The sequence below is a fragment of the Haliotis rubra genome, unplaced genomic scaffold (assembly GCF_003918875.1).
Source record: "Haliotis rubra isolate DU_JTF1 unplaced genomic scaffold, ASM391887v1 Scf194, whole genome shotgun sequence".
Lineage (NCBI taxonomy): Eukaryota > Metazoa > Mollusca > Gastropoda > Lepetellida > Haliotidae > Haliotis > Haliotis rubra.
In genome coordinates this window covers 715,308-836,457 of record NW_025765936.1, presented here as the reverse complement: position 1 = coordinate 836,457, position 121,150 = coordinate 715,308, and the positions used below count along the sequence as shown (strand labels likewise).

The 121,150-nt window shown below is 39.9% G+C and overlaps 1 protein-coding gene and 2 long non-coding RNA genes across 3 annotated transcripts; 1 reads left to right on the top strand and 2 right to left on the bottom strand.

Moving 5' to 3' along the window:
- Positions 1-6,314: 6,314 nt before the first annotated feature.
- Positions 6,315-8,227, bottom strand: LOC124274769. Its single transcript, XR_006898024.1, has 2 exons — positions 7,350-8,227; positions 6,315-7,298 (listed from the first exon to the last, which is right to left on the bottom strand). It is a non-coding gene; the product is annotated as an uncharacterized LOC124274769 (long non-coding RNA).
- A 1,161-nt stretch (positions 8,228-9,388) lies between these two features.
- On the top strand, positions 9,389-9,844 carry LOC124274768. The gene is made up of 3 exons (XR_006898023.1): positions 9,389-9,466; positions 9,525-9,582; positions 9,691-9,844. It is a non-coding gene; the product is annotated as an uncharacterized LOC124274768 (long non-coding RNA).
- A 3,451-nt stretch (positions 9,845-13,295) lies between these two features.
- LOC124274766 (mothers against decapentaplegic homolog 3-like) lies at positions 13,296-107,529 on the bottom strand. The gene is made up of 9 exons (XM_046710136.1): positions 107,162-107,529; positions 44,352-44,545; positions 35,537-35,668; positions 25,250-25,309; positions 24,215-24,250; positions 21,739-21,966; positions 20,842-20,979; positions 19,177-19,321; positions 13,296-14,515 (listed from the first exon to the last, which is right to left on the bottom strand). The coding sequence occupies exons 1-9, from the start codon at positions 107,362-107,364 to the stop codon at positions 14,392-14,394; spliced, it is 1,260 nt and encodes a 419-aa protein (XP_046566092.1). The 5' UTR covers positions 107,365-107,529; the 3' UTR covers positions 13,296-14,391.
- Positions 107,530-121,150: the final 13,621 nt, after the last annotated feature.

The window sequence follows — 121,150 nt, the reverse complement described above, 5'->3', positions numbered from 1 at the left end:
ATAGAAACTGTTATCGAAGAAAACTTTCTGCGCGGGAAATCCTGGTGACAAGTATTTGTTATTTATGCTTCAGAAGTGTGATGTTCATCGACTTAATCGGAGACCAATGAGAAGTCTTCACTGGTAAAAATCTTCCGTTTCCAATGCAAACCCTCTATCTTAGCATAGATTCCTATTAAATGCTGATTCTGTAGAGAAGTAAATCAGTTTCTTCACCAAATTCTACAGGTCTGTGAATAATTTATAAGAGGAGGGGGCTGTGGGGTAGCCCAGTGGTTAAAGCGTTTGCTCGTTACGCTGAAGACTCTGGTTCGATTCCCCACATGGATACAATATGTGAAGTATCTCTTCAATGCTCAGACATCATTGAAGTCTACAACTGGAGAAAGTTAAGGACACAAAGGACAGTAACAAGGAACGATCAGGCACTCCTGGCCCCGATTTCTCGAAACAAACTTAAGTTTTTACTCAAATTTCAAACTGAGTTTGACAATTTGAAACAGATGAATTTTTTAACTCACCTGCATTTTTAAAATAAAAAAGCCTAAATAACTTAAGTAATCTATCCACCAAACTCCCAATTGTCTACTGTGTTTGAGTTTAATATCTATTTCAGTTCAACATGGGAAATGCATTTTCTCAAATTTGCTCTAACTTAAGTCGAAACTCAGACTTAAGTTTGTTCCGAGAAGTCGAGGCCTTAGCTTTAGTAGTATGGATTGTGTAGTTTGGTAGGCAAAGCTGTATGGAGGTGGTGATTGGATTTGAAGTGCATTTGAAACTGAGTTTCGAAATTTAAAGTCAATTACGTGTTCCTGTATGGTTTGTGATTCAATTCAGGTGTCCGTCGAGGGGAAGGCAGGGACGTTCTTGTTTGAAAATAATTATGGATTCGTGGAGCTGTCTTGTCAGTCACCATGGAAACATGTTCATATTGTATTCATGACGCTGACCTGTCGGTCACCATGGCAACATTCATTTTGTATTCATGGTGCGTCAGTCACCATGGAAACATGTTCATATTGTATTCATGGTGCTTGCCTGTCAGTCACCATGGCAACATGTTCATATTGTATTCATGGAGCTGACCTATCTGTCACCATGGAAACATGATCATATTGTATTCATGGAGCTGACCTATCGGTTACCATGGAAACATGTTCATATTGTATTCATGGAGCCGACTTATGGTCACCATGGAAACATGTTCATATTGTATTATGTGTACATTATCAGTGCTACATTTCGGTCACCTTCCACTTGTACTGTACATACATCACAAGTTTCATCGGGTAGAGGTAGTGAGGGAGGGGAGGGGACGTCTCTACATACAGCGGACATTGCAATGTCATCTTGTCATTATTACGATCATTAATACTATATTATTATGTAAGAAGGAAAATGATTAAACTTATTTTGAAAACATATTGAATTTGTTGTTCATTTGCTGTGAACGATTTGAGTTTATATTGGTGGGGTGAACTGTAGAGATGGCATGCAATGAAATACTAACAGCCACACTCCGGGGCACTAACAGCCACTACCCAGGGGTTCAAAAATTCCATTGCCCGACGCCCGGGACAAGTCAGTTTTCATTTCGGGCAATCAAATAATGGTATCTTACTTGTCCGTGGGCTACTAGATAATTTCCACTTATGGTTTCAAACTGCAAATGAACTTGGATTTAATTTCATATCTGCTCAAAATGTAGCTATTAAATTTCGCAATGATAATAAAGTAGAGTTATCTTTCTTTGCTATTTATCACTTTTCAATAAATAGTCCAGTAAACATTAACATCAAATACCATGTTGATTTCTTCTTTCATAATTACATCATCATAATTATGTCATAAAATCAGGGCAAGTGGAAAATAAGTCAGGACAAGTTACTTACTTAAAGTCAAGTGGCTTTTTAAAAAATATTTGAACCCCTGCTACCCATATCACTGGATTTTCTGACCCATCTTAGGTGCGGTGGGGTAGCCTAGTGGTTAAAGCGTTCGCTCGTCACGCTGAAGACCCGTGTTCAATTCCCCATGTGGATATTATGTGTGAAGCTCATTTCTGTGTTCCCAGCCGTGATATTGCTAGAATATTGCTAAAAGCGGCATAAAACTGAACTCACTCGCTCTGGTTTCCCCAGCGGCGATATTGCTGGAATATTATCTCACTCTGGTTTCCCCAGCGGTGATATTGCTGGAATATTATCTCACTCTGGTTTCCCCAGCGGCGATATTGCTGGAATATTATCTCACTCTGGTTTCCCCAGCGGCGATATTGCTGGAATATTATCTCACTCTGGTTTCCCCAGCGGCGATATTGCTGGAATATTATCTCACTCTGGTTTCCCCAGCGGCGATATTGCTGGAATGTTATCTCACTCTGGTTTCCCAGCGGCGTTATCTACTCTGGTTTGTGATATTGCTGGAATATTATCTCACTCTGGTTTCCCCAGCGGCGATATTGCTGGAATGTTATCTCACTCTGGTTTCCCCAGCGGCGATATTGCTGGAATGTTATCTCACTCTGGTTTCCCCAGCGGCGATATTGCTGGAATGTTATCTAACTCTGGTTTCCCCAGCGGCGATATTGCTGGAATGTTATCTCACTCTGGTTTCCCCAGTGGCGATATTGCTGGAATGTTATCTCACTCTGGTTTCCCAGCAGCGATATTGCTGGAATGTTATCTCTCTGGTTTCCCCAGCGGCGATATTGCTGGAATGTTATCTCACTCTGGTTTCCCCAGTGGCGATATTGCTGGAATGTTATCTCACTCTGGTTTCCCCAGCGGCGATATTGCTGGAATGTTATCTCACTCTGGTTTCCCCAGTGGTGATATTGCTGGAATATTATCTCACTCTGGTTTCCCCAGCGGCGATATTGCTGGAATGTTATCTCACTCTGGTTTCCCCAGCGGCGATATTGCTGGAATATTATCTCACTCTGGTTTCCCCAGCGGTGATATTGCTGGAATATTATCTCTCTGGTTTCCCCAGCGGCGATATTGCTTGAATATTATCTCTCTGGTTTACCCAGCGGTGATATTGCTGGAATATTATCTCTCTGGTTTCCCCAGCGGCAATATTGCTGGAATGTTATCTCACTCTGGTTTACCCAGCGGTGATATTGCTGGAATATTATCACTCTGGTTTCCCCAGCGGCGATATTGCTGGAATGTTATCTCACTCTGGTTTCCCCAGCGGCGATATTGCTGGAATATTATTTATCTGGTTTCCCCAGCGGCGATATTGCTGGAATATTATCTCTCTGGTTTACCCAGCAGCGATATTGCTGGAATATTATCTCTCTGGTTTCCCCACCGGCGATATTGCTGGAATGTTATCTCTGGTTTGCTGAATATTATCTCACTCTGGTTTCCCCAGCGGCGATATTGCTGGAATGTTATCTCACTCTGGTTTCCCCAGCGGTGATATTGCTGGAATATTATCTCACTCTGGTTTCCCCAGCGGTGATATTGCTGGAATATTATCTCTCTGGTTTACCCAGCGGTGATATTGCTGGAATATTATCTCACTCTGGTTTTCCCAGCGGTGATATTGCTGGAATATTATCTCACTCTGGTTTCCCCAGCGGTGATATTGCTGGAATATTATCTCACTCTGGTTTACCCAGCGGCGATATTGCTGGAATATTATCTCTCTGGTTTACCCAGCGGCGATATTGCTGGAATATTATCTCACTCTGGTTTACCCAGCGGCGATATTGCTGGAATGTTATCTCACTCTGGTTTCCCCAGCGGCGATATTGCTGGAATGTTATCTCACTCTGGTTTCCCCAGCGGCAATATTGCTGGAATATTATCTCACTCTGGTTTCCCCAGCGGCGATATTGCTGGAATGTTATCTCACTCTGACCCATCTTCCTGTCAAGGGAGTTAACTGAATAGAAAAGTCAAATTTCAACCATTTCCAGGCGAGATATTTTGGAGTTATATTTTTGCAGGAACCATGTTCATAAACAACATGGTGACTGCAGTGCAAAGTTTGGTCAATTGAAGGATTTGCAATTCGAGTTCAACCTCATGGTTTCTACTTACGACAGCAGCATACCTGTGCCCTCATAGCCTGGAAGATTCGGGTTGGAAGTGGTCTTCAGCAACCCATGTTAATAAGAAATTGGATGGGCAGGTTTGATAACACATGGTTGATATATCATCGTATCCAACGTGGTAGTGTGTGGTCCTGTGCATAGAGTGCAGGGCCCTGTTCCTCAAAGCGATCGTAGCGCTACAACAGTCGTAAGTCTATGTTAAAGTATGGGAGTTACAATCAACTTTGCGCTACGATCACTTTGAGGAACGGGGCCCAGGTCAGAAAATCAGATGAAGTTCAGCATCATCAAGCGCGGAGAGTCCTTGGATGGGTAACTGTGTTTGGCAGCTTGACTCCTGAAACAGCTTTCTTATATTTGAAAATTTTCCCGACTCCACCAAAAAAGTTGTCTAAGAAACCATCATCATTGAAACCGCAAAAGTTGTTATCTGTTGTGGCGGGGTGAAACCGCAGAAACGGAACAGCCAGTCATGGCGGGGGACATCTCAAAATCTATTCCGGGAGACCTGTCGGTTCCTCGTCCGCCGTAGTGTCATAGTCACGAATTAAAGGGATGACAAGTGGTGCCACAGTTGCCTGTTGTAAGCCATCCCGAGTCCAGTAACCTTGTTCAATGACGTTAGCTACCTTGTTGACACAGTTTTGCCAAGTTTCAGTCGTGATTTTGTTAAGGGATTCCTATACAAAACCTCTACGTCACGTAATCTAAAAGTTGTGTTTGATCCGGCAACATCTCCTTTGACAATACCCCATATCATTTCAATGGGGTTAAGGTCACAGTGATAGGGTCGAAGTCGCAGAATATCGTGACCCTTACTTTTTATGTAACTGTCAACTTTGTAGAAAGGTTCACCTTTGTGGGTTTTTATGATCTCATATAGCTGAGGCTTCGTTGCCTTTGAAGGCCGTGCGATCTGAAATTTGTCGAGCCATGATATCATATCACCTTTTCGACTGTTCGATGTCGGGGCTTTACTGTCGGGGTCCTGCACGCTGTGGTATGGGGCATTGTCCATTACGATAAAAGACTTATCTGGTAGAGCTGGTACCAACTTGTTCTTAACCCAATCGAGGAAAACCGCACCATTCATCTCGGAATGGTAGTCTCTGTTATCTGTGGACTTTGCCCTGAATACCAAGTCGCAGCCTGGGAGAAAGCCTTTGCTGGAGCAACCAGCATGGAGAATGATTAGTCTCTCTCCTTTCCCTAGAGGCAGCTTTCTACGTGACCCTTATCACCCCCATCGGGAACCCACTGACTGCTGGCAGTGTGCGAGGCATTGACCCAGGTCTCGTCCAAGTACACTGGCTCGAACCCTTCCTCGTGCTTCTTTATAACCCTGAGAAAGTTATTTCTCAAGCGAACGATATCAGGGCGTTCACACAGTACTGACCTATTCTCCCCCGAAATTTTCTTATAACGATACCCGAAAGAGTGTACGAGTCGCCAGAGTGTGTACTTTGATACTCTGAGGTTGTGTTCTTGCTTCAAATGCTTTTTAAAATTTTCAGCGACATGTATTTGTTTTCAGAATAGAGCTTGTTGATAGACTGCCTTACAAGGTTCTTTTGAAAGTTGTCCAAATGTTTTAATTTGTATGATTTTGATACGACCCCTACCTGCTTCGCATCACCCTCACAATGTTTGTGTTCCAGAACATTTGTCAGTACCCTTGCTGATACTCCTAAAGCTTTTGCTGCCCGCTTACGGAATTTATTAATGGCATAAAATGGTTTGCCCCTTTCGGCTTCAGCACGGAAAAAAATCGTACTCTTTAATCATCAACTGTTTCACGTCAGCATTCAACTTCATTTTCAATCAGGCATGTGTATCCCGTGCACGACGAGATAGTGGCTGTTCCGTTTCTCCGGTTTCACCCCGCAGCGACAGATAACAACTTTTGCGGTTTCAATGATGATAGCTTCTTAAACAACTTTTTTGGTGGAGTCGGGAAAATTTTCAAATATAAGAAAGCTGTTGGGTATTAGTAAATGATAAACATGTGTACTATTTATATGTATGTGGCAATTTTGGCAATGATAAAATGTGCAATTCATCGGTCCTTTTCTGACTCAAACGGACTGTAGTTTGTTAAACAACTTTTAATCTTGAGCAATGTGGTAGTACTGAACTCCCAAAACAACTTGCTTCGTGACCAGCAGTCGGCTTGCAATTTCGTCTCTGCATGATTCTTGGTCTGCGCATCTTTTTGTGACCTTGACATGACAAACTACAGAAATATTGGTAAATTTGTTTATTTCACATTTGAAGCACAGGCTAAGACAAGTAAAGCACACATGCCAAAAAAGAAATCGGTCATAAGCTTTCACTGTCTTGTCATCAGTAACAAGTCGCCATTGAGATGAATCACCAGTCAAGTAACCATAGAAACGAATGACAAAATTGTCAGTTTGACTTGCATTTTGATCATCTGCTAATTATACATAACACATCCTCAAACCCTTGGAAGTTTGAGCAAAATGTCAAAGATTGAACTACCTTAATCTCAATGCATGCAGTTGGACACACAACTGAATGTTGGTCACACCCTCGTGATCATAAACAGATAATTAAGGGGCTAAAAATTTGGTGTCTGTTTCAAGGGTTAATAAAGCTGAACCCGGCTTGGAGATAAGATGTTTGAATTACAACAAGGCCTGACAAATCTTTTTTCTTGTTTTACAGATTTTTATCCTCAGAAAAAACAAAGGTAGGAGGGGAAAGAAATATTTTAAAAAATCACCAGTCAAAGAAATATTCTTGTAAATACTAAAAGTATTTTACTTCTGGCAACTTATGAAGTGTATATGGGGGAAAAAACAATCTAGAGTTTACAGTTTGGGCCAATAAAATATTAGTATTTTTTTTTAATTTTGAGTGGGAAAATTATTAATTATTTTTTTCTCAGGCCAGACCAATTTTATTTCTTGTTTTACAGATTTTTGTCATCAGAAAACCTAAAGGCAGGAGGGAAAAAAATAAAAATCACCGGTCAAACATATTTTCCTTTTGAATACTAAAGTATTTTATTTTGAGCAATTTATGCAGTGCATATGGGCCAAAAAACAATGAAAAATTTTTTGGGGGTAAGTTTACATTTTTTTACAACAAAAACATGAGGATTGTATTTTTTGAGCAGGTAAAATGGATTTATTTTATTTATTATTATTATTGAAAAAATATGACCGGCGGATCCGTAAAACAAGACATAAAATTGGTCTGGCTTTATTCTTGAAACAATACGACCGGCAGATCCGTAAAACAAGAAATAAACAACAATCAACAATTTTGCCAAAGTCGAACCAGGACCCAAAGTGACGCAGGGCTCGGACGTTTACCACTCTGGTAAATCCCACAAGAGTATGTCGTTAACAAACCTTGAAACATAATCAGTGTGGTGCCACCATTCAGGGTTAATCGGGAATCAAACTCGAGTGAGTATTGATTTACGCCGCTTTTAGCAATATTCCAGCAATATGAAATACATGAACATGGGCTTCCCACAATATACCCATGTGGGGAATCGAAGCGTGATGAGGGAACGCTTTAATCACTAGGCTACCCCAACGCCCCGATTCAAATTCAAATTTGAATTGCAGTACCTAAGATTACAGGATCTGTCATGACCCTTCAATAAAATGCAGAAAACATGAAAAGTATTTTAAATAAAATTATAGTGAGACCATAAAAAACAATAACTTGTAATTTTCCGATCATGACACTTTTTCCTCCCCCAGCCCTTAAAGGTCAAATTGACTTTTCACTCAAAATGATAGAACAGTTTTTTATGCATACGCCTTTGTCTTTCCTTTAGAACACATGGCCTGTCAGGGAAGTCTAAAAAAACACATTGTAAAAATAATATTTTAGTTTCTTTTCTGATTGTTGCCACGGATAAATAATGTATAAACCATCAAATAGAAAACTGTTGCCATAGGTAAATTTTTTAAAAAGAGAGAGATATTTTTAAGAGATAGAATATTTTCATTTCATTTCTGATTGTAGCCTTGGCTCAGAAATCTTTTAACCCTAAAATAGAAGTGAGGAGAGGTGAAATTGGGTTTAGCGTCGCACTTGAGAATATTTCGCTCATTTGGCGACATGCATGCGTCTGTATGTGTGGCTGCTTGTACTAGCCCAGACTGAAGCTGGTTTTATAGTGCTAGCCCACTGAGACACCATGCCGCAGTTAAGCATGAATACCCCACTCAGACACATTATACCGACTCTGAGCCAACCAGTCCTTGTTGTACCCATTAATGCCAAGAGCCAGGCAGGGACCAACAAGTACCATATTTTAATGTCTTTTGGTAAGACACGGCCGGGAATCGAACCCGCGACCTTCCGCTCTCGGTGGACGCTGTAACCACTACACCACCATGGCAGTCCCCTAAAATAGAAACCTGTCAAGGTAAGATCAATGGGGAATCCTCATAGAATCAATTAATTCCTTTAGTTCCTCTTACCACTGAGAAATCTTGAAACATGAGTATCATTTTGACACCAAATCTTTAAACCCCTGAATGACACAAACATGACATACATCACTGAGATTCGTTGATAAAAACTTGATTGCAAAATATCATCTCCCTAAAATATTTCTACACATATTAAAAATGTTCTATCTGTATTTGCTAAACCGATCAACAAGGATGAGAGGACATTTATATGGCACATTAAAACAGAGACGACATTCATTCCAAACAGTAACCATGGTAACTGTTGGCAGCACTCAATGATAAACATTCAAAAATTCAACTTCTCGTCCGTAATAGATAGGGCTGGGACAGGTAACTCGGGTGGGTCTCGAATAGATCAGGGTCACCTGGAGTGAGTGAGTGAGTTTAGTTTTAAGCAGGGGACACCAGAAATGGGCTTCACACATTGTACCCATGTGGGAATCGCACCCGGGTCTTCAGTGTGACGAGCAAACACTTTAACCACTAGACTATTCCACCACCCCTTGCATGCATTCATTCCTTCTGGAAAAAGATCAGCTTTTGTGAACAGTGTATGCATTACCAGATCGTTTCATGTGTTATCTCAACTGTTTTAGCCACGGTTCTGGTACAACAATTCTCAATCAACATTTTGTACCTTTAGGCTTGAGCCCTACAGTGGATACCCAGGTCGGATAAGGTAATAGGGGGGTTGGGTACCTGGGTGTGATTGGAGACAGGTTAGGTGATTAGGGTTGGGTTATTGGGGATTGGGTAATTAGGGGATGGGTTGGGTGATTAGAGAACAGGTACCCTGGTCAGATAGGGTAATATGGGTGCGGTACCAGTTGGATTCGGTCGGATGGATAGAGAACGTATTTGGGTCAGATTGGGGTGTTGGGTATTCAGGTTGGATCAGATAATTGGGATTCGGATACCTTGGTCATATCAGGTAATTGTGGGTCGGGTACTTGGGTCAGATTGCGATTCGGATACCTGGGTCAGATCAGGTAATTGTGGGTCGGGTACTTTGGTCAGATTGGGGGTCGGATACCTGGGTCAGATCAGGTAATTGGGGTCAGATTGGAGGTCGGGTACCTGGGTCAGATCAGGTAAGGGTCGGGTACTTGGGTCAGATCAGCAGTAATTGGGGGTCTGGTACATGGGTCAGATCAGGTAATTGGGGGTCTGGTACTTGGGTCAGATTGGGGGTCTGGTACCTGGGTCAGATCAGGTAATTGGGGGTCTGGTACCTGGGTCAGATTGGGTGATTGGGGGTCGGATACCTGGGTCAGATCGGGTAACTGGGGGTGCGGACCAAGGCAGTAAATGTGGACTTGTCCCAGCCCTAACAGTTGGTACACAATTTACAGCAATATACTCACATATTATTAATATACACACAGAGAACACTATAGCTCTTCATGTTGAGGGTTCAAGGACTTTTTGTCAAGGGACTTAATTTGGTTCAATCAACCTTCCGTGACCTCATCACTGAAATGTTCTTCATCTTTACAAAAACATTATGTACATAAAGCATGCATGTTCAATGTCACGTTCCCATTACGCTGTCACCTTCTTTAGGACTAATTTTTTATTCACAAAAAAAGCAGTCATTTAGGAAAAGGACTGTTTTAGAATAAGACTCGCCATTTTGATTTAGTCTTCATGCAATAATTTCTGCAGAAATCCTTTCCTCAATCACTTATACACATCTGCAAAAAATATTCTTCATGTGTCAGTTGGTCTTAATTTCTGCGGAATTCTGCAGAATTTCCTAACAAGTTCCATTTAGCAATAGTGAAACTAGGATATTTTCAACATGGGTTCTAATTCAAACTCACTTAGAATATATAAATCCAGAGATACCAACCCATACGATTTTATCGTATTCATTACGAAAAAACCCCACAAAATATGTGACTACGATAGCAGTAAAAATATACGATTTAAAAAAAAAATACGTTAAATTAAATTATTAAATAGCATACATACCATACACAATAAATTTCGATCACATTTTATTCAGTATCAAGCTATATGTGGATACTTACTACTGATTTAGGTGAGTACAATGTTAATAACATGGTCTTAGACTATATATTTAATTTTTTATTTTATATGAAAATTCCTTGGAAAAGTTAATACTAATTTTGGCCAACAAATACTAATTTTTGAATCGGTATTTGGCCAAAATACTACTTGGGCTAAATTGGGGTTGGCATCTCTGTAAGTCTGGACAGTTTCACTTCTGATTTTTGTTGCTCAGCAACTGTTTCCTAACTGACTAAACAAAGATCTCATTTGTCTCACAATTACATGCATCTGAATGTTAAAATAACAGAGATCGTGATTGGGTGTTGAAATTTAGTGTTTAGGAGCCAAGATACCAAATTAAAATTTTGAGCACACAACGTATCACCTCCATATACTAATTTAACAACAATGTTCAAATCATTAATAAATGAAGACATACGACATTTGAGGAACATTCTGAAAAGCATTGTATCATTCTTACAACAGGCCAGACCACTCTAATTTCCATTTTCAGAGACTCTGTCCATTTGGGGACAAAACAAAAAAACAAGATCCTTTCTTAAAGAAAAGGAATCAATGATTAACTTAACTACATCGTATCTTTAACCAGATTTTTTATGTCAGGGATGAGTGAGTGAGTTGGTCTTACACCGCTTTTAGCAATATTCCAGCAATATCATGACAGGTGGCACCAGATGGGCTTCACACATTGTACCCATGTGGGGAATCAAACCCAGGTCTTCGGCGTGACGAGCAAATGCTTTAACCACTAGGCTATCCCACCACCTTATCAGGGTCAATTGGCCAATGATTTCAGAAAGTGGGTCAACACCTATCTGAACAAGGGTCAGCATGTCTTATGATATTTAAAAGTTTACGACCTCACTATTGAGCACGCCTGAAAAGGTAGTCAGATGATCATCAGATGGTCATGCTCATTCACGAATTCCAAGAAGGAATCTACCTGAACAGCTGACTTTGATCACAGGTAACTCTGGATATAACGATGTTTAGTGCTGAATGTTGTTTTTGTTCCGTTTGTTTGTTGTATTTATTTAAAAGTAGGTGTTAAACAATTTTATTCGGGACCCAAAATATTTATGTTTCAAACATCAGACCATTCTCTTCCCACAGAGGTTACTTGTCATATCTTCCTACGAACCTCTGTTCTAATACAGCCCTTTCATGGTGCGAGTGTTCAGGATTCGTGATTGGTTTTCAATCAGATTTAGTTGTGCAATCAGCGACGTTGTTTCAAATGTGATCATTCGCAAGGCCTCAGTAATTTCCGTATGCTTCTGGAAAACTAGAACTTCTTCTCCTGCGCGATGCGTAAACGTTTCTTATAGACAGAACTCAGTCGTGTAATGGCGGATCAATGGCGTCTCCATCGCCCTCGTTGACAATGGACAAGCTAGCCATTAAATGTCTTGTGTGTCACATCAACACAAGTCCCCGGCAGAGGAGGGATATTTGTGGCCCCATATTTACTTGCATTAGTCCAGTTAGATCTAAGTCGATGTAACACGTGTTCTGATTGGATAGAAAGTAGGGAGATAATTTGTGTTGCGATTTTTTGCCGCTATGGGATTTTACGAGAACCGGGAAATATGGCCGTATTAGAACAGAGATTCGTAGGAAGATATGATAAGTAACCTCTGTGGGAAGAGAATGACATCAGACATGTTCAGTGAAGTACTTTTTGATTTGATCAATAAACACAACTGGCAAAACATTGGGACGTGGATCCATAAACCAAGAAAATAAAGTGCTCTGGCTTCATGAAACAGTTCTTATGACATTACGATAACAGAACACGGATTTGCCTTTAATTCCTAATTCCTCCTTTTCACACAACCCACTTGCTGCAAACACAACCAGACTGATACTGCCTTCCATATGACCAAGCTTGGCAAGACAATGTACTACAAACAGTGAAATAAGCAAACCACACAAAACTAAACATAACCACACGCAAATATTTCTTTATTTTTATTTTTAAAGTTGGTTTTAATAGTTCCCTGGAAATGGAATAAATGTTCCTGATTGGTGTTCAGGGCATTTTGAAATATGACACTGCCTTATTTTTCCTGGTTCGTAATTCCCCCATTCCTAATTTTAGAATTTTTGGATAAGAGTTATTTCCCTTTACTGTCTCACCACTCATGCTTGTAATATTTCAACACAGGGTTTTACATGATGCGTGATTCTTGCGTATTTGATGCAACAATTTTGTAAACGACCCTCAAGACATTATCATATGAGTCAAGCTTGACGCAAGTTTTATGGGTGGCCCTCACAATTCAGTTCAATAAAATCGATTTGATAAGCAAAACATGATATTGTTCGATGATAATTTGACCTTTACAGAGCTGTCAGATTGTTCCAGAGAACTCAGAGGAGACAGTAATCCTGGCTGTTTGAACTGAACAATGCTGTAGTTTCATTTGGTGGTGTGACACAGACAGTTATATCAGGGGTGGAAATAACCCATTGCCCGACGCCCAAGTCAAGTGTTTTTTTCTGTCGGGCAAGCAAATTTGTATATCACACTGTACCGGTGTCCAGTTGACTTTCCAATATTAATTATGTTGTTTATTTAAAAAATCAGCAAGAAAACAGACGGTATAGTGGAAAAATTATCAGGGCAAGTGATTTCACGTGTGCCACTGTACCGGAGTACACTTGCAATTTTAAAGTTATTTCCACCCCTGTATATACTGAGAATGATTAACAAAGAAATATTAAAATTTTCATGACTCCCAAACATTGAAAATGACTCCCAAAAATATATACTGTGAGTCACTGTGACTCCCATTTTTAAAAGTCTGTGTAAAACCCTGTCAACATATCAATCGTCAGTTAATTTATTGTGGCTTTTCATGGCATGACAGACTGTAAAGGGTGCTCAGATACTGAAAAAATGTTTCCTTAAAACGTTTGTGGGTGGTCTTAGTTGTGTGTGGTTCTGTGATTTGACATAACGACTATCATTGTGCTAACAAAAATATCTGTAAGGAGCCTGACGATCTACAGAAAGCTTCCTGGCAATCCATTGTTGATCATGAAAAAACACAAACTTTTGTAACCATGGTGACACTGAAGCCATGGCAACATAATATAAGGTGATAACCAAGGTAACTGGCTAAATTGTCCACGGACAACTTTTAATGAAACTCAGACAGATCTGAGGTTCAAAGAGCACAGGCTTGTCGTAAGAGAGAAAAAGAAATATAATCTCACTGAAGCATGTTACCTTGGAAACAGCAGCCTCGGATGTGGTATCCAAGGAAACGGATTCAGTATCAATAGATTTCGAGAAAGTTTTTGGCATACTGCATAATGTACTAGAAATCTATGATGGATATATTTGTAATTGTATATTGAGGCAGGGAGACACAATGCCGGGACGATGAAACAATGTTCAATGACTTTTACGCAGTCTATCCTCCAGCGATGGACTACATCATTCTGTACAAATGTCGCTCAGCCATGTCTCCATGTTTCTTTCCACTTCACATAAACCAATATGTCTCACTTCACCGGTATAAAAAAAATCACTGAATGTTTGCAGCATTCACAAGAAATAGTCTTCACTTGGGAGAGGTGGTGTTGTACTTCCGCCATTATATATGACCTCTCAATGTCACGACCTGTGTTTTGACCTCTGTAGGTCACAAAGCTGGGGAAAAAATGCACTTGACCTTGCTCTGACCTTGAAGGTCATGACAACAACCTGACCTCTACAGGTCACATGCTGGGTGAAAATCTGCACTTGACCTTGCTTTGACCTCTGAGGTCACAACAACGACCCTGACCTTGACCCCTGGAGGTGATTATCTAGGACATGCTGGAACATGGGAGTCCAGGCGATCCCATTTGTGTGAGGACTCGATCAAGCCACTGTAGAGGACCGTTCAGATGGATTTCAATCCAACAGGGCGTGCTGGTGACTGTCTGACGTCTGAAAGGAAAACAGGTTGAAATTTAGCTTTAACCTTTAGCCTGCTGAATTAATTTCAGCATAAGGGTGTTGTAAGAGGGTGGGTGATTTCAAACAGTCGGTGTGTCATTAATGAAGGGACAACTGAAAAAATATTTGGCACATTAATGCTAGATAGAACAACAAACATTATTATCTAAAAATATCCTGATAATTTCAAACATACAGAGGTTAATGACAAGGCAAACATAAATAATGTAAATTTTCCTGAATTTACCTGAATTACTTGATTGACAGTGTAATGCGTTTCATATAAGGAACCTGAATAAATCGTGAAATTAAAGCAAACCGATTTCAATATTCTTATTTCCGATATCTTATAATTATCTGACTTTAAATTCGTATATTTGTATCGCCAATTATCAGCGTGAAGACAAAGTAAAAAACATGAGATACAATTTCACAAAATATTTTTTAGCTCGCCAGTGCCCTGCCAGGACGATGTTACAGGTTACCGGTACATCTGCCAGGATGTTTGCCACGATTACAGCGTTTATGTGGTGAAAGATGAATAAAATACAAATTAACCTGTACGTTTTCATTATTTCAACATATTATTACATATTAGTCATTATGACATTTATCGTTCAATCAGCTGTGCACACGTTTCCCAGCGATTAAGTTCAAACATGTACAATAATATAGCGGGATGAATTCTGGCGCAGTCATCAGTAAAATATAATACAGAATACTATTATTTAACCCACAGAAATATATCCTACCATTGTGTAATTTTAATTACAGTTTTTGCACTGTAAATGTAAAATATATAATCAACACTAAGGTTATACGGACCCTCATGAACGTGGTAAATTGTACGCACATGGAATGGTGTAAAATAAGCAAGCCATTTAAATTCACACATTTTTACCGATGTTACTGTAAACTAGCAGTCCATGGAAAACAAGGTGGTAATAAGCAAGCCAGTTTGTTGACATGTTATCGTCTAACTACAGTATGTATGATATTTAGCGAAACAAAATATATTATCCATTTTCTGTCAACTACACTTCAATTCGATGCGTGAGTAGACACTGATTTTAAGGGTCAAGTTTGGGAGTAAGCTTATCTATGGGGTCGGCTTATAGACGGTAATATACAGTAACTTGTTTTCTGGTAAGTGCAAAGGTCACCGGATGTGATGTCACAGACAGGGGTTGTCTGGTAAAAATCTTTCGCTATTGAATACTAACAGTAAATTTGGAGATATTTCGTCTGGCAAACCCAAATTTACCACAAATCACTATTTAGAATGATTAATCATAGCTCACAGGAACAAAACATTGTGTTATGCCAATTATATAGTCAAAAACACAATGGATTTTACAGGAATTTGAATCAATTTAGAAAATGTGTCAATGGTCGTTTTCCAACTCGTGCATATTTTACCTCCATGAGTGTCATGCCGTACGTGCTTCCGGTTTCATCAAGGGTGGGTACAATCACAAATATTGGGATAATGTTTCATGATCTGCATTATTTAGGTATTGAGTCGTTTTCTTTGAATGTTTTTGAGTTCAGATTCTGCTTATGAACACGTATTTTCAAACATCCTTCGTGTCTTGTCACCTAAAAAAAACTGCGAGTTTGGCCACGCCCTTACGCGTCACCCACGGCTGTCAACGATGTCAGTGTCGGAAGGTTTATCCAACAAAATCATTATAAACTCGATAAATATGATAATTTTAATATACCAATTACCTAATGAGACCATGTAATTAATTCCAGCAAAAATAGTTGGATCTATTTAAAGGATGGCACATTTTATTCGGTATCACAATGCATGTGGTGGTGTTTGATTACTGCCGTTGCCATGATCGCTCCTATTCGTCCAATCGGTGATGTAACATTGAGATTGTTTTTGTTTATAAATAATTAAACCGAAAGTTACTACTTTTTAGGAAATGGGAAACTTCAATGTTTTCTCTTCACCAAAGAACAAAAATATTGATCTAATTATGAAAAAATAATTCATTATGAAGAAAATATTAGACAGGGTACCACTCGACGTGATGTGCCTGAAGTAAAAAATGGCCGTTATATGCGGGTGTGTTTTGGCGAACAAATTTTTCAAAAGTCATATGACTATAACCTTCTAGCGTCTAACAGGCAGCTTGGGTTATCTGGGGTAATAATGTGCTGTGCCTTGATTGTTAGCGCTGTGAGCATACCTAGTGTGGAGTTTGGCGCTGTATAAACGGACACATTATTATTAGGTCTTCAGACGAATGTCTGGAAGACCTACTGTTATTATCCGAATATTATTATTATTATTGTTTGTACAGATTTTGTACCCGCTCCGCTGACCTAACCGCTGGGTCGATTTTTATGAAACTTTCTGGGATGATAGCCTGTATGCTGAAATTGATACAATGTTGAAAAAATCCCGACTTCCTGCTTCCGGTAAGGGCAGACAACCCAAAATGTCGAAATCTTTACACCTGAATAACTCAAAAACTATGAGAGATAAATTGACCAAATTTTCACTCAATGTAGACAACACCATTCTCCAACGATTCAACACATAGCAAAAGTTGGCCGGTAGGTCAAATTTTCCGCAATTTTGAAAAAACTGAATTTTTTGCCGATTTCCGCGTTTTGACGGTGCCTGTCTTTAAAAATCTTCTTCTCCAGAACGGCATATAGTACAATCGCGTTCGATACGCCTACACGCTTGACACCTTAATTTGTTCAAGGCATGTTGATTTCTTGAATAGTTTTGGAGTTATCGCCCTTGGAAGTTTGTGAAATTTTCTAAGACGCATTTCCATAGGGTTAACAAATATGTCACAACTCTGCGAAAAATCCATGGATTCCATTTTTCTAAGTACCATCCTCTAGGTAATTGAATGGGAAACATTTTTGCTTCACATCATGATTATGTAAAAATCAATAATTACGTCACCATTACGACACAAAGACAACCTTAACGATTTCGCACATTTCCGCACCTTTTTGACGGTGCCTGTGTTTAACAATCTTCTTCTCCTGAACGGCATATAGTACAATCGCGTTCGATACGCCTACACGCTTGACACCTTAATTTGTTCAAGGCATGTTGATTTCTTGAATAGTTTTGGAGTTATCGCCCTTGGAAGTTTGTGAAATTTTCTAAGACGCATTTCCATAGGGTTAACAAATATGTCACAACTCTGCGAAAAATCCATGGATTCCATTTTTCTAAGTACCATCCTCTAGGTAATTGAATGGGAAACATTTTTGCTTCACATCATGATTATGTAAAAATCAATAATTACGTCACCATTACGACACAAAGACAACCTTAACGATTTCGCACATTTCCGCACCTTTTTGACGGTGCCTGTGTTTAACAATCTTCTTCTCCTGAACGGCAAATAATACAATAGTGTTCTATATATCGTTTTAAAGCCCACACTCCGGACTACTTAGTTTGCTCAAGGCATGTTGATATCTTGAATAGTGTCGGAGTTATTGCCCTTGGAAGTTGGTCAACTTTTAGCAAAACGCATTTTTATAGGGTTCACAGCTCTGGGAAAACACAATGGATTTCCTTTTCGAAGACACCAAACTGTAGATAATGAAATGTGGAACAATTTTGCTTCACAATATTATTATGTAAAAGTCAATAGTTACGCCACAATTACGCCACAAACAGGGAGGGACATTAGGATTTCGCATTTTGTCAGTTGTGAGATAACTAACTGAAGGAAGCGGCGAGTGTTGCTAGATTTTACTGTCGCTTCCTTCAGTTAGTTATCTCATATCACAGGAAGCGACAGTAAAATATAGCAACACTGCCCACGTTTGTTTTTCTGCAGTTTGTGTCAGCTGCATTGAATCAGCGCCAAATTAGGGCGTCAACATTTCACATTAACTAACATTTACTTTCTTGGTAATTCTATCTCAGAAACACTGTAATGGGCGATCCAGCTGTCGTCCAAAGAAACAGGATAAGTAAAGGTAGCCACGGGGAGTGTATGGGGAAGTCTGAAGACCGCCAGTATTGCCCTGGAGGCAATCCTAGTTATTATTATTATTATAACCTATGCAATTGGGATGTGATGACATGCATCAACCAATCAGCGAGGCTGACCACTTGACCCCATTTTCGCCTCTTATAATAAGTTGTTGAAGATCAATTCTACCCTGGATCTTCACATGTCCTTCAGCTTGCGGACATAAATGGCCCAGTAAATTGATAAATGATAAATTTTAATAAGGTTGTCATGCATTTGAATGAACTGTGTGTCCTGGTGAGAGATGTCTAAAAGGTCACTGACTTAAAACATTAGTTGATACACATGTGATGGTACACATTCGTGTGAGCTTGTACACAGACATTACCTATACTCTGCACCCCAGCCTTTGACAAAGCTCATCCTGATGGTGAGCTGGTACACAGACATTACCTATACTCTGCACCCCAGCCTTTGAAAAGCTCATCCTGATGGTACACATTCGTGTGAGCTGGTACATAGACATTACCTATACTCTGCACCCCAGCCTTTGACAAAGCTCATCCTGATGGTACACATTCGTGTGAGCTGGTACATAGACATTACCTATACTCTGCACCCCAGCCTTTGAAAAAGGCTCATCCTGATGGTACACATTCGTGTGAGCTGGTACATAGACATTACCTATACTCTGCACCCCAGCCTTTGACAAAGCTCATCCTGATGGTACACATTCGTGTGAGCTGGTACACGGATTCAAATCCTTGGTTGACAGACTGGGCCAGGAGGGCTGCGAACTCCTGGTTGTTGAATATCTTCAGATTACACCCTGGAACAAAGATATTAAACACAGGTTTGGTTTGTCTGCTTTACTAAACATAGACGTAGACAAGAAGTGGTTGAATGAGCCTTAATCCATGATGCTTGGCCATGATTCACATGCAAAAACAGTAAAATACCTTTATAACGAACTCCAAGGGACCAATGAAATTAGTTCGTTATATCCGTAGTTCGCTATTCACGAAATTCCATTGAAAGAACAATAAACTGACTGAGTTTAGTTTTACGCCGCTTGTAGCAATATTCCAGCAACATCACGGCGGGGGACACCAGAAATGGGCTTCACACATTGTACCCATGTGGGGATTCGAACCCGGGTCTTCGGCGTGACGAGCCAACGCTTTAGCCATTAGGCTACCCCACCGCCCGAAAGAACAATAAAGACATACTGTACAGTGTGATACATTCCTACTCAGTTTATTCATTCATTCATTCGACAGTTTCATTCGTTTCACTACAAAGTCTGTGATCTTACTTTGTCCACGCTTGTCTTCGTTATTCACACCATTAATTAATGTTCACCGAGACTTCCAGGGACTGCAAGTCAGTTCGCTATACACTGATTTCAAAGTGAGCACCGCTAATTGGCAGTGACACTGATTGAGTTCGCTCAGTTCGTTATTCACACTGTTCATTAGTGTTAACTGCAAATCAGTTCGCTATAGCCATTAAGTTTGTTATAGAGAATTTGTTATTCACAACTTTTTTATATGATAATATACAGAGGTTTATTCGGGACTTCTAAAACAGTTCGCTATAGCTGTCAGTTCATTATTTCCGTGTTCGTTATAAAAGTTCTACTGTAGTAAACACTTCACTCAGTCTATCAAATACATCACAGACTGTGTTGCGTAGACATCCTTAGCATACAGTAGGCATAACAAGAAAATATGTCAAGGGAAGTGGCATGTCTCATTGAATCCCAAGAAGTCATTATTATGGGATCATATCATATGAACTTGCTTTAGTCATCCAAAACATGAAATGCTTCATAAATGGCATGGTAGTTATACCTAACAGTTTGTCCCAAGGGATCCTAGTGTGTTGCAATGTGTCCCACATTGTCCCAAATTGGAGTTCTACCGTGTCTGAAAGTGGAGTTCTACATTGTCATAAAGTGGAGCTCTACCGTGTCTGAAAGTGGAGCTCTACCGTGTCTGAAAGTGGAGCTCTACCGTGTCTGAAAGTGGCGTTCTACCGTGTCTGAAAGTGGAGCTCTACCGTGTCTGAAAGTGGAGCTCTACCATGTCTCAAAGTGGAGCTCTACAGTGTCTAAAAGTGGAGCTCTACAGTGTCTGAAAGTGGAGTTCTACAGAGTCTGAAAGTGGAGTTGTACAGTGTCCCGAAGTGGAGTTGTACAGTGTCCCAAATTGGAGTTGTATAGTGTCCCGAAATGGAGTTGTACAGTGTCCCAAATTGGAGTCCTACAGAGTTGACCGAGTGTTTTTAAAGCACCCTGGGTTTTCCCTGCATGACCAAAGTGTTCCTACCCAGACTGGCATGACTCACCTGGTGGTATCTTGCAGACCGTCGCAGGATGCCAGCCGTAGCGCTGGTTGCAGTTGGGGCTCTGTACAAACACAGCATTTTCACTGAGACACTCTGCAAACACCTCACCTCCGATGTAGTACAGGCGTACGCCCTTGCCTGGAACACAACACAACAGATGATGCTTCTAGCAACATCACAGAGACTCACTGACTGACTGAGTTTGGTTTTACGCCACTTTTAGCAATATTCCAGCAACATCACGGCAGGGGACACCAGAAATGGGCTTCACACATTGTGCCCATGTGGGGATTCGAACCCGGGTCTTCGGCGTGACGAGCGAACGCTTTAACCATTAGGCTACCCCACCGCCCACATCAGAGAGACATACCAGCGGTTCGATATGGAAGTTCCAGGAAAATAGTATCCCATCTTGATGGAAACAAAATCTTCTATGAGACCAGTGTCTGATATGACTGTCCGCCTGCCATCCAAAAGTGAATCAGTATCGGAGGCTGCTGTGTAAAACTTAGGTCTTTTGGATTGTTGTTTAACACCACACTAAAAACAGGGAAGTATAAGAGACTGAAAAGAAACCTTGCTTATTGTTTAACATGGCACTCATCAATATTCCAGCTATACGGTCGCGGTCTGTAAATAATTGAGTCCGGACCAGACAATGAAGTGATCAGCATCATGAGCATCGATCTGGGAACCGATGACATGTCAAGTCAACCAAGTCAGCGAGCCTGACTACCCGATCCCGCTAGTCGCCTCTTACAACAAGGATGGGTTGCTAAAGACCAGTTCTAACATGGTTCTAACCAAATCTTCATGGGTCCTGTTCTTTTAGAACCAAAAACAGTAATACTGAATTAAGAACAAAATCTGAGATCGATATTATTTTTCTACACTAACCAATATGGCGTCTGGTCATCTCCACTTGCTGTGTTCGGTTGACATTCGACAGAAGCCCCAGACAAAAGCGCTCAGAGTTGGAGGGGTCCGTGAAGCCATCGACGGTCAGCGAGGGCTGCGATGCGTGGAACGTCTCCCCGACGCGGGTGTTCAGCTCGTAGTACGCAATGGAGCACCAGAACTCAGGCTCTTTGTAGGTGACAGGCTGAAGGTCGTTGTTCTCTGCTGCTGTTAAAAGCAACGCAAACTCAAATTCATTCCCTAAATCAGTTCCAGGGATTTACAAGATGCACAAGTACACACAAATGTACATAATGGAAGCAGAAAACCCGCAATATCGAATCCTGAGAGCTGCACACACATACCAAGAACGTACCCACAGCCCACCTAAAGTAGTTATCTGTGTCCGTTATTTCAGTCATGACCCTGTCCACATTACCACACGTTCATTCCAGTCTCTGAAGTCATTATCTGAATGTACTCTACACTACACCTAGAGCTCCAGATAAGATTTAGCTCATGTGGGTACTGTACGATAAGATTTAGCTCATGTGGGTACTGTACGATAAGATTTAGCTCATGTGGGTACTGTACGATAAGATTTAGCTCAGGTGGGTACTGTACGATAAGATTTAGCTCAGGTGGGTACTGTACGATAAGATTTAGCTCATGTGGGTACTGTACCCACTGTATTTTTTTAGGAGTGGGTATTATAAATGTTGAGTGGGCATTTCATTTTCCATTACCCACTGCTTTCAAATATGTGGGTATTTCAGTGAATTTACTCACCTAAGTATATGTCATTGAGTAAGTTTACTAAGCAGGTATGTACTGCCTTATGTCATACCTAATCAAAACCAACTTAAATATAATGGAAATGATTTCATAAAACATCACTCATCCTGTACTAACAGTACAACTTGATACCAATTGATGTCTTTTTCATTACGCAAGCGATTTTATAAATATATTCCGTATGCATATGTTTGAAACTTTTTGCGTATCTAACATTTTCAATGCGTAATTGGTACGCAACAATTATTTTTCAATGCGTAATTGGAATTTTTGTCTATGTGCATTATACCCAAATACGCAGCTTATCTGGGCCTCTGGAAAACTATCATTGTTTGCTTATCAGATCGATTTTAGTGACTCTGAACTGAATTGTGAGGGTCACTCATAAAACTTGCGTCAAGCTTGACTCGTATGATAATATTTTGAGAGTCTTTTACAAAATCGTTGCGTCAAATACGCAGGAATCACGCGTCATGTAGAACCCTGCTTGTCTCCTTGGGGGATTCCTTGACAAGAGGATATCAATACCCTATGCTTGTCTCCAATGATAATGACTGGAGGCAAGTTATTTCACCAGCAGCACTGTCAACAGTAGTCAGGAATGATGTTAAGAATAATAACATACAACATATAGTATCATAACCTGATACACAACTTGTGATACAATATATCAATGTAGCCCGTTACATGATTACATTGGTGTAAAAACATTTCAACAGAGAGTGAGTGAGTTCAATTTTATGCCGCTGTTAGCAATATTCCTGCAACATCACAGTGGGGACACCAGAAATGGGCTTCACACATTGTATCACATGTGGGCATCAAACCAGTGATCACTTCAACCACAAGGGAACCATCGCTGTAATAGAGCTGAAATACTTGATGATGGAACGGGTATCTAGGACGTACTCTTAATCAAGGTCCTCTATAGCTGGAATTGAGTACTATTTCTAAGAAAACTCACTTCACTTTCTGAAAAGTCATGACTGAATATTTCTTGAAGAATCTGGGAAGTTTATGTTACACTGGAACTGAATCATTTTACACTGGATGTGAAATTTGTAAATGTAATTTGTGCAGTTTCAAAAACAACAACAGAGAACCAAATGTTTTTTCCTTTATACTTATCTGCAACTACAACCTGAATAGGAAATTTAAAAAATGACGCTAACCAATTTCTTTTCGATGATTGGTCGTTGGTATTGAACCAATCATCAATTGTGAGATTTCAACCAATTCCCTACACTAGTGGGCATCAAACCAGTGATCGCTTCAACCACTAGGCTACCCCATCGCCCCAACACATGTTCACTATGCCCGGCTATTATTCTTATTTATTTCAAGACTTTACAGGACCGTCATATTACCAGGAAGGACTCGTAAAATTTACTGAAATGAATCCCCTGGACCACCAATTTCGAGAGTAAGAGAAAACCCTGTGTTCATTTTAAAAAGTACTGACAATGAAAAACAGCAAAGATTTCTTCACAATATGGCAAATGTGTAAAAATAATATCTACACCAGACAATCCAGTGATCACCATTGGGACACGATAACATGCATCCACCACGTCTGTCAGCCAGCCAGACACTATTAGTTGTAACAGGGATGAGCAGCTGAACACCAACGCTACTCGGACAGTCACGTGATAGATTAACGTGAGGGGAAGAGTCTACTTACGTAGTGCAGGGGGACTGGGTGACACATCAATTCCATCTGAAACAACAGGAATAACATCCAGATGTGAATGACGAGTGAGTGAGTGAGTGGGTGAGTGAGGTACACAAAGATCAGCAGATCCTTACTTAATGATTAAGGGATGCAACTCTGCATAGACAGTTGCAGCACCATAGATTACTGGGCAGTGGATAACCCAACATCTAGATACTTTTCATCAAAGAAAGAAATGCTTTCCCTAACACACAGTGTACAAATTGGAGACAGTATCCTGGCTCCGTTAAGAGATGCAACTCTGAAAAGATGGACAAATATTTTCCTTCTTTTACAAATGAACCTAATAAAAAACTATGATGATATTTTTTCAAGTATCAAAATACTTGGATCAAAGAAAGAGATTTTCAAGATCTATTTGAAACTTTGTAAGATTCTTAAACAAAAAACATCTTCACTTTTAACAGTTTTTCTACTGCAAAAATAAGCATGTGATCGCGAGAGTGTGTGCATGCTTGTGTGAGTGAGTCATAAAACCTGAAAGAAGACTCGTACCCCTCTCGTAGCCATGTGTGGGAGAAATATTCCCCCAGCTAATCAGAATGCGCGTATGTAGAGAAGAAATTGGGTCAAAATAGTTAGTTGAAATAATTTTCAATTCGGCTTGCTGCATAATTTTTTCCCCAGACACTTCAAGTATTGCATAGTTCTTCTGGGTTTCCAGAATTTGAATACCCAGGATATATTAACATTATGGCGTAGGAAAGTATTTAACCATGTTACTTGGCATGGATGCCATGTTTGTTTTCAAAGTAAACTAGAGTTATATGCCCTTGAAAATAGTTTGGCAACTGGACTATTTCTTTCTCTCTACGCTTTTGCGCTCAGACAGAGTCAAGTTCGGTAAAATGGCTACGAGAGGGGTACAAGTCTTCTTACCGAAAGTTACGAATGTTAGAATGGGTTGCTACTGCATGACAATTATGATAAGATATTTTGAAAAACATTTAATCTAATTGCTCCTCATCCAGATGAGGAACTTACCCATTCCAGAATTGTCCGTGGTATCACCCTCCTCGCTCATGTAGCCAGATGGCGGTGTGTCTGAAGATTAATACAAGTCATTTTCAAAAGTTATGATTACACAATACCATTTAGAAAGTGGTCAAATGTAACATGTTATATTTGGGATTACACTTTCTTAGTGAAGTACAAATTCTAGTACCTTTTGAGTTGAGCCCCATCCGGGATTCGAACTCACACCCTCAGAATCAGACATTTAATAGGCGGCCGACTTTGTGTGCTGGCGATTAGGCGCCTGACTCTGAGGGTGTGAGTTCGAATCCAGGATGGGGCTCAACTCAAAAGGTACTAGAATTTGTACTTCACTAAGAAAGTGTAATCCCAAATATAACATATGTTACATTTTCAAAATGTATTTGACATAATACATGCTTGACACACCTACAAAACTGACCAGGGTGCGATTTACCAGTGATTTTTCAGTTCCTGCATCGAGTGCAACGTGACTTACCAGTTTGGCTGCACCATCAATATTTTGGTTGGATCATAAAGTAATGTCACTGGTTCCAAAAGTAACGTAAATACTTGTTTAACAATTTTTAAACAAGTACTCAGTATCAGATATATTCAACAGAAACAAATCCCATGATGATAAATGGTTGCACCATAAAATAATGACTCTGGTTCTAAAAGGTAACGGAAAATGTAATTTTCTGAATAAAATTGATATTTTTATACTTATCCTGACTCATGCTCTTTTGCTTGTCTTCTTCTTCTTGCGAACATAGTGGAACACTTGTATCTCCCTAATTGAAGCTCCCTTCAATGTAAAATCACGAATTAGTACTCACCAAGAGTTGCTTCCCTTTCCGAAATGCGCGGGAAAGGAGGCGCCACCTCTTCCCACATGCTTCACTCTCTCCTGTTTAACGAGCCCAACACTCTAGTTTACAGGGAAATCCAAAGTGTTATGTGGGGAGGATGGGAGGGCTAACCTCATGAGTCAGGATAAGTATAAAATATCAATTTTATTCAGAAAATTACATATTTTTCCTTATCCTGACTCATGCTCTTTGCTTGTAGAATCCCTACGGAAACGGAGGTGGGAAACAGAATACTTTGGATTTAAATAATTAGTGATTTATATATGTAATAACCCCTACGGAACTTCATAATGGCACTGTAATTAAGATAATTCCTGCTGCTATAATACATAAGTTCTACCAGCTGCCATAGATGGGGTACTACAATATTTAGATAATATGATAATAATAATAATAGTATAAAAGCGACTCCAAAGTGGAGAAGACCCAACCCAATGTACATGTAACATCAGTACTGGGCTTAAGACTAATGTAGACTTAAGATATGTATATAATTAGCACAAAACTCCTCAGAGTTATAAGCTAGATAATACTGGTATGATATATACAGAATAATCTCGTGAGACTATGTCTCATCGCTCTACTTAGGGACTGTCAACTGCTGTGCGAGGACCATGGGACCTAAATGGTGAATACCTGAGACGCCCTCGGTGGTGATATCTCTCAGATAGTGGTTAGCAAACACCATGTCGGATTTCCAAAAGCAGCCCTCCATAATGGTATTCAACGAAAGCAATTTCCGTCGTAGAGCGAAAGTGTCGAAGCCAGTGCTCTGATTTCATGGGGATTAGATGCTCTTGAGGGTCGAGTCCTGCAGCCTTGTAGGCACGGCATGACAGTTCTGATCCATATCGATATCGCGGGTACGAGACTTCGGTCTGAGTCGCTGTCGATAGAGGGATGAATAACCGCTTTGAGTTGTCGTCAGCCTCGCTTTTTGGATCGTTGTAGATAGATTTTGAGTGCTCTCACTGGGCATAATGATAGGTCAAGTTTATCATGAGGTCCGAGAATTGAGGAAAGTGCAGGGACATGGAATAATCTGTCTGGTTGACCTGGCAATCGATTCTTGGCGATAAAGTCCCATCGCAGTCCCATATGCACTATGTTTTGATTGTCATCTAAACGTGTTCTCTCATAATCCAGAGCGTGAATTTCTGACATCCTGGCTGCCGTTGCTAGGGATAACAGGAACAATGTTTTCTGTGTCAGAAATTCCAGTGGTTCATAGGCCTCACTTGTGAGGTGTTGGAGCACTACATTTAGATCCAATGCTGGAGCGCGAAATCTCTGTTTCTGATCCTCCAATCGGAATGAACGTAGCAAGGCCAATAACTCTGGTGTCTTAGTTAACTTGACACCCGTTCTCATAGTTACCACTGAACTTAGAGCTGCGGGATATGTTGACAATGTCGAGCCTTTTAGACGCTTAGTTTGTCGAGGTAACAAAGGTAGTTAGCCACTTGTGGATGTGTAGCATTTCTAGCTGTAAATCCCTTTTAACAGCCGCATGTCTCAAAACTGTGCCACTTGTCGCCATACAAGTTGCGCCAGAATTGGCGTAAAGCAAGCGTGACTGCTTTCGCCGCCTGGCTGAATAACCTCTCTTGTTTAGACACACTTTAATACAGTCCATACGCGAAGTTGGAATGCTTCTGGCTTCCGTGCTTGTTTGGTGTGAGGATGTACTAGTAGATTCGAGCTTTGGTAGTTGTAGTATTGGTTGTCCGATTTCTGTAACACCTTTGAATTAGAATGGGAAACCACGCTCGCTGGCCAGTAGGGCTGACCAAAATCAGTTGGAGGCTCTGAGTTTGTCTGATTTTCTGTAACACCTTTGGAATTAGCGCTGGCGGGCGAAACGCCGTGACGCCGCTGAGGCCTTCCCAGGATATGCTTAGTGCGTCCGCTGCCCACGCTTGTGGATCGGGACTGGTGATAATGTAATGTTGTTAGCTGATTGTTGAAGCGAAAGTGGCTTAATAGGTCTACTAGCGGAGCTCCTATTTCCTTGATAATCTGTGCAAAGATTTCTGTATGGAGCATCCATTCTGTCGGTGACGGTAGATGTGGGCGAGAGAGCGCCTGCTAGTACATTCTTGGCTCCAGGAATGTGACATGCTCTGACATGTATGTTGAGATCGCCGATTAGATCGAACAGTTGAAAGCATAGAGTCAATAGGTTCAATGATCTCGCTGAGCCTTGTTTGTTTATATAAAACGCCACTGTTGAGTTGTCGGTGTGAATCATTAGATGCATTCTGTAGAATGGTGCTCCAATGTAGTAGGGCGCTGATTACTGCTTTCATTTCTAGCATGTTTATGTGCAGCTTGCTCTCTTGCTGGTTCCATAACCCTGATGCCGTCCCGGTTGGCGAGATGAGCTTCCCAACCTTGGAGCTGACGCCGCCTACATAGAGATGGGTTTTGAATTCGCTCTGTTAATAGATGCCTTCGCAGACATTCGAACCTCCTGGTCCACCATAGTAGATGAGGTCTGATGTGCTTCGTAGACTGAATGGTTGTAGGTCGCCGAGATGAGCGCGTTGATGAGGACCTGTAACGGACGTAACTGTAGTCTGCCTCTGACTGTCATGTCTTGGGCTGACGTGAGGAGACCCAACAGACTCTGCCATTGTCGTCGAGTGGTAGTGGAGAGAGTAAGGCTTGTGGGATGGTCTGTTGGATCTTGAGCCATCGGTCCTCTGGTACGCACGACGATACAGTTCTGTGTCGGAGAAATCGAATGCCTAGAAATTGCAGATCTTGGCGAGGGTTCTAGGTCCGACTTGAGTAGATTTACTAACCATCCTAGCTGTGTTAGTAGCTTGATGATGAAGTTTAACTGTAGTTTGAGACGCTGTGGATCTTGATCTACTTGAATCCCGCCGTCGAGGTAGAACGCATCGCGTAGTCCCTAGACGATGTAGGTAAGTGACGATAGGTTTCGTTACTCTTTTGTGAATAACCAGGGGCCGATGATATTCCAAATGGCAGTACTCTCCATTGGTAATGCAGCCCGCCTAGTGTAAACCGTAGGTATTTCCTGGATTCGGGATGTATCGGATATGTAGATAAGCATCCTGCAGATCTATACTGGCCATGTAGTCCATGGGACTAACTAGGTGCAGTAGTTGAGGTAGATGTATCATGCTAAACGCTGGCGGGTTTGCGTGAGATAATCTCTGTTGAACGTGCTCATGTTGTAGATGAGTTGGAACTTTTCCTTGGAGTTTTTCTTGGGCACTAGGAAAACTGGGGAGTAGAAGCCTGGTTCGATGTTTACTTGATCCAGTACTTCTATGGCCTGCTTGGTTAGGAGAGATGAAACAGCTTCTCGTAACTTTGGTAGTTGTTGAGCCTGGAAGTCTAACTTGTGAGGGTTGACTGTAAGCCGAGGCGTGGCCTGTAGTTGGATTCGAGCATCCGCGGTTGTAGGATGTTGGAGACATATGGATCCTGTAGAATTCCCCAGTTCTCCCAGTGCAGTTGAAGGCGCCCACCCACTTGTGATGGTTGTACTGGAACGGCTGGGGGTGGAAGACTCCAGTCGTTCCGAACCTGTCTTTCATCGTTTATAGTTGCGGGAGCCTCTGGGTGCCCTGCCTCTTCCAGATCCTCCCCTGTAGTTGCCGTGATGGGCTTACTTAAAAGAATCTTTTCCTCCTCTTGAACCGGCCATCTTCCTGTCCCGTGCTTTCTGTAAGCCAGTAAACTTTGATCTTCCTGAATATCTCTGTGATGTCTGCCTGATGATGCTAGCTAGCGTGTCCATCGACTTCCCTTGAATCCTTGGTGACTTCTTTAGAGACTTTATCTATTCCTCCAGCGAAGATTGACGGCGTAGACCACGGGGCTGTGTAGAGTGAAGATGTGAACTGTTCACCCCAACTGCAGGAAGCGAGGAGACCTTGACGACCAGCCAGAGTTAGCGCTACGGAGACTGATGTAAGATGATCCGTTAAAAACTGCTGGTCCTTCTTCTGCATAAGGAGGGCCGAGTATATCATTCTGTCGTCTTCTGACGTAAAATCTCGAAATCTGGTGATGAGAGTTTCATTAATCGTTCTTGATCTGTTAAGGCCGAAGAACATTCTTCTTGTCATGGTTTCGATCTGAACCAGCTTTGCGGTCGCCTATCTTGTACATCTTAGTCTTGGCATCGCTGATGACTTTGAAGTTATCGCCGATTTCTTGTGCCTTGAAAAATGGGTCCATATTATGGGCTGACAACTTTTTGGCGTTGAACTGTGGTAAGTGCGGCGCCTGGGCTTTAGTGGCTTTATGGAAGGCTGTGTCCAGATTCTGTGGGACCGCTGCTATCGGGTCAATCGGAGGTAGGGTGATTGTGCCTGCGTCGTCCTCCCTCATGAGATAGGTGTGGGCCGGGTTACCGTTCTTGGAAGGTGAAGATAGGTCCAGGTTGTTCACCATCCAGTAGCGTATTTCTGTGTCGGAGAATATGATGCCTCCATCATCTTCTATAACGGGATCGCTGATAAGAGGTTGATGCTCTTCCGATGGTGACTGAGGTGGAGTCCTGTATACTTGTACAGCTCTGCAGGGTGACGTCAACGGAGACCTGTCTGGGGACTTCCGTGAAGACTTGTGAGTCGAACGATGTGGTGACCTGTGAGGAGATCGACGTGGAGACCGATGCGAGGAGATCGACGCAGGAGATTGACGGCGGAGAACGGCCTGACGAGAAGCCTGCGCTCTGTATGGTGACCTTCGCGGAGATCTATGTGGTGAACGATGATAGCTTCGCGGAAGGTCTTGGGGAATCCTCGATGACCTTCTAGACGAAGATGACTTGGAGCCTGTAACTGGTGCCCTTCGCGAAGCTTCATCTGAGTTCGGCCCTGGGGAGTGACGACTTGACCTTCGCAAAGGCCTTCGCAAAGGCTGGGGGTCCGAGTCAGAGTCCGGGGATGAGAGGATCTCCCTTCGCAAACCTCTTCGTGAGCGTTGATCATCGGAGTCCGAGGTAGGTGACGATCTAGGTGTCCTTCGCGAAGGCCTTCGCGAACGCTGAACATCTGGGTCCTTCGCAGAGGTGGGCTGTGACGTCCTTCGCGCAGGTGGGTTCCTCAGCGATGACTTGGTAGCAGCCGCTAGGGGTCCCTCTGGGGTGACGTCTACGTAGGAGCCTTCGCTGAAGGCTCAGGCTCTGGGCTGGTTGTCTCTCCAGTCCGTAGCGGTCTTCCATCATCTTCATAATCTGAAGAACCAGGTCGCCTGGGACGGTCCCGCGAAGATGTAGTTGCTGCCCTATCTGGCGTTGGTAGCTTAATGGACCCTCAGGAAGATCGCCAGACATCAGCGCTGGTACATCAGGCTGCGTGTAGATCTGCGCTGACGCCACTGTTGCCGACACCGGTCGCTTTCTTGTGATGCACATCAGGTATGATGATCGGCTGATCATCATACAGGCCCAGTTCTGGCGGGCGGAACAATCTTGGCTGAGAAAGTCCTTGTAGACTTCGCCGATTTCCCTTGGAGGTAGACGCTGCCCTGGGGGTGCGGAGTCTGCGCTGAGTTGAAGTGGAAGCCCTCTTAGTCTTCGGCTGCGACGCACGGGATGTCTGGGGATGCAGGACGCTTCTTGAGACGGCGGATCAAGCGCCCCACGCCTCTCCGAGGGTAACTCTAGCGGAACACCAGACGGGAGGGGTCGTCCGACAGCAGTTGACTTGCGAGGGGTTCAGATGTATCAGCCATGGCTAGACTCTGCTTATGTGACCTATCTGCTGCGCGTCTCAAAACGCAAAGTGAATATTTGTTAAAAGCAGAATTAGACAAATTATTACAGTAACTGCAATGTGAAGAAAATGAACATGGTGCAGTACAGCTAGGGCATATTAAATGCGGATCAGCAGCAGAAAAATGTAACCTGCAAACAGTACAGATTTTCATCAACGTAAACTACTGAACAATCACGGCGTCCCGTGAATAAACAGCAGAAATACGAATAAATATCAATACATAATTGTTGAAGGATACTAGCTACACCTCTATAGAAGACTATAAGAGGTAACTAACTAAGAATAATCAAAGGATATAGTGTGTAGGGAGACACAGGCGCTCTCACATCCTGCTCACTGGGCAAAGAAGGAGAGAGTGAAGCATGTGGGAAGAGGTGGCGCCTCCTTTCCCGCGCATTTCGGAAAGGGAAGCAACTCTTGGTGAGTACTAATTAGTGATTTTACATTGAAGGGAGCTTCAATTAGGGAGATACAAGTGTTCCACTATGTTCGCAAGAAGAAGAAGACAAGCAAAAGAGCATGAGTCAGGATAAGGAAAAATAACTTGTCTAGCAATTTTCATAACAAGTACTCATTATCAGATACATTCAACAGAACCTGACCCTATGATGATAAATGATTAATGATTCTATTTCAATTTTGCATTACCTTTATTAAATTTCAATTATATGATTATTTTTCCATCAGTCTGGTACACAGCTGTTATGCCATACAGTCAGGAGATCATTATTTAAATGTCAGATTAATACATTTTTTATAAGGTATTTGCTATAATAAAAACTCTACCTATATATTTATATAGAGCAGAGTTCCAGCTAGGCTGCTCACAAGCACTTTGTTTTTCCCTCGAACACTGGATGCCAATCTCAACGGCACTTCGTATTATCAATCTCAACTCCCTGGGGATCATACAACTCTTGCAGCCACTAGGCGCATCCAGTTAATATGGCTTTCCCATCGAGTTTGGTATGGTGCTAATTGTCCAAAACGTCCATAGATCAGTAAAATAATAATTTCTTATGCTGTGTAGTGAGCGAGTGAGTTAAGTTTTACACCGTTTTTAGCAATATTCCAGCAATATAACGGCAGGGGACGCCAGAAATGGACTTCACACATTGTGCCCATGTGGGGAATCAAACCCGAGTCTTTGGCGTGACAAGCGAATGCCTTAACCACCAGGCTACCCCACCGCCCCTTATGCTGTGTAAAATGTGTAACAATTTTCACCGTATGTTGCATATGATCTCACTTTAAACATAAATCAATAAGATGAGTGAGTGAGTGAGTGAGTGAGTGAGTGAGTGAGTGAGTGAGTGTTCATTCTAGGTCGTACCCTTGCGCCATTCGCGCATTGAAAGTTCACTTTAAAAATACTGGCGGGCCGTATTGGCGCACTCGAGACATCAAACATAAATCTGAAATGCATTACGAGTTTGTTTTCTTGCCTCAACTCAAGCAAATCTCAAAACGCATGCTTCCCTCACTGAAGCGAGCTGTTGTTTTGAGTACCGAGAAGTCTGCACATCAATTTCAATTTCAAGCTGTTTCAAATGAGAGTTCAGTGTTGTGAGAAAATCTGATGCGCTTTGTAAAACAGATTCCGACTGGTAGGTTTCATTGAGTGATCCAATCATGTTGCATGTAGCAGTTTTATACTTTTGTTGCCATTGGGTACACACCGGCTGTCAAACGCCGATGTCAATAAAAAATTCTTTCTGTTTTTGCGAAAAAGCAAAAACCTTGTTACGGTGACGATACAGAGAGCACAACCAACCAAACTATTAAGCGTAACAAGTATTCAGTTTATACTTTGAAGTTGATTTTGAGAATTAAAAACTGACATTACCTGGTTGTAACAAAATGATTGTCATTTTTCATTGCTAAGCATCGACTTGTGATGTTTAAATACCATTTTGAAAACTGCGTGAGTGAGTGAGTGAGGTTAGTTTTACGCCGCACTCAGCAATATTCCAGCTATATGGCGGCGGTCTGTAAATAATCGAGTCTGGACCAGACAATCCAGTGATCAACAGCATGAGCATCGATCTGCGCAATTGGGAGCCGATGATATGTGTCAACCAAGTCATCGAGCCTGACCACCCGATCCCGTTAGTCGCCTCTTATGACAAGCATAGTCACCTTTTACAACAAGCATGGGTTACTGAAGACCAATTCTAACCCGGGACCTTCACGGGTCTTTTGAAAACTGAACTCAAATTAGTAACTACTAGGTACTGTATGTCTAACAAGCCACAGCAATTTGACATGACCCATACTATTTTCCAAATGGCCCACATAACTGAGGACAGGCCTTTATTAAGGCTGGAATGAACCCCGGTGAGTGAGTGTGGTTTTATGCCGCTTTAAGCAATATTCCAGCAATATGATGGCGGGAGACATCAGAAATGGGCTTCACACATAGTACCCATGCGGCGAATCAAACCCGGGTCTTCTGTGTGACGAGCGGACGCTTTAACCATTAGACTACCCCACCGCCCCAAAGGATTGCTTACTTAAATTAGTAAAATATATTATTGTTGGGATTACACTTTCTCAGTTTTTCCCGGTTTCTCTTTCTAAAAGGCATAATGTATTCATAGTAATATATGGATTCGAGATGAAAATATTTGAATGATTTTCTTGATTTTTTCTAGAATTATTGAGTGTATTGGGAGAAGAAGGATGGCCATTGTAATAAATTTTAGAAGTTCAGTCAAGCACCGTTGTCTCGATATTCATGGGACCAAGAAAAATATTGAGTTATCCGATCTTTGAGGCATCCGACCAGGGCATTTCATCACATATCACTATGAAAAAAAAAGAAATGCTTCTCAGTATGTTTTGATTCGAAACTATAATCCGTTATCAGTAGTGTTTAGTCGTAACAGTGAGTACTTCCTAATTAATTCCTTCTTAGTTAATCCTAATTAAATAACAAACAATTGACACCTTCAACTCAATTAGCCCTAATTCCCCTACCGCATCTCTTTGATTCATGCCGCACCGTGTGTAAACATGTGGAAACAACCTCAGTTCAGAGGGATACTTGTCCATAAAAGGTAGGTGAATATCGAGTTTCTTTGCAAATATCCAGTTAAAAGGGTAATTTTGCTTGTTGGGACCATGAAATAGTTACTAATCCCGGTGGAGACACCAAAATTTGTGACCTGGGTCTCATACTGTGTTGTGTCCCTGGGCAAGGCACTTCGTCCACATTGCACTCAGTCCACCCAGCTGTTCAAATGGGTACCTGAGAAGTGGATGTACGGACCTATACGGTCACGCAAAGCGCTTAGTGCAATTCAGTCAGGGTATTAATGTAACGCCCGAGAGCAGCACCGTGCTGGATTCTAGGCGCAAAAATTAGCATTAATTAATTAATTAATTAAATTATATCGAGATATCCGAAATATCGCGACATCCTTATCAAGTTAAACGAGCTTGAATAATGATAAATTATGAAGGATTTTGCCGGGACCAAGATGTTATATCGTGACAACCAAGACTTCGAGTTATCAGAGTTTGAAACAAAGGTGCTCCACTGTATGTGCATTCAGATATTATAAGAGTAATCCTATCATTAAAAAACAGAAGGCCAAGTTGATTATGGAGGTCTGCCAAAACTGATGACCCTGACCTTGGACCTGACCTTGACCTACCAGGGATATTAAAGTTCTCATTGATGCCGGCTGGGAAATCCGTGTTTTCGGGCACAGTTGTGGCGTAGTCGTCAAGCTTCGGGATGGTCTCTGGGATCTCAGTGTGTCGCGGCACCAGTACAGGGGGCAGCACTGCAATGGCATAAGTCAAATATTAGTTCACATTGCCCCAAATTTCTTCTAGAAAAGTTCCATAGCAATATATGTTACAAAGGGAAATCATCAAATGCAAGCTCCCTCATACTTTAACCATAACAGACATAAGTGTAAATTATTACACTATACATGGGGGTAGCGCAAACAGTATTTCATAAGTAGCATGCACCTAGTTTGCAACGTGAGAACACCCAAATCGTAATCGATTTGAAATTGCATACAAGTCGAGACATAGGATTTGTCCTAATTCCTACTACAAAACGCATGCTCTTGTCCAATCAAATCGCTTAGATCTGTGTCCACCTCAGAGTGATGTCCCTTTTGTTTCTGTTTTGTTTACGGAGACACGACTGAACAAATATCAACCTTACACGAGAAGAATGTGAGCGATTTAAAGGTTTTTACTTGTCACAGGAATGTTCCCCCTAAGAATTCAGTTGCAGACCCACTATGAATCTTCTTTTTCTGCAATATGCAGACTGACATTAACGTTGGTGTTTTTTCTTCACTAGACGAATTTATGTTGCTGAGTTATACGTGAGAAAATCATGAGATACGAGTTGTATGCAACTTCAAACGTACACAGATAACAAAGTCGTAATGATCTCAAGTTGCACCGTGAGTGAGTTTGATTTTACGCCACTTTTAGCAATATTCCAGCAATATCACAGCGGGGGACACCAGAAATAGTTGCACCGTGGTGACACCAGAAATAGTTGCACCGCAGAGGGTGATGATACCACAATGTATATCCAATTAGGGGATGAACATCATGTGTTTGCCAATTGTTATTGAGAGTTGAAGACGGGAATTCATTTGTAACCGACGGCATAAGCTGTAGGTTTCAAATGAATTATTCCCGTGCTTCAAATACTCAATAACTACTGGAATTGGCAAACACATGATGTTTATCGACATTGTAAACACAAAAGTAAACCAAAAGGTCCACACATGTTTTTGTGTCTGCACTCATTGACATCGAGTATGGGTACAGCAGTGAAATGTCATCAGCCGGCCGTTTCGGCTGTCTCCCATGGTAGCATCTGGAACTGCTCACTTGTGACGTCATTCAGACTTTACGTCACAATATGATTTCAATGACGTCATCACAGCTGACGACGTAACAATACAATGGTGTGGGCGATGTTTGTACGTATTAATATGCAGCGATTTTCCGGGAATCGAATACCGATCATGTTTTTCAACCAATCAGCTTAAAGAACACAGTGACTTTTAGGTTTACAATGTTTTTCTCATCGCCAAACAAAGCCAGCAACAGAGTGGGTTGTGTTATAAACAGACAAAAGAAAAGAGGACAAAATGTTTTTCACAGTGTGACTGTTTTATTCCATATTTAAATAAATCACTTGGTAACAGTCTTTCAATTAATGGATGACATAGATCTAGTGTCTTTGCTTCAGAAACAATTTATTAACCAATTGCGATAAAGAAAGTAAGAAAGATCATGCTGACCTTGCGATATTTTTGTTTTAGGGTAAGAGAATTATTTTTTATGACATAAGGCCGTAAACTAAAACAGCAACAGAAAAATTAAGATGAGAAACCTTTTTATGACTTCCATGTCAGAATGAAAATTCAGGGCACGAGGGAGAAGGGAAACAGAAAAACATAAGGACCACTTAATTAAATGTCAGCATGAGTTTTCTGAGGGCAAAAATCTGTACAACAAGAAATAAAATTAGTCAGGCCTAACATTTGTATAGCGCCAATATACAGCTCAGCTGCTCAAAGGTGCTTTGATGTTCCCTCAATCATTGGATGTCAAACTCAAACCTCAAACGGCACATCGTATTATCAATCTCAACTCCCTGGGGAGCATAGAACACTTGCAGCCACTAGGCACAGCTGGAAGGACAGGGACACATAGTCACAGTACTTTGTCCAGCTTGTAACGCATGTTGCTGTACCCGCAACTAGGTGTTTGGACATATTCATCTGGCCACCATCTGGTCATTTACCAACGGATCTGTTGGTTCTTTTAAGTGCACAGTACTTGAAAGTGTACTGTACACTAGGGTGAGTGAGTTAACATTTTAAGTCACATCGGCAATATTTCAGCCATATCGTGACTAAAGCAAGTTATAAATATATCATCAATTTATGTTAAATTAAAAAATTCTGCCAACGAAGGACAGTAAGACAACTAGAGTATCAAAGATATAGATATAAAACTAGTAACTAAATCTAAAACATTTGAACTATACAAGACGATACAATATAAAAAAAGGCTATTGATCGCCAACAACTGAAGGTAGATCACCATACTAGGGTCCATTGGGACTTACATTACTTTTGCTACCTGCATGGACCCTAGCTGGATTTACAACATCCCCCTCAGCCGCTGGCGATGTAGGAACATTAAGCCGAAAGTTAAAATAACAGAAATGATACGATTAAAAGTATGGTTGTGCGATATGGACTTTGAAAGTGTATGGGACTTACTTACCCTCTCAGGAGGACAATAATTTTACGATACTTTAACCCCCTTTGAGGATACAGCCGCTGTACACTAGGGGTTGTGACAACACTGAAAGAGTCTGCACACAAAGTTGACTCCAAGGTTTTTACATCCGATCACAGGTGACTTGATCCTGGCACCTCAAGCTCGCTGGATCACTAGCCTGGCACCTAAGACAGCTCGCCCACCACACCCCTCCTGATAATGCATGCTCCACTAAATCAGCGGACGCATCGCCATGATCCTTTACAGTCTCACTTCCGGTGATTAATTGTACATCGAGGTGGTCAATCCAACTCTTTCAAACATCTTCTCGACATCGTCTTTCCGATTTGGACAAACAATGATTCCAGAGAACATGTGCTTTGAAAATAGAGATGTCTCCTTGACACAAATGTACATTGTCCAAAAGAACATTAATTCCATCTTCAACGGCCTTCTTAATGGAGTAAATCAGCAAGTAGATTCCTGGTACTCGGATTAAATGAGGAATCATGTATTTGAGACCACAGCCAAGACTAGAATGGACATTGTGTTTTTCAACATCCAGAGGTGCAGAGACCATGGTCTCCCTGCTTATAATGCCTGGAGACAATTCCTACAATCTGCCTAATGTTACTTTTCCAACCAACGTTTTTGATGGTTGAGCTGCTAAGGATCAAATCATTGATTCAACAGAAAACTATGATGTGGGGTCAAATTTGGTTTAAATATCTAAGCTTATTGTAAGCATGGATCCCAGATTTCAGTATGTCACTGCATCTTGTGGATCCCATACCTGCTATTGACAGGTGTTGTGTACTTGTCAATGACCCATGCCATGATTTGCAAAATGGTTGATTGGTGCCATGAAAACAATTTTTATTGACACTCATGTATCCAGTGCATAAGGTTAGAATAAAGTGGCTGTTTGCCTAAAGAGGTGTTACCATATTATTATTTATCCAGTTCTAAATGGATACAATTTCAAATTATAAATTTATGTTTAAGTAAAGTTGGGAATTTTTGTGATCCATAGCAAAGTGTGAGTAGTATAGAAAGGACATGGTGAGGTGAGGTGAAATTGGGTTTTACGTCGTGCTTGAGAATATTTCGCTCATATGACGTGCATGCGTGTGCATGTGTATGTGCGGCTGCTTGTACTAGCCCAGACTGAAGCTGTTTTGTTGAGTGCTAGCCCATTGAGATACCATGCCGCAGTGAAGCATGAATACCCCACTCAGACACATTATACTGACTTCGAGCCGACCAGTCCTTGTTGTACCCATTAATGCTGGAACCAACAAGTACCATATTTTAACGTCTTTTGGTATGACGCGGTCGGTGATCGAACCCGCGACCTTCCGCTCTCCCGGGCGGATGCTCTAACCTAGAAAGGACATGTGCTTCTCAAGATGACATTTACCTGTACACTGGATGTGTCTCCAAAGCTCCAGTTAAAGGTTCCGCTGTAGGGAGTTTGTATGTCTGCTTGCTAGGAGAACAGTGTGCTGATCTGAAATGTGGCAACAGTTCCTGGAACGAGACCCAAGATCCAGTCAAGGGCTTCACTACAGAACAAATTGCCACCTTTGAGGAGGTATCTCTATCCTGCATCATGTGTGACAACATCGACATCACCAGCATCCAGACATGCCCTTTCCTTTTGCCTGGAGTCAATAACAACCATGTTGTTGACAACAGTTCAACGGCTATCCCACCCTTAGACCTGTCCCTGTGGGGTCCTGAAGAACAGGAAGGAGACAACCCCGAAGGAACAACGCCATGTCCACGGCCTGTGCAACCTCTACAGCCTACGCAAACACCAGATGGACAACGTCCAACGCGGCCTCTACGACCAGATGGACGACCAATGCGGCCTCCACGACAAGATGGACGACCAATGCGGCCTCCACGACCAGATGGACAACGACCAACGCGGCATCCAAGACCAACGCAGCCTCCATGGCCTGTGCAACCTCCATGGCCTACGCAACCACCACGACCAGATGGACAATGACCAACACGGCCTCCACGACCAACGCAGCCTCCATGGCCTGTGCAACCTCCACGGCCTACGCAAGCACCACGACCAGATGGACAATGATCAACGCGGCCTCCACGATCAACGCAGCCTCCATGCCCTATGCAACCACCACGACCAGATGGACAACGACCAATGCGGTCTTCAAAACCAACACAGCCTCCATGGCCTGTGCAACCTCCATGGCCTTCGCAACCACCACGACCAGATGGACAACGACCAACGCGGCCTCCACGACCAACACAGCCTCCATGGCCTGTGCAACCTCCAAAAATGTTTTTAGATTGTTTTTGCCCCATATACACTTCATAAATTGCCCAAATTAAAATACTTTGAGTATTTGAAAGGAATATTACTTTGACTGGTGATTTTTTATTTTTATTTTTTTTCCCTCCTGCCTTTAGGTTTTCTGAGGAAAAAAATCTGTAAAAGAAGAAATAAAATTGGTCTGTCCTTAAGTCGAAATAAAATAAAGAAATACTACAGGGCAAAGGGAAACAGGAAAAATATGAAGATACTAATTTTGTGTATCAATAATAAATAAACATTTTTCTAATCACAAAAAATTAAAAAAATAAAAAAATCCACTTCCATTAGTAGCACATTTCTACCCATCCAGCAACAAGCACTGATCGACAAGCAACAAGCACTGATCGACAAGCAACAAGCACTGATGGACCAGCAACAAGCACTGATGGCCAGCTGGGAGGTTCCAGAATGGAATCCTGTTAGATACATTTGTGTTTTATTTTCTTAAAAAATCAAGATAAAGACTTGAAATTTCAAGATACAGAGTTCAAATTCCATGGTACTATATTGAACCATCAACACATTGTGTCGAAATTTCAACTTACATACCTTGAATTTTTAACTTATTACCCATACTATCTTGAAATTTAACTTACACACCTTGAAAATTCAACATAGTATCTGGCAATTTCAAGAAAAGTAAAATTCCAATGTTTTCTGTAATACAGTCACTGGGTAAGGACAGGAGCCATTTAGAGGAAGCTGCTGATCCCCTCCCCGACCAGCCGTGGGCTGGGGACTGAAAGACAACACTGCCTGGAATAAGCGGACTCGCTGGCCCAATCAAACGAGTATTGATCACTTTCAGACCTCTTAGGAAATCTATACCCGACTGCCTAGCACACCTGTGAACTGAAAACAGTAATTTTGGGGTTCTTTTTGTTCTCGTACTATTTAAACAGACTTATAATGGAACAACATTTTTTTTAAATGGCCTCATTTTATGCATTTGTAAAACCAAATACAGCCCACTCCCAAAACTGTGTAGTTTCATAAAGCCTTTTGGATTTGTTTGTTTGTTGTTTAATCCCGCACTCAGCAATAATCCAGCTATATAGTGGCGGTCTGTACGTAATCGATCCTGGACCAGACAATCCAGTGATCAATATCGGAATTCTATTACAAAACAATATTTTTTATCAAAACAATTATATTTATTTTACATTTGAAAAATACCTTTTTGGAGGGGACATGTGAATTCAAACATATATTATCATTGAATGAACATGAATATTTTAAGTATTTTTACAGTCTGAAGTAATCCTAATAATTTAAGATGCAGAGTGCAACAGTTTCCGATGCTCCTTGTTCGCTTACCAGGAATTAAGTAGGGTCCAGCTCAAAAACAAAGTCAACAGTTTTGAGTGAGTGAAGAAGTAAGGGCCATTAAAAAAAATAAATTTCACAGTTTTGGAATGAGTGAGTGAGTGACCTGCTTTTTTTTTTACGTTTTAGTTTTATGTCACTTTGAATAGAAATGGGCTTCATACCATGTGCTGAATCAAAGCCAGGTCTTTGGTATGATGAGTGAGTGACTGAGTATGGTTTTAGATCACTTTTAGCAATATTCCAGCAACATCACTGCGGGGGACACATTGTACCAATGTGGGGAATCGAATGCGTGACGAGCGAACACTTTCACCACTAGACTACCCCACTGCTCCTTTGATAAAGGATCTATGACTGTCATCTCAATCTGTGAAATTTTTAATTTTATGACGTATAATTTCTGTCTATGGTTGGACACTAACAATTTAGTGGGGACCAAATATCAAGACATTAACAGAAGAGTCAAACTTATATATCTTTCCATATCAAATCAATTTTTTTCAAACAACAAAGTGTGAAAAATTCAACACACAACACACACACACACACACACACACACACACACAGAGTGTTTTTGAGTGCATGCTCAAGGCGCTGGTATTTTTTTCCCTTGATCATTGGATGTCAAATTTCAACGGCACATCTTATTATCAATCTCAGCTCCCTGGGGATCATACAGCACTTGCAGCTACCAGGCGTGAGTTATTGTGGCTTTTCCATCCTTACAAGGTAACCATTCATAGCTGGGTGGACTGGGACACATATTGCACAGGGTTGTGTACTGTACACTAGGATTATACCTTATCAAAACCAATGATCCAATGATAAGGTTTTAAAACAGTGAATCACGGCCTAGATTTTCGAAGCTCTCTTAGCGCTAAGTTTATCGTAAGTTAATGTTAATGAATGGCACTTACGACTATCTTAGTGCTAAGAGAGCTTCGAAAATCTAGACCCAGCACTGTAGTTCATCTGGGTGAGTGGATGGGTGACGAGATGAGGTGAGGTGAGGTGAAATGGGGTTTAACGTCGTACTTGAGAATATTTCGCTCATATGACGACGTGCATGCGTGTGTATGTGTATGTGTATATGCGGCTGCTTGTAATAGCCCAGACTGAAGCTGGTTTTATAGTGCTAGCCCACTGAGATACCATGCCGCAGTGAAGCATGAATACCCCACTCAGACACATTATACTGACTCCGAGCCGACCAGTCCTTGTACCATTAATGCCGAGAGCCAGGCAGGGACCAACAAGTACCATATTTTAACGTCTTTTGGTATTACGCGGCCGGGGATTGAACCCGCGACCTTCCGCTATCCAGGCGGACGCTCTAACTACCACACCATGGAGGCGGTCGGGATGGGTGACGAAACATACCAATGATAAGGATTGAAAACAGTGAATCAGCACTGTACTTAATCTGGGTGGGTGGGGTAGTGGTGGGGTAGGCTCAGGTAACATAAACATCAAACCATGTCCCGCTCGTGACTAGTTTTGGGAATCAGAAACCAAATCCACTATCGGTTATCGGGGACTTGTTGTGAACGATTATCGATTATAATCGAAATATATACATTTTTAATGCAATCACCAATGTTAAGGGATTCCCCCAGTTTGTTTTTTTTTCTAATTAATGTTAATGTAATTATTCTGTTTATTTATACAACAAATATTTATCAGTATACCTCATTACATTCACAATAGATGCAAAAAAAATTCATAGACAGGTTACAGTAATATTTACTGTAGTGATGAATACGTAACTATGAATACAATGCGCAGAGCTTTACCCCGTTTAGCCCATGTTTGTTTGTGAATATTCATCAAATTTAAAGGTTAGTTTACTTCATTCAAGTGGGTTATACTAAAACAACAAAATTCCGATTAAAAGGAAATATGTTTTTTTACAATTGATAATTATTTTGAATCCTTCTTTCGATCAATTTTCTATTAGTTTCGATCATCGGAACACCACAACAAGTGACCAGTAAACAACTTGTAATGAAATTATCACTACATTTTGGGTAGGATGAAAAAAAGATTCTTGAACAGGTCTCTTGCACATTGTGGTGGCGCGTGGTCCTGTGCTCAAAGCTCAGGTCACAAATCGGTGAAGTTAAGCAGCGTTGAGCTCAGAGAGTCCTTGGATGGGTGACCGTGTTTGGAAGCTTGACTCCTGAGAGTTTCTAGGACTTCAGTCCTGCCCCACAATGAAGCACATGTGACACATGTGGTCTCACCTTAGGCAAGTGAGTTTGTTCAAAATTGTCTCTGTTCACCCAGCAGGAAAATGGGTACCCGGTGGAAAAAGTCATATGACTATAACCTTCTAGCGCCTAACAGGCAGCTTGGGTTATCTGGGGAAATAATGTGCTGTGCCTTGATTGTTAGCGCTATGAGCATACCTAGTGTGGAGTTTGGAGCTATATAAATGGACACATTATTATTATATTATTGTTACAAATGGAGAGCAAGGAATGAGCACGCTCCAAACTGCAGCATGGGAGGTAACTCACCTGGTGGTTCAACCCTTGTGTAGTGGTAGGGGTTGACACATACTTCGTCCTTCTTCAGCAAGAATGCGTACTCGCATTTGTCGATGGCTCGCAGCTCTTGGTGGGAGTTGAGGTCTGACCACCGCCACAGGCGGCAGTAGATGACGTGCGGCAGACCCTTGCGGTGAGAGACTTGGAGGCGGCCATCGAGAGACCTGTAACAGGGGAGGTCACTCTGGTTACCAAGGCAGATAACTAAGTAAATACCTCAAAATGGAAAATATGACTGCCCTTATTTTGAACTGATCATCCCATCAACAAATGATTATAATTAGTCTATACTCTGCTGAAACAGGGGAGGTCACTCCAGTTACCAAGGTAGATAACTAAGTAGACACCTCAAAATGGAGGAAATGTTTTCCCTTATCCCACACTGATCATCCTATCAAGAAAAAATGTTGTGGTTCCGATTACCCAACGGACCAATTCTGGTGCCGACCCTATTATTATAATCAGTTTCAGTTTTCTGCTGAAACAGATTTAGTTGAGTGCTACAGGTGAGTGAGTGAGTGAGTGAGTGAGTGAGTGAGTGAGGAGTGGAGTGAGTTGGGTTTTATGAGGAGTCACTCTTAGCAAAACTGCTGCTGAGTGACCTTAGAGCAGGAGTTGAGTGAATATGGGAATCATCTTGAGCAAAACTGCCTACCCACAAGGTAGTCTTGTCATCTTTATTTAAACATTATTAGGACACCAGAAATGGGCACATTGTACCCCTATGGGGAGTAGACACGGGTCTACTTTATACACTGTTAGCAGACATCATTTGATAAATCTGTAGTTGAAAAGGTATTCTTAAATGTTTATATTTATCTATCACATCAATGAGACCACGTCAAGCTCATAGGTGAGGTGAAATTGGGTTTAACGTCGTGCTTGAGAATATTTCGCTCATATGACGACGTCCATGCATGTGTATGTGTATGTGCGGCTGCTTGTACTAGCCCAGACTGAAGCTGGTTTTATAGTGCTAGCTCACGGAGATACCATGCCGCAGTGAAGCATGAATACCCCACTCAGACACATTATACTGACTCCGAGCCGACCAGTCCTTGCTGTATCCATTAATGCCGAGAGCCAGGCAGGGACCAACAAGTACCATATTTTAACGTCTTTTGGTATGATGCGGTCGGGGATCGAACCCGCGACCTTCCGCTCTCCAGGCGGACGCTCTAACCACTACACCACGGAGGCGGCCGTCAAGCTCATAACAATCTTGTAAACAATATATATTTATACTATGAGACAAGAATTTGGAATTTTAGGGAAAAGTTAAATATTTTATGGCTTATAAGAAGCACAACACAGAATATGCTCTACAGGGGTGGAAATAACCCATTGCCCGAGTCCAGTGTTTTTTTCTGTTGGGCAAGCAAATTTGTATATCACACTGTACCGGTGTCCAGTTGACTTTCCAATGTTAATTATGTTGTTTATCTTAAAAAATCAACAAGAAAATCGGCCAGTATAGTGGAAAAATTATCAGGGCAAGTGATTTTACTTGTGCCACTGTACCGGAGTACACTAGCAATTTTAAAGTTACTTCCAGCCCTGCTCTATGAAAATTATAATAAATTATACATACATACTATATATATATTACCTATATTTATACAAATAAACCTTATCACTTGCAATTTGAGGATATTGTTTCATATATTTAAATATTGAAGACAAAACACATGGCTGAATATGCTGTCAAAAATACCAAAAGTATGTATGTATGTATGTATGTATGTATGTATGTATGTATGTATGTATGTATGTATGTATGTATGTATGTATGTATGTATGTATGTATGTATGTATGTATGTATGTATGTATGTATGTATGCATGTATGCAAACACAAAAGAACTTGAAATTTGAGTGTACCTTTCAGAATATCAAAATTAAGACAAAACATCACACTGAATAAAACAAAAACTACATCTATCCTATATAAAAAAGTAAAAAGTACTTGCAATATGAGTGTACTCTCCAATACACATAAAGTTTATATCAAAACACTATGTTTAACATGCAGAACAAAAATAAATTCACAAAACTATATTTCCTGTAAACAAAACTACTTTTGTCTGCACACAAGACACTGGACAGGTTTGTTACCTGCTAATATCAGAGAGTGAGAGCGTTTAATTTTACGCCGCTTTTTAGGAATATTCCAGCAATATCATGGCAGGGTCACCAGAAAGGAGCTTCACACATTGTACCCATGTGGGGAATCGAACCCGTGTCTCCGGCGTGACGAGCGGACGCTTTAACCACTAGACTACCCCACCGCACCTAATATCAGAGATTTAAGATTTGATCATATGGCCTGACCAATTTTATTTCTTGTTTTACGGATCCGCCGATTGTTTTTTTTTCAAGATAAATAATAATAATAATAAAAAATAATTTCCCCTGCTCAAAAAATAAAATTTTAATATTTTTATTGGCAAAAATGTAAATGTTCAAGAAAATGTTTTTAGATTGTTTTTTGCCCCATATACACTTCATAAACTGACAAAAGTAAAATACTTTTAGTATATACAAGGAATATTACTTTGACTAGTGATTTTTATTTTTATTTTTTTACCCTCCTGCCTTTAGGTTTTCTGAGGACAAAAATCCGTAAAACAAGAAATAAAATTGGTCTGGCCTATTAATTAAATAAAATTAAGACCATATTCAGCATTGTGTTTAAATATATCATTTTCAGAGAAATCTCAAGCTCTGGCCAGTCGATCAGTAGACTAAAGACTGCCGCCAGACCAACACGATCATCTGTAACCATGACAACCATCTGCATTATTGGTCATCTCACTTACTTGGAAGATGGCCATTCATTGCACGAACACGGTCAATTTGACTAAAGATAACACGTAACAGTCTCCAGCTAACTTATCATTAAAACAAAGATGGACATTAATCTCATAATGAATTCAGATCTCATATATTTTTCAGTGAAGCATTTCAAATATTTTAAGGAACCGACACAATAGGTTTTCCTGAATTAATAGACCATTTTTTTAATTATCAGAACAATTCCAATCACAGGTTAAATTGGAGGAACTGGAAACAGTCTGATTTAAATATCAATTTGACTCTAAGCTGAAATGACTTTTGTCTGAATCATGACTGAGGGATTTGAGTACTGCATTAAATTATATAAACATCAGACAGGGTGTTATCACGACTCACAAACATGGGAGTCCCAGGGACCTCCAGTTATTAGTTTTCTTCCTGTGAAGTAACAGTTTAGAGAACTGCATACAGAGCTACAGATAACTTTTTGGGTCATTGAGTTATGTACCCGCTTGTCTTCATCTCAATTGGGTATCCTAATTTTCCTTTGAGTAACCAAACAGATTGTACTCCCCTCACTCAAAATCAATTGGGTATTTTGCCTTTTTCCATTAATTGTTAAAATATAATAAAGTTTAAATGTTAGTGTTTGTTATTTATATTTGATCTGTAATATGAGAAACGATATGAAAAGCTGCTAGTTGAGTGTTCATGTGCCGAAATAGAACATCTAAATATACCTCAGTTGATTTATCTATCCACTGGTACGCAAGCTAAGATTTGACAGTTTTCTGTGTACGCATATACGATAAAATTTATTGAGTATTTACAAATATACAAGCGTACTTGTACGCAACTGACGTAATAGGAATTGAGTTTTCACATAAATATTTGCGTGATTTACGCAGATACGCAGCTTATCTGTACCTCTGGCATATTTTGATAACTTTTCAGAGCCTGGAATGAACATTAAACATGTGGACTGATGGATGAAAATGATGCATGTAACTTCTCTGAAAGAAACAACCAAACACTTAGCAAAGTCATAGATGTGTTGTGGGTACAGTGAATTATGTTGTGGGTACAGTGAATAATGTTGTGGGTACAGTGAATAATGTTGTGGGTCCTTTGAATGCAGTGACCTTTTTTCCCCGAGTCCATTCTATTAATGTGTGCATTGGACGCATCCGACAACTTTAATCAACGAAATAATTACAGACGTACAGATAAGCTGCGTATTTGCGTAAATTACGCAAATATTTATGTGAAAACTCAATTCCAATTAAGTCTGTTGCGTACAAGTACGCTTGATTTTTTTGTAAATACTCAATAAATGTGATCTCACATGCGTACACGCAAAAATGTCAAATCTTAGCTTGCGTACCGGTGCATAGATCTTTCTTATCGTTTCTCATATTACAGATCAAATATAAATAACAAACATCGTTAACTAACATTTAAACCTTATTATATTTTACAATTAATGGAAAATGGCAAAGTACCCAATTGAGTTTGAGTGAGGTGGGTACAATTTATTTGGTTACTCAAAGGAAAATTAGGATACCCAATTGAGATGAACACAAGCGAGAACATAACTCAATGACCCAAAAGTTATCTGTAGCTCTGTAATTAATATTCATATGGGAATAAAACTTAATTAGAAGGCATTTCATTAATCTGTGAAGATTCAGACCCAAAATTTACATATTTGACCAATATGCACATAACATCGAAAATATCAAACACATCACTGAAAAAAAGAAGCTCAATTTCCTCAAAATAGCCCCAAATCTTTAAGTATATTCTAAGAGAAATACCACATGTAAAATTAGATTCCGATCCAGACTACTAAGGTACATGGTACACAATGCCGAAAATATATTTCAGGAGCTTATCTCAGAGGTCTATGAACATGCAACTTCCTTGTTCTTTTTCTCAGTGCTAATATATTTCAAATTTGATTTTTTTTTCCACGAAGAGCAATAAGTGAAATCATTACCACTAGCCGATTCCGTGGAAGTTTACTGTTCTGTTTTTGTACTGACGAGAGAAGGCGCGCTGTACATGTCGTAATCATTAGGCTGAGAAATCAATATTCTGCCAGGCCAGACAGTCGTGTCAAAACTCCGACGTTGCAGTGTCTGGGAAACTCTTGGAGAATCTTGTCTCGGAATACAGACGTATGGTTTCATTTCTCCACACTATCGAACTCTTCCGGTAGTGAAATCAGGTTTAAGTGTCAACGAGATTGACGTGAATTATTTTGCAATATTGAGATGATTTTTTTTTTACGTTGAAAATTTGGGCAATTTCAAAACATAGATTTCTCATTACCTCCTAATACAATGATTGATGTGTCTAATTTCATCTTGAAATTATTTTATAAATGCGCCATTCTCTTCTTCCTCTTTACCCAATGGTGAGTTTGAGTAAACACCCATCAATGGACATCTATCAATATCTTAATATCAAACAAAACCAATTTTGCTTTCACGATTTATTAAACTGAATTCTTACCTTAAAATATGATGAATAACTTCGGGAGGAGCTAATATCGCCAAAACAACATTTCCATGGAGCTATTAATGTGGGGAGTCTGCTTGATAAAACTCTACGACTGATCAACTACAATTTATTACAAACTAAATACAGACTCTCATCATATTTACCCATGTCTCGTTCATCTCAGCATTATTTACCATTTTTCTATTTGATTAATAGACAATAGTTGGTGGAACTGAAATCTGAAGAGCCTATTTAACAACTAAAAACAACAGTTGGATTATAAAAATTGAAGCAAATTTAGAATTGCTTGACGGATGAATTGCTACTTGGGAAACTAAAATTAGAAAATTCTGCATGTATACATGGGAAAAAATAGCATAATATTAAAGAAAAATTTGATACACTATTTGAAATCAAAACAAACAAATATTTTCCTCCCTGTATTATTAAATGAAAATATACTGAGAGAAACAATTAAAGGATCACAGGAAAATTCAAGCGTTCCTTTAATATTTTCCAGTTTTCATCACCACAGCGCTATTCAAAGCTGGTGATGAAAACTGGAAAATATTAAAGGCACGCTTGAATTTTCCTGTGATCCTTTAATTGTTTCTCACAGTATATATAACCTTCCAAAAAGAAATTCAGTTTTATAGATGTTTATCTTTGACACTGATAGCTTGTGGGGGTGTTGAAGACCAATTCTAACCCAGATCCGCACAAGGAATATATAAGCAATTGTTATAATCATCACAAGTCCTATAATATAACGACAATTTGTACTTCCTTGCATGGATTGGACAAATCCCTTTAAAGTGGTATACATTTTGACAGTAACTATTATTGAAATTGTTCTAATTTTACGATTATAAATTTAACTCCTTGTGTTTTGATAATGGGCAGTGGGGTAGCCTAGTGGTTAAAGTGTTCACTCGGCATGCTGAAAACCTGGGTTTGATTCCCTACATGTGTACAGTGTGAGAAGCCATGATCCCTGGTGTCCCCTGCCATGATATTGCTGGAATATTGCTAAAAGCAGGATAAAACCATACTCACTCACTGTTTTTATTAACATCCCTCATTTATTTTTTGATAGCTGGGGCTCTTATTATGGTAGTAGTGGGTTGGGGTTGGAAAGCACTGGTAACCTGTACCAAATACAAAGTGAAAGAATACTCTTTATCCAAGTCAAGGTGGAGGTGGGTGGCGAAATATCAACACAAAATTTATTTGTGATCGTTAGTGACTTTCCTGGCAGCGATATCTGTATTGTATCTTTTGCGATATGACACTTGTAGTGATGCTTGTTATTATGTCCAATGAAAACTCTTGTCATATTAAAAATCTTAGTCACTTGAATTGATGTGGGTGGCCAATATCCTTGATCCACAAAAATTTAAATGAATTTTCATTGCCCCTGGTCTTATGACTAATCCTTGTTTCAGCTGATGATAATGTCTCCCAGCTCCAGTTTCCTCCGTGAGTGGGTGAGTGAGTGAGTGAGTGAGTGAGTGAGTGAGTGAGTGAGTGAGTGAGTGAGTGAGTGAGTGAGTGAGTGAGTGAGTGAGTGAGTGAGTGAGTGAGTGAGTGAGTGAATTGTCATTGCCCCTGGTCTTATGACTAATCCTTGTTTCAGCTGATGATAATGTCTCCCAGCACCAGTTTCCTCCATGAGTGAGTGAGTGAGTGAGTGAGTGAGTGAGTGTCATAGATATTCCAGCAATATCATGGCGGGGGACACCAGAAATGGGCTTCACACATTGTACCAATGTGGGGAATCAAACACATGACGAGCGAACACTTTAACCACTAGGCTACCCCACTGCTCCTTTGATAAAGGATCTATGACTGTCATCTCAGTCTGTGAAGTTTTTCATTCTATGACTTATAATTTCTGTCCATGGTTGGACATTAACAATTTAATGGGGACCTCATATCAGGACATTTACAGAAGAGACAAATTTATATAGTTTCCTAGCTAGATGAGTGAGTGAGTGAGTGAGTTTAGTTTTACGCCACTTATAGCAATCTTCCAGCAATATCACGGCAAGGGACACCAGAAATGGGCTTCACACATTGTACCCATGTGGGGAATTGAACCCGGATCTTCGGCATGACGAGTGAACGTTTTAACCACAAGGCTACGACACTAGGCTACCCTACGGCCCCTCGCTGGATGAGGGGTGGTGGGCTGGTCTGGGGTTTTCAGTTACCATATTATAAAGGTCTGGGTTCAGGTCTTAATCTTAAGGTATCTGTGGTGAAGTGTCCCCGATAAGAATGATGTTAAACCATACTCACTCACTTTACTTGATGAAATAATTACGTCGACATTTAATGAACATGGTTTTATGCAGCTTTTATCCAATATTCCAGCATTATCACAGCAGGGGACACCAGAAATGGGCTTCACACATTGTACCCATGTGGGGAATCAAACCCGGGTCTTCAGCGTAACGAGCGGACGCTTTAACCATTAGGCTACCCCACCGCCCCATCGACATTTAAACATGACAAAATGAAATGTTAATTTGGAAAGTAAAAGTAGCAGTGGTTAGTAAAATTTTGCTTTATATTACAAGACTACCACTGAAGTTGGACTGCTTCGTCTAAATATGAAATGTTAATATGAAAACTAAAAGTAGCCGAGGCTGGTAGAATTTTGCTTTAACATTACAGGACTTCCACTGAAGTTGGCCTGCTTCATCTAAATATGAAATGTTAATATGAAAAGTAAATGTAGCCATGGCTAGTGTTGGAAATACCTGCCTGCCTGACCGCCCGGGATGGGTTATTTTCAACATGGACTGCCAGATCTCAAACTCACCTGCCCGACGGTCGGGTTAAAATTTAGACATGCATATGAAGATATTCATCACATTTCAGGATAATAAATCATTATTAATTCACTCGAAAAAATAAATGATAAATTCCAACTGGATGATAAACTACATCGTTTGACAAAACTAAATGATTTGCGAGCAGGTAAGTTTTGGTCAGGGCTGGTTTTACATCTAACCAGCCCTCTGGTCTGGCTGAAATTTTTGGGAGTTTCATTCCCTGCCGTGGCTGGTAACATTTTGCTTTCACATTTTGCTTCCACTGGAGTAAGACTGCTTGGTCTGTGTCGAGACAGGTACAAGTGTTATAGGGACTAATTCAGGACAGCCATCGTCCAAATATTTAAAAAGTCAAAAACTATGTACTCAAGACATGTGAGACTTTATTGTAATATATATATGACGCTAAGCTGTATGTTTAATCACTACTGTACATCCTTATCACTACCGCATTGTAAATTGACTTGTCAGCCCATTAATTATTGTATAAGACATTTATAACATTCATTGGTAATCCCTCTTGGCCGTGTCTGCCATCACATCAACTGCCCAAGGAAGTGCTATTGTTTTTCTGTCTGTCCATTGATGAGTCGTCGTCATGTAACTAAAGAAGTTTGAACTCAACGTATTCCTTCGTCTTGTCAACGTATTGTACATACAGCTCATCTTAAGACATGAGCTAATTCCCCAGTCGACGCATAACCACGCGTTGACAAGTCACCGTCCTTTTAACTTCTGTAACTTAACTCTATTTCCAAATGGTTTATATTCTCTTCATGATTCATATGATGACATTATCTAATACCTTACGTTATGTTTCCTTACCCTACGTTGAGGTGTTTCCTCACGTTACGTTACTTTAACTTACGTTACCTTACTTTATGTTATGTTACCTTATGTTTCCTTACGCTATCTATGTTACCATACCTTACTTACGTTACATTACATTACATTACGTTACATTACCTTGTTATATTACCTTACCTTACATTATGGTACCTTGTTATATTACCTTACCTTACATTATGGTACCTTGTTATATTACCTTACCTTACATTATGGTACCTTGTTATATTACCTTACCTTACATTATGGTACCTTGTTATATTACCTTACCTTACATTATGGTACCTTGCTATATTACCTTACCTTACGTTATGGTACCTTGTTATATTACCTTACCTTATGTTTCCTTACTTTACTTAAACTTACCTAATGATACTTTACCTTACCTTACGTTTCCTTACTATACTTAAACTTACCTAATGATACCTTACCTTACCTTATGTTTCCTTACTTTACTTAAACTTACCTAATGATACTTTACCTTACCTTATGTTTCCTTACTTTACTTAAACTTACCTAATGATAATTACCTTACCTTATGTTTCCCTACTTTACTTAAACTTACCTAATGATACTTTACCTTACCTTATGTTTCCTTACTTTACTCAAACTTACCTAATGATACTTTACCTTACCTTATGTTTCCTTACTTTACTTAAACTTACCTAATGATACTTTACCTTACCATATGTTTCCTTAATTTTCTTAAACTTACCTAATGATACTTTACCATACCTTATGTTGCCTTACTATACTTAAACATACCTAATGATAATTACCTTACCTTATGTTTCCTTACTTTACTTAAACTTACCTAATGATACTTTACCTTGCCTTATGTTTCCTTACTTTTCTTAAACTTACCTAATGATACTTTACCTTACCTTACGTTTCCTTACTTTACTTAAACTTACCTAATGATACTTTACCTTACCTTATGTTTCCCTACTTTTCTTAAACTTACCTAATGATACTTTACCTTACCTTATGTTTCCTTACTTTACTTAAAGTTTCCTTACTTTACTTAAACTTACCTAATGATACGTTACCTTACCTTATGTTTCCTTACTTTACTTAAAGTTTCCTTACTTTACTTAAACTTACCTAATGATACTTTACCTTACCTTATGTTTCCTTACTTTACTTAAACTTACCTAATGATACTTTACCTTATGTTACCTTACATTACGCTATATTACCTTACATTACGTTATATTACCTTACATTATGTTATATTACCTTACGTTATTGCGTTATGGTACCTTCTTATATTACCTTACTTTATGTTTCCTTACTTTACTTAAACTTACCTAATGAAACTTTACCTTACCTTATGTTTCCTAACTTTACTTAAACTTACCTAATGATACTTTACCTTACCTTATTTTTCCTTACAATTACGTTACATTACCTTACCTTACATTATGGCACCTTGTTATATTACCTTACCTTATGTTTCCTAAGACCAAAAAATGATTTTTAAATCTTCCATTACACTATCTCAAGACTAGTCAACACTATCTCAAGACTAGTCAACACTATCTCAAGACTAGTCAACACTATCTCAAGACTAGTCAACACTATCTCAAGACTAGTCAACACTATCTCAAGACTAGTCAACACTATCTCAAGACTAGTCAACACTCTCAAGACTAGTCAACACTATCTCAAGACTAGTAAACGCTCTCAATAGTCAACACTATCTCAAGACTAGTCAACACTATCTCAAGACTAGTCAACACAATCTCAAGACTAGTCAACACCAAATTTTACAAATATGTAACAAAAGGATTTAATTTTTTTGCCTGCAAAGTAAAAGTCAAAACACCCAAAAATCTGAGTGAGTGAGTGAGTGAGTGAGTTTAGTTTTATGTCGCTTTTAGCAATATTCCCGCAATATCACAGCAGGGACACAAGAAGTGGGCTTCACACATTGTACCCATGTGGGGAATCGAACCCGGGTCTTCAGTGTGACAAGCGAACACCTTAACCCCTGGGCTACCCTATTGGCCCCAGAAGTTGGTGACATCTGCACATATACATTAGGGACCAATGTTTATATGAAAAAATAGTTGATCATGGAATATGTCCATTAAGCCTCGAAATACCTCAAACAATACTACATTAATCACTTTAGCTGTTACCATTTTGCATTTTGTCACACCTGATTCCGAGTTACAGGTATCAAATCTTAGCATGAAACCTCTAAATCTTCCAAATTTTTCTAACCCAAAAGTGGAGTTCAAAATGAATTAAAATACATCCTCGTAACACAGTGAAATTAATAGTGGCGTTCCGATGATTGTAAATAATCGAAAATCGATAGATAGAAGGTCCAAAATGATTATCGATTGTAAAAGACATATTTAGATTAATCAGAATTTTGTTGTTTTAGTATAACACACTTGACTGAAGTAAACTAACCATTAAATTTGATGAATATTCACAAAACATGCGCTCAACAGCGTAAAGCTATGCGCATTGTAAAATTTTAACCACTTTTATTCTTTAATTACAATTCCAGTGTCTTTCTTGCATGCATGCATTTCATTGCATGACAGTATTAGTTATAAAATCCATTAATTAGAAATAAACGGGGAAAACCCTTAAAATTGGTGATTACATTAAAAATGTATATATTTCGATAATATAATCGATAATCGTTCACAACAATCCTCCGATAATCGGTATTGCATTTGGTTTCCGATTCCTAACACTAGAAAATGAATTAAAATACATCCTCGTAATGCAGTGAGATTAACAAAGCATGGTAGAATAAAATTTACTGGTATCAAATTTAAACTGGCAACCACTGAATCTCCTAATTGAAAAAATGATCCGAGAAAAGATGGCACTAAAACTATTATGACAATCATTTCAGTAAAATACATTATATTTATTTTGCTACATCTGAAAAGAATATTTTCACACATATCATATCATATCGAGAACACAGAGGGTCTTCTCCACAAACACAATGATGCAGAGTTCGACACTAATTCAGGTCCGAACGACTTTGTCCAATAAATGGCTGGCTAGCAATTCTCGAACTACAAACTTCTTAAGCCCATTCTTAACACATCTGCTACGATCAAAGTTAAGAATTCTTATGGCTACGAACGTTTTGAAATTAAAAGCGCCACGACTGGTCCAGTCTATGTTAAAGTATGGGAGTTACAATCATCTTAGCTAGCGCTTTGAGGAACGGGCCCAGGTCCAGTCTAGGTAAAATCGCTGTTTAGCCCGACGGGTCGTGTAGATATTTAATGAACGCTGTTTCAAATTAATTTTCCTTTTTAAAAATCTTGCACAGCATCATTTATTATAATGAGTATTATAAAGGCTGTTACTGAGTATATTTAAATGTAAAAAAAACTATAAAAGATACTCTTTAATGATAAAAATCAGAAAAATCAAAGTTCATTTATACAATATTCATAAGTGGAAAAAAGAAAACAATTAATTATCACATAGTTTTGTATTTAATAGAGTTTGTTCTTCTTGCATGCACCATAAACCTGCTGATAACTATAATAACCCCCGAACAGTATAGTTACAGAGCTTCTTCTCCGCTGGACAAACACGATGATGCCGTGTACAAAATCTTGCATGAAATGCTGAGTGTGCAACTTTTATCCCTAAATCAATAGAAATTTATTTGAAACCGCAGCAGAACTGTTTCCCCAACACGAGCTAGACAGCTGAAAACATGCACTTGTTCAACCCTCGCTTAAAAATTTTAAATCCTAATTTCAGATAATTTTAAACACATTTCGATCTGCCCCAGCTGTCAATTATCATAGGCTGTTCAGTTAATCGTGTCTTCATCGGACATCTTCAGCGGATTCAAGGCTTTAAGAGCCTTGGCTGGGGCCATTTGGCAGCTGAAGCAGGTCTCACTTAAGTCAGGTCCAAATACAACATTTAGAGGGTTTTATGCGATGCAAAAATGGGAATAAATGAGATGCTTAACACAGGAATTAAACGTTCTACACATGATGATAAATTGGTTTTGTCAGAGTTTAAAAATAAGGTTTCCTAGGGTCCTTGTGGGTTCCTCCTGCGTAATCAGAATGTAGGACCCCTTAATTTTGATCTTTTAACACAACGGTAAAAGTCAAGGATTCTTTGAGTTTATGTTCAATTTTTAGCACTGAGTTCTAAAAATTCCCAGTCTTAAAAAAATAAAATAAAAGTAAGATTAGTATTACTGTTTTATTTAACCATGTAATATCTAAGGAATTTAAGTCTGACGTAATTATCTACAGCTGGACCTTATCTCATCAGTCTTTAAATTCTGTTTCAGTGTTCTTCAAAACTGACAAGCAAAAAACCTGAAATTAGCTCCAAAGTAAAATTGCCATTTGACGCAATTAATAAATTTTGGAAGACTCTTCTACAATCAATTGGGCGGTGGGGTAGCCTAGTGGTTAAAGCGTTCGCTAGCGTTTGCTCGTCACCCCGAAGACTTGGGTTCGATTCCTCACATGGGTAAAATGTGTGAAGCCCATTTCTGGTGTCCTCCGCTGTGATATTGCTGGAATATTGCTGAAAGCATCAAATTTAATGGTTAGTTTACTCCATTCAAGTGTGTTATACTAAAACAACAAAATTTCGATAAATCGAAAATATGTTTTTTACAATCGATAATTTTTAATCCTTCTTTCCATCGATTTTCGACCATCGGAACACCACTAGATCTATAAAATGCAGTTTTCAATAATCAAACACAAACAGTTTCTTTCTCAAACACTGCCTGCATCTTCAAATAATAATAATAATAATACAATATATGTAAGCATTTTTATGACAATGGCAATCAACATCATTGTCGGCAGCTATGAACATACAGTTGTCTAGGCAACAGTCAATGCTATGTGTAACTGCATTTCTATAAGTTACCATGCTTGTTTGCTGTTTAAAGCCGCACTCAGCAATATTCCAGCTATGTGGCAGCTGTCTGTAAATAATCAAGTCTGGGCCAAATAATCCAGTGATCAACATCATGAGCATCGATCTACGCCAGTTGGGATATGATGACGTGTGTCAACGAATCTGACCACCCCATCCAAACATGTTACACAGGAAAGAAATCTTTCAGAATTTCCCACTAAACCACAGGACCAGTGAGTGGACAATAATTAGTGGTCCTGTCTGTACTTCACTGGTCTAAAATAACATTCGTAGATTTACTTAACTATCAATACAAAATTCACTGGCCAGCAGGACCACTGCAAACTTCTCATTTAGTGGTCCTGATGAATTTTTACTAGCCAGGGGCCACAGGACCAGCGTAATAACAGGGCATCAATGATGAAGAAGGCCATAATTTGATCGGCATGAAGCAGGTGAATACACAGGTAAGCCTACAACTTCAGCAACCTCATCATCATCATCAACTTGATAACAGTATAAGATCGAAATCAAAATGCTGTTCTTCACTAGGGGTGGGTATTGCAGAGAATTTTCATATTGTGATATATTGCGATGCGAAAGCATATATTGCGATATGTATTGCAATATATTGCAAGAAGTTTTTATAACAAAAAACTACTTATAATCGGGTTAATGTTTGATTTATAAAGCAAAAACACCACAAAACCACTATGCTTGATTAAGCTTTAATTAAAACTTTTAATTATGACAAAATAAAAATGTAAATAATATTTGGCACAAATGAAACAAGGAAAAGAACAATTGAACATCAACACAGTGGTTCAACCCAAACTGCTGCCATACTGAAGCCTTTGCCCTAGTATTTGGAATCACAATAAATTGTTCGTTGTTGGGGGTCGCCATTTTACAACAAACGCAAGACTTCCGGTGTGAAAAAACGGAACTATCCGAACGTTTTCCGATTGTTACGAAGTTTTCCGAATGCATGTCAAAATACCGGTTTTGAATCAGCGTATAGCGATATGTATCGTTTTCATGTCTGAACCGGTAAATACGATAAACCGGTTATATTGCGCAGCCTTCCTCTTTACACAAATGACCCCTAATGACCAGATATAACTGATTCCCTGACCACACAGTGTACTTCATGCAGATTGATTTGTCACTGACTGAGTTTGGTTTTACACCGCTTTTAGCGATATTCCAGCAACATCACGGCGGAGATTGATTTGTGAGATCCTAGCTGCACATCTTTGCGAGATGTTTTAGCGCAGACTTTGTCTCCCCTTTCTTGGAGTTTGGGACACATTATTAACATCTGGATGTTTCTTCTTTATCAGCCTGTGTACTATGTATAATTATGACCTCTGGTTTTGTTGCGTACATATCTTTCTGCTGTGACGACACTGAAGTATTATTTACATGCATATGGTGCAGGGGTGGAAATAACTTTAAAATTGCTTGTGTACTCCGGTACAGTGGCACATGTCAAATCACTTGCCCTGATAATTTGTCCACTATACCGACCGTTTTCTTGTTGATTTTTTAAATAAACAACATTTTTAACATTGGAAAGTCAACTGGACGCCGGTACAGTGTGGTATACGAATTTGCTTGCCCGCCAGAAAAAAACACTGGACTCGGACGTCGGGCAATGGGTTATTTCCACCCCTGTGGTGTCTCGAATAAGTGAGTATGGTTTATGCCTGTTTTAGCAATATTCCAACAATATCACAGCGGGGGACACCAGAAATGGACTTCACATGTTGTCCCATGTGGGGAATCGAACCCAGGTCTTCGGCGTGACAAGCGAACGCTTTAACCGCTAGGCTCAGTAACCCTACTGTCGCTATGGTGTCTTGAGAATGTCTCCTAGGCCATTTGACATTATGTATTTTACAGAATATTTTTACTGTTTTATTTTTAACTATTTTTATCATGTTTTACTATTATTTTATTAATGTTTTTATTCACTGATCTGAAATGTGGGACGCAATATTAAAAAAATATAATCATGTTATTCTTTTATGCAATAAACAAGAAATTGTTGTCCAGAAAGACGTATGCTTCGTCATTGATGAAGATAGTGTTGCTATTTACTGGGGAGAGAGAGAGAGAGAGAGAGAGAGAGAGAGAGAATCAGTTTCACTGAATTTAACATTGAAACATAGCTGAGTTATGCTACGAATGGTAGATAGACACACCCTATCCCCTCAGGGAAATAGGGTGACACTAATTATTTTGGATGGCTGATCCCATAGGATAATCCAATCACCATTTGTGCATTTACATCCAATTCTAGTCTCAATGTTTCAGGTACTATCTGTCAAAGAGCTCCAGAAACTTGATTCCTATTCTGAAAAAGTATTTCCTTTATTAAACAGAAACCTATCCTGAACTAGTATCTTGTTTGTTGTTTAATGACACACTCAGATCACATAATATTTGACAGTTAAGTACTGAATAGAAAACCATGTCCAGGGCTCCAGATAATTTTTCAACATCAGGAGTACGTACTCCTTATTTTTTCAATATAGGAGTACTGGAAAACCTGAAGAGTACATTTAGAGTACTGAATGGAAATTAGTAATCAGTATTCTTGTGTTTCGTTTGGTATATGCACCACAACATTGCTACTTTTGTGTAAACAGGTCAATAAACAATAAAACAATACTTTTTCATATAAATACATCTGTAAATGATTCGTACACCATTGCTGTGGTGCGTATCTGCTACGTTTTCAAAATTATTTCCTATCATATCGTGCATATTTTTTATCCGTACATACATCGATACGGCCCTTATCTGGAGCCCTGCATGTCTGATTATTTCAAAATGAAAGAGCAATTATATATACCGCTAAACAGTTGACAGTTATATAGAATATTACAGGATTACTAGTATACAGTTATGTACTGAATGTAAAAACATTCTCTGATTATTTCAAAATGAAATAGCAAGTATATATATACCGCTAAATAGTTGACAGTCATATGAAACACAGTAACATGATTATACAGTTACATACTGAATTGTAAAACCTATTTGAATATTTCAAAATTACTATGTCGATTTACTACGACTTTTTAAAATGTTTGTTTGCATTTCCATGTAGTGAATTCAAATGTTATCATTAAACATTATACTTCTTAAAACATCATATTCTAAACAGTTGCAGAAGTGAGTGAGTGAGTTAAGATTTATAGTCACATCGGCAATATTTCAGCCATATTGTGACTTAAAAAGTTATAAATTAACAATAAGCGCAATGCAATTAAATTATAAAAAACCTGTTGACAAAGGACAGTAAAATAACTATATTATCACAGATAGGGAAATAAAACTAGCATTTAACTTTTGAAAATAGACAAATATTACGCACAATACAATATAAAAACGGGCTGGAGATCGCCAGCAACTGAAGGTAGATCACCATGCTAGGGACCATGGGGACTTACAGTACTTTTGCTACCTGCATGGAGCCTAGCCAGATTTACATCATCCATTCAGCCATTGATGATTGTAGGTACCTTTAGCCATAACTTGAAGTCACAAGAATGCTACATTTTAAAATATTCGGTAAGCTTAATTTACCTTGATTATTTTGGGACTTAGTTGCAGAAGTGGTGCAGCGTGACTTCCTAACGATACCCATTTAAACAAGAAACACCTGACACTTGTCATGCCATTTTGGGAGCATCCGACTCAAATTTTTCAGAAGACATTAAAACTAAAATAATTGGAATGAAAGTTTCTCTGACATTAATGAATTATGAATATTAACAGCAAAATGATCCTTTGATATCAATTAATTTAATCACATTACAACGAAAAGAGTCAAATTTAAATTCTTTCAAATTTAACTGCTCGTTTAACGCTGACATTTCTTCCAAATATTCAGCTGTCCTGGGCCTATGTTAAAACATTGATACACTTTCACATCATCCCTGATAAAGGAAACAAAAACAGACTTGATTCCTTTTCATGATTTTAAAGGGCATGTTTAAAAAATTATGAGGAAACAGCTGCAATGCTTTAACAAACAGCAAAATATCCTTCAATTGTCCTGTACCTGAATTTGCCAGTTGTGCCAGAAGCTCTGAAAAGGAAAATATTTCTGCTCCAATTTAAAAGACGATTTCTGTCCTTAGATAAGATTGATCAGTGCCTAGACTACATCTAATTAAGTATGAAATCATGGTGGTCGAGGTAATTAATTAATCACATGGCTTGCATGAAAGGCTCTGAGGGGAGATGGTTGGACATGGTTTACGAGCACTGGCTAGAGCAGTTAAGGGTCAGTTGTACAATTTACAACCCAGCGAAAGGATAATTACATAATCTGTCTAGACGTCTAAGAATGTGAGGGTGGCAGAGACTGGCCGAGTGACCTCTCTCTCTCTCTTCACCCCTAACTGCCCTCCCTCCAGCCCCCCCTACCTCAAACATCTCCCCAACCATGAACCCTACATGTCAAAGAGAGATGCCTTTTCAAAATATCACTACACATTGACAATGAAATTAATACCTTAAGGGACAATTCATAATTTATGGCTGGGGGTTGGTGAGAGGGGGTGATAATTTTTGTGGAGAAGCATGTGCAATGTGAATGACCCCTAAAATATATGTACAAAATAAGTGACCCCCCTGCATGTCATGTACAAAATCAATGACCCCCCTCCCCTTCCCATGATTTCTTAGCACAATTATGTACAAATTAAGAATGAACAGTGATTTTCTAATTCTCTTCAAAACTGCTCTCTATATAGGCTAACTGACCACACCTAAAATCACCATAAATAGATGTTTTCAAACACATTATCTGTAATTATTATGCCAGCTTTCAAGATGAAAGAATATAATTTAAAATCTCATCTGTTGGTTGCAATAAATTCACAAATTTAAAAGGAAATTTCGATCTGCTTTTAATTTAACTAAACCATTTGATAAACAATAAGAGAGGACATTCAACAGAGTAGGTGTAAAATTCATTGTGCATTTCTGTATTGTGTTCTCTACTGTTTCAAAATGGCATGCATTATCAAATTCAATCTGGAAGCAAAATTAAAAAGAAACAAATAACTGTTATAACATGTTGCATTTTCTGGAGAGGCCATACAAACCATGGAGATTGGCAAACAACTGAAATATATCAACAACTACACTGAGAATATCATTTCAAATGATCCTTGGTCATTCAGTAACAATTTCATATAGAAATGACATTCAAATTAATATCCACACAATCTTTCTATACACTTATATTATGGGTACAAACCAAACCAAAAATATTTCAGTATCTCGCGTTAAAATCCTGGACCTTAGCTCCTAATGAGCCATAAATGTTTCAACAAACCCTCGGCTCTTGAAAACTGACAATAAAAAATGACACAGAGACGAAATAAAATGTCTGGATTTCGGGTCTTTTACCTTAATCAATGTTAATTGAAATAAATATTTTAAAGTACAAAAACCCATCACATATTTGTGATATTGTTATAGGTAGAATCTTAACGTTTCTATAAAAGATCAACAATTTCGTTCCTTACCAGAAATCAGCAGAAATGGAGGGTATCTCAACGATGCGTAAAAGGAACAAGTTTGCATAAATTATTTACCCCTTCTTATAAACTAAATCACAGAAATAATTTTTAATCAACCATTCCATATCAAATCAAACATATTCATAAAACCTAGCTTTACAATCTGAAAATAAGTACAAAATATTAATTCTACTATGCAAATTAGAAAAACGAGACACCTCATTTTCTTAAACGAACGACAAAATTATCTCGAAACAAAGCACCAGTAAGTCGTCTAGACGCTATAATGTGCCGGTCAGTGAAATTTTCACCTGAAAAATATACATTTTTAAATTTCACCAAAGTCCTAATTAGTATCATAGGAAAAAATATGAGATTTGTAAAAATATTTCTAAATAGGAACAGCTCCGTAGATGCAAGTACCTATATACTGGCACATACATTATCAGGGCAGGAATATATTAGTCCAAGCAGTTTGAATTATTCCGCTTCCGTCTGAGACTATCGTCACCGATAAGCACGGTGAGTATTTGCTACTATTTTATAAACCTACTGAATTATTTCACCATGGTGTTGACATCCACTAAACCTTTCATATCGAACTACCTTAAATATCATTATGATAAACACTCCCAAGCAAATCAGAATGTTCTGTCACTGAGTTGGCTGAGGATGGTCAAATTTTCTAACTGCAGACGGAGTGGTAACATTTTAGTGTTGCTCAAACCTTAGTCACTAGAAATGATAATTAATTAATTAACACTAGCATTTATAGTAGTAGGCTAGGAAAGGATTTAAATCAAGAAAATGCTTTATCAAAAGAAATGAACACCATCATTTGGCATACTAATTAAAAAATGATAAAACACACATCCTGAAATTGATAAAATATTATTTACATTTACAAATGATTACTAATTAAAACAGTTTAACAGACAATTTAAAACAAACATACAGTATAAGATAATTAATTATGTGAATATTTTTCTTAATCGTTCACCAGATAGTCATAAATGGTGCCGTAAATTAAAACCATGTTTCAGAAATAAACAAGCCTAATGCAGCTGGAAACAGACTATAGATGTTTTGTTGTTGAAAAAAAAAGTGAATGAATGAATGAATGAATGAGTGAATGAAGAAGCAGCACGTGAGACCGTCCGGGAAGGACAGGTCTGAAAATCTCCACCGTGGCTTCCTTTAACACTGAACGAGACACAACACCCAAACAAACTCACCTAACTGTGCTTCCTACAGGCCGAAATCTGTGTAATATAAGGTCTCCCAGTCATGCATCACACTAGCCCATGACGTGTGCACTATACCACCACAAACAGGACAGGACCTTTCTGTCGAAACAGTGGTCAACCCAAATTTCGACTTTTTCCACTGTTGATGTGGTTTGAGCGGTACCGGCCACTGGTCAGAGTGTTGTGGTAAGGATAGAAGATTTAGACTAGGCTGTCGACCCAGACAACGTTTGACCTAGTTTCTGCATAAGGAGGGTCTACAGTGTAAAGCGTGGATAGACTGGCTCTCAGTACTATGATCACAGACGCCCTTATATCATGATGTCATCAGGGTTCTGGATGGTCAAGACTCCCCACGGTCAGCAAGCACCACCATCACATCAGACCAGTCTACTACCTCAGCCAGCGGTCTGCTTAGCGACCAAAATAGCCACTTTCTATCTCAAGGCCACAGGTTGTCTGGCTTTCACGGACAACTGGTCGTCTGGTTTTCGTGGGCAGTCTGTCCAATCATTAGGCTATGGCTGGAGGCTGTCTGTTTGTAGTTCACACCTATTGAATATTCCGTACGGCCCCCCTCCCCCCCACCTGAAGCTACTTTGTTGGTAAATTTGTTATTGATGTAATATTGAGAAGGCATTACACAAGCAGCATAGGACATATATAGCCCGGTTCAATCTCACAGTCTGAAGGCTGATTGAGCAACTGCCGAATACTTAATTTGGGACGTAATCCAGTTTCACATTTTGTGAATTCATATGGGAACATATTTTTTGTTTAACTTGAAACATACTACAATCACGAGAATGTTTTATCAAACTATCTTTTATCAATAATTGATATTCATGAATATTACTACCTAAGTGATTCCCTGATTGGCTAATAGTTAATTTACTTGGGACTTCATTCTTTTAATTTTCACACTTTGCAAATACATGAGGGAGGATATATGCGTGGATGGACACTTGGATGTGTGGGTTTAGATGGGTTACGGTAGTGGGTGGGTTCATGTGGGTACATATATGGGTGTATCACGTGATAATATGTAGGTGGGTGGCTGTATATGTAAGTAGGTGGATTTCTATGTGTGTAGGCATGTAGGTATGCAGCTATTTGGGTGGTTGTGTAGGTGGGTGGTTGTATGGGCAGATGTGATTTCTAGTACAGACTGGCAAGTGTTAGGCTCTGACATCCATAAGATACTGGTTTCTACTACAGACTGGCAAGTGTTAGGCTCTGACATCCATAAGATACTGGTTTCTACTACAGACTGGCAAGTGTTAGGCTCTGGCATCCATAACATACTGGTTTCTACTACAGACTGGCAAGTGTTAGGCTCTGGCATCCATAACATACTGGTTTCTAGTACAGACTGGCAAGTGTTAGGCTCTGACATCCATAAGATACTGGTTTCTACTACAGACTGGCAAGTGTTAGGCTCTGGCATCCATAACATACTGGTTTCATACTGGTTTCTAGAACAGACTGGCAAGTGTTAGGCTCTGTACAGACTGGCAAGTGTTAGGCTCTGGCATCCATAACATACTGGTTTCTACTACAGACTGGCAAGTGTTAGGCTCTGACATCCATAAGATACTGGTTTCTACTACAGACTGGCTTCATCCATAAGATACAGACTGGCAAGTGTTAGGCTCTGACATCCATAAGATACTGGTTTCTACTACAGACTGGCAAGTGTTAGGCTCTGACATCCATAACATACTGGACAGACATCAGACATAACCATAAGATACTGCAGACTGGCAAGTGTTAGGCTCTGTATCTCAAAGCTCTCGTAAGACTAAGATCTCGTAACTTTTCTCGTAGCATTCGTACCTCCTATACTGTAACATGTTAATGTTAGATTTACATTTGCTTTATTTCTCAAAAATTGACTTGCACCTGGTGCAAGTTAGACTATAACTAGGTTGCACTTTGTAATATTGGGTTGCACCAGTGCAAGTAACAAAGCACTAATCCGAGCCCTGAACCACACTAATCATTAATTGGAAAGATTTTCTAACATAATTTTTCTCAGCTGCTCATGTTCTAGTTCCAAAGGAATATATACCAACACATATAGATTGGTTTTAAAGTTCAAAAAGAGTAAAAATATATCTGTTTAGTGTCAATGAATTTCTTCAAATATCCCTGACAGAATCGCAATCAAGATTTTTTCCCTTGAATAGGCAATTATAATACATGCAATAATTTCAGGTGTCATTAGTCACAAGGCAGATACACATCTGTTAAATTTATTAATTTAAACTTTTTGATTTATTGCAACTACTTTGCATAAACCACTTTTGTCAGCATTTGTCGCTTCATGCCAATAAAAAACATCCACCTTTATCAGTAAAATATTTAGAATTAGAATGTTTGGTGTTTCGAATAATGGGATTGTTTCATGTATGACAAATGAATACAATCAAATAATTATTCGAAAGTCTGAAAATTCATTTTCCCCTCCTAAACATTCATAAACAATTTTATATATGTAATTAGTCTTTAAGTTTGAAGGTTTATTTGGGTAAAATTGATTAACCGTGAAACATGTTTACCGTCAATATGCTATTAATATGATAAATGTATCTACCAGCGATTAGAAACACACACCTATATGTTAGGATATATCCAGGGCAAGTTAAAGATTTATATTTCTCTTAAAGAATCTTCTAATCTTTAATTGTTATCTATTATAATAATATACAGTGTCATTTAAACATCAATTTTATTGCATGATTTCAGAAAACTCTTGAATTGTCGTAAGATATTAACACTATAATAACTTTCAGCTATCATGAAGTTTGTCTTTTATACACTGTGCATGTACTTTTGATGTATAACAATTAATAATATAAATTTGTCTATGGCGACACTATCCACAATGAAGTGAAATGTATGCACAATATTTAAGATAAAAGTTTAATAGTTATATATGAATATATAGTTTTGAATCTCATTATATTCATCTTACCCGTGAAGGTCTGCGTTAGAATATTGATCTTCAGTAACCCATGCTTGTCGTAAGAGGCGACTAATGGGATCGGGTGGTCAGGCTTGCTGACTTGGTTGACACATGTGCTTGGTTCCCAATTGCGCAGATCGATGCTCACGCTGTTGAGCACTGTATTGTCTGGTCCAGACTTGATTATTTACTGGCGTCATTTAGCTGGAATATTCCTAAGTGCAGCATTTAACATCAAACTGTAACATTAATTTTGTGGACTCAGGCTCGCTGACTTGGTTGACACATGTCATCGGTTCCCAAATGCGCAGATCGATGCTCATACTGTTGATCACTGGATTGTCTGGTCCAGACTCGATTATTAACAGACAGCCGTCATATAGCTGGAATATTGCTGGGTGCGGCGTAAAACTAGACGAGCGAGCCTGACCACCCGATCCTGTTAGTCACCTCTTACGATAAGCATGGGTTACTGAAGATCAATTCTAATCCGGACCTTCACGGGTATTGTAAGAACTGACTGATCCAATATTGCAATACTGTTTCCTGAAAATTATCATGTAGGAGGCATGGTGGGCGAGCTGCCTAAGGCACCAGGCTAGTGATCCATTGAGCATGAGGTGCCGGGATCAAGCCCACCTGTGACCGGGTGTAAAAACCTTGGCGTCAACTTTGTGTACTTAAAAGAACCCACGAATCCATTGGTATATGACCAGATGGTGGTCACATGAATACATGCAAACACCTAGTTGCGGGTACAGCAACGTGCAGTAAACTTGGACAAAGTACTGTGACTACGTGTCCCAGTCCACCCAGCTGTGAATGGGCACCTCCTTAGGATGTGAACGCCGCAATAACTGGGTGCGCCTAGTGGCTGAAAGAGTTGTATGATCCCCAGGGAGTTGAGATTTATAATAAGATGAGCCGTTGAGATTGACATCTGATGATCAAGGGAAATAATACCAGCGCCTTGAGCATGCACTAGTGCGTGGATATGTGCGCTATATTAATATCCAATAATAAATTATCAATAATATTTTTCCCTCCCTTACTACTTTCCAAACACAGACCTAAGTCTGCTTGTATTAATCGAATGTTGCAATACTGTTTCTTGACAATTACCAACATTTCATTTCCCTTACCACTTTCCAAACATCACAGAGTTAAATCTGCCTGCATTGACCTAAGGGATAGACCCATTTTGGTTTTCAAGTGTGCCACAAGGCACTCATTTTGTGCCTTTAAATTAGATATGCCATATGGAACTGTTCCAAGAAGAGTGAGTGAGTTTAATTTTACCCCGCTTTTAGCAATATTCCAGCAATATCCCAGATGGGGACACCAGAAGTAGGCTTCACACAATGTACCCATGTGGAGAATCAAACCTGGGTCTTTAGTGTAATGAGCGAAAGCTTAATCCACTTGACTACCCCACCACCTGCCTGGATAAGACTGACTGACTGAGTTTGGTTTTACGCCGCTTTTAGCAATATTCCAGCAACATCACGGCGGGGGACACCAGAAATGGGCTTCACACATTGTACCCATGTAGGGATTCGAACCCCGGTCTTTCGGCGTGACGAGCCAACGCTTTAACCACTAGGCTACCCCACCGCCCCGCCTGGATAAGAAGACTGGTTGTGTTTCTTCAAGGCATTTTTAGCAAGGCGCAGTGCCCTGCCTATTTTATTTGGTGCCCTGCCCTTTTCCTAAGGTACCCTGCCCTTCTTAATGTCCTGGCACAATATATATAGAAGAATATGAATGAACTCTTTCAGCGAGTTTTTCAAAAGATTTCTGTACAAAGAATTCAATTATTGATATCAACACTTCAGTTTTTATTCTATGTTGATTTTAAGTGAATTAACTGTGCTCTTTGGGCCTTTAAAATCATATGCATTAATAACTTAATATAATACTTAGAAAACTGTTATTGCATGGACTTTTTGAAATTGCATTATCCTATTTAAATTTTGTCGCCCTGCTAATTTTGGATCGTGGGGAAAACATTAACTTTCTTTGAGCCATCTAAAACTTTCTTTGAGCCATCTTCGAAACAATCAATCCCATTCTATAGATATTTAACTCTTGAGTGAGTGAGTGAGTTTAGTTTTACACCGCACTCAGCAATATTCCAGCTGTATGGCAGCGGACTGTAAATAATTGAGTCTGGAATTAACTCTTGTAATCATGGTAATTTTCTCAGAGATTGATAGTTCTGTCTTCCAAATCCCTAGGTTGATTTTGTTATTTATCAATTGCAATTAATAACCTCTCATGCTCATTAACCAAATATATGCCCAATTTGTGTGATAATGCATTAATCACTGGCTTCATATCACTGCATGTCATCAAAAGGCATATCAGCTAGAAACAAGAACACATTATCACAATCTATTACCATTTGAATTTTGCCACCACACTTTGTAATATTCCACCAAATCGATGCAGGTCTTAGGCATCGATTTAGTGCTTTGTTACTTGCACTGGTACAACCCAATATTACAAAGTGCAACCTAGTTATTTAAGAAATACAGTTCGCTCTACCACCATGTAAAGTGTAATAAAGCACTTTCGCCCTGAACTTTCGCTTATGTCCGAGTGCTTTAACGTTATAATAGTTCAGGGCGAAAGTGTGCTTTATTACACTATACTTGGTGGTAGAGCGAACTGTATTTCTTTTCTAAGATGCCAAATTTGATACTGTCTAAGGATTAATTTAAGGCAGAAAACAGAAACGACGGAGTCGGTGACCTAAATTAAGATCCTCACACAGGGCTAACTGGCGCGCTGTTCTATTGATGTGTCTTCCCCCCTATGTTCAGACGAACGTTACCAGAAAAAAACAAACGATAACAGATTGATGATGGTTTACGTTCGGATTAAATATCTTCTCTAAATTATTTCAGTTACATCTGTGATTTACGTAAACCATATGGGGCAATATGAACGTCGCATTTCTACTACCAACGTAAGTTTAGATCAGTACATCCAGATGAAGCTGTGAAGCTAAGTAGTCAAAGCGACATTCCACGATTGCATTGTGGGAATGTAAAGATTGCCATGTACCGTGTCGCTGAAAACTTGAGTCGAATTGAGACATTTTAACCGTCTGAAAACATAAACGTTATGTATCCACCAGTGATGTTAGCTGAGTGAAGCAACTGCAAACCAAGAAATGGGATGCAACGGAGTAGTTTACTGTAGGAGGCTGTAAGAGGCGATGACAACTGACATGCATCGTGACGTCGCTTACATTGTGACGTAATGCAAAATTGTTCGATTACGAGGGGGCAGACAAGAATGGTGCAGTTACGCCAATACATTGTGACATAATGCAAAAAGTGCACTTTATCGTCTGATAAAGTACTGTCGGCGCTTTGATCTTTCACCGAAGCATCTTAGAATAGTCTAACTTGCACCAGGTGCAGGTCAGTTTTTTAGTGGGTAAACTTCTGAATAAAACATTTAAATAATTCAATAGCATTTTTCTTTCATTACATATCACAATAAAAAACAGTAAAACTGGAATTTGGCTGGTGCAACTAGGTTTTTATCTTAGGTTGCACCTGGTACAAGTAGGCTAACATCTCTTAAATCGAGACCTGGGTCTGTGAAATTATTGAGCATAGACCAGACATTCCAGTGATAGCCATCAAGAGCATTTATCTATGCACAGGGAAGGAATTTTGCTAAATTTGGATGCCATGCACAGTAAATATTGACATGGCAAGGATGAAACATTTTCACAGTGCCCTGGTGACACACCTAAAGTTATACAAATAATACCCGGGAAAACAGGTTTTGAATAATAACAGTTTGTGGGTTAGTTTCTGGGTCCAGGACAAATGAAGCCAAACTATTGATGCTGTCATAATAGTGTTCAGGAAATCCAGCTCTCCAGTTTACACGGTGATGTTTACAGATTTATTAAACAATAAATGTATTGTTGCAATGTTTAATTGAATCTTGAAAAAGTATGGTGCACTCATTTTCACAAGGGCATTCCTTAGTGGTGGTCCGATTAATTGAAATAATCGAGGATCGGTCGCAGTGACCAAACGGCCAAGCAATCGATCACATTTTCTCATAATCGAACATAAACGATTGTTGAACTACTTTTTTAGTCTTTGAAATACTTGACAATGGAACATATCTTAGAAGTTGTCAGGGCCTGAAAACGTGTTTAATTCTTAGAAAACTCACTTAACTAACTGAAAAGCCATGACTGAATATTTCTTGAAGACTCCAGAAAGTTTATGTTCATGATATATAAGTCATCACTTTATAGTAGCAAGTTGCATCATGTTATACATATCTGCAATAACAACCTGGATAGGAAAATCTGAAAAATGACGCTAACCAATTTTTTTCGATGATTGTTCGTTGGTAATGAAGCAATCATCAATTGTGACATTTCAACCAATTCCCAACACTAGCATACCTACATTATCTGCCTGGTGCTCTATGGCAGCCTTAAGAAAAATTGCATTTCTATCCCTGATGCAGGTGGATTGATTGATTGATTGATTGATTGGGCTAACATCAGTTTTAGACTCAAAATGTTGTCATGATTGTAAGTTCGTAATTGTTTCCATATCTCTGTAAAGAGAAAGTTCACCATTTCAATAAATATTATACAACACTGATTCAATACAACAGTAATTGGATAGATACTTTTTCTCTTTGAAAACACTTTCCTCACGACAATCAGAATGTACTACATTTAATCGCGTCATTGCAACTTTGCATAAAATACAATTAATATGATTGATTTCATCGCCATACTGGAGACAAAATCAATAAGGAGACACATTTGCACCTCCTGACCTTTCAAACTAGTTTCATCATCAATAAGTCAGGACATAACGCCATGCATTTTGGTTCAGCATGATTTACACTTCCATAGCCATGGTCTGTGGGGTAGCCTAGTGGTTAAAGCGTTCACTCGTCACGCCAGCAAGAGCCAGGTCCGATTCCCCAAATGGGTACAGTATGTGAAGCCCATTTCTGGTGTCCCCGCCGTGATATTGCTGGAATATTGCTAAACGCGGCGTAAAACCATACTCACTCACTCCATGGCTGGGGACTGTAGGGTAGCCTAGTGGTTAAAGCGTTTGCTCGTCACGCCGAAGACCCAGGTCCGATTCCTCAGACGGTACAATGTGTGAAGCCCCTGTTGTGACATTGTTGGAATATTGCTAAAAGCGGCATAAAACTAAACTCACTCACTCACTTCCAGTTCACGTGCTTCAAAAAAATTGTGGCATAATTCAAGTTTATATCCAGGTGTGTGAAACAAATTTCATTTTAATTGACGCTCATGACTCCAATCACTGGATTGTGTGGTCCAGACATGGCTATTTACTGACCACTGTCCATGGTCGGTATATTGGTGACTGACTGACTGGGTTTGGTTTTATGCCGCTTTTAGCAATATTTCAGAAACATCACGGCGGGGGACACCAGAAATGGGCTTCACACATTGTACCCATGTGGGGATTCGAACCCGGGTCTATTGGCGTGACGAGCCAACGCTTTAACCATTAGGCTACCCCACCGCCCCGTATATTGGTGAGTGTGATGTAAAACATCAGTGCTGTTGTGGGTTACAGTCACAACTATCAGTAGAACTAACAAGCTCCTCACTGTGACAATTTGTACTATCACTGCTACCAGTCACACTTCTCTACTGTGCCAGGTGCATCACAACCATGTATGGAGTTGAACTCACAAGCTCCTCACTGTGACAGCCAATTCATGGACACTTTGTGCTATCACTGCTACCAGTCACACCTCTCTACTGTGCCAGGTGCATCACAACCATGTATGGAGTTGAACTCACAAGCTCCTCACTGTGACAGCCAATTCATGGACACTTTGTGCTATCACTGCTACCAGTCACACATCTCTACTGTGCCAGGTGCATCACAACCATGTATGGAGTTGAACTCACAAGCTCCTCACAGTGACAAGCCCCTTCATGGACACTTTGTGCTATCACTGCTACCAGTCACACCTCTCTACTGTGCCAGGTGCATCACAACCATGTATGGAGTTGAACTCACAAGCTCCTCACTGTGACAAGCCCATTCATGGACACTTTGTGCTATCACTGCTACCAGTCACACCTCTCTACTGTGCCAGGTGCATCACAACCATGTATGGAGTTGAACTCACAAGCTCCTCACTGTGACAGCCCATTCATGGACACTTTGTGCTATCACTGCTACCAGTCACACCTCTCTACTGTGCCAGGTGCATCACAACCATGTATGGAGTTGAACTCACAAGCTCCTCACAGTGACAAGCCCATTCATGGACACTTTTTGTGCTATCACTGCTACCAGAACCTCTCTACTGTGCCAGGTGCATCACAACCATGTATGGAGTTGAACTCACAAGCTCCCTCACTGTGACAGACAGCCCATTCATGGACACTTTGTGCTATCACTGCTACCAGTCACACCTCTCTACTGTGCCAGGTGCATCACAACCATGTATGGAGTTGAACTCACAAGCTCCTCACTGTGACAGCCCATTCATGGACACTTTGTGCTATCACTGCTACCAGTCACACCTCTCTACTGTGCCAGGTGCATCACAACCATGTATGGAGTTGAACTCACAAGCTCCTCACAGTGACAAGCCCATTCATGGAGCTCAAAGTGCTATCATTGCTACCTGCTACCAGAACACAACCTCTCTCACTGTGCCCCAGCTCAAAGTGCATCTTTCAACCATGTATGGAGTTGAACTCAACACTTTCAGCTCCTCACAGTGACAAGCCCATTCATGGAGCTCAAAGTGCTATCACTGCTACCATTTACAACTCTCTACTGTGTATGGAGTAGAACTAACAAGCTCCTCACAGTGACAGACCATTCTTGGACACTTTGTGCTATCACTGCTACCAGTCACACCTCTCTACTGTGCCAGGTGCATCACAACCATGTATGGAGTTGAACTCACAAGCTCCTCACAGTGACAAGCCCATTCATGGAGCTCAAAGTGCTATCACTGCTACCATTTACAACTCTCTACTGTGTATGGAGTAGAACTAACAAGCTCCTCACTGTGACAGCCCATTCATGAAGCTCAGAGTGCTTTCAATCTCTACTGCGTTTAACTGTTTCAACAGTTTCAATAACTACTAGCACATGACTAGTGAAAATGTAGGACAAATTGTTGTCCCCACAGTTGCAGTCACCCTCGTCAGAGTCCCCATGGTTACAGTCACCTTCGTCAGAGTCCCCATGGTGACAACCACATTGGTCAGAGTCCCCATGGTTACAGTCACCTTCGTCAGAGTCCCCATGGTTACAGTCACCTTCGTCAGAGTCCCCATGGTGACAACCACATTGGTCAGAGTCCCCATGGTTACAGTCACCTTCGTCAGTGTCCCCATGGTGACAGTCATTGGTGACAGTCAGAGTCCCCATGGTGACAGTCACCTTCGTTCAGTCCCCATGGTGACAACCACATTGGTAACAGTCCCCATGGTTACAGTCACCTTCGTCAGTGTCCCCATGGTGACAACCACATTGGTAACAGTCCCCATGGGTACAGTCACCTTTGTCAGTGTCCCAATGGGTACAGTCACCTTCGTCAGTGTCCCCATGGTTACAGTCACCTTCGTCAATGTCCCCATGGGTACATGCTTACCACCACTTTGGTAGTCATCCCCACTTTTACAGGCACCTTTGTCACAGTCACCATGATGACAGACGTACACTCCCTACAGTTTTTATCACCTATACTAAGGAACTCAATAAACAACTTTTATAAAACAGACAACCGTAATCATTAATGAATGACATGCATTAATAACCCAGTCCAGCCTATCTAAACCTTTGCAACTTTCTCTGGCAAGAACAGCAAGGAAAATCGACTTTATTGATGAAGCTACGTGATAAGCGGCCATTTTGATTTTTTCAAAGCAAAGCACTTCTTTGAGTGGCTGATTTTCACTGCTCACTGCTACCCATCACAGACACAGTGCAATGTTGTTCAGAGAAACGCTAGACAGCGCTACAGAATCCCGAGCCCTTTTAACAAGCCCACATAATACGTCATTGTGCAATACAGACATTATTAGGAATAGAATGTACCATAGCTGTTCACAGCTCACAATCATAACCTGACAACAACCTAAATACAGATCTCAAATCTCCATCGTATGCTCAAGTCAGATATTATTAACTTGATTTTTTAACCTAACACGCACAGCCATCATATCCAATCATCATTTGATAATATGAAATAATTGTTCAATGGACGCATTCCAAAGATAGTCTCTTTAGAATCTAATCCATCAGCTCTAATCTAAAAGTTCATCATTTGAAGATGTGTAAACATGGTAAATATATCATAGCAACCCAATATTAGACACACATCTGATAGACATAATTACTTTTTATCAAATAGCATAAGTTTTTCAATCATCACCAAGGGACAGATTTTTTGTAATAAATTACTTATCAAAGAGAATTATATATAGTACAATTATTACCAAACAGATTTTTTCGGACAACTTGGTTTTACAAAAGGGCATTGTTATTGTACAATTAGTATCAAACAGCATGATTTTTGTACACACACAAACTAACTTTTTTAACCTCAGAATATCGGCCATCTGTCAAGAATTACAATGTGTCTGTCCTGAGTGACATGATTTTCAAATAACCAACCCAGTCTCATAAAACCATCATGATCATTCTTCATTCCTTCAGCAACATGTGGTTCCGAGTGCAAGGAAATCTGACAGCGGGGTGAAGCTGTTATTGGATCAATAGAGATGGACTCCGCTCACACAGTGCTAACAAATGTCCTAATTTTTTGGACATGAAAAAACAAACTGTTCCATAAAAATTGAGGAGGGATGATCATTGTCTGCCTGCGGAGAGACTGATATGCATCAACCGTCCATGTTTAATCTGGCTTAGTGGTGGCTTCTCTGGGGGATTTCGGTGCAGAATAAGTCCCCAGTACCCCATGCTTGTCTCACTGTACAATAGGTCCCCAGTACCCCATGCTTGTCTCACTGTAGAATAGGTCCCCAGTACCCTATGCTTGTCTCACTGTACAATAGGTCCCCAGTACCCCATGCTTGTCTCACTGTACAATAGGTCCCCAGTACCCCATGCTTGTCTCACTGTAGAATAGGTCCCCAGTACCCCATGCTTGTCTCACTGTACAATAGGTCCCCAGTACCCCATGCTTGTCTCACTGTAGAATAGGTCCCCAGTCTACCCATGCTTGTCTCAGAATAGGTCCCCAGTACCCCATGCTTGTCTCACTGTAGAATAGGTCCCCAGTACCCCATGCTTGTCTCACTGTAGAATAGGTCCCCAGTACCCCATGCTTGTCTCACTGTAGAATAGGTCCCCAGTACCCCATGCTTGTCTCACTGTAGAATAGGTCCCCAGTACCCCATGCTTGTCTCACTGTAGAATAGGTCCCCAGTACCCTATGCTTGTCTCACTGTACAATAGGCACCCAGTACCCCATGCTTGTCTCACTGTAGAATAGGTCCCCAGTACCCCATGCTTGTCTAACTGTACAATAGGCCCCCAGTACCCCATGCTTGTCTCACTGTAGAATAGGTCTCCAGTACCCCATGCTTGTCTCACTGTAGTGTAGAATAGGTCCCCAGTACCCCATGCTTGTCTCACTGTACAATAGGTCTCCAGTACCCCATGCTTGTCTCACTGTAGTGTAGAATAGGTCCCCAGTACCCCATGCTTGTCTTAATGTAGAATAGGTCCCCAGTACCCCATGCTTGTCTCACTGTACAATAGGTCCCCAGTACCCCATGCTTGTCTCACTGTAGAATAGGTCCCCAGTACCCCATGCTTGTCTCACTGTACAATAGGTCCCCAGTACCCCATGCTTGTCTCACTGTACAATATGTCCCCAGTACCCCATACTTGTCTCACTGTACAATAGGCCCCCAGTACCCCATGCTTGTCTCACTGTAGAATAGGTCCCCAGTACCCCATGCTTGTCTCACTGTACAATAGGTCCCCAGTACCCCATGCTTGTCTCACTGTAGAATAGGTCCCCAGTATCCCATGCTTGTCTCACTGTAGAATAGGTCGCCAGTACCCCATGCTTGTCTCACTGTAGAATAGGTCCCCAGTATCCCATGCTTGTCTCACTGTACGATAGGTCCCCAGTACCCCATGCTTGTCTCACTGTAGAATAGGTCCCCAGTACCCCATGCTTGTCTCACTGTACAATAGGTCCCCAGTATCCCATGCTTGTCTCACTGTAGAATAGGTCGCCAGTACCCCATGCTTGTCTCACTTTAGAATAGGTCCCCAGTATCCCATGCTTGTCTCACTGTAGAATAGGTCTCCAGTACCCCATGCTTGTCTAACTGTACAATAGTCCCCCAGTACCCCATGCTTGTCTCACTGTAGAATAGGTCTCCAGTACCCCATGCTTGTCTCACTGTAGTGTAGAATAGGTCCCCAGTACCCCATGCTTGTCTCACTGTACACAGGGTCTCCAGTACCCCATGCTTGTCTCACTGTAGTGTAGAATAGGTCCCCAGTACCCCATGCTTGTCTTAATGTAGAATAGGTCCCTCAGTACCCCATGCTTGTCTCACTGTACAACAGGGTCCCCAGTACCCCATGCTTGTCTCACTGTAGAATAGGTCCCCAGTACCCCATGCTTGTCTCACTGTACAATAGGTCCCCAGTACCCCATGCTTGTCTCACTGTAGAATAGGTCCCCAGTACCCCATGCTTGTCTCACTGTACAATAGGGTCCCCAGTATCCCATGCTTGTCTCACTGTAGAATAGGGTCAGCCAGTACCCCATGCTTGTCTCACTTTAGAATAGGTCCCCAGTATCCCATGCTTGTCTCACTGTAGAATAGGTCCCCAGTACCCCATGCTTGTCTAACTGTACAATAGCCCCCAGTACCCCATGCTTGTCTCTCACTGTAGAATAGGTCTCCAGTACCCCATGCTTGTCTCACTGTAGTGTAGAATAGGTCCCAGTACCCCATGCTTGTCTCACTGTACAATAGGTCTCCAGTACCCCATGCTTGTCTCACTGTAGTGTAGAATAGGTCCCCAGTACCCCATGCTTGTCTTAATGTAGAATAGGTCCCAGTACCCCATGCTTGTCTCACTGTACAATAGGTCCCCAGTACCCCATGCTTGTCTCACTGTAGAATAGGTCCCCAGTACCCCATGCTTGTCTCACTGTACAATAGGTCCCCAGTACCCCATGCTTGTCTCACTGTACAATATGTCCCCAGTACCCCATACTTGTCTCACTGTACAATAGGCCCCCAGTACCCCATGCTTGTCTCACTGTAGAATAGGTCCCCAGTATTCCATGCTTGTCTCACTGTACAATAGGTCCCCAGTACCCCATGCTTGTCTCACTGTAGAATAGGTCCCCAGTATCCCATGCTTGTCTCACTGTAGAATAGGTCGCCAGTACCCCATGCTTGTCTCACTGTAGAATAGGTCCCCAGTATCCCATGCTTGTCTCACTGTACGTATAGGTCCCCAGTACCCCATGCTTGTCTCACTGTAGAATAGGTCCCCAGTACCCCATGCTTGTCTCACTGTACAATAGGTCCCCAGTATCCCATGCTTGTCTCACTGTAGAATAGGTCGCCAGTACCCCATGCTTGTCTCACTGTAGAATTGGTCCCCAGTATCCCATGCTTGTCTCACTGTAGAATAGGTCCCCAGTACCCCATGCTTGTCTAACTGTACAATAGTCCCCCAGTACCCCATGCTTGTCTCACTGTAGAATAGGTCTCCAGTACCCCATGCTTGTCTCACTGTAGTGTAGAATAGGTCCCCAGTACCCCATGCTTGTCTCACTGTACAATAGGTCTCCAGTACCCCATGCTTGTCTCACTGTAGTGTAGAATAGGTCCCCAGTACCCCATGCTTGTCTTAATGTAGAATAGGTCCCCAGTACCCCATGCTTGTCTCACTGTACAATAGGTCCCCAGTACCCCATGCTTGTCTCACTGTAGAATAGGTCCCGAAAGTACCCCATGCTTGTCTCACTGTACAATAGGTCCCCAGTACCCCATGCTTGTCTCACTGTAGAATAGGTCCCCAGTACCCCATGCTTGTCTCACTGTACAATAGGTCCCCAGTATCCCATGCTTGTCTCACTGTAGAATAGGTCCCCAGTACCCCATGCTTGTCTCACTTTAGAATAGGTCCCCAGTACCCCATGCTTGTCTCACTGTAGAATAGGTCCCCAGTACCCCATGCTTGTCTCACTGTAGTGTAGAATAGGTCCCCAGTACCCCATGCTTGTCTCACTGTACAATAGGTCTCCAGTACCCCATGCTTGTCTCACTGTAGTGTAGAATAGGTCCCCAGTACCCCATGCTTGTCTCACTGTAGAATAGGTCCCCAGTACCCCATGCTTGTCTCACTGTAGAATAGGTCCCCAGTACCCCATGCTTGTCTCACTGTAGAATAGGTCCCCAGTACCCCATGCTTGTCTCACTGTACAATAGGTCCCCAGTACCCCATGCTTGTCTCACTGTACAATAGGTCCCCAGTACCCCATGCTTGTCTCACTGTACAATAGGTCCCCAGTACCCCATGCTTGTCTCACTGTACAATAGGCCCCCAGTACCCCATGCTTGTCTCACTGTAGAATAGGTCCCCAGTACCCCATGCTTGTCTAACTGTACAATAGGCCCCCAGTACCCCATGCTTGTCTCACTGTAGAATAGGTCTCCAGTACCCCATGCTTGTCTCACTGTAGTGTAGAATAGGTCCCCAGTACCCCATGCTTGTCTCACTGTACAATAGGTCCCCGGTACCCCATACTTGTCTCACTGTACAATAGGCCCCCAGTACCCCATGCTTGTCTCACTGTACAGTAGGTCCCCGGTACCCCATGCTTGTCTCACTGTACAATAGGTCCCGGGTACCCATTTAAATTGAAAAGGAGCCCCAGGGAGACCAGGAGACCAGAGAAACCAGAAGAAGAAATCTAGAATTGCTTCATTTAGGGCTTTAGTATTGCAGGGAGGGCTAGGCTGTAGGGGAAATAATATGGTTCAGGGACTGTGAGACAGACTACAGTACCCCATGCTTGTCTCACTGTAGAATAGGTCCCCAGTATCCCATGCTTGTCTCTTTGTGGTGCAGAATAGGTAGTAAAGATTTTCCCCAAAGAAACATTTTTGAAATTATTGTGTTCTCAAATTATTAACTAAATATCCAAGAAGCAGAGCTGTCTTATTCCAAAAATAGGCACTGGAGCTCACATGCACCAGCCGAAGACTATAAACTAGTTCAAACTGAACTGGGGATGTCTGATGTGTGGGTCAGTTTTTTAAAGTTTATGATATATTATGGCATGCTAATTACATGCCAAATATTAAGGTACATAGTGCAATATATAAATTTCCCTGAAGAAGTATTTCTGATATTGCCATGATCTCAAATTATTACTTATACATCAGAAACAGAGTTGTCATATCACGAAAAAGTGCTAGGCACTGGGGCTCACCTCATGTTAAATATTATGGTATGTATTGCAATATATTAATCATGATTGGAAAAGTGAATGTTTTTTTAAAAATCAGACCAATATTTATCATAATCATAACAAGGCACTGAGTAGCAGAGCTACAGATAACTTTTTTGGTCATTGAGTTATGTACTCACTTGTGTTCATGTCAACTGGGTACCTTAGTTTTCCTTTGAGTAACCAAATAAATTGTACTCACCTCATTCAAACTGAATTGGGTATTTTGCCATTTTTCATTAATTTTAAAACTATAATAAAGTTTAAATGTTAATGTTTGTTATTTATGTTTGATCTGTAATATGAGAAATGATAAGGAAGACTGCAAATTGCCATGTTCATGTCCTGAAATAGAACCTCTCAGTATACCTCAGTTATTTTATCTATCCATCGGTACGCAAGCTCAGATTTGACGTTTTTGTGTGTACGCATGTAAGATCAAAGTTAGTGGGTATTTACAAAAATTCAAGCGTACTTGTACACAATAGACTTAATAGGAATTGAGTTTTCACATAAACATTTGCGTACTTTATGCAGCTACACAGCTTATCTGTACCTCTGGAGTAGACTAACACTTTGTCTCTGGATACACATAATTTTGATAAGATCAAACTAACTCATTTAAATTGAAAAGAAGCCCCACTGAGATGAGATATTCAGAGCCTGAACCCGAGGGAGGCTAGGCTTCATGTCAGGCTTTAGCATTGCAGAAAGGGCAGGGCAGTAGGCGAAATACTGTGCTTCAAGGACTGTGAGACAGACTAGGTACTGAGCCACAAAGAAAGCTTACTAAAAGTAGTTCTTGCTGGATGACGAGTCGACTTGCATAAGTCTCTAACGCAATAATTAATACTTTAAATGATAATTTTTAACAAAATACATAACAGACTGGCATCCTTATACATCCATGGCCTAGCATTCAGTACGGCCTTGGTTGGTTGGTTGTTTAACGCTGAGCTCAGCAATAATACAGCTATATGGCAGTGGTTTGTAAAACGTCAAGTCTGGACCAGACAATCCAGTGATCAACAGCATGAGCATCCATCTACACAACTGGGATACAATGACATATGTCAACCAAGTCGGAGAGCCTGACCTCCATGTACTGTTAGTCGCCTCATACGACAAGCATGGGTTACTGAAGTTTAATTCTAACTCGGATCTTCACGGGTATAGTACAGTCTTAGATGACTAGGTATGTATCAGGTTATTATTGAGTGGGTTGGGTTATTATGAATTATACAAAAGTGAGTGATTGAGTTTCGTTTTATGCTACAATATTCCAGCAATATGGCAGCAGTCTGTAAATAATTAAGTCTGGACCAGACAATGCAGTGATCAAGATGATGAGCATCCAGCTACACAACTGGGATACGATGACATGTGTCTACCAAGTCAGCGAGCCTGACCTCCCTGTACTGTTAGTTGCCTCTTTGACAAGCATGGGTTTCTGAAGTTTAATTATACAATAAATAACGTAACAAACCGATTCTGAACTGAAACCCACACATCTCTCACTTCACTCCTATTGTAATCACTTCCATTTATTTTTAATAAAACTATGTCTTCTGATTGTGAGAGGTTGATCAATGTTTTCACATCTGGTATAAGTTAAGAGCAACTGCTATGTTATTGCCAAGAGACGAGTATAATATTTTAAATATTTTTTCTGAACTGACAGAAAGTTAATCATAAATATGTTCTAATGTATTTTAGTTCAAACAGTGGGAATAACATTTTGAACGTACATGGATATTGCAGTTATAAAGAGGAACATGTTTTTGCACTAATGGGAGTTAAGCACATGTTGGGTTTGTGTGGCATCATATTGTGGATTGTGTGGCACTACATGGGGATAGTGTGGCATTGTATTGTGGATTGTGTGGCACTACATAGGGATAGTGTGGCATCATATTGTGGATTGTGTGGCACTACACATAGGATAGTGTGGCATCATATTGTGGATTGTGTGGCACTACATAGGGATAGTGTGGCATTACATTGTGCATTGTGTGGCACTACATATGGATTGTGTGGCATCATATTGTGGATTGTGTGGCACTACATAGGGATAGTGTGGCATCATATTGTGGATTGTGTGGCACTACATAGGGATAGTGTGGCATCATATTGTGGATTGTGTGGCACTACATAGGGAGAGTGTGGCATATTGTGGATTGTGTGGCACTACATAGGGATAGTGTGGCATAATATTGTGGATTGTGTGGCACTACATAGGGATAGTGTGGCACTACAGTGTGGCATTATATTGTGGATTGTGTGGCACTACACAGGGATAGTGTGGCTGTGTGGCATAGGGATAGTGTGGATGGATTGTGTGGCACTACACAGGGATAGTGTGGCATAATATTGTGGATTGTGTGGCACTACACATAGGGATAGTGTGGCATTATATTGTGGATTGTGTGGCACTACACAGGGATAGTGTGGCATTGTATTGTGGATTGTGTGGCACTACATAGGGATAGAGTGGAATTATATTGTGGATTGTGTGGCACTATACAGGGACATTGCGGCATTATATTGTGGATTGTGTGGCAATAAATTGTTATTGCTATGTTGCAATAAGTTTTAAAAATTGTGTTGCAATACATTACTTAGTGTTGTAAAACGTGTTTTAATGAACTATATAGTGTTAAATACATTATTTAGTGTTATATTAAGTAGGAGATGTAATATTTGGGGTTGTATTATCTCTCTCTTGTCTTTACAGTTATGGGGGCGGTGGGGTAGCCTAGTAGTTAAAGCGTTCGCTCGTCACGCTGAAGACCTGGGTTTGAATCCCCACATGGGTACAATGTGTGAAACCCATTTCTGGTGTCCCCCGCCGTGATATTGCTGGAATATTGCTAAAAGCGGCGAAAACCTAAACTCACTCACTCTTCTCTTGTCTTTACAACCACTAAAACAAACTGTTACACAATATCACTTCTATAAACCATCCACACCCTCAATGCCTACTGATTATCATTAATAATATAATCAAACCAGAAACAGACCACCCACAGCACCCACATTTACCAAATCAGAGAGAAACATACACATGCACAGACTGATAGACTGTTGCAAGCCTTTAAGCTTCAAATCAACAGCTCCCATACCAAACACTACTGCAACACCAACCACACTGGCAAGTCGTGAATCTATATGTCTGATCTTTGTCTTCTCAGACAACTGATAAGCCACGTTCAACTCATCAAAGGTCATGCATGGAATCAGGGGTCACAACGGCAGACATAAAACTCCATCTTTCCCAATTTACGACATCATTCAGCTCCCAAATATGGGTTCGCTTCTAATCTCTCGACAAGGGAATAGTTTTCTAGTCAATGTAATGAGACACGATATGGTCAATATGATAACTCCGTACTTACCTAAGGCCATCAGAGACACATCTGCGAGGAAAACATATCCCCCAGCCGACTGATTCGATGTTAACAGCATCCACACAAACACCATATTACTACCAAGCATGCGCTTTGCTTCATAAGTGCCAAAATATCCATGCAATGTTTTGAAACTAATTGCAGTGCTTTGTCACAAACATGGTTTTACATATTGTATTAATACAACGGATACAAAACCATATTAATGCCTGGTTCCATAAATTTCAGAGTCCTTCATAATAGTGAGTGAGTGAGTTTAGTTTTACGCCGCACTCAGCAATATTCCAGCTATATGGCAGCGGTCTGTAAATAATCGAGTCTGGACCAGACAATCCAGTGATCAACAGCATGAGCATCGATCTGCACAATTGGGAACCGATGACATGTGTCAACCAAGTCAGCGAAACTGACCACCCGATCCCGCCTTCATAATAATAACAATAATAACAATAACATAATACTCCATCTAGCAATTTTTGTAAACAAAATCATGTCCATGCACTCTGTAAAAAATTAATCTAAGTTGTCATTTTGTACTATTGGCCTCATGGCCACATTTATGAAATAAACCTGTCTGTCTGTCTGACAATAATAATAATGAGACTGACTGACTGACTGAGTTTGGTTTTACGCCGCTTTTAGCAATATTCTAGCAACATCACGGCGGGGGACACCAGAAATGGGCTTCACACATTGTACCCATGTGGGGATTTGAACCCGGGTCTTCGGCGTGACAAGCCAACGCTTTAACCACTAGGCTACCCCACCGCCCCAATAATAATGAGAAGATTTATAATGCACCTTTTCCAGGCTAGATATGTATTTCACCTGTTGTTCATATATTTATTAAGTAAAAAGCAACCTTAACGAGCACTCACTCACTCACTCACTCACTGTTTGTGTCTTCTTGTGACTAGCTCCACAAACTAAGGCTGGGTAAAATAATCGATAATCAGAAACATCGTTGATAGGAAATGATATTAATGATAATCGATATGAAACTTGTAATCAATAATATCGTACATTCACTTTTGTGATAGAAAAAGTTTATATTTCCTCACACAATACACAAAACTAGGTCTTTTTCATTTGCTACTTCTAAATTATATTCCGGACGTTGTTTTGTTATTTAACCATGCGTTATCATGTCCCCCTTCACCAGTGATGTGACAGACATTCACTTCTGTCAAATTTATTTTGGCATTTTTGCTCAAAGTAACTTCTCTGATATTTATCGATAATCTATCAATATTTAGTTATCGATTATTCATTTCTATGATTAATATCGATAGCCACAAAGCCTTAATTTTCTGTGAAATCAGGACTGATTTGGTTTTAATTCCATAAAATGACTCCATATTTGGTGCAACACAAACATATTGTCTGAAAATGAAATTTGTGTTTTGTGATAATTACTTCTGTGTGTCAAAACTGTCCTTGATCAGGGCTCAACCTAGTTATTAGTCTAACTTGCACAAGGTGCAAGTCAAGTTTTGAGTTGGTAAACTTCTGAACAAAACATTTAAATAATTCAATAGCATATTTTTTCATTACATATTACAATTTTTGAGAAATAGAGCAAATGTGTGAGTGAGTGAGTGAGTTTAGTTTTTCGGCCGCTTTTAGCAATATTCCAGCAATATCACGGCGGGGGACACCAGAAATGGGCTTCACACATTGTACCCATGTGGGGAATCGAACCCATTGTCGCAGGATATTTCTTCCCCCGGTCTAAACTTTCCCCGGGGAAGTTTTGTCCTAGGCTATTCTTACCCCGGGGAAAGTTTGGGCTAGGCTAAAGTTTCCCTCCTGTTTAAACTGGGATGTTTTGTTCTATTTTCTATGAAAAGGGGGGAGATTCTGGCCTAGCTAGGCCACTTCTTCCCCACCCTTGTTCTTACATCAAAGGGGGAGATTCTGGCCTAGCTAGGCTACTTCTTCCCCACCCTTGTTTATGTATCAAAAGGGGAAATTCTGGCCTTATATGCTAGGCTACTTCTTCCCCACCGTTGCTCTTATATCAAAAGGGGGAGAACAAGTTATTACAAACATCAAACTGACAGTAGTTTTGACTTAAATTTTGGCACACATTTTTCCAAATAGTCCATTCTTGCTCCTGCCGCCATTCCTATGAAGACACATTGCATTAGTTCTTCATCTGTCCAAATCATGTCACCATAAGATGTAAACATTCAATCGCACTTTTGATGGGTAAATAAACTGTAATATACACAGGTTGCTTGCTCTCTTATCACGCTGTTTATTATCTGATATTTGTTGTATTTATGTATAAATGTAATGGAACATTATTCGCATAAGCTTGTTTACATAATCCATCACTTTGGGTGAATGAAATGTGTTTCAGATATCCATGGGCCAAGTATACCCCTTATCAAACTTTGTCTTTTGAATATAGAATAAGGCACTATAGTGGAATGATAGATGATACAGCATTTGATATAGATATTGTGTTGGGTTGTTGTTGTTGTGTTGATGTCTCCGTCTGCTTCCAACTGTTAAGGCAAAAAAACAATCTAAAAAAATTTTTTCCCGTATAAGTGTACATTTTTGGCCAATAAAAATATTAGACATTTTTTCTTTTGAGGGGGGAAAATAAATTTATAATTTTTTTCTTATTCTTGAAAAAATATGACCGGTGGATCCGTAAAACAAGAAATACAAGAAGACAAAGTCATCAATATCCCCCGCAATGCCCAAATACTCTTCATGAATATGTCTACGAGTTATGATTATGTCAAATGTTTTGGTGTGTATATAGAAAAGTGGAAGGAGAGTACTGAAAGGCTTTAAAGTTCTGCTCCAGAAAGGAGCACTACCACCAGTTTCAGTCTAAGTCAAACTTGTTGGCATGGAAATGCAAAGATATTTTATTCAGAAATCCAAAACTACCAAAAGACACTAGTACACCACCAGACCAATCTATGTGCCAAGTTTGGTAAAGAAATAGTGAATGGTTTTAGTGTTCTGCTCCGGAAAAGAGCACTACCACCAATTTCAGTCTAAGTCAAACTTGTTGCCATGGAAACGCCAAAAAATATTTTATTCAGAATAACAAAACTACCAAAAGGCATAAAAAATGTTTTTGATCCGCTTATTATGTCCATTTCTGTAATGCCTGACTGACTGAATTTGGTTTTATGCCGCTTTTAACAATATTCCTGCAACATCAAGGCGGGGGACACTAGAAATGGGCTTCACACATTGTAACCATGTGGGGAATCGAACCTGGGTCTTCGGCGTGACGAGCCAACGCTTTAACCACTAGGCTACCCACCACCCGCCATTTGTGTAATGATTGATTACAGTGCCTATCTAATTTTGAATTCGTACTGACGTCTTTTTTTGCTGCTGAGTATACTTTTAGTATTTAAAAGGAATATTACTTTAGGTTTTCTGAGGACAAAAATCCGTAAAACAAGAAATTATATTGGTCTGGCCTTATAAAGAAACATATTTATGCAGCTATGTTTAAGGTCTGTTTGCTGGTGCATTCGGTTAATTGAACCATATCACTTCATTAATAATATCTAAATGGAGTGTTTTCACTTGAAGGATCTCTGTGCTATTTATCAACGCAAGATGTGAAAAATGGAAAATTCCAGCAACTCAGGATCACAGTCAACATTCGTATACATTCAGTTTGACAGTAAAGTTGTCACTGGTCATTGTTGTCATAAATTAACACTGGTCAAAACATGTTAAAGAATTTATCTTGCTATGTTTTCAACAAATGTAATAAAAATACATAAAAGTGCTGACTTTGTTTATATTCATTAGGCCAGACCTATTTTATTTACCAATTATTGTTTTACGGATCTGCCAGTCGCATTTTTTTGAGAATAAGTAAAAAAAATTAATAATTTTCCCGGCTCAAAATTACAATTCTAATGTTTTGTTGGCCAAAACTGTAAAACGTAAATTTTTTAGATTGTTTTTTTCCCCATATACACTTCATATATTGCCAAAAGTAAAATACTTTTAGTATTTGAACAGAATATTTCTTTGACTGGTAATTTTTTTAATTTAATTTTTTTCCGTCCTTCCCTCCTGCCTTTAGTTTTTCTTTGTTTTTTTTAAGCTAAAAAATCCGTAACCCAATTTTTGTTATTTGTATTGTATTTGCCTCACAGCAGTGTTTCCCCTAGGTATAAAAATTTAAGAATCATCATGACTCCCTGGTGTCATGAGAGGGAGTCATGGACATGTTTTTGGGAGTCAACTTCAGTTTGAACTTTCAAGATATCAACGGTGATTGTTTAATAATGACCTCTAAAAAAAGGCAAGGCAGGTCAGGTATTTAATCAGCACTGAGCAGTTAACTGGCAAACGTTTAACTCAGTAGTTTTAAACAACTGCAAATTACAATATGGACTCAAACTGAAACTAAAGTACATTATAATTATTTGTTGATTACTGTCAAGATTACATTATCTGAACTAATGGCCTAGGATGGTCAACAATGACGCAAGCGTCTAAATTCAAAGTGTATTCGAGATAATTTGTGGCTAAAATACACAGGTTTTCTGTGTCATGGCAAACACTGCCTCACAGGGAATTGGGATACCATGGAAGCAATCACAGGGCTCCAGTTAATTTTTCAACATCAGGAGTAAGTACTCCTTATGTTTTCAATATAAGAATACTGGAAAACCTTAAGAGTACATTTAGAGTACTGAATGGAAATTAATGGAGTATCAGTAATTTTGTGTTTGGCATCATATATACACCACATAATTGCTACTCTTGTGTAAACAGGTCAATGAACAATGAAACACTACTATTTCTGATACATACGACTGTAAATGATTCTAAGACCGTACACCATTGCCGTGGTGCATATCTGCTACGTTTTCCAAAATATGTCCTACCATATCGTGCATATTTTTTATCCGTACATACGCCGATACGGCCATTATCTGGAGCCCTGCAATCATGTATACAACAATTCAGCTGCTTGGAAATTTATATACTGAGGGAAACAAATAAGGGAACACCACTTCATGGCAGTGTTCCTTTATTTGTTTCTCAGATTTCTTCACCAGCGCTATTACTTTGTTTCTCAGATTTCCTCCAACAGCGCTATTAAAAGCTGGTGATGAAAACTGGAAAATATTAAAGGAACGCTTGAATTTTCCTGTGATCCTCTATTTGTTTCTCTCAGTATATTTTCTGAGGTAGTGTCCGAAGATAACACAGGACAAATGGTAGCATGAGAATGTCAAACATAGTAGCAGCATCAAATACCAAACAATGCCCAATATTGGTGGTATTTGGTAGACCACATATCTGCTGCAGATCAAATTTCATAATAACATATGCAGATAGGGCTGAAACATTGGTGAAAATGACATTTTCAATATGGCTGCCATCACTGCCATTTTATTTAAGTCCAAGCAGAATTTGGAGACATGATAGCCTGATCACTCATTGTTTCAGCTCAACAAGCCTTGCAGTGACAGGAAATATCGAAAAGAAAACGTTAACGACAACTGGACAACAGAAAAAACGCCATGAAGTAACTTCCATTCAGGTGAGTCAATAAACTGGTTTATTCACAATTTGAAAACTATCAATTTCAATAAAACATTTTCTAAATTACAACTGTTTATGAGCTAACACATGGTCATATGAGATTTGTTGATTTTCAAAATGGATAAAACACTTCCTGCAGGCACATTAAATTTCCAATGAGTTTACGTTAACACCTTAATCTCAGCCCCGTAGTAAATTGAAGATGAAAGCATTTCTATGGCTGATCTGGGAAACACTAAACTCGTGCCAATCATCATCAGATGAGAATAAAAAAGTAATTGTCCCAACATTTCACATACAGATTAGCTAAACTCAATAAAGATAAGCAACAAATCAATACTTACCCAATCTGCAACCGACAACACAGTATTTTTATCACTTAACGCTTTGAGAGAAATTTTGCTGAAAAGCATTCCCATCAAAAGTACTTGCACTGATAATACTGTCTTTTCCTCTTACAAATTAATGATAAACAATTTAGAGGCGATGACGGGGTCAATGTTCACTAATGAGATAATAGTACTGCAATAGTACTTCACACTATTGAAATAGGATAAAACAACCGATATATTGTGGCAACTTTAACTTGATAATTTATCAATGTAATCAATGTATAAGAAGTTAATGAAGTATTGCCGACCCAAAATGTCGAAGTCGGCCATTTTTCCATGTTGCCAGCAGACAAAAGGGGAGTAACTCTAATCGGATCTTGCTGATCAACAGTGAGAGAGTGAGTTTAGTTTTACGCCACACTCAATATTCCAGCTATATGGCTAATATTCCAGCTAAATAATTGAGTCTGAACCAGACAATCCAGTGATTAACATCATGAGCATTGATCTACACAATTGGGATACAACTGGTTAGTCGCCTCTTCCGACAAGGATGGGTTACTGAAGATCAGTTCTAACCCGGATTTGCTGATCAACAAACCACTAGCATTGACAACTCAAATTTGGCTTTAGTTTGGAGTAATTGCGACATATAACTGCTACAAATTGGCAAAAACAGGTGACAGGTCACATGAAAATATGTTGAGTGAGTGAGTGAGTATAGATTTATGCCGCTCTTAGCAATATTCCAGCAACATCACGGCAGGGGACACCAAAATTAGGCTTCACACATTGTACCCATGTGGGGAATGTGTGGGGAAAATGTGTTGAGAGGCATCATGAGTGAGTGAGTGAGTTTGGTTTTACGGCTTTTAGCAATATTCCAGCAATATCACGCATGGGGACACCAGAAATAGGCTTCACACATTGTACCCATGTGGGATTGAACCCGGTCTTCATGTGTGACGAATTAACGCTTTAACCACTAGACTACCCCACCGCCCGAAAATGTGTTGAGAGGCATCATGAGACTATACTGTGTAGTTGAATTAAAGAGCGATATGAAAGGGTTTTTAACAATGTGTTAAAAATTATAGCACTTAGTTGTATAGAGACATGAGAGAGTGATTGGGTGAGTCTGAGTGAGTGAGTGAGTGAGTGAGTGAGTGAGTGAGTGAGTGAGTGTGTGTGTGGCTGAGCGAGTTGGGTTTAATGCAAGGTTTTGCAATACACACCATTCCTGATATATTAACAGAAGCCACATGCCAAAAACAGATTGTACTTTGAATTTTTATGAATTCTATAAAACATATCCAGGAATTCATTTGGATCTGTACAAGTCCACGGCCAGAAAAACAAAAAAAACATTGGATCAGGTAATGCCAGGACCATGGAAATTCTTTCAGTTCGGGAAAGACAAATAAGCTTAGGTCATCTTAACCTCAATGAAATAAAATAAAATAAACGTTTGAAAGTGCTCCCTTGACAACATATTAGTTTTCATGATGTCAGCAGACAGTTTCACTCAGACAAAATATGAGTACACGGGCTCAGTCGCCATGATTTGTGCAGGCAATTAAACTGTCTTATGGTTTGGAATAGGATTCTGAAATCCCAAGTTTTTTTTCCGTTTTTCAAAATGAAAAGTCTCCAATGACATTTGGTCTGAGTTTAGATGATGCTTGTGTGTTGTGGTATCAACCCTCTCTCGAGTATGGTGGGTTCCTGATTTCAGTGGAATGGTATTCTGTTATTAAAGGTATTCATTGCAACGTGTTTTGGTGTAAGTCTTTGTTATTTTAAAAAGTCTGAAGAAGTGTGTGTGCATACATTTGTGTGTGCATATGTTTGTGTGTAAGTGCATATGTAAGTACGCAAGAGAAAGAAAGGGACCGTTCATAATTCATGGCTAGGAGGGGTGATGATGATTTTTATGGAGAAGCATGTACAATTTGAATGCCCCCACACACAAAAACAACAACCCCAAAACCAACAACAATTTTAAAAAGTAAGTAAGTAAACCCCCCTGCATGTCATGTACAAAATCAATGACCCCCTCCCCATTCCCATAATTTGTAAGCATGTTTTTGTAATATTTTATGTACAAAATTGATGACCCATCCCCCAGAACAAAATGGGGAAATACCCCCATCCCCTTCTTAAAATCATCCCCAGCCATAAATTATAAATGGGCCCTAAGAGTAAACTTTTTAGTTCTAGGGGGAGGGGAGGTTGCGGAGAGAAGAGTGAGTGTTTTTGTCTTGTCTGTAGTGTATGTAACTTCATATGTGTGCACAATTTGTATGTGAATCTTACAACAATTAAATGGCATGTTGTCATTCTTGCGTTTTACTTTTATGCCAGACCAATTTTATTTCTTGTTTTACGGATTTTTGTCCTCAGTAAACCTAAAGGCAGGAGGGAATAAAAAATAAAAATACATCACCAAAGCAATATTCCTTTTAAATACTAAAAGTATTTTAATTTTGGCAATTTATGAAGAGAATATGGGGCAAAAAACAATCTAGACACATTTTCTTTCTAGCCTAGTGGGCATTGCCTGGGTTTATTCCCCCTCCCCCCCTCCATGGGTACAATGTGTGAAGCCCATTTCTGGTGTCCCCGACGTGATATTGCTGGAATACTGCAGTGAATCCAGTCATCAGCAGCGTGAACATCGATCTACGCCCTACGATCATAAGGATCCACCATACCAAAGGGAAGCAACTCTGCACAAACACCACTGTTATAGCATGACAGTATTGTAGTGGTGTAACGATTCATCGATAGTATCGATGTTTGCATCGTCAACTACGCGATACGAGTGCATCGATACAAAACACGTTTAGGCAATATATCAGGATATTTATATCGCGAGGGTCCATGATACATCGATCTATCGCCACAAGAGACGATATATCCCGATACTACTTAAATATTACTTAAAGTTGTAGGGAGTATTGCATAAGTCATAGGAAGGGAGTCTCTTTTCTGAATTTTAAAAACAAACTGAACCTAAAAGGAATTTGTTTGTGTCTGCCATCTTTGTTACATGAACAAAGGAGTTAGTGTATCAGTGAAAGCATGTGAACAATCTCTGTCAACTGTAAAGACTTGTCTTTAAGTAATTTAAACATGTTTTAGTTGTTTGACAAATAACACCATTTATTAACAACTATGAACGATGTCTTAGCTTTGTTAAGAAAGAGAAGCTAAAATTTAGAAAGCATACTTATGAGTTTTTTGCAGTGATTCTGGTATAAATTACTGTATAAATTGTCATTGAAAGCATTGGTGCAGAAACACAACTTTCCAAGGGAAACCTAGATCAAGGTATACTGAATATGTTTGATTGTACTTTCTTAAGCATTAAATGCTGAAACTTTATTACATGAACAGCCTTTTAAGTGTGTGTGAATGTAACACCTGTTCTGCTGTATAACAAATAAAGATTCAGTCATTTTATCTATCATATACGTCCTGTTTTAAGGACTGTAAAGTATCGGGATAAGTATTGTATTGCCATCACTGTATCGTGATGATAATCGTCTCGCAGGTTCCTTGCCAATACTTTCATGATATATCGTCTCGCCTCATTAAACTAGTATCGGGATATATCGTCGCCACTTAGGCCACGATACACAGCTCTACAGTATTGTGAGCGGCTCATGATATTAATCACTAGATTGTGGAGTCTGGACTGGATTATTTACAACGAGTGAGTGAGTGAGTTTAGTTTTACGCCGCTTTTAGCAACGTTCCAGCAATATCACGGTGGGACACCAGAAATGGGCTTCACACATTGTCAGTGTGCAAAATAGCCACTGGCCCACTAGCCCATGGCTAGTAAAAATCCAGTCGGGTCAGTAAATTTCCACAGTCACTGGCTTGACTGCAAGGATAGTGAATTGTCATGGGGTCATTTTGTAAATATATCACTCTCTTCGACTTGTTAAGTTATAATACACTTTTAAAGCATGCAAGATTATGGCCTGATAAAAATGTTCATCACATTGGCAGCTTCATGATGAATTCTGTATCTACATTCTGATTTCGGGCTAGTAACCTTCAGGCACAGCCAGTCCGACTGGCTAGCAAAATTTGGAAACTATTTCGCACTCTGCACATTGTACCCATGTGGGGAATCGAACCCGGGTCTTCGGCGAGACAAGCCAATGCTGTAACCCTTGGGTGATCCCAATGTGTCAATTATTTAAACGGTTTGTATATTGCTGATTGTAGTGTTACAGAACGAACAATCAAATCCTATATTTGCAACATGTATGTGTTGATATATATGTATGTATCCTTTATATCTGCACAAGATATTTCGCCGTTCAACGGCTCTTCAGGTGTACAATGAAAGCTGAGTGTCGTCATAGGCGACACATAACGGTAATAGTTATGTCGTCATCATGCGCGTATGACGTTAAGCAGTTAGGGACAATTGTAAGCCTATGGCGACACTCAGCTTTCATTGTACACCTGAAGAGCCGTTGAACGGCTAAAGATCTTGTGCAGATATAAAGGAGATTTGACAAGAAGAAATATCTGGACTCATATTATATATATATATATATATATATATATATATATATACGACAAAATGTCCAAAGTAGTACAGGTGTTCAGTCATAAATATTGCATAGATAAATAAAAACAGAATGCCTTTTTCTCCAACATGTTCTTTACTCTTCAGGGAGATTTCTTTACTATGTATATATATTATATTACATAGATAAATAAAACTAGAATGCCTTTTTCTCCAACATGTCTCGCTCTTTACTCTTCAGGGAGATTATTTATATTATGACGTCATTACAATATATTGACAACATTCTAGAGCGACAAGGTCACAGCTTGCAATGGTTTAACATTGGTTTGAACTTGTCTATGAAGTACCGTATATGACCGTCTATAAGCCGAATTTTGAGGACCAAAAAAAGCAGTCTGTAGAAGGGGGTCGTCTTATCCATGGGTTACGCTTTCGACAAACTTTTTCCAGGGGTAAGAAAACAACATCGTATCACTTCGCTGCGTGAACAAACAACAGAAGACGACTTTGTCAGTAGAGACGCCAAATTTGCAATTAAACATCACTAGACAAGATTAATTACCTTTTAAGTTATAAGTTGTGTTTGCTGGGCATTGTTTTATTTGCAGGGATTAAGATTACCGCGCGATTTGTCTCGCATTACACAAAGCCAGAAATAGCAATCAGCTGTGCACATCGCGTTTCCGCTAACAAGTTCAAACATGCACAATAATATAACGGGACGAATTCTGATGCAGTCATCAGTAAAATATAATACAGAATACCGTTATTTAACCCAAAGAAATATATCCTAGCATTGTGTAATTTTAGTTACAGTTTTGCTCTATAAATTAATTAAGATTACCGTATGCGTATTTGTCTCGCATTACACAAAGCCGAAATAGCAATCAGCTGTGCACACGTTTCCCCGCGAACAAGTTCAAACATGCACAATAATATAACGGGATGAATTCTATTGATTGAATACTATTATTTAACCCAAAGAAATATATCCTAGCATTGTGTAATAGTTTTTATGTAAAAAATATATAATCAACACTAAGGTTATACGGACCCTCATGAACGTGGTAAGCACGTGACATGGAATGGGGTAAAATACGGAAGCAATTTAAATTCACACATTTTTACCGATGTTATTGTAAACTAGCAGTCAATGGAAAACGAGGCGGTAATCAGTTGGTGATTGTTGAAAGGGGTAAAATAAGCAAGCCAGTTTGTTGCTACAATAAATATGATATTTAGAGAATCTATATTATGCATTTTATGTCAACTACACTTCGTTTCGATCCGTGAGTAGACACAATATATATGACAGAGAATTCTTTGAATAATGTGGACCAAAGTTATAATTATTGGTAACTGCCAGTTGTCTGTGGTCTGTGTTTGCCGCGATTAGGACCCCATCGCGTGGGGTCGTCTTATGCACGAAACATACCATTTTGACACTGATTTTAAGGGTCAAGTTGGGGGGTCGTCTTATCCATGGGGTCGTCTTATACACGGTCATATACGGTAGTGTTCTTTTAAAATTCGTTTTACTTTGTCCAGATTTTGAACTTGATAAAAAGGAAATATTGTAAATTTAACATCATTTCCTTTCGCACAGACATCTAGACGTTCACTCAGTATAAATATATATATATAAGATATTTTCATGAAAATGGGCTACTTGTAACATGTAAAAAATTTAACTATCACCTTTTCAGGAAACCAAACTTCTGTATTTTCTTCTTAAAGAGGCAATTACCTGACACAATAGAACATTGTCTATATTTTCATTACCTAGAAAGGATTAAATATCATATCCCATTACACGCTGTGTGAATGCAAGTCTGGTAACCATGGTAACATGTTGTTTTTCTGATGACTATGGTCTCATTTGCTAAATAAATTATACACGAGTGTTTTTATAAAGACACTGGGTCCTGGTAAATCATAAGGGATGGCCATCAGGCTGATTGTCAGTTTCCCTTTGTGTACTCAAGATTTTTTCTAGGGGTGGTGGGGTAGCAGGGCTCAATTTAGTGCTTTGTTACTTGCACTGGTGCAACCCAATATTACAAAGTGCAACCTAGATATTAGTCTAACTTGCACCAGGTGCAAGTCAATTTTTGAGTGGGTAAATTTCTGAATAAAACATCTAATAATTCAACAGCATATTTCTGATATTACATATTGCAATAAAAACAGTGCGACTGGAATTTGACTGGTGCAACTAGGATTTTATCTTAGGTTGCACCTGGTGCAAGTAGGTTAACATCTCTTAAATCGAGCGCTGGGTAGCCCGGGGTTAGAAACTCACAAACATTCCACCCAGACCACAGGGCTGGTTAGATGTAAAATTTGCCAGCCCTGGCCAAAACTTACCTGCCCACAAAATATCTTTATATACATGTCTAAATTTTAACCCGACCATCGGGCAGGTGAATTTGAGAATCTGGCAGTCCGTGTTGAAAATAACCCGTCCCGGGCGGCCGGGCAGGCAGGTATTTCGAACGCTGGGTAGCCTAGTGATTAAAGCATTTGCTTGAAATGCCGAAGTCCCCGGTTTGATTCCCCATATGGGTACAATGCGTGAAGCCCATTTCTGATGTCCTGTGCCATGATATTGCTTGAACATTGCTGCGTACAACCATACTCACTCACTCACTCTTTCTGAAAACATGCAGCGGCATTTGAAGCAAATGTGTGTGAGTGAGTATGGCTTTACGCGCCACTTTTAGCAATATTCTAGCAATATCATGGTTGGGGACACCAGAAATTGGCCGCACACATTATATCCATGTGGGGATTCGAACCTGGGTCTTCGGTGTGACAAGCCAACACTTTAACCAGTAGGCTACCACACCGCCCCTTTAAATCCAAGGCTACTCCTTCATCAATGAAAGAATTTCTGTAAACTAACTATAAGTATCACAGCAGGGGACACCAGAAATCAGCTTCATACATTGTACCCATGTGGAAAATCAAACCTGGGTCATTGGGGTGCTGAGCGAACGCCGTAACCATTTATTGGTATAATCTTAATTTTATCACATGAAATTGTTTTCACTTATTTGAACTCACTCAAAAACTCAAAACTTTGGAACAAATTCTATTATTTGACATATAACTGACTGACTGAGTTTAGTTTTCATAAGCAATATTCCAGCAATATCACTGATATACTTGGGGTGACCAGAAATGGGCTTCCACATTGTGCCCATTGGGGAATCGAACCCGGTCTTCGCCGTGACGAGCCAACGTGTTAACCACTAGGCTACCCCACCGCCCCTGACATATAAGGTAGACATATCAATCAAAGCATTTCAAAGTCAAAATATAAAGAATCTTTTGTAATCACTATACACTGATATACTTTCGCGCCAACATTCTCTCTTGAGTCTTCCAACTTTTAATTTCAACTTCAGGAACATCTAAATCCAACTAAAATGTTGACAGGGATTTGAATCCAGAAATGTTTTCATGAAAGATTGTACCGGGCTAAGTTTCACATTATAAGATTCTAGCACCTGCAACAATGCAAGGCACCAAGAATTATCTCCCTTTTCCAAATTCAGCCCAGCTATTTCCAGTTTAGCAGTTGGAAGTTTGAGACCAGTTTTTAACAGAGAATTTCAAAAATAGTACAGCCATTTTCTCTTAGTTACTGCTGTCAACTGTGGCTGATAAATGGGTTAATGGTCGTCCTCGTCCACTTGGTTGCGGGGAAGTTGTCAATGTCATAACCCAATTATGTAGATCGAATTTCAAAGTGGATCATGTGGAAGACACATGGAGTGAGTGAGTGAGTTTAGTTTTATGCCGCTTTTAGCAATATTCCAGCAATATCACGACAGGGGACACCAGAAATGGGCTTCACACATTATGCCCATGTGGGGATTCGAACTCGGGTCGTCAGCGTGACGAGCCGACGCTTTAACCATTAGGCTACCCACAGCCCGAAGGCATGTGGAAGGCAGTTTGCTATACAGTTGGGCTAGCTATGCATGAACGTTACAAGCCCACAAAATAATTCACAAGCCCGAAAACAAGCTGCTAATATGATGAACATTTACATCAGGCCATAATCTTGATTTAAAAGTGTATGATAACTTAGTAAGTTGGAGAGAGTAATAAATTTATAAAATGACCCCATGAAAATTCAATAGTCAGTCCGGCCAGTGATTGTGGAGATTTACTGATTCAACTGGATTTTTACTAGCCACAGGCTAGCAGTCCAGTGGCTATTTCTGCACACTGACAATGTGTGAAGCCCATTTCTGGTGTCCCCGCCATGATATTACTGGAAAATTGCGTTAGTTGACTTGTATCATTGTACCCTTAGTGAGTAAGTTACTCAGGTTTAAAGCTTCTTCAAATAGTTCTCTCACTGCATGTCAGCTGAATGTTGGGAGTCTTCAGACTTCAGAGAAATCCTCCTGCCATGAGTATGGTGCCCACAAACTATAGAGGCTAAGTGGAATTCGAACCATAAGGATCCACCATATCAAAGGGAAGCAACTCTGCACAAAGACCGCTATCATAGCATGACAACACTGGGAATTGCTCATGATATTATTGGCTGGATTGTTGAGTCTGGACTCTCAACTAAGACTAATGAATGGATCAGTGGCCAGGTCCATGCACGTGGTTGAGGGCAAGTTATCATAACCCAATTGTTAGATTGATCTTCAGTAACCCATGCTAGTCATAGGAGGAGAGTAGCAGGATCCGGTGGTCATACTCGCTGACTTGGTTGACATGCCATCGGTTCCCAATTGCGTAGATCGATGATTGCTCTTGATCACTGGATTGTCTGGTCCAGACTTGATTATTTACAGACCACCACCATATAGCTGGAATATTGCTGAGTGCAGCGTTAAACTAAACTCACTCACTCACCCATAACCCAATTGTGATCGAATTTTTCATAGGCTGTGTGAACTTAAACAAAAAACAAAATTTAAATCTTCACAAAGTTTTATAAGTTTTCTCAAGTCCCCACTCATCTGTATACTCTGTGCAGCTTATTCTCACACCCTTTGGGTCAGTTCATTATGCCCGACAGGTAAATGCCTCGTGTTGTTTTAACTAATTGTAGGGGTACTGGGCTGTAGTGGTAATGGGCTGTAGTGGTTTTCGGAGACAACCCTTCCATTGACCATGACTAAGGTGAGGTCAAGAGATAACTCCCAGGTGATATCACTACAGTAAAATTACATCACAACGCATTGCAGGCCATTATGACATCATTGGTTACCATGTCATCACAATCACATGACATCACTAATCTTTCTGATACTGAAGCTGGTTAGCTGTAGGTTTGTCACACAAGACACTTGATTTACAGATGAAGGAATGATTAAACAGAATGTCTTTCATGTAAAGTACTTGAAATAAATCAACAATTGTTGATAAAAGTTTCAAACCTCTTGATGTTTACACTAATACACTTGAGTCGTGGTGATATATTTGATATTAGAAGACAATCAGGTTTGATTCTTTCTTAATTATTAAAATTGTCAGCCAAATTTTATTTCCACATGACCATATTAATTTAAATTGTCAATTTCTAAGATACATTTATGATTTCTAAGGTCTATACTAAAGTATCATCTAATTCTAACACTAAAATTAACATTTCTTTAGTAATAACAAATACAAATTGTATTCAAAACAACAAAAAAGAGTAAAACAAAAAGAAGTTGTTAAACAGTTTTTAAAAAATGAAGAAACAAGATAAGAACTAAGAGAGATGAAATCTGTGAATGTTGCTCATATTTCAGGCTGTGAGCTGTGAGGGATGGTGCAAGGGAGATAACTCTCCATCCCAGATTTCATCAACCACAAAATTAGATATTCTTTGCACAAGAGAGAGAAACAGGTTGTGGTCTAAGGGAGATAATTCTTGGAAATATTAGTAACTTGAGTGTAAAAATTACCAAGATTTCAAACAAAAGTCCATACACCAATGTATCAAAATATTAGACGAGGAACATTTTCTTTTTCTTTATCTACATGTTATTTCAGGGCTTTTTCTTACACTTACATAAGGGGAAGCAACAAAAATTTATACTAAAAAATACAAGCACTTTGGATTCTATTAAAACATTTGTTTCTCTTGCTTTCAGTCCATCAAATACTTTCCCGTATTGCTAAAATTTTAAAGCTATGTGTGAAAAATATTTTGTGTTTATCCTTGCACCTCTGTGTACAGTTTTTTTGCAAGTCTTCTAGATTCAGGTCAGTTTTGTGTATATTTATAAACAAAATGGACATAAAGATCCCATGCCACTCTTTCATTACCTATTGTTATGGTGCTAAAAACTTAGGTCATTACACTCAAGCTATGCCACGTTACCATGGTTACCATTACAAGAGAGTTTTATGTGTTGCTTCATTCTGGTTAATTAAGGCTGCGTTATGTCATTCTGCTACACAAACACTATTCACCTGATGAAGGAGCAAGCACACACTCCGAAATGCCGTGTTATCCACAATACAGAAGTTGACATCTATAAATCTTGCTTTTCTCGAGCATTCCACTTCTAAATGACCTTCAGAGATTTAAAAGGGCTGCGCAATATAACTGGTTTACCGGTATGTACCGGTTCAGACATGAAAACGATACGTATTGCGATACGCTGATCGAAAACCGGTATTTTGACATGCATTCGAAAACGTCGTAACACTCGGAAATCTTCGGATATTCCCTTGTTTCATTTGTGCCAAATATTATTCACATTTTTATTTTATCATGATTAAAATTTGTTATTAAAGCTTAATCAAGCATAGTGATTTTGTTGTGTTTTGCTTTATAAATCAAGCAGTAACTCGATTATAAGTAGTTTTTGTTTAAAATACTTCATGCAATATATTGCAATGCATATCGCAATACATGGTTTCGCATCGCAATATATCGCAATATGAATATTCTCTGCAATACCCACCCCTAGATTTACATACACTAAGCTTTGTGATTTATTTGCAGGTTCTTTGCCATGGAGAATAATGCTTGGAAAGGTGTCCCTGAGTTCTAATGATGGGTGAGTGAGTGAAGGTGAAGTGACCAGTGAGGTGAGGTGAGGTGAGATGAGATAAGATGAGATGAGATGAGATGAGATGAGGTGAGGTGAGGTGAGGTGTGAGGTGAGGTGAGGTGAGAGATTTAACAAGATCAAAACCATAACATTAGTTTAAACTATTGTTGGGTATTGGTTAAAATCTCACAATTGATGATTGGTTCATTACAACTCATCATCGAAAATAATTGATTAGCGTCATTTATAAAATTCTCCTGGTTATGTTTGTAAATGCACAAAAAATATAGAAAAAACATGTTTCGTTTATTTTGCAAATTGCACAATATGCATTTACAAATTTCAGACCTTTAAAGAATGACTAGTATGTTAGGAACATAAATTTCCTGTAGATAATAGTAAATTCAATCATTTCTTGGAACGAGCATTTAGTGCTTATGAAATGTAACGTACAAAACAAACCTTGTGAAAAATGTTGTTAATACAAAAAAGTGTTCCAAGATTGTTTGTGTTCATTTATGAGGAAACATGATCGATTGCTTGGTCGTTTCGTCATTGTGACCAATCTTCGATTAATCGGACGACCACTAGTTTCAACAATGACAAACAACAAAGAACTCCACCTTTAGAAACTTATAAAGATATTTTCTGCAACTTGACTCCAACAATCATCTGAAGCAATCCAAGAAAAATCCATGTCTTAATACTGACTGAGTTTGGTTTTACGCCACTTTTAGCAATATTCCAGCAACATCACCTCGGGGGACACCAGAAATGGGCTTCACACATTGTACCCATGTGGGGATTTGAACCCGGGTCTTCGGAGTGATGAGCCAACGCTTTAACCATTAGGCTACCCCACCTCCCTCCATGTCTTAATAAAATGTGATACATCTTGTTAACATCAATGTTTCATGGTAAATATGCATGTTAAAATATTTTAATAGGGGCTATTATGAATAACATATGAGAGAGAGGTGATGGCCCTTGTGTTTTTGGATGGTAAACATGATACAACAGGAATTACCTATTAACCATAACTAAAGTGGTTATTCCTCATATGTACCACCTAAATATAAACCTGAAGGCTGCTTCTCACTATATATTAGACATGGCTTCTTTTCCCGGAATTACCGCATTTGAGGTTTTTGTTTGCTCCAGGTTTTACTTTTCGTAATTAAGACCTATTTCCCAGTTTTACTTTTTGTAAGTAAGACCTCTTCCCAGGTTTTACATTTTCCTAACTCTATATTAACATCAACATTCAAATTCAGATGATATGTTAGTGTTTGAAATCAATTGAAAAATATCGTCAAAGATCAACTTAAATGTGCAAATGTTTTCCCTAGCAGGATTGGTGCCGTATTTCAGATTCATAAGTGGATGCTCTACCTCACAGCCACCGGGCCAACAAAGAACGAGGGTTGAATTATCTATTTATAGTTAGGCCTACTGTCATTCAATTGATTTTACTAGCGCTTCAGTTACTGTTATGTAGCTTCATTACATGATCATCTAATTATCCATCATTGACGGTTTATATGTATAATAAACACTCCTCCTCGGTTATGGTTGGGAAAGTAAGCCCTCGACCATCGGGTGGAGAGAAGTAAGACCTCGAGTGCAATGCGCTCTCGGTCTTACTTCTCCCCACCCTCCGGTTTGGGTCTTACTTTCGCAACCATAACCTCGGAGTCGTGCTTTATCCTACACAGAAAGGGTGATAACCAGTTATCATATAATGCCCCTAATCTCTCCCAAACTGTACCAAAGCCTTGCAAGTATTCTTGGAATAGGCGCATTAATACATACTTCAGCCAGTCAGTGACTAGTCAGTCAGACAATGACAAAAAAATAGTTCCAACTAAAGCACATTTTTCAGACACTAAGTCAGTACCCGTCATAGAATAATTCAAGTGACAAGTGACAAGTGACAAGTGACAAAAATTATCACAAATAACAAGATCAGTGATTTGACTTTATCAAAGGGAAGCTACTCTTGTCCCTGAGGCAGCACCTTTCTTAACATGCTAAAGAGTCCATCTTGGTGCCATTAATGAGTGAGTGAGTTTAATTTTATGCCGCTTTTAGCAATATTCCAGCAATATCACGGCGGGGACACCAGAAATGGGCTTCACACATTGTACCCATGTGGGGAATCGAACCCGGTCGGTGATGAGCGAACGCTTTAACCAGTAAGCTACCCCACCGCCCCTGGTGCCATTAAGGTATGTGAGTTACAATCACTTTAGTGTTAAGATTGCTTTGTACAATGCCATTAAGGCCATATTATATTATGAAATGAATTCTGATGTTCAACACAACAACAGTATGAAATAAAGTAAAATTTCAGGCTTCTACTTTCTCGATTCGAGAAATACAGAACATTCAGACGGTCTTGCAGTCCCTGAACCGCATTATCTCCCCTTCCGACCAGCCCATTCTGCAATGCTTAAAGCCCTAAATGAAGCAAGTCTAGATTTATTTAGGGTTAGGACCCACTTTCAATTTAAAAGGGATGATTTGTTCCTATCAAACTTATATATATTGAGAGATTAAGTATTCTAAGATGCTTCGATGAAAGATCAAAGGCACCGACAGTACTTTATCAGACGATAATGTGCACTTTTTGCATTACGTCACAATGCATTGGCATCACCTCGCCATTCCAGTCTGCCCCCTCGTAATTGAACAATTTTGCATTACGTCACAATGTAAGTGACGTCCACGATGCATGTCAGTTGTCATCGCCTCGTACAGCCTCCTACAGTAAACTACTCCGTTGCTTCTCGTTTCTTGGTTTGCAGTTGCTTCACGCAGCTAACATCACTGGTGGATTTATTACGTTTATGTTTTCCGACGGTTAAAATGTCTCAATTAGACTCACAAGTTTTCAGCAATACGGCAACGTTCGCAATGTTTACATTCCCACAATCATCATAATCATCATCATTACCACCATCATCATCATACTGCAATCGGCACTATATTCCCATTGAAATTATCACCATAATCACCATCATCATACTGCAATCGGCACCATATTCCCATTGAAATTATCACCATAATCACCATCATCATACTGCAATCGGCACCATATTCCCATTGAAATTATCACCATAATCACCATCATCATACTGCAATCGGCACCATATTCCCATTGAAATTATCATCATAATCACCATCATCATACTGCAATCGGCACTATATTCCCATTGAAATTATCATCATAATCACCATCATCATACTGCAATCGGCACTATATTCCCATTGAAATTATCACCATAATCACCATCATCATACTGCAATCGGCACTATATTCCCATTGAAATTATCACCATAATCACCATCATCATACTGCAATCGGCACTATATTCCCATTGAAATTATCACCATAATCACCATCATCATACTGTAATCGGCACTATATTCCCAGTGAAATTATCATCATAATCACCATCATCATACTGTGATCGGCACTATATTCCCATTGAAATTATCATCATAATCACCATCATCATACTGTGATCGGCACTATATTCCCATTGAAATTATCATCATCATGTACAACAGATGCATTAAATTGTCATTGGTGCTATGACCACCATCATCATCATACTGTGATCCGCTATATGTCCCCGGTGAAATTATTATCATCATCATCATCATCACCATAATCACGATGATGTAACTGAACTGAAGCATCAAACTGTGATTGGCGCTATATTCCCCTATAAATCCTCATTATCATCATGATGAATAAATAAGGCCTCAAACTGTCATCAGCGCTACATTTTTCTATATTAAATTATAATCATCATCATCATTATCATCGCCATGTAAAACTGAACATCAAACTGTCATCGGCGCTATTATCCTCTGTTAATCATCATCATCATCACCATGAATAAACAGAGCCTCAAACTGTCATCAGCGCTACATTCGTGTGTAAATCATAATCATCATCATTATCATCGCCATGTAAAACTGAACATCAAACTGTCATCGGCGCTATATTCCTCTGCAAATCATCATCATTATCATCATGATGAATAAGCAAAGCCTCAAACTGTCAACAGCGCTACAATCCTATGTAAATCATAATCATCATCATTATCATCGCCATGTAAAACTGAACATCAAACTGTCATCGGCGCTATATTCCTCTGTTAATCATCATCATCACCATGAATAAACAGAGCCTCAAACTGTCATCAGCACAACATTCGAGTGTAAATCATAATCATCATCATTATCATCGCCATGTAAAATTGAAGCATCAAACTGTCATCGATGCTATATTCCCATATAAGTGACAACTAATTTCTGATTCCAATTCCACACAATAGAGAATGTACGCAATAACTCTTTAGAACTAGACATGACAGTGCCATGGATGGAATATCAGACTAGACTATATCATATCATGAATTCCATAACCAGTCATCTTCTAAATGCATGACTGTCATGAACAACAGATATTCCAAACCCTGTTCCAATGTCAGGGATTCAAACCTCCTGGAGGTTGAACTTAACACATTTTACAATATTATTCTTCAGTTTCTACAAGAATCATTAACGTGTGGTATACTCTCAGAAGGGTGTTGTCAAAAAAGGGGCGGGGTGGTCACAAAAGGTGCCAAGCACCATCGATCTCCCTGGGAGGAGTGCGAGATAACACCCCAGCATCAATTCTAAGCATCTTCATCTCGTCATCGTCATGCTCAAGTCTTACCTGGGGATCGTGATGCACTTCGTGTTGGGATCTTGTGTCGACAATGCCTTCTTCAGCTCGTCTATTCCGCCTGTCTTTTTCAACTTTTTAACTAAACTTTTCACAGCCTTTTCGGACCATTTGTCATCACGATCATGCTCACCCTTCTTCCACGCCAATAGACTCTTCACAATCGGCGGCGTGAACGGCGACAGGGTCGTCATTGTTTCTACACGACTCACTCAACACGGCTTCTAACTTGTCTTATGTATCGTACACGTAGATTGTAAGAAATCGGATGATAACGGTTACTAAACGTTATCAGGCGAATAACAAAAGTTTGCCTTCGGAGAGGCCATATTGTGATCTGAAGACCGATTTACCCCGAAGCTACTCCTCCGCGCACAAATATAGATCCAAGTTTCATTCGTTGTTTTTTAACACTTCAGCTTTTCACAGTATACATATATATCTTAAAAAGATCGAATACCTAGGCAATGCAGTATGCGTTTGTGACAGGACTATTTGCAATGTTTACATTGAATATATTAATACGCGGTGGTTATGTAATTCGGCCTTGCGAGAAGCATCAAAATATAGGGACCAGTCCGTATTGTGCATTGCAGTGCAACGCTGAAAGGAACGTTCTAAACAAAGAATTAAATGGTGTGTACTTTTATGACAATGGTTTAACTCGATCCAAGCAAATCTCAAACCCTTTCGATGTGAAGGACAGTTAATAGGAATCAACATTAACGAAGGCTAGGTGTAGTAAGTTCATTGACCGTCCGTTGATGAACGCGACCTTTCCCCCCGTGCGGACTTGAGGTCATGGTATTCGATCTGTTAACCTGAAAATAGACATAATCTTGATAAAGGGATCGTAATATGTAAAAGGTCGTCGGTACATCACGGTAATAACTAAACTATACTAGAACGCTTTCTACTTTTAATATATTAATGTTCTCAAGAATATATCTGTACATTTTAATGCAAATACTTTTGCGATGCGTCATGTTCATCCCTGGCATGGTATATGCTATTTATCGCATGGTGAACCGTTCCACTTACGTTGTTGTAAAGTGTCCAAAACAACAATGTTGTATTTTACTCAAAAATGTTGTACAATGTATTCCGATTTTGTAACTAATTACACAAAGAACCATTAATACCCCTCGAGTTTTATGGAATTTTAATATTTGTATCAGTTATTGTTTTATATGTTCACTTGTGTAAACTTGTGTAAAGCATTGTGTGTATGTTGTTTAATGCCGCACTCAACAATATTTCAGCTAAAGCGCGGCGGTCTGTGAACAATCGGGTCTGGACCAGACAATCAAATGAAGACGATTTACATTGCTTAAATTTTAGCAAGGGGAATAAAATGTGATTTATTTGTCAATAATAAAGGAATATCATTATTTCTCCCTGTTTTGTTTTTATTTGCCTTTCTCAAGAACAGACTAAAAATCTGAGAGTCTCGAGATGTCACAGTAAGTAGTATATAGATTTACGAATGGACATTTAGAATGGATGTTTTCTAATAAAATGTAATTTGTGTTTGCAGGGAGGTTCAGGGTCATCCGAAAATGTGGCAAACAAACTTGGTTGGTTTGTTGTTGAACGCCGCACTCAGTAGTATCCCCGCTATATGGCGGCGGTCTGGAAATAATCGAGTCTGGACCAGTCAATCCAGTGATCAACATCATCCACATCGTCCTATAGGCAATTGGGATACGATGACATGTGTCGGCCCATGTGTCAACCAAGTAAGCGAGCCTGACCACCCGATCCCGCTAGTCGCCTCTTATGATAAACACGGGTTGCCCATTCTAACCCGGTTCTCAGCGGAGAGTTTGGCGGTTACCGTGGCAGCGGGTAATATTTTTTTCCAGTTGTCACACTCCTGAATTCCGAACGTAAATTTCTAAAAAATAAATTACTGTCAAAATTATATATATTCGACGAGGCATTAGTCTGAATCTCTTGTCTCCCTGGGGCTCCCTTTCAATTTATATCGGTTTGTTTGTTACTGTCAAAATTATATATATTCAGAGACGAGGCATTAGTCTGAATCTCTTGTCTCCCTGGGGCTCCCTTTCAATTTATATGGGTTTGTTTGTTACTGTCAAAATTATATATATTCAGAGACGAGGCATTAGTCTGATCTCTTGTCTCCCTGGGGCTCCCTTTCAATTTATATGGGTTTGTTTGTTGCTATCAAAATTATATATATTCAGAGACGAAGCATTAGTCTGAATCTCTTGTCTCCCTGGGGCTCCCTTTCAATTTATATCGGTTTGTTTGTTGCTGTCAAAATTATATATATTCAGAGACGAAGCATTAGTCTGAATCTCTTGTCTCCCCTGGGGCTCCCTTTCAATTTATATCGGTTTGTTTGAGTCAAAATGATATACGAAGCATTAGTCTGAATCTCTTGTCTCCCTGGGGCTCCCTTTCAATTTATATCGGTTTGTTTGTTGCTGTCAAAATTATATATATTCAGAGACGAGGCATTAGTCTGAATCTCTTGTCTCCCTGGGGCTCCCTTTCAATTTATATTGGTTTGTTTGTTGCTATCAAAATTATATATATTCAGAGACGAAGCATTAGTCTGATCTCTTGTCTTCCCGGGGCTCCCTTTCAATTTATATTGGTTTGTTTGTTGCTATCAAAATTATATATATTCAGAGACGAAGCATTAGTCTGAATCTCTTGTCTCCCTGGAGCTCCCTTTCAATTTATATCGGTTGTTGCTATCAAAATTATATATATTCAGAGACGAAGCATTAGTTTATCTATTGCCCTGCCTTTCGGTTAGAGTTTCTGATGGACTTCGCAAAATCGAAATTTAATTGTCACATCTATTTGATCACGTCAAAGGTTTTAGTTTTAGGCTTGCAAGTGTAATTAAAAGGGCATATTGCCAGCCATTTGAAAATATTCGTCCGGTCTCCGACCAATATATAAAAGCAATCCAGACGGAACTTTAAAATTTGCATTCAGAAAGGTTTGGGCGGAACGGTAAAAGTCCGTCGTTGGAAGGTGTGAGATTTGCTGCTATACACGAAAATCTATTTAAGCGCATACCGACAAACTGTTGACGAGACACATAAATAGAATCATTTAGGGATTACAAATGCCATGGTGACAATTTGTCTTCAACCAATAAGATACAGTGTTGGTATCACGTGATATTTACTTCTGCTACTCTTTACGTCTGCTCCTGGCGACACATGTTAGTCACGTGCTTCACACAATATGGTGCTATATATACTGAACATCAATGAAAACGCACCAGTCTAAAATTGTCCATATTTTCATCAAGATGGATTTCAGCATGACAATGATCAATGAATATAACTAACATGAAGTCGAAGGGCATGTCCAGTTGAAAAAAATGCTTTAGAAACAAATTCCTGTCCACAGTATGACTCTTAATTCCAAAATGCATCAACATGCAGCCACGCCATGAAAAAAGCGCGAATTTCATTCTGAAATCGTACTGACTGTGACATTAAAAGCAGGTGTATGAGAACCGATTCTCATAGCTTCATTAACGATTGTAAAACGAGGACAGAGATGCCGAGGTTAATACCTCACGAATGAGAACGTGCACTAGGCATGATTCAGGTTGGCACCAGCAGCAGGAATATTGCTCAACAACTCCGGGGATAAAAAAACCTTTGCTGAGGACCTCAACACTTTCTACAGCCGCTTTGATTGTCACGACTTTACCAATGAGAGAGAGCTCAAGTTAGTGAAGCCGTACAGGATAGTGAAAGTCGTATCCATATATCAGAAGCTGACGTCATTCAAAGCTTCTCCAGAATTAACATCAGAAAAGCAAAAGGACCTGACAACCTTGACGGCATTGTGTTGGAGGAGTGCAGACTTCAACTGTTTACAGTTTTCACTAGATTGTTTCAATTCTCAGTGACTACACACGTTATTCCTTCGGTCTGGAAAACATCAGAAATTGTACCAGTTCCTAGAAGACAACCTAAAGAACTCAACGACTATAGGCCAGTTGCTCTCGCATCTATAGCAATGAAGTCGCTGGAACGCATCTTGTTGAGACATCTCCGTCAGGAAGTTGCCGACATACTGGACCCGCTTCAGTTCGCCTACAGGTCAAGGAGAGGAGTTGTTGATGCCACACTGTCACTCCTAAATAATGTCTATAAACATCTAGAGACACCTAAGTCATACATCAGGATCCTCTTCGTTGACTTTTCATCTGCGTTCACCATTATCCAGCCACATATCATGATACAGAAACTGTTAGACATGGGCGTTAACTCATACCTCATCAAGTGGATCGAAAACTTTCTTGTGGACAGACAGCAGTACGTGAAAGTTAACGGGGCTGTATCGAGTAAACGGACCACCAACACTGGTGCACCACAAGGCTGTGTAATATCTCCTGTTCTTTTCACCCTCTACACTAATGATTGTGCAAGCTCGAATTCAATCTGTTCAACTGTAAAATACGCAGATGATGCAGCAATTGTCGGCAAACTGAACGACACTGATTCTGAAAAACTGTATAAAGAGGACATTAATCATTTTACGACTTGGTGTGCAGAAAACCACTTAATCTTAAATGTCACAAAAACAAAGGAACTGATAATTGACTTTCGGAGTAAACCCACAGAAATGCGTCCAGTGATAATCAACAATGAATGTGTTGAGACAGTGTCGGAGTATAAGTATCTGGGAACCTTCATTGACTCTAAGCTGAACTGGAACTCTAACACTGAAGCCCTATACAAAAAGTGTCAACAACGTCTTCATCTCATGCGTAAACTGAGATCTTTTAATGTTAACCCATCTGTGATGTCATCTTTTTATGTAGCATTTATTCAGAGTATTTTAACATTTTCCTTCCATTGTTGGTACGGGTCTCTCTCAGTTCATCTCAAATCTAAAATAGACAAAATTGTTAACACTGCAAGTAAAATCGCTGGAGTCAGATTTGAATGTTTATCATCAATATATGAGCGGCAAATCGTGAATCAAGCTGTCAAAATCATATCTGACTGTACTCACTACTTAAATTCGGAATACAACCTCCTCCCTTCAGGCCGCCACTACAAAGTTCCAATTGTGAAAACTAAGAGAGCCCGTACATCCTTTATTCCAAGTACCATATCTCTCTTAATCAAATGTGAAGATACCTAAATCAAAGAATTTATGTAAATATGTTTGGTATCTCTCTAATGTGTCAGTAGCTCTGCTGATGTAACACAAATTCCTGAAAAGGCATAAAGAATTATTCTATTCTATTCTATTCTATTCTAGGCTTCATAGACGACATCAGTACACAGGCAGCACCCGTGACATTCAATGACCTTGGCAACAACGTGTTACGACGCTCCATCAGGATCACCATATTGACCTTGTCCATATATCAGTGATTGAACACTGCTGCACTAGTTCAAGGTTGACGTGGGGGTCATCAGCGCTGACTCCATACGACGCCGTCTACACGCTACAGGGCTCCATGCTCGACGTCCTAACGTTGGACCAATTCTGACTGACCGACACTGTAATGAGCGTATACAGTGGGCTAGCAGGCATTTTCAGTAAAGGTTACAACAATAGCATGGTGTGGTAGTCACTGACGAGTCACATCTTCATCTACGTAATTCTGACGGCCGATTACGTGTTTGGCGTAGACGTGGTGAACGTTATGCTGATGAGTGTGTGGTTCAGACAGACCTTTGGGTGGTACGAGGGGACAACTGTCATGGTCTGGGGTGGATTTAAATTACAATCACAGGACTGCCTTCATGTCTGTCAAGGGAGAGTTAATGCCCTTTATTACCGTGAGCAGATTATTCAGAATCACATCGCATCTGTCTTCAATCATAGATGTCCATACTTTTCAACAGGACAACACACGGGCACACACAACAAGACTTTCCATGCAGTATCTGGCCCAGCAACACATCCAGGTTATTCATTGGCCAGCACAGTCGCCAGAAATATCCCCCATGAGCACTTGTGGGCCAAATTTGTTCAAAGTCTTTCGCGGCGACAACAGATGCGAAACATCCGGGAACTTGAGGCTGCACTACTGCAGAAGTGGCATGCCATCCTCAAGAACTCTACTCGGAAGCTTATTGACTCAATGAGGAGACGTTGAACTTCGTGTGTCAATGCAAATGGCGGTCACACGCGATATTGACTTTCGATTTGACCCCACGTGTGTTTGATCCTTTCTGACTGTGGAACATTTCAATGAATGAGCGTCTTTTCTATGTTGTTGTTTTTGTCAGTCGTCCATCTGTTATTATCCACTCAAAAAGTATCAATTCTTTACACGTGCTTTTAATAATCTGAACTTTTATAAGTGGTGCGTTTTCAATGATGTTCAGTATATAAGCACCCGTGGTGTGAAATATATATCTCTTCACTACGTTCAACGATCTGTGTTTCACAGAAGAACCGGGTCGGAAATGGTCATCATCCACCAGGTTACGGAAATGCGACTTCCGAGATCGGGTGGTCGACAGTATGTCGTCTTGCGTAGATCGACGCACGGCTGACTGGTCCAGAGTCTTCGTTTTTCGGTGAAGTTAGGAGTGAGTGAGTGATTTGGGTTTTACGCCACTTTTAGCAATATTCCAGCAATATCACGGCGGGGGACACCAGAAATGGGCTTCACACATTGTACCCATGTGGGGAATCGAACCCGGGTTTCCGGCGTGTCGAGCGAACGCTTTAACCAGTAGACTATACCCCACCGTCTTCGTTTTACGGAACGCTGTCATAAAGCTGCACTATTGCGGAGTGCGGCATGAAGCAACACACAAATTAACAAAAACAAAAGTACAAGCTGTCAAACTTTTTGAAACCGCCGAAAGGCGAATGATCAATTATTTTACGACATTTAATGAGTCAGTGAGCCACGGACAGTATTTCATTTATTGTCACAGTTTCAAAGTGGGATCAGAGCCCAAAGTGTCGGTTACTGCTTTGGCCACCGTGGCAGAGTGGGTTAAACGGCTGACTTTGTGTAGACTCAACCCAATAAACAGTACTAGAATTTGTACTTTAGTGAAAACGTGTAATCCCAAATGTAATAATAATAAGGGCCTGATGATGTACGCTGGGCTCTGTAGAGGGGGCAAGGGTGGTGGGCCTGACTGTGCCAGGAGATAGCTGGAATTATATGTACGCCTCCCTGAAGATGAAACGTGCATCACCCAGTTAGGGCTAACCCCCCGAACCTGGTTTTTCACTGGGTTACAGACAGCCAAGAGGAAAGTTTTAATTCACTTCCGCAGCCCAGTCAGCCTTCCTCCGGTAGTGACACCAACCATACTGGAGATGGACTTACCCCAGGGGAAGGCACAGAACCCGACCAAGAATATCTTGGTCAAACCACCTTAAAACCACACTACTTGAGTGTGCGAGAGCGACAGGATGACCTGCAAATCCACGTATCAATGGCAAGTCGCTTAAGCTGCATTGGGACAATGCCATGCCCATGTATGCTTACCTGACGGAGCAAAATCTCCGAGATCAATTCCGGCGGCTTAAAAATCTCATGCCCCGTGAGCCAGTTCAACCCACAACTGGTGCCCGTCAGGAACCTTTGCATGAACAGAATGCTCAAGTGGCAGCAGACCCAAAACTTCTAATGGACGTCCGTGTCAACCTCTTTCCTCTTGCTGATGGAAACTCTTCCGGCATAGAGCCAATTGGCCCCGAATTTCAGATCCTCACTCTTCCTCTTCCTCAGTTGCAGATCTTTCCGAAAATCCTGTGTATATTTTGTTTCATTCTATTTATGATGAAATATCTGACATACCTTTAGAAAAACGGAGGCCAATTATACAAACAAATTAATCTTTTCCCAAAAATGAATTAATTTATTAAATGACATTATTTCTATGAAACTTTCATTGGACTGTTCATTTCATGAAGTTAATTGTTTCGTCTATGCTGCCGCTCGAACATTGGAGGAAATTCACACAGTTTCCAAAGAAAAAACATCTAATACTAAGAACAATACACCAAAGAAAAACCGGTTTCAAGTAAAACTAACTGAAACTAGAAAATACATTTCCTGGAAAGAGCTGTGCCTGAAGTTAAGATCATCAGGGAGTCCAATGTCAAAAAGGCAATTTGGACAAAAAATACAATTACAATACAAGACAACAAAAGAAAAGGTACTTCTCTAAATTGTCGATTCCCTTAAGGCAAAAATAAAGGTTTTGACTGAAAGAAAGAAAAAGTGGGAAAAGAATTTTTTTTTAATCAAACAAAATAAACTTTTTAGAAATAATGAAAAGCACTTCTACAGGCAACTGAAAACAAAGGGCGATGGTGAGCATGATAAACGGTCTCCCATGGATGCCAATGAAAGGTTCTGGAAACAGATGTGGTCTGTACCCGGCAACTGTAACCTTGAAGCACCATGGGTCCGTGATTATGACCATGCAATGCATGAGAAAGTAACTAGGTCGTTTGTCTGTTACATCTCACCAGATTGCCTGAAAAGTGTTATCAAAAAGTCCAAATCTAATACAGCTCCAGGGCCTGATGGCATTTGAAACCGGTACTGGAAACCTTCCCCTGTGTCCAAACACCATTACTTCACTGCTTCAATTCTCTCGTGGGCACAGGTGATGTTCATCCATGGTTCTGCAAGGGTCGCACAATACTCCTTCCCAAAAAAGGAGACTTGACTGATCCCAAAAACTTCCACCCTATCATGTTTGAATACACAATACAAAATATTCACGGGGTGTTTGACAAACCTCGTGTCATCTTACTGCTCTTCCAATGATACCAATTTGACAAAAGCAGGTTCTCCTTGTCGAGTCCTTTTCTAATGATATTGGCATGACATTTGGACTCGACAAATGTAATACTCTTCATTTGAAACGTGGCAAGGTAACTAATGATGGATCGGTCAAGTTACAAGGGGGAGGAGTTATTGAGCATCTTGTGGAAGATCAGGCCTACACCTATCTTGGAATGCAAGTTCGAGACAAGCTCCAGAATGCCCAGATTCAAGACAAACTTCGGGTCGAGTATAAATCTCGTTTAAAGAAAATCTTGAGCTCAGAGCTAAATGCTCGAAACAAAGTCAAAGCCACCAATACTTTTGCTGTGCCAGTCCCCTCCTATTCCTTTGGAGTAGTAGATGGGACAAAACAAGATATCCAGAGTCTTGACCGTCTGACCAGAAGGATCATGTCTGATAACAGAGCACACCACCCTCGTTCCTCTCTTAATCGTTTATACATGCCAATCAATTCTGGAGGTCGGGGTTTGATTAATGTGGAGGCTCTTCATGATAGAATTTTATTGTGTACTTTTGCACATATTTATTTATCGGATGATCCTCTGGTGAAGCATGTGAAGACTCATGATGAAAGCAAGGAATTCCACAGCTATTTTAAGCATGCCAACGTTGTTGGACACAATCTGAAATTTGAGGTTGATTTTGTTGATGGCGATGTACTGCTGGACGGTACAGTGATGGGAGTAAACCAGGTGAAGTTATTCACCAAGTCTGCCCAGAGTCGGTCTTTTGTGGAGAGGCCTTCTGAGAAGCCATTGCATCGTGTGTACATGCAGTGTGTGGAACAGAATAGCAATCCCACCGACTCCTTCGCTTGGATGAAGTCAGCTGGTCTCAAATGTGAAACTGAGGGCTTCCTTTTTGCTGCTCAGGACCAGTCACTTCCCACTCGCAATCGCCTAAATGTGATTCTAAAAGAAAATCTTTCCATGAAATGTTGATTATGCAATGAATTTACAGAGACTGTCAAACACCTTGTCAAAGGATGCCCTTCCTTGGCACAAACAGCATAACTGAAAAGACATGATGGCATGGCTCGTTGCTTTTACTACCGTCTTCGTCATGCCTGTGGCTTTTAGGGCTGGGACGGGTACTCGGGTACTCGAATCCGGGTCGGGTACACCTGGAATCGAGTCCTATTTCTAGGAATCGAGTACCCGGAAAGGGAGAGAACTCTGTAATAACAAGGGCAGATAATAACTTGTCTTTTTCATAATTGACGTAACACACATTTACATCATTGGTATCGTCCGATTAATGAAGGTTATTATTAACGACTGCAATTTATCTACGCATGAGCGGCGGGAACGAAAGGTTCTATGAATGTTAGTAATGCTGTTACTCTTTATGTTGGTTAAATAGACGTAAATTAAATAGCCTAAGATTTGTTTTAATGTCTTATTGCCATCCTTTCAAGTTTCTATAATAATCTCTGTCAACTCGTGATTGAATATTCAGAAAGTTGACAGAAGCGCTGTTTTCCTTACATTTCCGGGTACTCGATTCCGATTCGGGTAAGCACATGCGGGTACTCGATTCATTTCTTCCTACCCGTCCCAGCCCTAGTGGCTTTGACACCGAGGTCCATCCATGGTACGACCCTGAACATGTCCAGGGCGTCATGGAAAATGATGCTTTCAAACTTCTCTGGAATAGGCCCATATATACAGCCTCAGAAGAATTCCTGCCAACAAACCTGATCTTGTCCTTTTTGATAAAGCCAATGAATTTATTTATATCATTGAATTTTCTGTCCCTTTTGACAGCAATGTGATTGGCAAGATTCAGGAAAAGCATGATAAATATGCGGACCTCGCCTTTGAAATGTCTCGCTTGCATCCCAAGTACACTGTCGTCAGGCTCCCCATTGTTCTCGGTGCCCTACGTTTAGTACCTCCTGAACTCTTGGCGCAGATCAGGAGTGTGCCCGGGTTTTCCACCGGGAGCACAGTCCTTCTGACACTCTGGGTAATGCAGAAGGCTGCAGTGTTGGGGAGCCTTCATATTGTCCGGAAAGTTCTTGGTGGGTTCGACTAGGCAGTGTTTCCTGGGAGAAGTCCCATTCGCTGTCTGGGCTGCGTGTAGAGGGGGCAAGGGCCCTGAGCTGATGATGAGCCTTACCAGCCTGACTGTGCCAGGATCACCCGAACCCTCTCTAGTGCATTTTCATCTTTAATCTGTAAAACATAATAATAATAATAATCAACTTCTATAGCGCCGAGTTCCAGCTAGGCTGCTCACAGGCGCTTGTGCAGTTCAGTCTATTTCATTTCAAATAGATGTGTCTTTAGATGTTTTCGAAATGTTTATAGACTTGGAGCGGATTTTAGCGACATAGGGAGGTTGTTCCATAGCATGGGAGCTGCACATTCAAAGCAGCGGTCCCCGTATTTGGTCCTGGATGGTCTGGTGATAAGCAGATCTTTATCTTGTGATCTAAGAGTTCTTGTTGGTCTATGGTTGTTAAAGGTCACATGCAACCAAAAAATCAAACATAATTAAAACACAATTATCACTTATTCATGACATATAATATACATTGCTGATTATGAAAAACATATAAACAAAATTATAAGCGTACAATCGCAAATCAAAAGAGCAATATTTTGTACTTGGGTTTACTTCCCTTGAAACGAAGCAGCCGGGATACCGAACCCAGTCAGAGCGGGTGGGTGTGCACTCAAGTGTAACGGCTGGTTCATTTGCAGATGCCCTCACGGCTCATTGTGTGTGTATAGAGATGTTGGATTTTGTAAATACATGCTCATTTTTTGTGTATAACATTTTGCAATCAACAGACTTCATAACATGTCATGTGTACAAGTATCACACCTGCCTGTCTGTGTAATTACATAATGTGACAGAGACCGAACTCGGGCCATAAATCAATGCGTTTTCTTTATGGTGTATAGCCTGATAGGTGGTCAGTGATCGAAGTTGTGTATTGAATATTGTCATTAGCAGACAGGCAGGCAGACACATAGGTGTCAATAAAACAGACATTGAGTTTTGTCTGTGACAACGACATATCTATATCACAGTTAGAAATTCTGTCAACGCTAAATAATGACATTGCTTTTAAGTATCGAACTGAGAAAGTGACTCGGTAAGAAGAACGTGTGGTGAAATAGACAAATGAAATTATTTCAACAGTTAAATCGGTAATCTACTGTCATAACATATAAAAAAGCTCTCGCCTGTGAAATATCAACAAAACATGAGAAAAACAGCTCACACCAAAGCTTTCACCGAGTATTCACCGGACAAACCGCTTCCAAGCTGCGCGAACCTATTTCATTGCGCATGTGCTATGAACGCAGCCCAGCTGTTGAAACCACTTGAATTCCCCCAAGCGCTGGGGGAAAATTAGTGAATCTTTTGAACTTCGATTTCGTGCGGTTTTTGACATCGTGTTATTTTTCAACTTTATAAGTTGAATTTGCATTTCAGATGATTTGTTTCGGTAAGTCAATAGCGAAAGGTATCATAATCTGTTGTGTTTTACGTTGCATGTGACCTTTAAGAAGAGATGACAAGTAAGATGGAGCAGTGTTGATCTTCAGGCACTTGTAGATACATTCGTGACCAACTCGTGTTATTCCGGGACAAGCCGAATAGCGATCTTCTCATTCGTCACTACTCGCCCCTTTCCGTATAACCTCCAAGAAGACCGCTTGTCCCGGAATAACACGAGTTGGCCACGAATGCGATCTTCTTGGAGGTTACTGAAAGAGGCGAGTAGTGACGAATGTTGTAGATAATGGTGAGCACCAAATTAAAGTTTGACAGCTTGTACTTTTGTAACATTTGGCCACTTTCAAAATGGCATTGTGTAATCAGACTTTTTGTTCTGTTGGATTGGCATTTTAGAAGTCGGTGAGTAATAAAAAAGTAAGACACTTTATGGATAATCGATGCCCCACATGGGTACAATGTGTGAAGCCCATTTCTGGTGTGCCCCGCCGTGATATTGCTGGAATATTGCTAAAAGTGGCGTAAAACCATACTCACTCACTCACTTTACGGATAACAACTTCTTTATTATTATATATATATATACGGTATAGATTCTTACACCATTGTCGAGCAGACTTTTTGTTCTTTTTCACACCCACCCGTGAAGATCCGTGTTAGAATTTATCTTCAGTAACCCATGCTTGTCGTAAGAGGCGACTAACGGGTCGGATGGTCAGGCTCGCTGACTTGGTTGACACATGTCATCGTATCCCAATTGCGTAGATCGATGTTCCTGCTGTTGATCACTGGATTGTCTGGTCCAGACTCGAATATTTACAGACCGCCGCCAAATAGCTGGAATATTGCTGAGTGCGGCGGATAACTAAACACGTTTTCACACCTTTAATATATTTCGTTTATTTCATCTACCAGGGTTCGCACGTGCTTGAGAAAGACTGACATTTGGACATTTTATCGTTAAAAAGGCTTTGGGGCGGTGGGGTAGACTACAGTGGTTAAAATTAAAGCGTTCGCTCGTCACACCGAAGATCGGGGTTCGATTGCCCACATGGGTTCAATGCGAAGACCATTACTGGTGTCCCCCGCCGTGACATTGCTGGAACTTCTCCACTCCCACCCACCTAAAAAGGCCCTAAAAGAACCACTGATTTGATCAGAAAAGGCCCTTCTGGCTGCCGAACAGCCATATTTTAGAGATATTTACAAAATTATGCCGCCTTTCGTTAAATTAATGAAACATAATTAAGTTTGATACTTAATTAGCTATATATGCACCGATGTGTCCAGCACGTTCACTGCCGCCGATCTTGTTTTTATTTAACGCGGCGGAAGGGAATCATGGCAGTACAAATAGATGTTTTCTCACAACTAACTAACAGTTATCGCCATTTTAGAATTTCTTATATGTCATTCGTGAAATAATATATATCTATATCATAAAGTAACCTCGAATAATTGATTGTGTGACTAGTTGAGTGTTTTTTTACAGTAGATTGATAGGGAATGAAACAATTAATGGCTGTTGTGAACTTGAACTTGCTACTATAATAGTGTAACATCCCCCGAATAAGTTTAAAACTTTAACAGGGTTCATAAGTTCATCTTTAATGTTTCTCTTATGTTACTTACCGTGAAGAATATTTTTGCTGTCCTTTATTGTTGTCAAATACCGAAGGAAAAATACCGGAATTGTAATTCACCGGAACTGG

What these genes read in the sequence shown, in the direction of transcription:
- LOC124274766 (XM_046710136.1), bottom strand. Translation starts at nt 107,364, where the DNA reads ATGACGACCCTGTCGCCGTTCACGCCGCCGATTGTGAAGAGTCTATTG. An exon ending in ACCCAGTCCCCCTGCACTAC is followed by an intron (nt 21,967 to 24,214) that starts GTAAGTAGACTC and finishes TGCTTTTAACAG; the next exon opens with CAGCAGAGAACAACGACCTT. An exon ending in GGTCTGCAAGATACCACCAG is followed by an intron (nt 19,322 to 20,841) that starts GTGAGTCATGCC and finishes TCTTTGTTCCAG; the next exon opens with GGTGTAATCTGAAGATATTC.